This window comes from Psittacula echo (genome assembly GCF_963264785.1).
Source record: "Psittacula echo genome assembly, chromosome: 4".
Lineage (NCBI taxonomy): Eukaryota > Metazoa > Chordata > Aves > Psittaciformes > Psittacidae > Psittacula > Psittacula echo.
In genome coordinates, this window is record NC_137738.1 from 71,701,267 (window position 1) to 71,845,445 (window position 144,179).

Genomic DNA, 144,179 nt, shown 5'->3' on the forward strand with positions numbered 1-144,179 from the left:
CCTCCAGTGAGCCTAGTTCCAGACACAGCTCATGGACACAGCTGCTGCTGCAGCAAGGCTGTGGTCAGAAGAGAGCTCTGGGTGTTACAGACCCCATTTTCTTCTCCCACTAAAGGTCAACCTCCTTTAGATGTGCACATGTACCATCTTCAAGACTCAAGTTCCCTCAAGACCAGCCAGACTAGAAGTCCTATCAGTAAGCACTGAAGTTCTGAGACCTCTTCAGTCCTATAATGCTTACATCAGTGGTATACATAACTATAGTCAACACTTTCCAAAGAAAAGCTTGCCTTTCCCTCAGCTGTTTACAATGCTGACAATTCTAACCTTTCACACTACAACTTTTTAACCTTGCAATCAAATCACAGACAGAGATCCCAGGCTGTTTTGTTATAGAAAACCCTGAATTGAAAAATCTATGATATATGCACTAGTGAGGAAAGAGCAAACCATAAAGCAAGTCTGGAAATGGCCTGCCCTGTGGCACATTTTTCCTGAATTTTCCTGGCATGACAAAGAAGGTTTTAGGGGTTCTGTTTGTTTGTTTGTTTTGGGGATTTTTTTTGTTTTGTTAGGTTTTGGGGTGGGTTTTTTTTACTAATTGTCTCTTGTCTTTTGGATTCCTTGCTACCCCTGAAGTCTGTCAACCTGATGCTTTATTCTGAGTAGAGAAAGGGAGAAAGGAAAGCCCCTCAGCTTAAATACAGAGCAGCTCTGTGTGGGTTTGCACAGCCCAGAAAACAGACAATTGCATTCAGGCCTTCCTCAATAGCTCTGTTTCGGCTTTGGCTCAGTGAAAAGAACACCAAAGCGCTGAGGCAGACAAGCAGAGTACATTTCCCCTCTCCCATTACGAAATAAGACTGTAATCTTCACATAACATCAATCTGGTCTGAAGCACAGGCCACAGCACACCTCTCACAGCACCTCTTCACTTCTCAGTGGTTCTCCCCACAGAAACAGCTTTGTTCCTAATCTACACTAAAGCCAGTGGAAGATAGGCTGGTAAAGATGAAATTTACAGTAAAGGTATGACAGACCATTTGTTTAGGGCTGCTCCCATACTTGGGTATCTCACAGCCATGGCTTCACTCTGCTGTAATCACTCAGACACAAAGTAATGCTCAAGCTTTTCAATTTGAAAAGTCAGTTATGGATTACATTTCCTCAAGAACTAAGAAAATAAAATAAAAAATACAGTTTTTCTTGAAAACTTGCACACTTGAATGGCAAATGTTTCCTGAACACCTGTAGTTGGCCTACAATTCCATGCAGAAATTTTGCCTTAATCAGTTCAGTGAGAATTTCAGTCACTGAAATGGAGCTGTTTATTATAAATCAGACTGGTCTGGGATTTTTCCAAACCATAATTGTTTTCTTCCTGTCTTTGTGTCTAATTCTTCCCTCCAGTGCTGCTGAAGAAGCACACAATTTCTTGTGTGTCTCAAACACAAATTTCTTGTGTACTGCTGTCTGATTTACCTGACGACTCACAAGCACACATCTGAATTCCCCAGTTCTTAATCCCTGACATGTCTCTGCCCTACACCAGGCTGTAAACAAGTAACTAGAGACCAAGGAAACATCATTAGAACAGTACAGCCAAGACCTATTGCAGTAATAGGCCTTATGTATGCAGAACAAAGCCTTCATTTATTTGTCCTAAAATTTGTACCACAATTGTGCCAGTAATAGCTTGTATTATTGGTTCAAAGACTGGAAATTTAATTTAATCTGCTGAACAAGCTACAAGAGAATCATGTGTGCTTCACCTTAAAACATCTTCCACCACAAAGTCTACATGGGTGACCAGCAAAAAAATAGGCAGTAAATTATTTTGTACAGCTCTTAATATTTTGGCTTATTTTTCCCTTCAACAACAACAAAGTACTACCTTGCAAGAGCTTGATTTATTTTATACTTTTTTGCTTGCTACCGATACACCCAGAATGTCTCATTATTTTCGACAAGGATGGAGCCAGACTGTCCTCAGTCAATGTAGAGTTACCTGGAAAGATGCCAGGGAAATAGTATTTACTCCTGTGGTAAAAAAACTCTCCCGACTCTGATCAGGAGCCTGAATAGGAAACCACAAATAGACAAGAAAAAACAAGCAGTATTTGAAACTATTAACTGATTATCTCCAAACTGAAACCAAAACATCTACTTACTCCACAGCAGTTATAGAAATCTGCATCCCTGTACATATAGCCTCTGGGAAGCTCAAATGAGAGTAACAGGCGCAGAGGGAGCACCTCCAAAAGAGGGCAGTAGGCTGGGAAACACACCTGGAAATAGAAGTGCCTCAGTGTTCACGCAAACAAACCCCAGCCAGCCTTGCAAAAGCAATTTAAGACAGCATTGCCACTGTTGTACCATCCCTCTACCAGCTATGTCTGTTGCAGAAATGACAAACTAGTGTGCCTATGCTTCCAGTCACTGTCCAGCGTCAGGTGCTAGACAGGGCTGATAACACCAGGGTGAGCAAGGCAAATGCCAGGGAACAGAGACTTTTTGGAGGGAAGTTTTGCTGGCTTGTCATCAAGGTGATCATCTCCAACAAAAACAGAGGCAGACAGCTCAGGAGAGGGACCTGAACTGCCTTACCATACCAGTCACCACCAACAGAGCCTGCTCTCCAGAGACTGCTAAGACAACGACTGTTAAGGGAGAAGGAAGCGGGCACTGGGGGGGGGGAAGAGTATGAGAATCAGTAGAAGTCTAGGGAAGCGCATATGGGGGAAAGGAAAGAGGACAAAACTGAAAATAAGAGAAGTAATTTGAGACTGCAAGGAGGAGCCTTCATCCCTTCAGTTCCAAAGCACAAAGGGAGACATCATCTGGAAAACAAACCTCCAACAAACCAACCAAACCCCAATAAACAAACAAAAACCGTCATAACATACACACCACAAACTTAGCCTGGGTTTTGTTTCCAAACACTGTAGGTCACATTTATAAGCTCACTGAAATGCTCAGCAGTCAGAGCAGAACAAAACACAATCTGGGAGGGATGGGGAGGGCAGACGACTGAAAATAATTTCCAAGCAAGCTATGTGCTTTCCATCCCTTCTGCTTTAGAATACATACTTACATAGCGTGAGGAAATACCACTCCGTTACATATTAGAAACGTGACACAAGCAGACGGCATTTTCCACATCACCCAAACGCACAGTGCCACCACAAGCCTTTTTCTTTTTAACCATTATAAATTAAATAAAGATTAAAGGGGTACTTCAAACCTGAAGGCTTGCGAAAGTCTACAGGTGTCGGTCTCAAAGCCGCCTAGCCGCCTGTTAGCCAGGCTGAACTGTAGGCACTCGGGGCAGCGGCACCCACACCGCGCTCGGGGCTCTCCACTCCGCCCAGCTGGGACAGCACACACCCGCCCGCGGGCCCTACCTCGGGGCAGCGCGGAGCGGGAAAGGCAGCTCAGGGCAGCGCAGTTCCTCCCTCCTTCCCTCCCGCCCTCCCCTCGCTCACCCTCCCCTCCGCAGCTTACCCGCACAGGGCACGTCCAGGTGCCATCCCCCAAAGCACCGCTTCGTCCCGGGCGAAAGGCGCAGCCACCCAGGGCCGCTCTCTCCCGCCGGCACGAGTCAGCGCTGAGGGGGAGCCAGGCGGACGGAGCTGGCGGCGGTGACGCCCGCCCTCTCCCTCCTACCTGACCGGGCGGCGGCAGTGACTGAGCAGCCTACCCCGGTGTTTGATCACTCTCATTGCAAAAAGCCCCCCATTTTTCTCACAGTTAAATAGAAGCTCCTGTTACTTCAGTCTGTGTTCATTGCCTCTTGTCCTGCCACTGGACACCACATAGAAGAATCTCACTCCACTTCCTTTACTCTCACCATCAGTTAATTACACACATTGGTAAAAGCACCCTGAGTCTTCTCTAGGCTAAGCAGTCACATCTCCCTTAGGCTCTTCTCGTGCATCATGGGTTCCAGTCCCTTTGCCGTCTTCTTGGCTTTCAATCATCTTCATGGCAGTTAAGTGCTGTAATGAATTATGTTACTCAATTTTGCAACCCAGTATTAGGAAATGAGTCTCACACACCTACCCAGTGAAGTCACAGGCCTGCTGCAATACCCACCCTCAAATGTTATAGTGGATCCTTGCTGGTGCTCTGGCACTTTACTTGTTACCATCAGCCTAGAATCGTAGAATGATTTGGGTTAGAAGGAACCTTAACGATCACCTGGTTCCAACCTCCCTGCCATGCGCAGGGACACCTTCCACTAAACCAGGTTGCTCCAAGCCCCATCCGACCTGGCCTTGAACAGTGCCAGGAGTGAGGCAGCCACAGCTTCTCTGGGCAACCTGTGCCAGGGCCTCACCACCCTCACAGGGAAGAATTTCTTTCTAGTATCTAGTCTAAGTTCATATCCATTTGTCTTCTGCTGGCAAATGCATGTCATGCACAACTGAGGGAACCTCATTGTTAGTTTATGCCTATTTCTTTCCAGGTAGGACTGTGGTCTTGGACAGGGCTGTCTCTCTCCAGCAACAGTCATAAAAGCTATCAGTGCTATCATGTGCTTGTCAAAAATATACAATTTATGCTTATGCATTGTCAGGATTATGAACAGAAAAATGAATAAGCACAATAGCAAGTTGGGAACTTCCCATCTGCTGATTTCATTGCTGTCAAAAAGGCAGAATGACTCAGGCTTTTGTTCTTTTTTCTTAAACTTAAAAAAAAAAATTAAAATAGCTAATTCCCTCTAAAGGAAATAAGCCTCGTGTAGTCCATGCCCCACCTCTACCACATCTCCCATGCTTTGTCCTTTAAGGAAAGATTTTAGAGTTTTTGTATCAAACCACAACTAGATTAATGAAACAGCATTACAGCATCTTCTCATGAGTCTTAATTTTGTTTCTAACACTTACTGTTAGTGAAAATGCAGAATTAATGACTATTCAGTAATAGCAACATGGCTGAGATTGCAGCAGATAAATGTTTTCTTTCCTGATGAGATATGGAACTGCAGGCACACAAACTCCAAGTGTAGGTAAGGGTGCTGCTCAATCTTTTTTCCATTCCTCCTGTTATTTCATTTTCTGTCTCTTCATGCACATCATTAGTGTCTCTTCCTCCTAATAGAGACAGCAGTGGGAATTTTTAAAAGGCAAAAGAATTCAGCTGAGGGAAGAGGAGAGGCAGCATGGACGTTCGCATTGTGGCTGACCAGAATGAGGATGGAGCTTCATCTGAGGCAGCTGCCCCCTTACAGCTCAGCAGCTGCAGCAGGCATCAGCCCAGGGTTTAGTGGCAGGCAGCCAGAGACCATATTTACAATTAAGGCCAAAATCCTGCAGAAATTCATTCTACCAGTCCTTCTCACCTGCCAGATCTTTAGATTAATATATAGTTAGTAGCTGCCTGGGGGTTAGCATCCACCTAGAAAGCAATAGCAGAGAAAAAAACAAACATCTTCACTATAGCTTAGTTAGAATCAACAAAAAAAAAAACAACACATGCTCAAAAAGGAACATCATTTGCAGTTCTTCTTTACCTGTGGTGGTTTAAATGGAAGGCAACAGAGGGACTTTTCTGCACCACTTATGAAAAGTAGGACTATGCTATATGAGTAAAGTTGTTTGGTTGCATTTGTATGTTAATAAAAATGGTATAAAGAAACAAACTGTCACATATTTACCATTTTTCTGCACTATGCTGTTGAAAAAACCTCTCAGGGTTGCAGATCTACAAACAGGCTGCAGCCCTAGTTGTTGGCTTCCTGGTGCTGCTAATTGATAGCCAAATGTACTTACAAATTCAAGGTCTAAAGTTGACAAAATATTTATGTTGATTTTCCTATGAACTCTGTCAAGTTCCTCTGTTTGTCATGTTTTGAAAGAAATTGTGTTATAGGAAAAGCATATTTTATGTACCTTGCAACATGAAACTAAATTGAAACCTGAAACTAAAACATCCAGGAATGAAAGTTTTAACAGAAGCCACCCATGCAGGTTAAATACAAATCTACAGATAACAGAAATAAAAGGTGGGTGAGTAATGAACCAGCTACTTCATGTCTTGTAGCCATATCACTTTCACAAGCAATAATTTTTAAGATGTAATTAATACTAAGTTGAAGTTGCAGGAGAAACTCCAATGTTGTGCAAGTGGAACAGCTTCTGAGATACCCTCCTTCCTCCATTGGAGCATCTTTGAGTGCTCTTAAGCTCAACTACTGAAAATGCTGTTTCATTTTCAGTTGGAGTTTGAAGCTCTTAGTAGCATTTCTGTGTTAAAAAGCAGGTTGTTCCCTGGTATATTCTTATAGTAATTGTGTGATTACAATTAGCCATCTTTGAATAAGGTTCATAGTCTTGAACACTGCACCCCTTTTTTCCTTGTAGTAACCCATTTCAATTAATGAAGGTAGATCAGGCATTATTCCAGCATCACCTCTCTACTGATACTGAGTATTCCCCTTCTAAGTGAAGTGTAGAGCTGATACAACTCCTTAACCGCAGTTATGTCATCTACTGACAGTTTTGACCTCAAAAACTTCATCAGAATCACAAATTTCTAGCATAAGCTCCTTTTTTCTTTATGTATGACCTTTGGTCTCTGTTCCTCTCTCTACAGAGTGAATATTCTGAGGTCGCTTTTAATATTAAAAAACAAACAAACAAAAATATCCAAGTAAGCTTATGCCGATGGAGACTTGCTGCTGATAGCTGTTTAAAATATCAGCCAGCACTGATCCCATCTGATAGATGCTTATTGGCATTTTAATGTGATGGATTTTTTTATCTGAACACATGTAACTTACACAGTTATTCTTATAAGCCAACCTTATAATCTAATTTAAAAACAGATTTATAATTGTTAGATATACCATAATTCCCTCAAAAACACTAAGCGATACTTAGGCTTTGAATAAACCCATGCCTCTTTCTAGTGTCAGTGGATGAAACAAACAGCTCGCTCTGCCAGCCAGCAGATATCAGTAATTAGATTTTCGGTCGGTTGTCCCACCCCCCAGCACTTTCAGTTACCTCAGTCAATTTTAACTTCTGAAGAGAAAGAATAAATTGCTCACAATATTTGTAGACTGTGCTTTAATTTATTAGGTTAATTCCAGGCTTTATGCTCTTTTGCCCACCTGTGGCAAGGTATTGAGGGGCTATGCCTATACAGATCCTCTTATCTAGTCCTCTTGTTAATGTATTAGTATAGCATCCCTTTTGCTTGGTGTTTTGATCACGGAATAAAATCTTTTCAGCTATCTTGTTTCACCCTAATTTATGGAGTATCTTTTTTTGTTCCTGGAACAGCTCCTGTTTCCTGCGAGGAGTAGGGGTGACAAAACCCTTGAAGGTTTCCAGTTCATTCTTATATGAAAAGCAAGGAGAGAAGGACAGGCAGACTTCATTCCAATAAATTCCAGCTATTCTTTTCTAAATATTAGGTTGGATATGAGCATCTTTAGTTCAACAAAACTACTCATGAGTCACAGGCATCAAATTCTAATTTATTTTACAGACTACAATTCTATCATACATTAGCAAAATAATCTGCAGTGCCTGCCAAGCCCAGCATTAATAAGTAAAACCACAGAAATGTGCTCTGTGTCACTGAAATTAGATAAGCTACAGCATGTAGTTCAAAGCCTTATCAGAAAGCCGTATTCACCTCCTATATTTGATGAGCCATGGCAACTGGTGGAAATCACAAATATGCCTAACTGCCCTAATCAATTGCTCTTCCAGGCTATGTATACTTTATTTTACAGACTGGGAAGCAAGTAAAACCTAATTTGCTTTTACTGCATGGATTTGGCTGTGCTGCACAGAGGAGCAGTTCTGAGTGGAAGCTGAGGCAGTTGTGTGAAAGGGAAGGGGGACCCTAAGTTCAGTTCTGCCTTCAGACATGAGGCTCACAGGTGCTCATGGACCCTTGCACTGCAATTGAAGTGTCCCTGAAGTTGTCTGTAATTAACTGGCTGCTCTGAGGCTGACGGAAAGGAAACCTTTCCACTGGAAGCATCCCAGACTTCCTAGCAAGGGCACCTGTCCCTGCAGCTCTTCTGTTCTCTTTACTCTTATCCTTCCCTAGGCAGGACTGACCTGCATAACATATTAATATGCCTTGTGGGTATTGACACAGAAGTTTAGATTGCCACAGGTTTTACTTCATTCACTGCCCTGCTCAGTCCATGTTCTCTCTCTTGTAGCTCAGGTCATAGCTCAGATGGGCCTGAGATTGTCATAGCATGTCAGGTCATAGCTCAGAATGCTCCTGAAGGTGATGCATTCTCTCCTGCAGGTGATAAATGGGCATGTGCTCAGACAGGTGGACACTGCAAAGGCAGGACATGAAAATAATTCCTTATTCCCTTAGACATGAGAGAGATGACATTCAGATATTCATTCTCTGATCCTATACAAAGGCTGTCATCTTATGCTCAACCGTTAGAGAAAGTTTGTGAAGCTTCAGTTAAGCCTAGAATTTGTAGTATTTTCCCTCCTGCTGGCTCCTCCTTACTAGAGGAGAGATCACATAACCCACAAAAGGTATCATTCTCTGCCAGAAATGTGTTTGCTCTTAGAAGATTCGCAATCACTTGTTCACTGCTATAGAGAGCATCTTGATCAACCAGGGCTGCACCTCTTGAGAAATAGTGTCATTGAACCACCACGCAACTCACCATAAAACGTTACTGCAATACTTTCTGTGAGGCAAGAGGCTATTTCTTGATAAGATATTTTAGCAGGGCCCATTGTGATAGAATGAGGGGTGATGGTTTTAAACTGAAAGAGGGGAGATTCAGGCTGGATGTGAGGAAGAAATTTCTTACAATGACAGTGGTAAAATACTGGTAGAGGTTGCCCAGAGAGGTGGTGGATGTACCATCCCTGAAGACATTCAATTCCAGGTTGGATGTGGTTCCAGGCAACCTGATCTAGTGGAAGATGTCCCTGCTCATTGCAGGAGTGTTGGACCAGATGACCTTTGAATGTCCCTTCCAAACTCAATTATTATATGATTCTATGATTCTATAAAGCAGTATAATCAGACAGGCAAAATAATATGCACACTGCTCTTCTTCTATTCTGAAGGAGAAGCTGCATCCTCAAAGCTAAGCGCAATTTGAATGAAATTTTATCTTGATTCATGTTAATCTATCAAATTATTTGAAAGAAAAGGTTACTGATACCTGTAATGCAGAGATGGATACTAGAAAGACATAAGGCAGCTTCAAAGAAAAAGAGAAGCAGTTTACCTCTTGCAGAATGGATCTGAGAGGGGTAGGTGGAGGCACTATATAGCATACAAGCAGCTTAGATTTCAGTCTCTGCAGATATGAACTACACTTGGTTCTTCTGGTTAAGGTAAATACCTTGAGGGTCATGAGAGAGATGAAAGCAGCACTTTCTGAAAATGCTGACAGTGTGACAGTAAGGAGATGATTATTGCACAGTGGCAGTTTGGTTCCTTCAACATTCATAGACCAACACATCCACTCAACAAAACCAGAAATGTCCAACATAATCAGCACAGTTACTGGACAGTCACCCTAACAACAAGATTCTAGAAGGATGTTCCTCTAGGGTAACGTGTGACATTTTGAGGGAGCCCCTTAAATAGAGTGTACTATATATTATAAAAGCAAATCCTGTTTATGATACATACACAGTTGTCACATAGCACAAATACTGTGGGTGCATGGAAGAAATATGCAATCAAGAATGAATCACCATCTATATAGTAAAAGAAAAGATCCTTGGTGGGAAGGAATTACATCCTTCCCTCAAAGTGATCAATAGAGACTGCTAAAATTTTAAGTTGCCATTTCTGTGAGGCATTTAAAATTCCAAACACAACTTTAGAACTCGTCTCTCATTTAATCGCCAACAAAAATTTTGCTCTTTATTGGATTTGTTGCTTTAAAAAAATCATTCTAATCCTCAGTTGGTATAAACCCACACCTCACTGAAGTCTGCATGTAACATGCTGGCTTTTAGCCACCTTCAGCTTTGAAAAGTTTCCTTTGATAAAACTAAATATACCTCTACTATGATCACATTTTTAGTCTCTAATCTTTCTAAGCCATTTTTCTTCAAAGAAACAATCTTTCTGCTTGGACTAGGATAGCACTTAGAAAAAGTTATTAGTATTTCAGTAAGTGCTATTTGAATAGCAAAGTACTTTTCATCTGAAGGCTTCAGACTTTTAGCCAGCTTCAAATCTAACTCTTGAGTTCAACAGAGTATGTTTAGGCTGCCTACTGTGTCAGAGAAAATGCCACATGCTGTTTTATGTTCTGCATGGTGAGAACTAAAGTGCTCCAGTGGTCAAAAAATCTCAGCAGATGAAGAGCATGGAGAACAAGGATGATCGATAGAGAAATCCTGCTGGCCAGCACAAGGGCAGGAGGTCAGAACTTTCTACAAGCAACTAAGTGAGGAGTGTTAATTCCTGCTCCTTTGAGTGAGGCTGCCTCCCTCATAGAGGGCTCGCTAGCAAATTGAAAAGGCTGAATTTGCTAACCTGCAGGCCTTTCTTCACTGAGGGTCTGGCACTGGGCCATCCAACAGTTCAAAGATTGTTTCACAGTATGGAAAAGTTTTGCTCTGCAGCACTGTGCTCTGAAGCACGGCCTTGCTTCAGTGAAAGTTTCTTGCATCGGAGGCGATATAAGGAAGGAATTTGTAAGTCTTTATTCAAGAGGAGGTTTTGTATCCATCCAAGATCTTGCTTTGCTAAGGGAAAAAAACACCTCTCTTCAGCTCACTTTGATCAGAAACTCAGTCCAGTGATTCTGCCGGACCTAATGCAAGTAACACTGTTTCCCAGCCACAGGATCCTGGGATCCTCATTGGCAACTTGTTCTCAAATGGAACTTGATGGGACAGAAGAGCAGAGGACAGAGGCAGGTGCCACCAGGTCTGAGTACAATTCAGCCCTTTGTGTACTCTGGGCACATACATAACTGTTCCAAGAAAGAGTAAAACAAAAATTGCCACAAGAACACTCAAGCATATGGTTTAGAAAGCAAAGCTAAAAGTTGAATACCAGGTACATTTAAACCTTCAAATATGAAAAAGCCCTCCAGTGACAGTAGGCCTGTTATGATAGTACTTGTGTTAGGGTGGCCTTTGAGAGGGAGTGAAATTCAGACAGCTCAATAACATAAATAATAGGCAGCTTCATGGAATCATACTATGCACTTCAACAAAACTAACAGAACTTATCTGTATTCATCAAAAGAAAATGAGATTTTAGCATCTAAAAAGAACATAGCAGTCATAAATTTGCATCAGATTGACATGGATATAACTGTGAAACAATTCACAGTACTGGTTTTATGATTAGTGTGGGTGGAAGTGATATGCCTGAAGTCTCCTCATGAGAGATGTAATTAATGCTGAGGTGCTTCTCTCCAGCAAAAGCTGATTATTAACTTCTTGCCACTTTCGCATATCTTCAAGAGGAGTAGTTTTTGGATTTCATGGAAAAGAAAACAAAATAGATAATATCCTTACATCTTTCTTGTAACTCCAAGTTCCTGGTAAGCAAGTTATCACCTTTTAATAAGCCCATTATGATAATGAAAAGTGACTGATGTCCTCTTGTCACAGAAAGTCAGGAGAATAAAACTCCTATCCTGATGTAGCATTAAGAAACAGGCATCATTTATTACGGCGCCAGATGCACAGGGGATAGCTCTGCCTAAGGTGCATACTGATTCTTACAGGTTTCTTGCTTATAAGCATTCATCTCATACATATACATTGTAACTCCCAGAAACCTCACACATATTGTAATTTCTTCCCTGAACTAATTAACATGGGTTACTACTGACTAGAGCATGCACAGTTTATTTTGGGTGAGGATCCCAAGGTGGTTGTATCTTTGTTGACCTTCGGCTGAACTTCTCTCATTATCTTCCTTTTATGGTCTTAGGTTGGCTTCTCTTCTGACTTTGTGAGGAACGGTTCCCAGTTCAACGAGCTGGATAGGCAAAGAAGGTTCTTTACCCTTTGTCTTGCTCCTTCTTGACACATGTGTGGTTCTGTTTGGTTAAAGATCAACTTGGTGGTTTGCTTCAGCTGACAATCAGTAAAAGGAATCCTCTCCTATCACTCCGAGCTTGTAGACAGCAATAGCCAGGAAAAAGATCTTGACATACAAGAAAAGAGAGCTAAGGAACACCAAATGTAGTTCAAGAACTTCAGTTCTTCATTTCCTGTGGGTTTTGGGTTTGGGTTTGGGTTTTTTTTTTAACAAAGGCCTTGGCAGTAGCTCCAGATATTGAAGTTTCATTGTAGGAAGCTTAGTACAAGCCCATATAGTGGGGGAGGCCCTGTCCTGAAGCGTACAGAGGTTAAATGGGAGAGGGGGGATATTATAGCAAGATGCCCAAAGAGAGAATTGTGAAGCCCAAAGTAGAAATATATAGTTATACTTTGTGTCCAGGAAAGACACCCCAGATGTCAATCCCCAGGGGGAGGTATAAAAATGCACTAGTAAGTCTGTCCCCAAGTCTTACGTTGTGAGTATGATTAAACCTTCCATCATTTGCAGTGAGAAAGTAAACCCTGGTGAACTGCTGATGAATGTGTCTTGTCAGTGCTACATTGATTGGTTTCAGCTGATATCAAGTATTTCTGTGACTTTCCAGGAGAAAAAAATCAAGTCAAATATAGGAATACAATACATTTAAACTTCATTTTCTTCTGTCTTTACAGAAGCAACAAGGGCACAAAAGCAAGGTGTGTTGGGAGAACATAAGGCTGGAGATACCAGCACAACCCCATGGTTAAGAACGCCTCTCAGATCTTTTCTTTCACTCATCTAAATGACGACACACAAAGCTGTCTTTGCCGCAAGCCAAGCCCAATGCTTCAGGAAGGCTATGTCAAACCTGATACCGCCGACCTTTATGCTTCAAGTTTGAAGCATAGCCTCACGCTTACTTCAGAGTCTCTCTGGACCATGCAAGCTTTGTCTAGCTTCTCAAATACTCCCCCAACATTTCACTGCCAACATGTCGTGGGTTATCCCTGGTCACCCAGGCAGCGGAGTCCCACAAAGCTGGTCCCTTTCTCCCTCCCAGTGGGATAGGAGAGAATGGAAAGGGCAAACGTGAGAAAAAAACTTGGGTTGAAAGAAAGACAATTTAACAGGGAAAGCAAAAGTTGCAAACCCAAGTGAGGCAAAATAAGGAATTCATTCACTGCTTCCCATCAGTAGGTAGATGCTCAGCCATTTCCAAGGAAGCAGAGCTTTATTATGTGTAATGGTTATTTGGGAAGACAAACATAATAACTCTCAATGCTGCCCCCTTCTTTCTTCTTCCACCAGTGTTATATGCTGAGCATGACGTCATACAGTACAGAATATCCCTTGGGTCAGTTGGAGTTCGCTGTCCCATCTCTTTCCCCTCCCCTTTTCCCCTCACAACTTCTTGTGTACTCCTAGCCTACCGGCTGGCAGGGCAGCATGAGAAGCAGAAAAGGCTTTAACACTGTATGAGCACTACTAAGCAACTGCTAAAACATCCCTATGTTATCAATACTGTTTCAAGCATAAATCCAAAGTATAGAATTATATAAGCTTCTATGAAGAAAATTAACTCTATCCCAGCCAATACCAGTATGCATGGGGAGATTAGGCAAGTGAAATGCATGTTTGCATGTTTTTTGCACGCAAAAAGACCATATTCTGCCCGCTCACTAAGACAACCAGAAATTATTTGGCCATGACAGTATTATTAGTGACCATGAGCTAGTATCTCTTAGGAACTACGTAGATACAGCTTAATAGAGGAGCTCACATGCAATCTGTAGATGATGTCTCTATCCGTTAAGAAGATATAGATGAAGCTCCATGTGTTAGATTGCAAAAGCAGAGACTTTTTGCATTTTTGAAGTTGTCTCCAGGCATCATCTGTATTCGGCAAGGATTCAGCCAGTTACAGAATCCACCAAAATGCTCATGCGCTAAGACCTGATTTGAATTTATACTCCTTACTCGAGTCTTTTGACAGACATATATATGCTTGGCAACAGTCTTTTCAAACCTTGCATTTGGTATTGGAAAAGAAACAAACATGGTGGCTGAACAATCCACAACAGTACTAGATAGTACTGAAAATTACAGGAGTGGTGGCACAAAGCCTGTTTTGTGGCTAAGAAGCTGACTCAAAGATGTGCAACACTGATGGGTGACACTGGGAAGAATTTATGTCATGAAAACTATTCATAAGCAAAATACTGGACAATAGCCAAAAAGGATGGAGGATAGATTCCTAAGGAAGTACAATGTGTACTTTGTTATATGGCATGCAAAATCTGTTCGGTTAGTTCAAGTCATCTGCCTGGTTGTGTCCTTTCCCCACTCCCAATCTGTTCGCTGGTGGGGGGGATATACAGAGTGAGAAACCAAGTGATACGCAGACAGACTCCACAACTCGTTAAAGTTGTAAAGTAGGTATGCTTTATTCAGCGCTCAGGCACATGGAGGATCGCTCCTCCAAAGGCATGCGCATCTCAGTTTTGTTTCCCTCTACATTTATCCTCTAAAGTTATACAAACTCATGAGGTTACACAACATGCTTATACATATTCATGACCTATCCCCGCTTCGTGTTATAATGAGGTAAAAAATGCTTTGCGCTTGCGCAGTGCCTCCTGCTGGTCGTTGGCAAGGGTCTTAAGGTGAAGTAAACGAGTCTTCTTCAAGCCTGAACTTCTCACCTCTAGTCGTCGCGCATGCTCTCTAGGAGCCTGGTTGCTGTCCAAACCGCAAAGCTGGTTTTAACTGTTTTTAGAGTTCAGAAAGCAGAAACTAAGTCAAATATTTCTTCCTCTTATCAGTAGCTTCTGTTCTGGTACTGCATGGCAAGCATGATAGGTATTCGCTGAAGGAATATGAGCAAGCAATGCTTCTTGTTAAGCAAGCGAAATTCTTTTAACCCCCCTGTACAACCTCCCTGTACATTGGTGAACCCCCCTGTACATCGGTTAACCCCCCTGTACATTGGTTAACCCTCTGCACCTCCGCATCACAAGAAGACCCTGCTGCTGTGCGAACACTGTTCAGCAATGTCTAAAACATTAGTGTGTTATAAACACTGTTTTGGTCACAAATCCAAGCCAAAGCATTGTATGAGTTGCTATGAAGAAATTTAAGTCATTCTAGCCAGATTCAGTACACCATGCAACTTGAATGTTACTTTGAGGGGTCTGTGTTAGACACATGCATTAGTCTTAACATTAGTCTTCCAGAAGAGCTCCCATGCCAGGTCTGTTCAACTCACCACTGTCTCTCACCTCTGTTTCCCCATTGTGTTCTAACAAGAACAGAAGAAGACAACAAAATTCTAAATTAAATGTTACTGTAAAACTTATTTTTTGAAGCATAGATTTATCTAAGTTTCTGAAACATTGGTATGATCTCAGCAAGCACTAATATTTCTGTATTCTGGAAAGGGTTAATGTAAATCCTATGTTTAAGCAACTAGTTGAGCAACTGATCTAGGCTTACCTTACAGGAAAAGGTGAGGGAAAGATGGGACTCATTGCCTAGTGGAAACATGCCTGTCTGCAATTAGGTGAAACATACTCTGCGGGCATCTTTTCCCATCCTTCTCCCCTTGACTACAAGCAGCAGCGAGCCGAACACTCTAGGCTTGGCTTCTGGATAGCTAAGGAAGATAAATCACACCTCTCATCTTTGTCACCCCCAACTACATATAAAATAGAATACCTTTCCCTTCATTGATGTTTTTGTTTGAAGGCAGGTCGACAGTGGCAATTACTGGAAAAAAAGCCAGACACGTGGATGGGAGAAATTGCATTTCCTACAGCATGCTTAGTGGTGAGGATTGTCCCATTTTTGGGGCACTTGTAATCAGAAGCTGAATGAAAACCTCAGGCTCACACACTGTGTGATAGCAAGCAGATTACATTGCTATGCACCTGATGAAGTGTTTATATTCAAATCTTGCCTTTCCAGAAGGGGAGACTGATACTAAATTTAGTTTTGGAGAAGCCTTTTTGTTTTTCTTTTACCTGCTGTCATACACTTAAAAAGGAACAGGGTATGTTGTGCAGCTTACAATTTTCCCATCCCAAAGGAAGGAGAATTTTTCTTCAGTTGTAATGTAAACAATAAAAAGCTGCAGTTCTGTTAAATCATTGCTTTATTAGAGCAAAAGCATCTCTTTTTGCCTATCCATCAATGCAAAATTTAACTCACAGATATTCAAACCTTACAGTTTGGGCTTTTCAGCTAGTAGATTCATACAAAAAGATTTTCTATCCAATTTAAAATCACACAGCAACGGTCCACTCATATGCTTGCTGAATATGATCATTTATCAACCAAGCTAATGGACAGTGTCTAGGAACTACCTAATACATAGCAATGGAAGATTTGCAAGTGGTAGCTGTCAGAAATAACTACAGAATACAAATGACAGTAAATCAGTCTTGAAGATGTTAAAGCCAGCTGGTTGGGTGTGTCCTGGCACATTTTCACTACTTCAGCCTTTTCTTGCCCACATCTCATCTCTCTGTGCAGACTGGTCTGTTCTGTACTTACCTTTTCACCTGGGAGAAGATTGTTAAAAATACAACTGGGTAGGGAACACTGGAAACCAGAAACAATAGCAGTAAGCTCCAGAAAAACCCTGATGACTGAAGATGGTTTGGGATTAGAACCTTATCCGAAACTAATGTTCACCTTGTCACTAAAGGGCCACAGAACAGTTAGCTCCAGGTCAGCGAGACTCAGTAAAACCACTTTCAATAGTCCATGCTACAGGGCAATGATCACTTTGGAAAAAACATCTTGTCTGGAAAGAGAACACTAAAAAAAAGCTAAAAGGAAACTTTTTGACAACGTCACTTTTCAGCAGCAACCTACCGCACTGTGGTTTACAGGAGCACCATGCTGCATAGCAGATAAAGTAACAATTTAAATATAAATATCAAGGTGGTATTTCCTGAACAGAATTATGGCAATAGCAGCCAAGTAATTTTATTTACCGATGTTTCAGACAGTGACTTGCACAGGCGGTGAGGATACGTGCATCGTGTCAGTGATAACGCTTCAGTGGCAGGTTGTAGGAGCAAAGAGCGGCATAAACACAGTCTTGAGACATTTGTTCTGTTTGTTAAGTACCTTGCCAAGACTGTAAGAGAGACATAGAGTAACTGGAATAAAAATAAGATGGTTTTCCAGGAGCTGTAGCCACAAGGCAAAATAAAGATCTAGTGCCATGCAGAGATAGAGAGGCCAATGACCAATTGTAGGCAAGCAGGTAGGACACACAAGATGCTCACCTGAGACTTCCGGGCCATTTGAACAGATCTTGGCAGCAGCAATAAAATAAAATATCCAAGAATAGATTTGAAGGGAAGATGGAACATGTTACATGAATCTTCCATCCCTCAGCCCAAACACGCCTTTCCGGTGGCTATGGCCCTAGACTGCTTCCTGCCACTGCTCCAAAAGAACATGGTTTAATACAGTCTCAGAGACTCCGCTTTAGAAGATGATGTACACAGAGCCTGTTTTCTGCAAATAATGTACGCACATTCAGATCCCTGCACTTACGTGCAAGAAAAGCTGAAACGAAGGCCTTGCACCCACGTCTTCCCAGGGCTCATGCAAAAGGAGTATGTGCATGCTTTGCAATGCTCCTTGGGATGAAATAAATTGCTTGCTACCAAAGAGCTGAATTTGTCTTGAGAAGTTTGCGTTTCCTAAATAATGGGAGTGCTTGCAATAGTTAGTTCCTTTTCTTCCATGAGATAAAGGACTTAAATTATACAATTCTGACAGTGTCTGTGGTAATTATACCTCTGCACTGCAGAACAGATTATTTTCACAGACAAGGTAGTTCTTATTAAAAAGCAGTTTGGGGATTTGTTTTCAGCAGAGACCTAGACTTGAAAAAAAACCCACCATGATTACAAGAGAAGCAAGGGAAATCTGAAACATATCATCAATTTGATTAAATTCTGTCATGCCAAATGTATTTTTGCCCAATGTGAAAAGGGGAAGAAGAAGATATACATTTGCTGCTTATGATCATCAAGGGTCCCCTGCAGGCCCAGATGGCAGCAGGAGAACATCCACTCAGAGCCTGACTTCTGGCTCCTTGAAACCAAAGTGAAAAAGAAGGTAATGTTTTACACCTTGGCATCACCCCTGGATTTCTGCAGGAACAGTACAGAATTTCATGCTAGTTTCATTTTCTTTTTTCAAACACTTCTTACAGCATCACATTCCCGTCTCTGAACACCCTTGTGAACACAGCAAAATAACACCCACTGGTCAAAACATTTATATTTAGCTCAGCTCTTTTCTCTGTTTTTTTAGCTTAGCATTTTTTTCAAGCAATGCTCTGAGGCAGTCTGTAATAGGGGGTTGTGTCAAGTTCATGTCATCTTCATCACCTTATTTCTCTATTATGCTGCTTCTCTTCAATGAAGTTTGAGGTCAGGGAGGAAGAGAGAAGGAGCAGTGCTTGCTGCCCTTCACCTCCACCAACACATGAAATCATCCCAAGCTAGTAATAAGACAGTGGGCACTATTTTCAAGTCCACATTTTTGTGACAGATAATGAAGAGCTCAGATCAACTTCAAATGAGCTCTGTTGTTTCGTTCTAGTTTTAACTACCACCCAGGCTGGGTAGTACATTCAGTCCCAGCACAGACGTCTTTAAAGTCAACTGTGTTCCTCCAAAGAACATTCACCAAAATTAGTGTGCTTAGCAGGAAGTGAGCTAGGTGATGATCCCACGGATACACATGCCCCTCTCAAAAAGACACTAAATGAGGGAACATTGTGTCCACTAAGGAGTCACAACCATGATGCCTCACCTGAACATAGCTCTCCATGTCTAAGCCAGCACAGTTCCAGGACAGAAGCCACACTTGGTCTATTTTAAAGTCACAGGTTAGTCACTGCTGCCCAACAGCTCAGTGGTCAAGACTCCTTTGAGAAGCAAGACATTCCAATCCTGTCCCTTCCCAAGCAGAAGAGACTGGAGGTCTGCTGCATTTAAGGATGCAGGCCTGTTCACTAGTGGTTAATAGGTTTCTTACCCCAAAGAATGCGTTTTTCAAACTAAGCAGTTTCACAGGTACTAGTATAGACACTGCCAGACATCACCTAGAAGTAAGGGTTTTTTTCCAGTGCCTAGGACTTTGCATTCTAGTTGCTGCTGCCACCACTGCCAAAACTATTTTCATCATTTTGCAACACACAAACCTGAGTTGGAAAGAAAAGTTCACTCACTAAACTTTATGATCAAGAGCATCTTTTAGTTCCAAAAGGATGGATGATTGGTGGGCAAAGAAGGAGGCTAAGCTCAGTTTGCTCTTCCAAGAGCCTGAAACCAAAGCATCTGTTGAGGTACACAATGCATAGGCTGCATCCATATTTGTCAGGGCCATCCCTTTTGGAAAACAGTGCCAAAAAAGAAGTGTGGGCCAGCCTTTTATCTTCCATCATACAGAGCAGTAAGTACAACAGCTGCTCTACAAGTCTTGAGTAATGCTTGTTTCAAACAGAAACAGGACAGTTGGCTTTGCCGAGCTACAGCGGTAACTGCTCTTTGAGTTAACAGAAGTAGCTTTTAACAAGCTAGGGGAAAGGTCTTCTCTACAACAGGGCTGTCTTTGAGGACCCTCTTCCCAAGAGATTACACATCTTTTTTCGACTAAAATCTTTGCCAGGGCCATGGTACTTGAGAACACTGTAAGTTCACTGGCAGGATGCAGGTCCACCCTGCATGTCTAGTAGGTGTAGAAGCAGGTTAAGCCTGTGTAGAGCCCCAGCCTAAACAACAAGGGGACTTACTGCAGTTGCAGAATCAGCCACCTCCAATGTATAAGGGAAAAGGAGAAACCCTTGTGCCTGAGGGATGAATTTATCTTGCATGAAATACATATCGGATAAAACTAACACGAGAGGCAATATAGGCCTACTGCTGAATGAGGTGGGTGCCCTGGAGACAGAGGATATAAAGAAGGCAGAGGTGCTGAATGCCTTCTTTGCCTCTGTCTTTACTCCTGCAGACTCTCCCCAGGGCCCCAGATTCCTATAGCCCCAGAAGGAGTCAGGATAAAGGAGGAGTTTGCTTTGGTAGATGAGGATTGGGTTAGGGATCAGTTAAGCAATCTGGACATCTATAAATTGATGGGTCCGGATGGAATACACCCACGGGTGCTGAGGAAGCTGACGGAGGTCATTGCTAGGCCACTCTCCATCATCTTTGGTAAGTCGTGGGAAACAGGAGAGGTGCCTGAGGATTGGAGGATGGCAAATGTCATGCCAGTCTATAAGAAGGGCAAGAAGGAGGACCTGGGTAATTGTAGGCCGGTCAGCCTTACCTCCATCCCTGGGAAAGTGATGGAACACCTTATTCTTGACACCATCTCTAGGTATATCAAGGATGAGGGGGTCATTAAGAGTAGCCAACATGGTTTTACCAAGGGGAAGTCATGTTTGACCAACCTTATAGCCTTCTATGAGGAAGTAACTAGGTGGATGGATGATGGTAGAGCGGTAGATGTGGTTTTTCTTGATTTCAGTAAGGCATTTGATACTGTCTCCCACAGCATCCTCACAGATAAGCTAAGGAAGTGTGGGCTTGATGATCAGGTAGTGAGGTGGATCAAGAACTGGTTGAAAGGAAGAAGGCAGAGAGTTGTGGTCAATGGGGCAGAATCTAGCTGGAGGTCTGTGACTAGTGGAGTCCCTCAGGGGTCGGTGCTGGCACCAGTGCTGTTTAGTATTTTCATCAACGACCTGGATGAGGGAACTGAATGTACCCTCAGCAAGTTCGCTGATGACACTAAGCTGGGAGGAGTGGCTGACACACCAGAAGGCTGTGCTGCCATTCAGCAAGACCTGGACAGGCTGGAGAGTTGGACGGCGAGAAACTTGATGAAATTCAACAAGGGCAAGTGTAGAGTCTTGCATCTGGGGAGGAACAACCCCATGTACCAGTACAGGTTGGGGGTTGACCTGCTGGAAAGTAGTGAAGGGGAAAGGGACCTGGGGGTACTGGTGGATGGGAGGATGACCATGAGCCAGCAATGTGCCCTTGTGGCCAAGAAGGCCAATGGCATCCTAGGGTGCATTAGAAAGGGGGTGGTTAGTAGGTCGAGAAAGGTCCTCCTTCCCCTCTACTCTGCCTTGGTGAGGCCGCATCTGGAACATTGTGTCCAGTTCTGGGCCCCTCAGTTCAAGAAGGACAGGGAATTGCTTGAAAGAGTCCAGCGCAGAGCCACAAAGATGATTAGGGGAGTGGAACATCTCCCTTATGAGGAGAGGCTGAGGGAGCTGGGTCTCTTTAGCTTGGAGAAGAGGAGACTGAGGGGTGACCTCATCAATGTTTACAAATATGTAAAGGGTGAGTGTCAGGATGATGGAGCCAGGCTTTCCTCAGTGATGTCCAGTGATAGGACAAGGGGTAATGGGTGTAAACTGGAGCATAAGAGGTTCCATGTGAACATCAGGAAAACCTTCTTTACTGTGAGAGTGACAGAGCTCTGGAACAGGTTGCCCAGGGGGGTTGTGGAGTCTCCTACATTGGAGATATTCAAGGCTCGGCTGGACAAGTTCCTGTGTGATGTACTCTAGGTTACCCTGCTCTTGCAGGGGGGTTGGACTAGATGATCTTTTGAGGTCCCTTCCAACCCTTGGGATTCTGTGATTCTGTGAGGAGCATGCATGTTCATCTGTCAAGCAGGATGCATTAAGAGATATTCCCAGAAATCCCTTCTTCTCTGGGTCTTGGTCTGTCAGCTCCATTTTCAGCTCCATGTTCAAATTATGTGAGCATACTAATACATGATTCACAAGCATTGTTGCCATGCTTAGAAGTACTTAACTCTTAATAGCTTTACCTAGAGGAGATTCCACTGCATTTAAAAATGTATTTAATCGTTTTTATTGAGCAAAAAATCACTGCCTTTGAATTTCACTGTGCATAGCTTAAAAGGATCTAAATTCTGAACTTGCCTCATACTCTCTTGAGCATATAAAATTTATTTGCAAACACTACCACAATATCAATCTACTTTAAAGAGGAAATAAAAGCAAACACACTTTAACTAAGGAAGCCAGCTAGACTGCTAAACTGCTGTATGCTACTAGCAATACATCTGTGTGTGAAATACAGACAAAACTGTATTTTGTGCCTCTTTCTGTAGGATTTTGCCCACCCGAGACATACTCTGGTCTTGTCAGTGTCCTGTTTTATTAAACATGACATTCTTCTGCTGGCTTTATTCCCAGTGAGGGGAATCTGAACTAAGTGTTGTTCCAAACCACCCATGGCACGGTCCAGCTATTTTCTTTCTTATGCTGAACAGCACTTTCATTACTATGGTAACTATCCAGTTGTTACAGGATTAGGGTAGTAAACCACTTTTGGCAATTACTTCTCAATTTCCTCAAATCTAAGGGAAATCTTGCTTATACTGCTATATCCACCCGTGTTCTGGGAGCACAGATGTTCACTAGTTACTGAACTCTATACAGCCATGCCACCAAAAGGAAAAAAGAACCTTGCAACCGGAAAGAAATCTACATCCCGTGCTGTCAAGAAGATCTCTGCCACATGCAGAGGCAAGCCTATGTGTGTTTTCCAGGTTTGTGGCAAAAGCTTGGTTTCAGGAGTACAGAAACCAATGCTGAGAATCAAAGCAAAGACACCTGAACAAAACCCCTCTGGTGCATATAGCTTGCCTGTCAGATCAGGACACCTCACTGTTTTGCTCTGATACACTGTTTGGCTTTTTAATAGATTAAACTGTTCTAGTACAATCCAAGACACCCATCAGTCTCAGTTTACGGCTTCTGGTGTAACAACTACAGTTCAATGACACCATGAAACCAACCACTATGACTCAGCACAGACAAAACCAGGAGCATTAAATCTGCTGCCCAATTTTGCCGGAAGATACATTGGGATATCAAAGTAGAGTTCACTGTAAGTTCCCTCAATGGCAGCTGATGGGCTGATGAAGATGAAACAGTTGTCTTTGTAGTACTAGTAGTGACTAAAGGTTAATAATTAATGAAAATATATTTCTAGCAGTTGTTATTTTTAATCATCCTTAGCTTGCAGCATAAAAAATTCATTATTTTTCCTGCTACCTTGATAATTAGACAAAATTAGAATTTCTAATCAAAAAATAAGAAATAATGCACAGGATTCATGGGCTTTTTTCACTTCTGACAAAGGATGAAAAGGGAAAGGAGCCGTACTCAATTTTTCTTTGCAGTCACCTTGAAGTAGTCATAGTAATAATCAGGAAGACACTACACAAAAGTTGGGTCTTTACTTACAAGCTTTGTTGCCAGGTCTTTATTAGTTATGAATGTTTAAGATATTATTTCCAAAGCAATTCTTGTCTGAGCTGGGAATAGGTCTTTAGTTGTCATACGTACCCGGACACATCTTATTACAAAATTACTCTTATTTTATCAAGAAAATGCCAGGGAACAGTACACGGATTTAAGTGTTCACCAAGATTATTACATCTTCATTACAAGGCCTTACCTTGTAAGTCTCTCCCTTACATAGACAAGACACCATGTTCTTACATCCTGGACATGTGCTAAAGGGTTGTGGGTTTTATTTCTTTAATCTTAACAAGATGCTATTTGCTGGGAGATGCTATTTCTTCTCTTGGTCAAACCGAAATAGCGAAAAAATGAGGAGGGCACACCAGCTTTATATCTGAAGCAGAAAAAGGAGACTTCAAGCTGAAATTTGAGATAGTTGATCTGAGTTCAACTGATTCTGTTCAGCAGTTACTCAGCTTAAGGGGAAAGGAAATAGAGCAGTGTGGAGCAGAGGAGAGTGCTGCTGAGGGGAACAGTGAGCACAGCATTAGTCACAGGGGACAGAAACACACACAAGTCATTAGTGTCAACGGAGCACATAAGCTGTGTTCATGTATATGAGGTGGTTGGAGCCATTAAATTAGAGGGAGTGGGTGCACAGAGACATTTTGAGACAACAGAGAGGTAAGCAAAGTCAGAGTTTAGTCTCACTGGACAAAGTGATGTATAAGCAACAAGTCTGAAAAACTATTCACCAAACATCCTGTATAAGCAGAAACTGGTGTATTATCAGTACAGAATTCCCTCCCTTGCCCTTGTTCGCTGACAATTTCTGGTTCTGCAGGATGCCATTGCAGAAGCCTGATCAAAGGCCTTCTTGAATGGAGTTTTTGAGAGGCTGTATCTCAAATATAAATAAACTCTTTCCATCCAAGCTAAAGCTCAGAGAAGATCTTAGCTGCTTTCAGTGTAGTGCTACTGCCCCGCAAAAAGAGGAGAAGCAGGGTAAACTATTTCCTTCTGAAAGGGAATAGTTACAACTCCAAAATCACGGCGGACTGCCCAGCCTGTCTCTTCTCACACATGGCACATAAAGCCCTTTCAGCAACTCCTGCCTACTCAATTGGGTTTAGTGAGTTAAGGGTATTCAGTCCTGTATATGCAAGGAGACAAGAAAACCTGGTACTAAAATTCCACAGATTTTGTCACTTTATAGCAGGTAAACAGTGGAATTTGTAAAACATGTCTCAAATTGTCCTTGTGAGTGTCTAGGAGATGCATTCAAAAGGCAACCAAAACCTCATCGCTTCACATTTAAAACAACCAATTTTTCTTAACACCTAATAAGGTCTTGGAGGTTGCTTGCATCACTAACCGAGAGAGATGTGAGAACAAGCAGACTTCACTTGTCAAAGCGGAAGATCAAAGGGGAAGATCAAAGCTACGTGACTGAAAATCCAATTAGTCTGTTCTTTGGGAGGAGTAAGTGGGTTGCGTAAACCAGAGCATACAGTGGGCCAAACACCTGCTCTGCAAACAGGCTCTCTGCAGGAGCTGGCACATCCCAGTGTTCTCCAGTATGCATCAGTCCATAGGCTCCAAGGTCTGCGAGACAAGCCTTTGCACAAGGAGGTGCAAGGTTTGCAAAGCATTTTGACAGGGCTCATCTTTACTGTATTCACAAAGTCCCAAGTTAGTGAAGTACCAGCCCTACAGCACCAGTATCCCTCACATTAAGAACCTGAACAGAGTCAAAGCAGCCTCCACAGAGTTGCATGGTTTCCAATATGCAAGCTTGAGAGGGCTGGTCAAATCCCCAGCTGTTTCTCAAGAAGATGACATAGCAGTAATTCAGCACATAAACTCCGTAGCTTTGCTGGCAAGTTTTCTATGCTTTGTAAGAAAAAAAACAGCAGGGAAGATACTAACTTATTCAATCTGTTTCCAAATATGCAGAGGAATATGCAGGTCATATAAGCCCTACTACACAGGAAACCTGTTTTTCAAGATTTTAATATTCAGTATTCTTTACAGGAAAATAATCTCACAGGATCTTCTGCACCAAAGAAAAAGAACATTGCTCATTTAGCAAATGTACTGAAGTCCTGCTAATAGACTTATCTTTCCTGGGAGGAATGGTATAGAATCTTGAAGGGACAGTAGATGGATTTAAGATGGTTATTTAAATACTTTTTTTGGACTTAAACATGCTGCCATATAGAATCTTCTCCTGTTTTGTTCATTCTTCTTGTCAAATGGCTAAGGGCAGAGGATAGGTGAAGATTAAACCTCACAGTGACTGTGGCATTTAGGAGCAAATGCTGCTGCTCCAAACAGTGTGAGCTATCAGAGGTATGGGATGTGCTTTTGAACAGTGGTTCAGCCTGCTGCAGAGGTAGGAGACAGCTCTTCCTTGAGACATTCATGACGATTGCTAAAGCTGGTGGACACTTTGTGCCTCTTAGAGCTAGATTTCCTGCCCCTGCACTTAGGTACCTACCTTCAGGCTCCTAGTTTTTATAAGTCTTGCCCCCAAAATTTAGTGCAGTTACTTTTTATGTACCTTCCTGTCTCTCTCCTCCCAGTGCTCTAAGAGCATCTTTGGAGGCCTTTCATCATTTAGAGAATCAACAACTGTATGGAACAGTCAACCCAGTAAAGGCTTTCTCTCATTTTATGGTGCATAGAAGACTCTAGATTGTAATATTCCTGGCTGTAATTTCTTTCCTTTCATCTCCCAAACAGCTGACAACTGGAGCTGTCACTCATATCTCCCTTATTGCCATCTTGGAGCATGCATTGGAGCAGCACCACCCTGGCTTCTGCACAGGTTTTCTTGCAGTGGTCACCATTCGGGGTGTAGTTGCCACAAGTTTAACTGAAGTTACAACTTTAACTGAAGCAGGTGATTCCTCTCTAAAATGATTGTCTTCCCTTCACCTTCTTTGGAGCTGATGCTCAAAGTTTTGCTTTGTGTTCTGCACTGACCTGTGTTGATCAAAAGGGACAAAATTCAAAGCAGAGATCACCAAGGCCAGAAAGGGAAGCAAGACACATCCTTCGCTACATCCTGAGCTGGTCAATCAGTTTAGCATCTTTACTTGGAATGAGCCAGGCATTTATTCTGACTCACTGAGGAGAAAATTCATATCACACGGTGCTTTAATTAACATACCTGGGTTTAAACTTACATTGGCAGAAACTTCTCTTGCAAGACTAAGTCAAGTCAATTTGGGCAGCATGAAGTTATTCCTTTGCCACATAGTTTTGAGTCTTCCAACCTCTTGCCCCCATTTTCTGCCAGGTGGATATATACGTACCTGTTATCTTCTGCAAGTGATTCAAACTTCTTGTTTAACTTGCTTTTAAATTTGCAATGACTAGATCTTCCTCACTTCATCTCAGTGCATTTTAAATGGATTCTTCATTTCAAATAGAAAATACTTCTAACAGGACCTTGTTTTCTACCTACAGATACAAATACAGACAGGATTGCTAGCACATACATTTGGGTTAGAAACATTTGCGAGTTGATGACAAAACCCAGACATGCCTCTTTGATCTCTACAAGCCCAATCATCAGGAACAGAATCAATAAATCCCTTGGGAAGCTACAAAACACACCAGGTGAGTGCATTCCTCATGGGTAAATGTGGGAGGATATGCAGGCTGGGAGGAATGTACTGCTGTCTCCAGGTTTAATACCATCACCTGCACCCTAGGGAATGCTTCCCTCCTTCCTGGGGCATTCAGCACCAGCCCATGGCAGATGTCTGCACTGGGACTTAGCAGCCAGCACAGGCTGGATGCTTTTCCACACCTACTAGCATTTCTTACCTGTGTTGCCACAGCAACTCAGCATGCCCAGTCTGTGTGAAGACAGTAAGCTGTTTCCATAGGAACCAAGCATCCAGGCCTGCACTGAAACTTCAGATTGGGAAAACATGAAATTTGGCCAATAAAAGGCAAAACAAAGAATGACAGGTGGCTTAGTTAACCAAGGGGAGAATCTGCATTGCATACCCGTATGGAGAGACAGCCAGGGAATACCTACTCTGGCCCAGGGCTAAGTAAATTTAACTCACTGATCACACACACTAAGACAGCTCTATAACAACATGAATTGAGTTTTTACCCCCAGTGATTGGCAACTTTAATACTTAGAGTTTCAAGGAGTTGAAATGTGGGACTAGGGTATAGGGAGTTTGGGGTTTTTTTTCAATGCAAATTTCTCCACGTTTATGCTAAGTGTGAAAACAGGTATGTTAATAAGACCATTTAAAGAAAGATCAGGAAAACCACAACTGTTGATCTTTTAGTAGTGTATCATTAAAAAAACAAAATACAGGAAAAAAACTGCATTGAAGACTGTTACAAAAAAAGAAGAAAACCTAAACCTGATTTCACAGCACTTTGTAATATTGTCACAGGGAGACACTGAAGAATACCTACAGACTACAGCTACACTTGGAAAAATCGCGGCTTCAGTTGTAATCAGATATTATTACTTTATGTCACTAGTGATAGAAGACCTGAATAGTGCTACTGGGGATTTAGGCAGCCAGCTGGGCTTCAGACATATGGAAAACAGTCTGACAGGCATGAACTGAAGTGGGAGAAAAGACCCTGTGTGTAGATCTGGCTTGGCATTGAACATCTCAAATGGCACTGGGCACCCTGAATCCCCACCCAGCTCAGCTGAACCAATTCTCAGACCTGCGCAGCCTGTGCTGGTTTGAGCTTCAGTGATTACAAAGGGAGCTCAGAAACTTAGCTCAGCTGCAGGCACCTCATTTTAGGCATCTCAGCTTCAAGCTGAATCCTGCTCAGGGGGGGATTCCTGAAACAGACAGCCGAAGCTCTGAACTGTGAGGTGTTTAATTCTTTCTAATGACTTTTTTCTGTCATTATCTCTCCTACGAAATGTATGGACGAAAGAATGGAAAAATAACTCAACGGGACAGAAACATTCATGGTACTTTCAACATCATCCTACAAATTAAAAAAAAAATAAATTGCTACAAGTTAGTGCTTATACGAGCAGAGATAATTGTTGTGTGTGTAAAACACCTGCTGATATTCAGCTAACAGCAGACCATGTCTCACTCACACACACAGAAGGAAGTGCCATCGATCACAGCACAATTAACATGCATTGCATTTGCCCACATGCTGCTAGTTTTACTGCCTTCAGCTGTTTAGAATTAAATTCTGTTATTCTGTTCTATGATTCTAAACCCTTCCTAGGCTCGCAGTGAACCAACCAGACTTTGATTATGGATCCTAGGGCTGCGAAAGCCTCAGATGACCTTGATGATGGGACGATCTTGCCTAAAGATTGGCTGCTGCCAAAAGGACAGGTTCTGCCTGACTAGGGACTGGGAATAGCTGCAGCACATCAGTTCTGTGTTACAAGCATGAAAAATAAATTCACTTTTAATTACAGTTGTGGTGTAGCAGGGCATCAGTTCCCATATGCACACCCAGTGCACTTGAACCTCTGTATTTGAGCTGTCACGATTAAATTTACCCATTGTTACAGGAGCTCAGCAGATGGGAATTTGGGTCAGTCCTTGACATCCCCTCACTGTATTCTATCCAGTTCGTGTGCTTAAACATATTGATTAACCTCCAGGGTGGTCTCTGCTACACAACTGATCAACTTGTACATAGATGTTTGTAAATAGTTAATATGTATTACTCCCACAGAAAGAATAATGTAAGAACAAGAAGAGAGTTTTCTGTGTAGTTAAGACATTTAAGAGATGCTTTGTCTTTATGAAAGACAATCAATAGCAATGCATTGGTTCTGGAGTGTTCACACAGGACTGTGGGTTTCAAGAACTAAGCAGAACCAGTTTCAAGAGCCTCACCTGGTGCAGCTGATAATGGTGCTGCAAAGCCCATTGCAACAGAGGTTCCTGTCACTATGAAGTCAGCACCTCACTCTCCTGGTTGGGAGATCTGATTCACTAATGTGAGCCAAATTCCCACTAAATTACATTTCCTTCTTTAACAAAATCTATGAGTATCTGAGCAAACCCAGACAGGTACTTTGCTCTTCCTTTTGTGTCAGCCTTGATGTTTATCTCACTCCTCTTGGCAACATGAATCAGCTCAAGGTGGTAAAGAACTTATCCAGAAGAAGAAACAGATGAAAAAACACTGTGTAAGGAGCTCAAGGTGCATTGCTGAGCAGTTGTCCACAGCTTGCAGGGGAGGCCATGGGATACAGCGGCACCCATTTCCTCAGCACCTACCTATGGGCTCAGCTCAGCACAGACACACAGGTGAACAGAGGCAGCTACTCCCTTGCCGTAGCTAACTGCCAGGGGTTCCCACTGTCGGGCAGCTTTGCTTTCACATCATTAAAGGTGCATGATTTATCCTTCACTGTTTTATGAAGGGAAACCTGTTCAGCTGAGTCCAATCACCTCACTGATAAAGCTTCCCCCCCTTTATTTGTAATAGATACAGTTTCATATCAACTAACACATTGCTCTCCAATTATGTTATTTGATTATTACCATCTCTGCAAGTTTTCATTTGTAATCTCTAATCACCCAGTCCTGGTCTATTAGGATTTCCTTTTATAAGCCCCTGTCCACAGTAGACATAAACAATACCTACATTCTATTACTTTCAGCAAAGAGAAAATTACTTGAATTTGTACGTTTTGGGGTTTGGGTTTTTTCCTTTTTTCCATTTCCCTAAAGAATACTTCTCTACCTCCTTTTAACTACTTCTACCTCTAAAAACATAAAACATGGCATATAAATTTAATCTGATTTGCAGGTACATGAAAAAGAGTAAACAAACCAGATGCAGCACTGAGTATCTCTGCAACTTGAAATGATAAGAATTCCTCCTTTTTCATGAATATAATTTTTCCTACATAGACTAGCTACCATACCATAAGTAAAGAGATGGTATGGAAAAAACTGCTGTATAGTCAAGTATTCAAATTTACAAATTTTGTGCAGTAATCCAGTACTGTAGGCAAAGTTGCTTGTTATTTATTTACAAAAACACACATGTGGCCACAACACTCCAACGGCTCTATGCTTCAAGAGACTAATCAGCTGCTGATGCTGTCATCCTTAATGCAATATTACAGGTTGAGTGAATACACATGTGAAAAACCACGATAAACAGAGGAGGTGCGTGGTCTTGATGTGCTGGGTGGGCTACGCTCCTCAGCAACAGAATCTGCACAAAACTGAACTATGGATTAACAGGAATTGTTACCATGAAAAAGGAAGTCTGCACACACATTCATAGAACCAAAGAATATTTGGGTGTGAAGCAACCTCAAGAAGTCTCTAGTCCAGACCAGGCTGCTCACAGCTGTATCCAGTCAGGTTTGGAAAGTCCCCGAGGGCAGAGACTGAGCAACCTCTTCAGCAGGCTCTTCCAGCCTGTTTCCACAGAATCCTATTCAAGAATTGTGCTGGAAGCATTTGTCTGAACTACTTTATTTCTCTGGCATGTTTTGTAAGTCACAGAAGCTGCTCTGCAATATGCCTTTGTAAACACCAGCTCACACAGGAATGCAGAACAGTTGCAGGAATGTGCCTGTTTGATCACATCACCAGCAATAAAGGTTAATTACAAGAGAAAACCAGACTGTCAGCAGCTCAATTCAACAGCCACATAAGGCTGTGATGCTGCCTAACGCAAACAGGCAGAGCACAAACATCGCTACTTTAAAAAAGACCATTTTCACTTGCGAATAGAAATCAGCCTTGATGTCAGATATTCAGCAGGGTGTCCATCACTTCAGGGATTTAATATAAAATTTAGAATCTGCAACAAGTCTTTCAAGTATTAGAGTAAGTAAAACTTGAAGTTACACTTCAGCCACTTTTAACAAACAGTACATGTAGATTAGGAAGTTGAAGTAATGTCAAATGGCCGTTTGTTGCTAAGCTACTCATGCAAAGCTAGTTGTGAGTAGTAACAGATCTATTAAAAACTTCAAAGGAAATCAGAGGCTTTTAAAAGTATGACAATTCATCCTAAATTACATCTTTTACATCCTCAAAGTGCCTGAAGTTTTGAGAGCCTATCTTGGGGGGAACAAGCAGCTCTGCTTGTCTCACCAGAAAGTCCACTTTGGAACTTGGAAATGAGAGTTCCTCCACTTTACTGCAGATGTCAAATTATGACTGCTTTCAACTACATACTTGGGCGCGATGTGGATTTCAATTGTTGCAAAATGATGCTTAAACAGGCATTTTCCTCAATTGGAAATGTAGAATGCCATTCTTAAAGATGCCCTCCTGAAGTGGTCTAGAAAGAATCACTATAGGGATATCAGCCTTGACGAGGTCAAAGCAATGAAAACTGTACGTGGAATTAGAACATTTGGGGGCTACTCTCCTTTTTCCAAATGCCGCTCAAAGAGCCACGTTACAGACCTATCTGCAAAAGAAGAATGAGAGGGGAAATGCACCAGTCTTCTACAGCAGCATTTTACGAGACAGTGAGTTCACATGAACTGTTTGTTTCTGAAAATTCCCATCCAAATTGTGATTTAATGTGCAGATTTTGTGGGTGTCACTTCCACAGGTCTGTGTGGTGGGTTTACGCTTTAGTTTGGTTTTGGTTGGTTGGTTTTTCAAACTGCAAAATCAGGATGCAGCAGTCTGATGTAAAAGGCAAAAGGTTTATTTCCAAGACATTGATAATATACCTTCTTATGAGGGAGGAGAACAAACTGTTTATTTCATCTGCATGCAGTATGAGCCACTGATGTTGAGCAGCCACTGGCACACAGAGTTTACGACTCTTTTAAAAACAAGGTGGGTGTTGCAGTGTTTCGTAATGCAGGACTTTTTCTCGAAAAGCAGCCAAGAGTTACTATGACTAAAGATACACCCACGTGGAGGCTTCTGTGGCTTCCCTCCCAGATCAATTTTGCTCAGAAAAAAGAATGCATGGGAGGAGACATAGAGCAAATTTTTCAACCTCACTCTGCAATGAATCTCCAACAGAAGCATGGGAACGACTGATGCAGTGAAATAATAAACACTGCACAAACAAAACATTAGAATGTGGGTTTTTTTTGGTTAATGAGGACCTACTAAATGATCACATGCTTCACGTTCCTTATATTTAACTGTGTGGTTTTATTAAGGGCGCTTTTCTATGAACAGTTACCTCTTAATGGACACACAAGCATCTCCTTAAGCAGCAGCAGAGACATTATCAATTACACCACATCACATTGGCTCCTCTCACCTTGTTTGAATCAGTGTTTAAGTATGTAAGAATTCCAGAACTAAACCAAATATATTTGCAGTTGGATTTTCCTATAAACAAATGTCTTCCTCACATTTACTAAAGGCAACGAAACCCAAGCAGCCGAGTTTTTTAAAATACAGCTGGCAAGTAACTGTTACCATTTATCATCCCTTTTTACTATCAGCAGCACGCAGCAGCTAGCTATAAAGCAGTCTTACTCATGGATCACTGTGTATAATTGGGATTTCAATCTGTATGTCTTCAACAACAAAATGCAATATAAACACCGAATTAACTATTGTATTTTTGTTTCTCGTGTGGAGAAACTTAAATACTTTATGAATAGTCTCTCTGCAGACTTGTTAATATACTGTACTCAAGTATTTACTTCAAACTACCATTTTAATTACACAAAATATGTATCTACAGCTGTAAATGTAACAAATTACATGAGTTTATCCAAAATATGTTCCAAACAAAGAGCTGGGAGACTGCAGATATCCCTTTTTCCCCACGAATGATTTTCCGTGTAAGTTCTCCATTTGACCCTGACAGCACAGTAATTAAGCCAGCGCCTTTTGATAAATGTTTCCAATTTCCTTTTTGAAAACTAAAAAAAAAAAAAAAGAGTTTGCTCCTTGGTGAACTACCATGCAGAGATGCAGAGAGCATCAATTCAAGAGAGTGGTTATCTGATATTAACCAGGTAATAGGAGAATATTCTGATGTCATCACCTACTTTTAATCTTATTCCCAGGAAAGCATAGCTCTTTCCTGGTCAATCTCTGCAAAGCACATGAGAGCCTATTCTCTCTCTCCTCTTCCCATCCAATACCCCTGCATCTGTAGCTCAGCTTCAAAAGAAGCTGGGTAATGTATCATTTTGCTGAGCACAAACTTACTGTAAAAGTAATTTTAACCAACTGAAAGCTTATGGGAAGAGCCATTCAATTTCAACAAGGCAACTGAACCAATGCTAAAGAACTAAAGGTTGTACCAGTACAGGACAAAACACCCCACAATTTTCCAGGAAATTAACAGGTTGCATCGCTGGAAAATTCCTTGTGAAAAGTCTTAAAAACTTACACCATAGGCTGACAGCCTGCTAAGGAAACATCAAGTACTGGATATATGCTTTTTTAGGGTTTTTTAGTTTCCAAAAAATACTGATCTCTTGCTCTGTTACAAAAAAAACCCTCATACATTATAACCATCAGAAGTTACAAAATAACCTTAGCTACTTGTTGAGAACTAGATGCTACCACAACACAACTGTAGTGCAAATATATCAAAAAAACCAAATTAAAAACCAAGAACAAAAAAAAATTAAGTTACCCACCCTAATTGATTATAATTTGTGACAGTCAAAATACCAAAGTATGAAGCTTTCCATAAGAATATTAGTTCTAAATTACTTAACACAGACTACATCACAAGCCTATCTGACCTCATGAAATTCAACAAGGCCATGTGCAAGGTCCTGCACTTGGGTCGAGGCAACCCCAAGCACAAATACAGGCTGGGTGGAGAATGAATTGAGAGCAGCACTGAGGAGAAGAACCTGGGGTGCTGGTTGATGAGAAGCTCAACTTGAACCAGTGTGAGCTCGCAGCCCAGAAAACCAACTGTATCCTGGGCTGCATCCAAAGAAGCATGACCAGCAGGTAGATGGAAGTGACTCTCCCCACCCACTCTGCTCTCGTGAGACCCCACCTGCAGTACTGCATCCAGCTCTGGGGACCACAACACAGGACATGGACCTGCTGGAGCAAGTTCAGAGTTCAGTTCTCCTGTGAAGACAAGTTATCAACTTCTCAAAGGAAAGCAGAAACACTATTTAATGTTCAACATGTCGCACCTCAGGATCATCAACTTTTTTTTTAATCCCCCAGTGCAATGGGATCTCCACAGCACACTGCTCCAAATGATAACTTCATTATCTGATTCATGGACAATTTCATGCAAGAATCTCCAGCCTCTCCCCTTTAACTAGGCCACATTTACATACTCAATTTTTATTATGAACAGAAAGACTTCTGAATTCAGTACTTGACAGTGACCGAATGAATTAATCAGAAACTATCAAAAGCAACTCTTCAAAAGATTTCAAAGGTAAAACATTTGCATTTTGAGACCTCCAAGGATTTTTCTTTTACACATTAGTCTTTCGCTCCACATCAACATCAGCACCTCAGTATTACTCAGTTATTTATTATTAATAAAAATACTATGATTAAATTAATAAAGTGATTTTGAATTACTTTTAATTATTTTAATTATTATTTTAAACTAATAAATTAATAAAATAATATTTCCATTCAAAATACAGCTTCAACAGGCTATGGAAATGGACTCCTCTCTTCCCTGTGGACAGCAGCAGCTGAAGATCAATGAAGCTTACTCCAACTACATAAAGATCTGACCTGGAAGAACCACCACAGCAGAATACATCTGCACTCAACGTCTTGTTGGACTTGCAAGGGCAACTACCAATTTGATTGCTTTCCTTGCTTCACATTTAAGGTATTTTAAGATCCACATGCCTTCCAACACTGAACACAACTGATCATGCCAGGGTCTTCCTTGCTTCAGGATGATGGTCCTGAAGCCTCCAAGAGCACTAATTCCTTCAAGCTGCAACTGTAAACAGCAATTACCAATAGTACACCAGACTGAAAACAAACTTTAGCGGATAGATATTAACTGAAGACTTCACAAACTTTTACACCAGCTCTGAAGTAGTTCCACATTCGTTATCACCACATGGACTGCAGGAAGCCTTCAAGAAGTCATCATCTACTGACAAATACGGCCTATGTCCTAAATAAAAGGATAAAGTCATTGACACACTGTGTAACAACAGCTACTTACACAGACTATTTTGTCCTTCTGGATAAAGGCAGATAAGGACAATCAAAGCACAAGGCGCAGGATATAGGCAAAGTAACCTGTTAAAACCAAAAAAGCCTGAGAAAGAGGCAATTAATGAAATTATTTTACACAGGAGATCATCCCATCACATCCTGGGTGATGGGAACATGAGAAATTCCTCACTACCCTAAGGCAGACATAAAGTTTAGTCATCAATACCAAAATGTAATTTTCTAAGTCACCACAATAATTCTGCATTTGTGACAGAAAAAATAATAAAAATACATTGAGGGTTTTGTTGGTATTTTGGGTTTTTTTTCCAGCACAGCACTGATGTTTCTGCTCAGCAGAGAAGAAACCTGTTCAGAGCTTTGTAGTACAAATCACCTCAAGTAATCCATTGCAAAATAGTAAATGACAACATTCAGATCCTTCTAGGTGACAAAACGATGACACTACCACTATTTCTGGTGAAATAACTTGCTACTTAATGGCACAAACTGACAACCAGATCCTTTTCTAACTTCAAGTTCAATATATGAAAGAGCACTGTAGAGATGACAGCTCATTTCATCACCGCCAGTCACTGTCAGATAGCAATTTTGTCACTGAAAGTCAGGAGAATAAAACTCCTATCCTGATGTAGCATTAAGAAACAGGCATCATATATTACGGTGCCAGATGCACGGGGGATAGCTCTGCCTAACGTGCATGCCGATTCTTACAGGTTTCTTGCTTATAAGCATTCATCTCATACATATACATTGTAACTCCCAGAAACCTCACACATATTGTAATTTCTTCCCTGAACTAATTAACATGGGTTACTACTGACTAGAGCATGCACAGTTTATTTTGGGTGAGGATCCCAAGGTGGTTGTATCTTTGTTGACCTTCGGCTGAACTTCTCTCATTATCTTCCTTTTATGGTCTTAGGTTGGCTTCTCTTCTGACTTTGTGAGGAACGGTTCCCAGTTCAACGAGCTGGATAGGCAAAGAAGGTTCTTTACCCTTTGTCTTGCTCCTTCTTGACACATGTGTGGTTCTGTTTGGTTAAAGATCAACTTGGCGGTTTGCTTCAGCTAACAATCAGTAAAATAATTTTACTCCTATCATTTCCCCCCTTTTGAAACTTTTCAGTGGCCTTCGAGCCATTTGATATGTTTCAACTTTAGTTTTGTCAATAGCAATATATACTCCTGCCATATTTCGTGCGATGATTCTCTTAATACAACTTAAAGCAATCCCAATTAATATAATGATTACAATAATTACAGTTGTTGTTTGCAACAAGCTAGCAAGCCAACCAGTAAGCTAAAATCCAAGCCCATGTAGTATTTTGTTTGGACAACTGGCTTCCACTGTCCTGGTATTATTTCAAACCCCAGCTAGGTCACTTGTTGTCACAGGATTTGAGCCTTTTCTCAAGATACTTTATAACCTCCTTGGCACAAAAAAATTCAAAGGCTAATGTTAGTTCCACACATTTCTCATTAGTTTCCATCACCAATAAAATGTCATCTACATATTGCACGACCAACCCTTCTGGATTATCTTCCTTCTGCACTTCTAATTCTTTCGCCACTTGGTTTCCAAAGATTGTTGGACTGTTCTTGAACCCTTCAGTTATAACGGTCCAGGAAGTTAGGTCTTACAACCAGTTTGAGGGTTTTCCCACTCAAAAGTGAAAATGGTTTGGCTTTGCTGATTGAGAGGTATGCAAAAGAAGGCATCCTTTAGATCTATTACTATAAACAATTGATGATTTTCTGTGAGGGATGTTAATAAAGTGTAACGATTGGCAATGACAGGGTGGACAGCCTGAACTATTTGATTAATAGCTCCCGGATCTTCATTAATCTATACTTGGCTGTTCCAGGCTTTTTTAACAACCCAAATTTCTTAAAATTTTCTATCAAACCCTTTATTCCATTTCTTGCCTCTAATTTTAAAGGGTATTTTTTTCAGTCTTACCAGTCTCGATCCAGGTTTTAGGGTAATGCTTACAGGCTGAGCTTGTTGGGAACATCCTGGAGTTCCACTAGCCCAAATCAGGGGTGTTTACTGCATTTTGTACTTTCTCTGGTACTCCTTCAAGATTATTTGATTCTGTTTTTCCCTGCAACATAAAAGTCCTTGCCTCGATGGCTTTAGTCTCAGGTACCAATAACTTTACTTCTCCCCCTTTAAATATAATTTGAACATCCAATTTACTTAACAGGTCTCTACTCAGGAGGGGTATTGGGCATTCAGGCATATATAAAAATTAATGAGTTAACTACTGCTTGCCAAATTTAAAATTAATGGGGTTAAAGAAAGTCCATTTTTCCAGTTTTCCAGTCACACCCACAATGATCACAGCTTCTTTGCTTAGACTACCTTGCTTGGTATTTATAACTGAAAATGAAGCCCCTGTATCTAATAAAAAATACTTTTTGTTTCTCCAGTTCCAATGTAACAAAGGGTTCAGCTGCAGTCTGTTCCCCTGGTCCTCCTCATTGTTGACTTAAGGAAAGTTTCAATTCTCCCTCCCCCAGACAGCCTCGGAGGGCATTCTCTCTTCCAATGTATATATTGGCTCTCACTGATTGCTATATTGTACTAATTTTGCCTTGGTTAAAGGATCCTCTCCCATTTGCTTTCAGTGTTTCAATATACATTTTAAGGGAGATTTCAGGATATCCTCCCATGGTTAAGACCCACCTGTCCCCATTTCTTAGAAATCCTAGGGACACCACAAATTATTCTTGTATCAATTACACCACCAATAAATTAAATTGATTTTTACCTCAACAGTAGGACCTGGTGAATTCCTTTTTCCAACATAACAGTCTATAATACGAGCCTTCTCCTATCAATTTCACCTTTCTGAAGTGTATTATTAAAACATTTTTTCATGAATGCTGAAGTATTAATGCCACAACTGCAAGTCTGGCTACTACTTAGGAAGAAGAAATACCCATTCAACACAACAGGAGGGTGTAAACAGTGCTAGATTTCACACAAAATAATGCCTCCAGACATTACCGACAACATCTAGAAAGGGGGTAGCTGCTTTGCTGCTGTTTTCTTCAAATTATTATTAGACAGCAGATTAATGCCTCGTGATAACGTATTTTAAACAGTGGAGTAAATCAGCTCAAATTCAAATAACCTCATTTAATACTACTGCAATGTGTCAAATATTTTTAGTACTTCTGTGGTCCTTACACTGGTATTTGCAGGGCATAAACTGTCAAGTTTTTACCCTCAGAATGTCTCACGACAGCGGATGCCCAGTATCAGTGAGGCCACACAGAAAGTTTTGTGAGAGGCTACAACTCTTTGCCTCTGTTCTTAGTTCTCAGCTTGTGTTCTAAGCCACTGCAAGCCTTTCTGTATAACATTATAAAAGAAAAATAAAAATAATATACAAAAATGCATGATGTAAAATTGTATTTTTTTTTATTATTTGATGCAAATTTTATACTTTACCAAAGGTACTTCTATTCTTTGCTTACAAAGCTAAAAATGTATCTGGATCACTTGCAAGTCAAATAGAGATATCAGATGAAAAAGAACATTTTTCAATGACCGGTTACCTGAGTTACAGTGTAATATTTCATTTCAGACAGTATTGCTCTTAAGACCTTTTCCAGTAAGAAATAATAAGCTTTTTCAATTCAAAACTGGAATCAGTGCTTCTAATAAATTTAAGAATTCTCATGAACCAAAACCATGAAATATCTTACATAATGTACACTATACATTTTTGCTTGCCTCTTTAATAAATTAATACCCTGGATGACTTAAGTATTAGCAAAAATATTTACAAAACCAAGATAAAACACATTATAAATTTTTTTCAAAGATACATGACTTCTGAGAAACAGTTTGGTACCAAGAGTGAGATTTCAAGTCTTACAAAATTGCTTCTCACTTATTTAAATTCATGAAGGCAAATAAATAACACTGAATTATAGAAACAAACATTAATGTCCTCCTATGGGATTATGCAGTGAAAGGGTGCACCTCTTCTTGGGAGTAACCAAGATCCTTCAGATATCTGAAAGTCAGAAATCAAGTTTGCAATATTAATACATGGAGAACAAAATCCACCACAGATACAGTTAAACCTTAACTTCAACACCACTATCTTGTTTTCATTCAGACATGCACAATGCAGTTTACCTTTGCAATTACATTTAGAAAACAAGTCAAGCCCAGGAGCTCATATGTACTATATGATCATTTAGGATACTGAAAAGAAAAAAAATCTAAAAATAAATAGAGATATCACTTGCATTATCTCAGATTTCTGAAGAGTTAGCATAATTAGTGGCCAATTCCACCCTCCATTAGATCCATGCACCTTACTTCAGTAGGGCTGCAGAAATGCAAGTCATGTCAATATTGGTTCAATATTTTGCAGCTGGGCAAGATACAGTGAGAGGGCCTTTTATCTTCAGATATATGGCATACAAAATAAAGAAAGTATTAGGTACAGACGTAAAGAAATGAATTCATTAAAAAAAAATTGAGACGGGCTTGTGACAGAACAACTGCTTTGAATTTTACTTTTTATAGCTCCATTTGTCAAGCTAACACCAACACAGAAAGCTTATTTCCTATTAGAGCAACTTTGCTATGAACATCAAATTAAAAGCAGCATTTAAAACCTTGGGGAGAAAATGTTATTGTTAAAGAGATGCTCTTAGAAAGTTTTGGACAGCTTACTAGAGCCCATGAAATTTACATACTGCTGATATTTACTTAGCTACACACTAAATAAGCTCCTCAAGTATGATGCCAAGTGTTTTTTAATTTTAATTTTAAAACAAAAAACCACAAAAATAGCAAAAAAAAAAGAAGAAAAAAACTCCACACAAAACCGTAAAACCACCCACAAACCACCAGTTTTCTTTCAAAGCAGAAAGCATTAAGGCCATTTTTGAAAGACTACGAAGTAAGAAATGTTATAGCAGGTTAGATAATCAGATTTTTAAAACTTCCTCATTCTCCAGCTCATCATTTAAAATACTCACTGTACTCCTTGTTCTGTAAAAGGTGCTGGACCACAGATGCAGATAAGGACTTTGGAGTCTTTTCTGCTTCTTTTCACAAACTCAGAGAGAAGAGACGAAGAAATCATCCCCTGTTTACCCACCCAATCCCTTATGGGTTGTGAGAGAATGAACTGAACCTCAAACCTGGTAAGCAGAAGAATATTTCATAAATAATCACCACTGATTAGCAGAAATCCGCTACACAAAATGCTAGTTACCGAAATACTGGTGTTTCCTAAGATTACTTTCCTGTTCTGCTCAGCTCTCATTGCACAGCATCAGATCTCATAGACATTTAGTTATTGCTACTGATCAAGTTAATCAAATTGCCTCCAGTATTGTGTATTTAATTATTCAATGCAACCTTTCAATCTTAAAAATGTTAGCTGCATATTTCACTTCACACAGAAAAACAGCTGGTACCACTTGATACTAAGGCACAGATTTTACTGTTCTGTTACTCCCTTGTACAAATGTTGGTGTAGCTCAATGTACAAGTGATGAAATAAGAACACTTAGCCCAACTTTTGAAAATGCCAGTGCAATTTCATCATTCATGAGAAAATACTGTAACTGGTTTCAAAAACTCACTAACAGTAGCTACTGAGTAAAAAACAAGCATTCATGTATCTGAGGCTCCTACTGAAAGGGAGAAAGGGTTTTTACTGTAAATTTGCATAGTATCTAGACTATGAAGCTTAGAATGTGCCAGACATCAGCAGGTTATGAAATAATATTGATTCTTCGGTGTTGTGAAGGAACAAGTGAAAAGAATTTGCTCATACAATTTCAGATAACAATTAAGTAAACATAATGTACAGTAAACAGAATGTATTTCTATCATGTGAAGTCTAGGCAGTGACAATTTATCTAGGGATAAAAGCAAGAGTATTGAAATTAAAAGGCAACCTGGTATTCCTATGTCTCCTGACAAGAACTATGGCCTGGTAAACTAAGTTGACATTGCATGCGCAATAGAGCATTTTAATCTGCAATTACATTCTAATGAAGTAAAAAATGCAACAATTCAAATTTAAATGCAATAATTCAAAACCAGAAAGTATAAATGAAAGTAACTGGCCTAATTTAAACTGCGAATTTCTAGATAAATATTTTCTCAACTAAGTGACACCAAAGAGACTTTTCAAGATTTCTTGAAATCCAGAAAGTTGCTCCCAGGAGTACACTATCCTGCTCTAGCACTCCTGTACTTCTCTTTGCATATCTGTATATTTTATTGCTAAGGCTAATTTTCTTCACCTTCAAAAACCTTCTCAGACAGACCCAAAGATCATCTCATCTAACATGTAGTCTCCAACAAACATCTATTAAACGCTGTCAAATCAAATCCCTGTCTATGGGACTTACAGATCCTAATGACATGGCCTGCTGCTATGCATCTGTAACCAATGTAAGCACATCTTACACTCCCTAGGTCTGATTAAATTCTTGGCTAAAAATTTCCAGAATCAGAATCTGTCTTTGTGCCAATGCTGTAACAGTTAGTCTAAACCCCAAGACTTGCTCTCCTATTCACTGACATGGTACAAGTTGTTTTCCAGAGTACTTTTAAATACCTTTCATCTTTAAGAGCTAATTGCTGTAGTTGGTTTCTCCAAAGTATGTCATCTTCTGTTCTGTTGAAGAAGATTAGCTTCACTGTTCTTAAAAAAAAATAAAAAAATAACAAAATTAACTGCTGGATGTTTCTCTATTTTAAACACATGTTAAAGAGTCAGAACTTACTGCATTATACAGAAGCCTTTAACTTACATTTTTGTTTGTTTGCAACTCTGCAATCCTCAGATCTTTCTGCCACTAACTCAGTATAGTTTTTTTTATTGGCTGTACCTGAAAGTCTGTTGGACTTATGACCTGTCTTCTAAATATCATAACCCTATCTGTGGTTGCAAACTCTAGTTCAGGAACTGCTTCCCTAAGAAAAAATAAAGTTTCTTGAAGTTACTAAGACCTGACTGAAATGACAGTACAGCTCATCAAATTTTATCTAGTGGTTTCTCAGTATTGCTTGGGCATTGCAATTAGTCACCAGCAGATGAACTCTGACCACCTTCTTAATATTACATTCACCAGGTTCTACAGGTGAAACTGGAATTTCAAGGTTATGTCGGTATTAATTTCATAAAGATGGAATCTAAACACATAAAAGTAAGAGAAAATTAGCTGTAAGACTGAACTACGGTTCTGTATTAGGTTATCTTATTCCTACTTTGTTTGTTGATTTGTAAAATCTATTTACCTGAAAGTTCCTGCTTACAGGCATTATATTTGAGTGGAAAAAACAACAGCCACTTAAAGCCCTGTGGAATGCAGTTCAGGAACTGCTTGCATTTAACAGCACGCTGTCTGTCTCATATCAGTTGTCCCCAGAGTATTAAGTCTGTCATTAGTAATAAGTTAGGTTTGTGTGGCTTCATCAAATTGTAGATTCTGTTTTGTAAAGTCAGTCTTTTTGTGTTTTACCTCCACTGTAGCATAAAAATCTAAATGACCTTAATGACAGAGCATATATTTATGTTCACATGGGTACCTGTCAGCTAAGCCTGCTGGTCCTGCATGCCACACAGCCCTGCAGTTCCAGTTCTGTAACATGGCACTCTACTACACAGTGTTCCTTTTCCATGTAGATGACCTTGCTTATAAGAGACTAGGGCTAGACACAGTATGTTTATATAATGAAGTATGATTTATATGATGATGCTTACTACTAATTCCCATCACCTCCTCCTCCATACCTTGCAGAGAGCCACCTTTCACGCATGCACATCACAAATGCTAAGGCTTCTGCAAAGAGTTCATGATCTCCAGCTGCAATTTAAAAGCCTTTATTCTCCCAGTCAGAAGATACATTTTTCTGACTCCTAACTTCTTTCCCTTTTGCAGTTTGGTAGCACTTCAAGATACCACGAAATTTCTTACAAACTACATTAGATGGCAAAGAACAGAGATCATCTTCTACTTAGGAGAATCATGTTTTTTTTTCTGCTGCCAAAATGTAAAACTGTGACATGACTGTTGTATGTAATACACATCATCAGTAGTGTTACTGACAGAAAGACGTTCCACGTGCGTTACAACTGAAAATACGTAACAATGCACAAGCTTTAGAAAACTTGTATGGAACAACACAGCCCCAAAAGCTACGCTGCATCTTTAAATAACTAAAACCATCTTATTCAGAAGCTAGCATGTGCCAAAGGTCCAAGTTCCTCACATGTTTCCCAGGGCCCACTTTCATAAAAACATGGAAAATAAAGCTCTCTTCAAGAACGTAATGCCATCAAAGCTGGCATGGTACACTACAGCATCAAGTGTTACTCAGGTAGGGAATAAAGTCAATAAAATGTGCAAAGGAAAGGCATGCGTTTTGTTCATTGGGCACCCAAGGAGAGAAACTGGTTATTTGGAGAATAATGCTTTGAGACACCCTTATTGATACTCCACAGTGTAGAGAAATATATCTGCTGCAGTATTGCTCAGTACTCAGCCCTACGAAAAGAACAGAAAACCCCGAACTTGGAATGAACTGACAACAGTTTTGCTAGAAACGAGGGAGAAAAGAGGTAAAAGGAAGAGGTGGAGATTTAAATATGGTCCCCACCTGTACAGAAGAGCTGGTTGAGAGAATGATGACAGAAGTTAGGTAACAGATGAAAAACTTCATCGGCCCTTTGGGAAAAATAGGGAGAACCTAACATACTGGAATCTACTTCAAGGGATGTACATTTCAATAAGCTCAAAAAACTGGTGTGCAAAGTCTTGTGGGACACCATATTAAAAGCGAGTATGAGAATAGAGTGGTAATTTAAGAATGAAAAGCTGGGGACAAACAAGACACAACTGTCAAGGAGAACTGTGAATAAACTATAAGCATCCTATAGTTACTTGAGAAGAACGTTGGCCCTCTACGTAGCGTTTTAGTGCCCTTGTGCCTCAGTCTTTTTCAAGAAATGCATCCATCTGATTGCAGTTATAAACCACCAGTAAAAAGGAGCAAAAATCTGATCTTATAAAGGATAAAACAGCACTGAGGACTGATATTCTTCTAAAATGAATACTTGGGCCAAATACAATTTGGCCAGTAAGAGAAGAAAAAAGGCTGAAGGAAGAGCATTATGACTTCATGCACGAAAGGATACTGCAGACAGGAAGAGAACAAATTGCTTTCCACTTTTACCATAGGCAAGAAATAACAGAATTCAAAGACAATAGAGAGACTTTGGCCAGATAGCAAGAATAGAAATCCAATGATCCAAGCCTGTTACATGCTGCACAGCAAATGCTGCTGAGGGAAACTGCGGCTTCTGCAGCATTTGCTGTTGCAGCCCCAGGGGTTCAACAGTGCTCACCCAGTACTATAGAGGCCATGTCTGCACCCTCAGGTGACAAGTCAGTCATTATTCAAATCCTTCCTCACCTTTCTGCAATTCACATTCTAATGTATGCAACCCAAGTTTATGGCAATCGTTACTTTTCACAGTAAGACAATTTAATGCAAATTATAGTTATACTGTTTATGTATACATATAACTCATGTATATAGATAATATTTAAGAACACACACAGACATATTAAAGACAATCTTGTAATATTTTCCCAAAACAGAAAGTGAGGGTTAAGGAGCAAATATAAGGCCAAGAAACTAAGATGCCTAGAGTAGTCAGAGAAGCAAAGTTTTAAGTATCTGCATATAAACAGAACCTGTACCAGATCAAGTCATTCCAACCCCTAACAAGCCTCCAGGGCAAGAAGGAAAAATTCATTTACTTCAACTAGTAAGAAAACAGATATTGTGGCATCCCAAACTAACTGTGAGCATAAAGTTTGCATAAGAAATTGTGCTGAAGAGAGTTAAAATCAGCCACTCTGGTCACCTTTCAAGGACAGAGCAGAAACAAACACTATCTGTGCAGAAGTAGTATTTCACACACAGTATCTATTCTGTTTATTCTAGTTATTGACAAAGTGTCAAGATTTGCATCTTTTAATTTGCTCTCGTTAGCTTTGTTTTCATATTATCACAACTACTTTTAACTCCCCTCAAAAAAAAAAAAAAAAAACCATAAAATTATTCTAAATTCACTCAGTAATGCTTCCTAAGCACTTTGTCAGATGACAGATTTACTTTTGGATTCACAGAGCTGCTTTGGAAAAGCCGAACAGCACACAGTCTTGCTGCTCATGAAATAGGATTATATGTAATTGCTGAACAATAAACACTACAAGAATAATGCCTGGGTTTAGACTTTTTTCTAGAAACAGATTTTTGCAGTATATGTCATCCTTTTTAGCTTTACTACGAAGATTACTGTCCAAATAGTCTCTCAAATAATCTCTCTATGCTGCTTCAAAATGTGCTTCATAAAGGTACATAATTAACCAAAACATCCTGTGCTTATATTGAATAGAACTCAGTATCAGAAATTAATCTCCATTACAAGAGTCCAAGTTCAAAGCTACAGGAAAACAGTAGCATGTCTATTGAAATCTCCTCTGCAACAGCTTTAAAGGCTTTAAGCTTTAACAGCTTAAATCCAGTTAAGTTGTATTTTTCATTTTTATACTCTCCCAAATTACAATAGCTGACATTGACAAAAATGTAATCTGCCAAGAAATTATACAAGATATGATTCTAGAGGAATATTTTTTCTAAAAGCAATGCAAGCACACCTTACCTCTATCAAAGCAAGCCCTGCAATAATTCCTTCCACCTCCCTTTGAAATTGAGCACTTGTACACTCTCTTACAGTTGTAAATGGACAATCAGATCAAGTAGAAGTACTAGTTGTGGGATTCTGAAGGACATTAGGGGCCAAACCAACCTGTTCACTTGAATAAGAACAAGTAATGCTTCCTTCTGTAGGCTTTACAAGTAGAGTGCAGAATACATATGCAATACATACCTTTTTATCCAATTTAATATACTTAATGCTATGCTTACATAAGTTGCACTTTTGTGAAAGCTGGAACTCATCTGGTAAAAATGTATTACAGTTGCTTGTCAGGTGAAAAGAATACAAGAGTATGCTAGCTATTCTAACAGATTAAAGAGAAGCCCTAGCTAAACAGCTGCAAACCACCTCAGTCAAAAAAACCAGTACCTACACTGAAATATTTCAATACTAAAAAAAGCACTCAAATGCAAAGCTGGTTAAAAAAAGAAAAGCAAACCAAAACCCTTCAGAGCGAGCTCATTTGTATTACAACTAAAATCCAAACTATAAATCAGTCCATTTTGTTGATGGTAGCTGAGAATCAAGTAAGTGTCAGTTGACAAAGACTCTGACAGACTCTTCCCTAAAGCATGCCAGCTTTTTGCATAAATTGAAGAAAAATGTTTGCATAGCACTTCATTTTGTTAATCATATAATTAACAATGAGGCTTGCCCGCTATGTTTCATCCTTCCTTTGGATTACTCTAGCTTAGGGTTAAATCATAAAAGTGTACATACCGGAGGCAACTAACTTCAGTCAGAGCAAAATGCAGCAGTTTAACCATTGGTGTGAAGCCTGTGCCTGCTGCCAATAAAAACAGATCTTCTGAAGTTTGAACCTGTGACTTCTTGAAGCTACCTTCAGGATTGCTGACAGAAATATAGTCTCCTTTATTAAAAAAAATAAATTAATAAAAGAAGGTGAACACTAATGAGAAGAAAACAAGCTAATCAGTATTATGGGGTTTTTCAAGGCCATTTCATACTGCCTTCATTTTAGTATTAGGGTTCCTTTCAGAAAGGTACTACACATTTTACACAAGGATCAAGAATTCTTGTTAAAAGAAGAGATATTCAATTAAAACATACTGTCTTGATGCATTTTACACTATATGAGTTCATAAACATTTGGGAAATCGAGTGTTAAAAATTGACCTCGGTATCTGAAATGGAAAAGGAAGTATATCTTAAGTCACATAAAACAGACCTAGCTTTCCTTATTCAAAAGTACAAAAAGTTGTTCTATAGAGTATATACTATCAAAGTAATCAACTGTAAAGTGTGATACAGTTGACATATCTGAACAGTTAAACATGAACATATTTGGATGATCAGACAGGAGAGCTTTATGTAATGGACACCTAGTTACAGTAAGGGCATAGAAAATAGGATTTTTAAAAAGTTATAAATATGTCCTGATGTATAAGGTAAACAATAAGAACAATCCAATACCCAGGCAGCAAAACTGGAAAGATAAAGTGAAAAAACAAACACTAAAACACTTCAGCATATACTTACCAATTTGTAGATGGTCAAGGGCCTGTGTGAACAGTCCACAGGAATAAATTTTAATCATTAAATATATATGTGCACTATCATGGCAAGATGGTTCTTGGAAATCCAGTGGCAAAAAAGGCAATACAGGTGTGTATGGTTTTACTACCTCTGTCCCTAGACAAAAGACAAAAAGACAGCTGAAATAATATGAAAAGTACTCTACATCCAGCAAATTTATTCCAAGCAAATAACAAAATAACAATCAGTAAACAAATAATCTGTATATCCCATCAAAATAACACCATCACATGCTTTTATGTAAGTATATTACTTTCCACAGCACCAGTTCTTATTACAGTAGCCTTCCGCTTCTAATTAAAGTCTTCAGGCCACTGTATAAAATGTTATTTCTACACTACTTAGCAATCTGAAACACTGGAAGAAAAGATTTAGTCATCCCAAAGAACATGAAAATCTAAACATTTGCATTTAATTGCAAGTAGCACTGCTTGATTTTTTCTAAAGTGAAATAGGAAATTCTTAGCACTGCACGATTATATTTTCTTTCACTACCATTTCAAGAAGCTATTTGTATAATGATTGAAAGAAAATTTGCAAGAGTTGGACACCAGCAAAGGATCAGGTAGGGAGGAGGAGGTGCACAAAACAGTTCTCAATTAAAGAGTATTTAAAAATACTTCTGAGAAATCTCTCTACCATGTATACTGCAATGGAAGGACAGGGTGGGAAACGGGGAAATTAGAGAACACCCCACTCCCCAGGCCCCAAAATTATAACACTAAGGAAATCTTAGGGTAAAATGCAGGTGCTACTTCCAGCATGGAATTCAGTTGGCGTGCACGGAATCTCCCCTAAGATAGTTCCCCAGGCAACCCTGCAACCTTGGCATATGCTAAGAGAAACTGAATGGAGGGGGAAGCAGAGTGAAGGTCCTGCAGCCGGGCTCTGTTATACTTCCTACAGGAGTGGGAACTTGAAAGCACCGTGTACTGATAAAATGCACAGCAGCTGCCAAACAAGCAAACTACATTCGTGTTTTTAAAAGCAAAGCAAGAGGATTTTACATTCATCAGTAACAAAGCATGTGTGACTGGAGTCACTCAAGCTCCACAGGCACAAAGACAGAAAAATGGAAACTTGTGTTACTGTGAAAAGGCCTGAACCGATACAAGGGCCTCTTATAAGGTCAGGAGACCTAGGAACAACACTGATTTATGAGACTTGATAGCAGGAGAGAAGGCTCTGGCCTTGGGCAGGCGGACTAAGGAAACAGGAGTAACAAACCTCTAATCAGGAATGACTACCCTTGAAATCTGGTACATCCTGACAACACATGGATATCATCGAAATATGGCTTCACAAGTCAGCAAACATGATTAGGGTGTCCTTTAGATGAACTATCTTCATTATACTCTCATTATAATACTAAAAATCACACCCACAGGCCAAAAAGACCCCTGCCCAGGTTTGAGATCCTTCTCTCAGCATGCGCAGTAAGAAAGTCCATGATGTAACTGTATGCAAATCAGGTGGCCAATCCGTACATGGTGGGAGGGTTATGGGACCTGAACTGAATTGTATAAATATGCAAAATCAGGAAAAGAAAAGTTAGGGAAGACTCCATCATAACTACTGGGATCGGTCGACAGGCTGAATCTGTCTTCTCCCCCCCCATAGGGATACCTACTGGGTAAGAACTATATTCTATATGCTCTTACTAATTAACTAACTGGGTTTTGCATATGGTTTTGTATATGTTATTTCACACTTGTTCTTGCAGTCAGTGTACTACCAACAACAGCATTTTCAAACCTCAATCTGCCACAAACTTATATATTACAAAATTCTCAGCTGAGATATTTTGTTTGTTTCTGGAAACTTGAATAATTTACTCAATGGGTACATCTGCTACCATGAATCCCTAAAGAGGACAGCTGAATCAACCTCCAATACAGTGTGCTGCCCAGTAGAGCACCTTCAGAGGGCTCTGACGGGCTGATTGTGACAGAAAATTGGCATAGTTGGCAGGACTGCCATGGAAAAGCTAGTACAAGAACAGAAATGCACTCCCTCCCAAGCTGTGAACGAGCGGGCTCAAAATTTTTGGAACACAGTTTTAAGAGCCTGTTTATCTTGTGCACAAAAAGAAGCTAAAGATGTCCCTGCTCCCAAACGAATTGCTGATGTAGAATATTTAACTCTAAAATCAGAAAATGAGGTATTGAAGTCATCATTAAATTCTGAAAGGGAGACAGGAAAAAACCTGGGAATCCGAGTTGATGAACTTATAACTGAAAATAATCATCTTAAGACTGAGGTTGACCGCCTTAAAACTCTGCTCGCTTTAACTGAGCACAGACAGAAGCAGTTGTCAGATGATAAAACTCGCACTACTGTGCGTCCAATCCCCTGGTCACCAATGGAATTAGTGGAATTACAGGAAAAATATTCACGGCAACCAGGAGAAACTGAAGTTGAGTATGTGTGGCGAGTTTCCCTTTCGGGAGGGGACCGAATTTTGTTGAGTGAAGAGGAAGCAGAAGGCTACTGGGGACCAGGAGTGTTTCTAACTACCACGGCAGGCGATCACAATTATTCCCTGACTGCACGGGCTGCATACTGGGCAGGCAGTATAAATCCAAAAGACAGAGGAGAGCCGCTGGTGATTAATACCACCGACTTGTCTGACTTTGCCGTGTCGGTGCAGAAAGCAGCATGCATACAAGCGATTTATGAGAGAGATGTGACAAGAAAATCCCCAATGTTAGCTCCTATTGACCCAACACGATTAATTCTTCTCATTTGTGGTCTTCCAGACTGCCTTAAAATGCATGCAGCACACACCCTAGATCGCATAGAGGAAGCCCGAGCAAGTAATAAGGTCGACCGTGATAGCCAGAGTCCTGGGCAGGATCGAGTTCACATAATCACTTGGAGTGAATTTGCACAGGAGATTATATCGTACGGATGCCGAATCGGATGGGTCAGTGCAACTACAAACCCACTCCATTCTCTCAATTCTAGTCAGCGAGTCCATCAGATGGGTACTCCAAAACCAAAGTTCCAGGAGAGATCCAAATTTGAGAAGGAACGGAATCACTGGTGGAGAAAAGCCATAGAATTAGGGGTACCCCGACAGTGGTTACACGGTGTCTCCACCAGCAACATCCGCATGTTAGTTCAATCTCTACATAAAAGAGATAACTTGGGTGGAGAAAGCCAATCAGTTAAAAAACTACTGCCTCACAAAGAAAGTGCACCCTTTACACCAGAGCATGGTTTCATCGATCTGGAAGAACCCTCAACAAAGAACACCAAACCCCAGGGGGGGCAGCGAGCTACCCTGCCTGGCAGGTGTTAACAGTGCCATGTCTCTCCAGTCAACATGCTCAACCCATTACTGCAATCCCTGCTGGAGCCCACAAAATACTGGCAGAATTCTACAAATGCCAACACTAATGAAATGGCAGAAATTCCTGGTGTAAAGCTTAGCCAACGCAAAACTAAATTCAAAGGAACTGAAATAAAAGAAAGCCCACTGCAAAAATCATACTCTGGTGGCCAGGGGAACAAAAGCTAACTAAAACTGAGGCACTGACTGGCACAGTGCATGATGATATTTTAGGCTTTAATGTGCTGTATGGGCAAGCCTGGAAACTCCAAGATGGGAGTGGTGTGGAGTTTTGGCTGCAGTAATGGGGAATGTTTAAATGTTGATTCTAAGGAAACTGGTACAGCTGAACTGTACTTACTAGCCACATCTATTCCTTTACTCTCCTCAAAAATTACCAACATCCAACAATGCCTGCTGCCAGCAGCTGCTTAGGCAGAGATTGACAGGGCGGTGACAGATTTAGAACAGAGAGGTATTCTCACACATTTGCCTTACAATTCTCCTGTATGGCCAGTGAAAAAAACACAAATGGGCAGTGACAACTTACGGTGCACTACAGGCACCTAAACGCTAATTCTGCACCCTTAACTGCCACTGTACCAACTGTTGTTGAATTAATAAACACAGATTCAAGGAGCATCCCATACCTGGATGGTGACACTACATGTACAGGATACGTTTTTACAGGATCAAGACAAAACTCAATTCTTTTTCATGTGGAAAGGAGTACAATACAGCTTTAATAGATTACCTCAAGGTTACGAACAGTCACCTACTATTGCTCACAATGCATTTCCAGACATTCTGTTGGCATTCCCAGTACCACCAGGGGTCAAAACCTATTCAGTACATTGATGACATAATGATGGGGGGGAGGAAATACAGAGAATGTTAACACTGTCATGAAAGGACTTCAGGAAAAATCAACAGATTTGGGCCTGGACATTCCCGAATCAAAATGTCAAGGACTGACACAAGAAGTAAGATTCTTAGGACCATGGGGGGTCAGAGGTGCCGCTTCTGTTCTCCTGAATACTCTGAGGCAATTGAGTACCATGGAAGTGCGGCAAATTCTGGGAACTTTGACGTATTGGCAAAACCAAATTCCAGAGTTTTCTATTATCACCCGACCCCTTTATAATTTGCTCAAAAAGGGGAAAGCATGGGAATGGACTGAACAACATGCAAATACACTGGGGTTGCTGATAAATGACTTAAGGTTATTCCAACAGCTGGGACCCTTACATCCAACTGATCCTGTTCATGTGGAGTACAGCTTTAGTGAGCATGGCTCTCATTGTAACTTTGGGCAGAGGAACCAGATGGCCCAGAGATACCATGAGAGTTTTGTTCCAGATCTTTTATGTATACTGAAACAAGATATTCAGACCTTGAGAAAGGACTGTTGTCCTTGGTACAAGCAGTACAACAGGTAGAAAAGAATAAAACAAACAGTGATCATAGGAGGACCCTTCCGCCTTTTGGAGTTTGTCCATAGGGGTATGATGCCACCTGCCGGCATCGACCAGAAACCCACCATCCCTAAGCAGTATTCCTATTGGGAATCATAGAATAGAATCATAGAATCAACTAGTCTGGGAAAAACCTTTAAGATCATCAAGTCCAACCATTACCCCAGGACTGCCAAGACCACCACTAAACCAGATAACTAAGGGTCTCATCTATATGGTTACTGAACACTTCCAGGGATGGTGATTCCACCACTTCCCTGGGCAGCCTGTTCCAGTGCCTGATCATCTGATCTGTGCAGAAATTTTTCCTAATATCCAATCTAAACCTCCCCTGGCTCACCTTGAGGCCATTATCTCTTGTCCTATCACTTGTTACTTGGAAGAAGAGTCCAAACCCCACCTCATGTCATGACTTCCTGGCTGCACAATGGCTTCCAGCTGCTCCTATTTGTTGTCCATGCTGCAGGCATCGGCATAGATACATTTAAGTTGCCCTCTGAATCTAGACTCCAACGGTGGCATGCTACCCTATGGCTCATTTCTAGTGAGCCTGGTGTCACCCTCTTCCCCTTTCAAACCTATTTAAAACCCTCTCTATAAGCCCTGCTAGCTCCTGGGCTAGAATTCTTTTCCCCTTCTGGGACAGGTAAAGCAAGTGCACAGGGGGACAACAGTGGGAGAACCCACAGCAGTTCTACTAGCTGCACAATACATTGCAGATCATATTTACACTGATTTGTATGCCACTTTTAAAGGAGCCACTGACTGGATAAGCCACTGGGAAGCCAATGACTGGCAGGTGAACAGAGTTGCAGTCTGACAAGCTGATAGCTTGAAACAGTTACTAGGAATAGAAAAAAAGAATGTGTTGTACATTGGTTGGGTTAAAGGACATGATCAAATATAGTGACTGCTTAGTTTAACCAGCAGGTGGACAGCTTTACACATGTGTGGAAGATTGATGCTGTTATCCATGATCAAGATCGGGAGTGCCTGCTCAAATGGTTACATGTTGAATGTGGCCACACTGGATGGGCTGATTTATATCGAAAAGGCATTGCCTGAGGATTGCCTGTATCAGTTAAACTATGTGAGCGAATAATGACCACCTGTTCACACTGTTGTTTGTGACTTAACAGGACCATCTGAGCAAGCCACCTCCTCTGCATATTTGAGATAAGGAAACATTATGGCACATTGACTGTATCAGTCCATTGTGACTATCAGATGTGAAAAAATTTATCCTGGTAGGAGTGGAAGTTACCTCTAGTCTCACCATGGCAACAAAGTTTGCATCAGTGAGCAGGGAAATCATGGTAAGAGGCCTCAAACAGTAGTTTAGTACACTCCCTCTTCCAGAGGAAATTCAAAGTGATGATGGGACACACTTCATAGCTACTGTAGTATAAGACTGAGCCAAAGAAGAGGGAATTTGCTGGGTATTTCACACCCCCTATTACCCTCCAAGCCAATGGTATTGTTGAACATACTAATGGGTTTTTTAAGCAATTTGCTAAAACTCATGAATCTGAGTGTCACCTGTGATTGTCATATGCCTGTCTGCCAACTGTGTATCAACTAAACAACAGATGGAGGAGATAGCTGACCAAAACTAAAGCTTGTTCTGTATTCACTAACACAATTGCTCCAGAAGTCTCCACTAAATCTAGGTAATACCCTACTGGGTTTTATGTTGGACAACCTGTATCAGTGCAGACGCCTCAAACTGGGACACTGCTCACTGTACTCATCACTCCCAAGAACCTCTATGACTGGGAAGCTAAGAATTCCTCAGGAAATGTACATGGCATCAGTAACCCCATGGATTTTACTCTCCTCTTAACTAACACCTGCCGGTTCTATTTTCAACCGAGCATACGGCATCTCTTTTGTCTTGCAGGAACCCTGAATGAACTGCCTATGGATGGAAGGATTAGCCTATGCCAACCTTGAATGTATACATACAAACATGTCATCTATTTTACCTGTGGTGCTATTTCTACTGTGCGTGGTCAGCCAGAAACCCAAATTTTAAGATGACAAAGAGCAATGCTGCACCCATGCTAATATTCCAGGTTCTGGCAATGATGGTTCTCCCAACCTGTGGCCAGAAAACTCCAGAGTGGCCATGTTCCCAAGCCTACCTTTAGTACACTGGGGCTACATTCCAGTAAAACACACTTAAACTTAGCCACTGCAGTTGTGCATGGAACTGAAGTATACGCACCGCATGAGTAGAAGTGGGAGAAACTATACATAAAAGAGATTAAAATAACTCACTAAGTACCACTTCTGAAACATTAGCACTCCAAGCAATGCCAGAGGAAGAAATACAAATAGGGTGCTGGGCAATCAAGGGATCCATCCATGAAAAATCCATTGAAATATATCATACTAATTTTTCTAAACCAGGTAACAACAAGAAGTCTTGCTATGAAATACCAGAATCAGATTGCTGGTGCTATTTAACTTTTACACATACTTGCATTTTGTTCCAGGGGAAAATGTAGTGTCGAACTATTGTTTGATTTTGTCATTGTCAGATGCAAATTGTGACATTTTTGTAGCCATGGATAGAGATGTACATACTTCCAGATGTGCCTAAGCCTGGTTTAAATTTGTCTGCAGTAGTTCTACACAATAACATCACCTCTTACATGCAAGAGTGGATTATGCAAGTGGGAAAAAAAAAAAAAAAAAATCAACAAATACCATCTTTAAGGGTAATTAAAGGAGACATCATTTTGATAGGATGCTGAATTGAAAAGCACACTAAATGCATGACAACAGTCTTCCACATTATTGTAAACTATGCTGAAGGAGAAGACAATGTACATACCTATCCTTTTAAACATGAATCATACAATAGTTAGGGTTGGAAAGGACCTTAAGATCATCTAGTTCCAAGAATGCTGGTATACTTTTAAACTATCCCTTTCAGCACTCACAATGTGTCATTGGACAGATCTCAACTCTCATTTGAGCTTGTGTCTTCAATTCAAGATTAATATTGAACAATCATATTCACTAACTCAGCCCCCTATCAAACTGTCTCTCACATTTATAACACTGATAAAAGATACAAGAAGGTGAAGAAGGTACCCTTCCCACTGAAATTTGGGAAGTAATTTGGGATAATGCAATTGACTTTTTGAAAATACCTGGTGGTATTTAGTAAATTTTATTTATGATCCCATCAACAGCATGGCCACAGCTTTTGTGTTAACTATACACAATGCTTCGGTATATACTATATACCCAATCATTGTTAGGACTGAACCACAATGGAGCTATACTCTATCCCCTAGAGCATAGAGTATGGGCCCCAAAGGATGGAAATAAACGGCAAACTATTGATATCCATGCAAGCATTGTGTGCAAACAGCAAGGATTTATTTGAGAGTAATACCTTCAAAGCTCAAGACATTTGTCTTGACTCTGAACAGAACGTTTGCCATTTTGAAATATATCCTAATGAAAACTCTGAAACTGTAATTGTATGCATTGGCAAAGGATGCACAAGCATGAAAACTCTGTGCTTTTATGCACAAAGATAATATTATCTTGAATACAAATAATCACTCAAATATTTGTGTTTGTAATCTTGTTGAGATTATAGGATGTGATTTCACTTACTCAGCTCTTGTCACATTTTATTGATTGATGAGATCTAACTACATGCTAATTCAAGACCTACTGCCTACCCCTATTTGGATGAATTTCAATTTAGTAAGAAAATTTCTGCAATATGAAGACCTGAAATGGTTGCTGAAGCAAGATCAGGACAATGGGCAAAAGATTAATTGCTGTCCATCAGGATGCAAAAGAAATACATCATGTGCTGGAATGAGCAAAGAAAGATTCAGAACATCAGTGGGGAACTCTTCTTGGATGGCCACCAACTGCTACAGGAATTCTCAACAACATGCTTCACCTTGTTGTTATTCTATTGATATTAACTATTTTGCTCTTAATAACTGTATTGTGGATTAGAATCTGGATTACTGTAAAGTAAGTCATTTATCACTTTCCCCTGTAGAGTGTATATGTGTATGACAATCCATATACTATACATGCAGAAGACATCCCTAAATCAGACTAAATATTATGAAGCTTGAGTGACTATAGTCACAGTGTGGATTATGTGGGAAAATGGGGGAAATTAGAGACCAATCTTCCAAACCCCCAAAGTTATATTATAACATTAAGGAACTTTTAGGGTAAAATGCAGCTGCTACTTCCAGCATGGAATGCGGTTGGCATGCACAGAATCTCCCCTAAAAGAGTTCCCCAGGCAACCCTGCAACCTTGGCATATGCTAAGAGAAACTGAACGGAGGGTGGAGCGGAGTGAAGGCACCGCGGCCAGGCTCTGTTGCACTCCCTGCAGGAGTGGGAACTTGAAAGCACCATGCACTGATAAACCGCACACAGCTGCCAAACAAACAAACTACATTTGTGTTATAAAAAACAAAGCAAGAGGATCTTACACCCATCAGTAACAAAGACTGTGACTGAGTCACTCAAGCTCCATAGGCATAGAGGTAAAGTAATTTTAACTTGTGTTAAGTAACCTGTGAAAAGTCCTGAACAGATAATGGGCCTCCTATAAGGTCAGTAGACCTGAGAACTATATTGATTTATGAGACTTGATAGCAGGAAATGAAGCTCTAGCCTTGTGTAGGCGGATTCAGAAAACAGGACCGATGAACCTCTAATAAGAAATGACTGCCTTTGAAGTCAAGTACTTCCTGACACATGGACATCACAGAATCAACTAGATTGGGAAACACCTTTAAGATCATCAAGTCCAACCATTACCCCAAGACTGCCGTTGTCTACCATGAAACCATGTCAACTAACGGTCTCATCTACATGGTTACTGAACACTTCCAGGGACAGTGATTCCACTACTTCCATGGGCAACCTGTTCCAACACCTGATTGCCCTTTCAGTGAAGAATGTTTTCCTAATATCCAGTCTAAACCTCCCCTGGTGCAGCTTAAACCATTACCTCTTGTCCTATCACTTGTTACTTGTGAAAAGAGACCATCTGCCTCTTCTCTCTGCCTTCCCTTTCAGGTAGTTGTAGAGAGCAATAATGTCCCCCCCACCGACTCTTCTCTTCTCAAGACTAAACAACCCCAATTCCCTCAACCGTTCCTCCTAAGACTTGTGCTCCAGGCTCCTCACCAGCTTTGTTGCTCTTCTCTGGACCCGCTCTGGCACCTCATTGTAGTGAGGGACCAAGAACTGAATACAGTATTCGAGGTGTGGCCTCACCAGTGTCAACTATAGTGGGATTGTTACTTCCCTAGTCCTGCTTGCCACACTATTTTTGACATAGGCTGGGATGTTGTTGACTTTCTTGGCTGCCTGTGACTTCATGTGTAGAAAAAAATGATTAGGGTGTCCTTTAGAGGAACCATCCTCATTATACTCTCATTATAATATTAAAAATCACACCCCAGGCCAAAGACCCTTCCCTGAGGGGATAGGGATGCTTAGTGGCTAAGAGCTATACTCTAATGGGCTTAATAACTAACTTTAGCTGGCTTTTGTGAAAGTTATTTCACACTTGTTCTTGCAGTTAGTATACTGTCAACTGCAATATTTGAACCTCAATCAGTTAGAAATTTGCATAATAAAAATTCTCATCCAAGATCTATTTTGTGTGAATTTCTGGGAACTTGAGTAATTAACTTGATGGGTGAGTCCATTATTGCGAATCCCCAAGCAGGACAGTCAAATCATCCTCCAACAGAGCATGCTGTCCAGTGGAGCACCTGCAGAGGGCTCCAACAGGCTAATCAGGCTCAAGGGTCTCACCTTTCCTGGGACCTTGACAGACCCACTGAACATAAATGTTTGGGGTAAAACCCCCCTTCAATGTGACATAGAGTGACCAGCATAACCATTATTAAGCAAATGTTAAAAATTATCGTTAAGAAAATAAACCTGATATTTCTTTGACCTCCCATTTTATGTTCACCTTTTACAAACTTTGAAAGAATAACACTTAAACAATGCTTTTTCAAGATGCATTTTTCTCACAACCCTATGTCATGTCTAATATACAGCTGGAGTGTAAAGCAGTGTTACCGGGACTACTATAAATGCCCCTGAAAAAAAAAAAAAAAAAAGGGCAAAATTGCAACATTACCCTTCGCATGCCAAAAAAAGCTGTAAACTAAAAGGAACTGGATAATCGTATATAACACATATACAATGAGCTTCCCCCCCAACCACCAAAGATGAACAGCACTACTTCAATAGAGAGATTGTTTTAAAGGGAGTTGAAAGAAGAGCTGGTAAAGTCAACAGTAAGTACTATCCACTTTAACAGTTATCTTTCCAGCAGTATTAATCCAGTCTGTTCATTACTAAGCACTGACTGTGATCCTGGAAGCAGAGACTTTCTAACTACGACCAGGGCATCAGTTGCCACAGACATGGCATTCTCCCAGGATTACAAAAAGGGATTTATGTTAATATATACATTTTTACATTCTTAATTTTTCTTACCTGCAATGATTTGTTTGAGGTAAACATGTTGTCCAATGGGAACACGGAGATGTGTGCTCTCAGGCAACAGTAAGCAGAAGAGCCTGGTGTCGTGGGTAACTTCCGTCTTAGAAACCAGCTTACATTTTCTGTAGAAGAGTCCTAAAAACATGGTTTCACTTGTTACTTAAGTCTCAATCTGTCTTTCTATACTTATGCATCTTTTAGTAAGAGATGGAGAAAGGTATGTACCTATTCACTATAGAGAATTATAAAAAGACTATAAACAGATGCTTCTTGTATAATTACTTAAAATTATTTTTCTAATTTTGGACTAAGGACTCATTTATAACCTTACACTAGGTTTATAACAAACCGAACCTGTGAATTATCAGCATTGATTGGGAAGGAGCAGAAAACCACCAAATACTAGCAGAAAACAGAACCCATTTTGCTACACTTCATCGGCACTAAATTCACCATATAACTGCAGCGTGCATACACATATGCAGACAAAAACCAGGTTGGGTAATGCAAATGAAACATAAGCTAGGCACAGCACCACAGCCCTCAGTAACAGATCATCTAAACCCAGCATCTCGGAAATTTAATGACTTGACCACCCCACACTGTTGCACTTTCACTGCTGTTAGCACAATGAGAATTTCTGATACAGCTTTGCAAGTTCAGGTACACAATATCAATACTTACACATAAAATGTGCAAGTATTAAATGCTTACACACAATATAAAATGAAACTAACATCTGTGCCTACATAGGCAACACATGCTTAGCATTATCAATAAGTCTTTTAGACATGAATTGGTGCCTTTGGGCTAGCTAGAAATTATCAACTCCAGTTATATGTTCACTTAAGTTGTATGCTTACTTAAATCAACTACAAGGTCATATGCACAGCACAGATTTTTGTTGACAAAGCTGTTTTGGAGTTGGGGATGTGGATTTCAAATACAGTGACTTTCAACCTGTGCATCAACTAAATGCCAGGCAAAAGGTAACTGAAAAAAAGAAAGCAATAATAATAATGAAAAAATCATTATGAAAGGTCTGCATTTCCACGAAAAGTTTTCAAGATAATGAGAAAGAAATTAGGGAAAGAACATAGCTAAACAGAATAATTATAAAAAAACCCAAACAAAAAAACCCTTATATATACACCTGTTAGTGAGGGAGGGAAAAAAAAATACTATCAGGAAAAGGGAATATTTAGCTTTGTTCAAGGACAAAGGGGAAAAGTTGTAACAGTTTCACCAATACCTGATGGAAGCTTAATTTGTTTTCTCTATACCTGCAGTAAGCTCAGAGAAGATATGCCATTTATTCTGCTTCTGCTACTACAGGAGCAATAACCCATCACTTATACTGAAAGTTATCTCTGTGGCAAAGCACTCACTGTAAGGCTGGCCAGACCTACACCTGTTTTAACTAAGCAGCCATCCTGAGCTATGTCATCTGCATCATTACATCATTTCACAGTTTAAGACAGGATTGGAAACCACATCAAAATAGAGGGCTATGCCCTGCTGATTAGAGCCAGAGACCGCAGAAAATAAGTAGGCGTAAAGCAGCAAGGAATAAGTACTTGAAAGAGCAAAAGGGCACAGATGCAGAAACAAGCACTTGGTAGCTTTTGTTCTGGGAAGAAACACGCTTACAAATGTTAATTTAACAAATATCAAGTATAGGAAGGTATTCCTCAACTCTCAAGTGTAATATTCTGTTAATTGACACTGGCCTTTTGCCATTAGCACAGAAGGTTAGTATTTGACCACTTGGGAATAAATAGAGTTTTTTCTCTCAGTCTTCACAGGCAACCAGCCACACTGCCCAAGCTGCAGAAGGCAAAGGGATGGACTGGTTGCATGGAGAACTGCCAGCTGTAGGAGATGATCAATTTTGAGACCATCTAAGCAACCTGAAGGTGCACAAGTCCATGGAACCTGATGAGCATCTGCGGTTCTGAGGGAACTTGCAGATGAAGTTGCTAGGCCATTAGCCATCATATTTGCATGCTGTTGCAGTCTGCTGCTGCATGGACTGGAAAAGGGGAAACAACCCCCATTTTTGAAAAGTGAAAAAAAAAGTGCTAGGGAACTACAGGCCAGTCATTCCCATCACCATGCCTGGCAAGATCATGCATCGCATCCCATGAAAAACTGTGCTAAGACACATGGACAACAAGGAGGTGATCTGCAACAGCAAACACGGCTTCACTAATGGCAAATCGTGTCTGACAGATTTGATGGATAGCCTTCTACGATGGGGTTACAGCATTGGTGGATAAGGGATGAGCAAGTGACATCTATCTGAACTTGTGCAATGCATTTGACACTGTCCTGCATGACATCATTTTTTCTAAACTGAAGAGACATGGATTTTATTTTTGATGGGGCTTTGAGCAACCTGGTCTAGTGGAAGGCGTCCCTGACCAGGGCAGGGGAGTTGGAACCAGATGAGCTTTAAGGTCCCTTCCAACCATAACCATTATACGATTCTACAACTACCCCAACTTTCCTAAAAAAACAATTGCCACGTAAGGCAAGTGACAGCATGCTGCAGAAAAATAGATACAAAACTGGAAGTGTAAACTGAAGATGACTCTTCAGAAGTGATTCTTCCTGTTCTACCTTTAGAACAGCATTTTTCATCCAAGTCTTTGTATAATAATAAAGCCCTAGTATTTTAGCTCTAACCTGAAACATCACTGTGAGGACAGTATCACCCTGCCTAAACAGGTCAGGAAGTGTAACAGGCTATATAATAGTGGAAGCAGCACTATCTAAACTTTATGCTTCCAAACCAAGCAGCCTGTTCCCTACAATAATCCTACCATGTTGTGAGAGACTGATCTGAAATCAGACTCCACTATCCATTGTCTCAAAGACTGGCCTGAGAAGCTGAGATGGAAATCCACCTATCTTTTGTCTCAGAGATGGGTGGGAGGAGTTGAGATAAGACTCTTCCATCCATTGCCTGGGAGAAGGGTGTGAGGAGCTGAACTGGGACTCCATCATCGATTGGCTGAGGGATAAGCGGGAAAGAGCTAAGAGTCTTCCGTCCATTACTTTGAGGATTGGTGTGAGCTATTATCCCAAGAATTGCTACAGACACATGTGTCAAAGAGCTGGCTGCAAGACCAGGGAAACTGGTCCACCAGGAATGTGTAGTATGTGACATGAAGAGCAGAGGTACTCCCCCGCAACTCTTTACAAAAGGGGAAAAGGTAATCACCAAGAGACACGTCGCCAGGGAGCCATTGCCATGAGGAGGACTCCAGAAGGACACCTCCGTGAGGACACTCTCCACCAATGACTACTATGGACCAATGACTACTACGGAGGGTAACTCCACGAAACACACTCCATGGGGTGCCTTCAAGGGGACTCCAGAGGGATGCCTCCACGAGGACACCCACCACCAACTCTTGGGGGACACTCTGCTCTGATACTGACTACAAACCCTGAAGAACTCCCACCACCGACAACAACAGATCCTCGAACACCACTGGATTCACGGTGGTGACTATCTCTCTCTCTCTCTCCGCACCCTGAATTCTCACTTCATTTTCTCCCTTTTTTCCAATCTGTCCTATTGCTAACCCCTTTAATTACAGTAATTTCTCTTTTTTATAATAACTGTCTTTTTGCAATTTGTAATAAATTGTTTGATTATGGTACTTGACCTCATTCGTATCTTAATTTCACTCTTGGGATCATGAACTGAAACAGGGTCCAGCACTGGGGGTTTTCCTCCGATCAGACCCTGACACATGTCATTTGCCACTTTCAGTGTAAAATATAACCACTCCTAGTAAGTATTTTCACATAAAGCCTTTCAAAATTTGACAGGTTCAAATATGAGAATACTTGAGCATGACGCCCTTTTAATCACACTTTCTGCATTGAAGCAATTTCACTGAAGTAACACTTCTCCCCTCTTTTTCTCATGTTACTGAAAAACACTCAGTCACTAGCATCAATAGCTGAGCTGCTCATGAAACAGGATGAGATGCAAAGGACACAAGCTGCAACTCAGGAAATTCCAACTAGGCATCACCATGAGGGTGGTGTCGTCAAACACTGGGGCAAGCACAGGCTGCCCAGAGCCTCTGTCCTTGGAGATATTCAAACTTTGACTGGACAGCTTCAAGCAGGAGGCTAGACCAGATGACTTCCAAAGTTCACTTTCAACTATGCTTGATTCCACTATTTCCACTAGTCTATGATTCCACTATTTCTTTACATCTTAATAGTCACAAGAAGAAGTACCTTATCCTTTCGTATTTTTGTCACTGCAATAGCAGATGCTTCTTTACCTCATGACTTAAATCACATGCTGACTCTCTTTTGAATAGGAATGGAATTTATTACCGTAGTAAGCGTACATCACTTGTAGATGGCCTAAATCCTGAAGTCAGCCAAAATTCTTCCTCAACAACAACTCTTCTTGAGTCCTGCCTGACAGAGGACTTATGTAAGTTTAGAGCAAAGTCTTCCTTAAATGCAAGACAAAATGTAAATGAAACTCTAGGCATTGCTGCAGCTCAAGTGACCGCTACCATTGCTTCCTTACTCTCTCACCTCCAACAGCACCACTAAAGGGAACCCCAACTCTGTAAAGCTGGCTGAACTTCATTTTTGACTAGGACTACAGTTCAAGAACAGACACCAATTGCTGGACTTTAAAAAAAACAGAAGAAAAGCAGCTTGAGAGGGTCTCAGAAAGCTAGCCCATCCACTCCCCTTCCCCAGTGGAGAAAGGACTGCTTTGAGTATTTCAGTGGCTTCATCTAATGAATTGACATTTTCTAAGTAACTTATCTGTACTGCAGTTCCTTAATGCAGCATTATTACCATTTTGCTGTTCCCAGATATTCTGGGTTAAACACACGGCCAAAGAGTTGAAGGCAGCTGGGGATTAGTTAGAAGGCTCCACAATGGTGCAGTCAATTGCTGCCTGAAGGAATGGCCACTGCTGTTAACATTCTGTTCTTCAATAAGCACAGGATCACAGCCTCCCAATTCAACCACAACAGAAACAAAATAATTTTAAATAGAGGAAAGCTTTCAAACAAACAATATTTATTCACAAAACGCTTAAAGATTAAGAGTTTAAACAAACTGTTCCAAGTCAGCCATGCTTCTAATTGGCTTTATTTCCAGGGGTATAAATGAACTGTGCTAGAAGGTCAACTGTCTAAATACATATACTTATGCATGGAAATACACATGCAGGTTACTAAATCTTAGCTGTATATGCAAGTTGTGCATGGGTTAAATTAGTATCAAATTCATTATGTACCACTGTTGCCACAGTAGGTAGCCACAGCATTTTTCTGCATACACTTGCTTTCTTAAATTATTCAAATACCTACTAGAGAGTTATCTACTAGAAATGTGTGCAGAGACATGATGTGAAACCTCTGACATGGAATAGATCTTCACTATTTTCTCACATCTTTTACCTAACAGCCTACAAACTGCTTATTTTGAATGAGCAAACATTTCAGATATACAAAAGAATGCTTACAGTGCTGAAAAATAAAAGGCAACAAGTCCATTTCATACCAATCTTCACCTTGAACTAAAGCAAAACAGCAGCTCTCCAGATATATATAAGTATAAAAATATGCTAGAATTGCTGTCAATTCTGCAAACTTAAGACTTACTTGAAAGAATTTGTAAGGTTGGTAATATAGGTCACAATACTGAACAGCTAATACTTTTCCAGATGTTTGGAAGTAGATAGAAAAGTTAAACTGATTTATCATCCGATTCACCATTTCCCAACAAATTTCCGACCCTTCCAACCTGACAAATTCCCACATGTAAGGAATTAACCTTTACCTCCCCCTTTTTCTTTTTAATTTGCCATATAGAACTTTCATGCCAATTCAATCCATCTGATTTTTGAGAACAGACACCTTTCCAGGTCTAAGCAAACTTCTAGTTTAAGTTGTCCCCTTCGCTATATTAACTAAAATTAGTACATTATCAGTGGTCCCAATAAAATCTGGAGCTCAAAAAGCACAACTGGCAATGCAGAAAAGTCTTTCAACAAGAGAACACCAGCCTCTGGTAGCAAGCTGAAGGAGAACAGTTGCTTTCAGGAACTCATGAAGCCAAGTTAACTGTCAGATGCTAAAGACATACAAATACACAAAATACAAAGCAAAAGGCAGTGCTCCCACAGTTCCGGAGAATGATGCAAATGCCCAGCAATAAATTCTCATTCTCAAAGTATAGAAAGTAATTAGCTAGGAGGTTAGGTTTGACCAAACTTTCTGCAGACATAGAGTGTATCCCAGCTCCTGATCTCTTCTCAGAACATCCACTGCTGCTACCAAAACCTTGCTATGTAAACCCAATGCAACCACAGGCTAATCATCCTCGAAACTGAATTTCCTCCTCTGCTAGAATCAAGAGATACATCACCTTGATATACAGAATCACAGAATAGTTTGAGTTGGAAGGGACCTTCAAAGGTCATCTAGTTCAACCCCCCTGGAATGAGATACTTTCTGGAGAATATCATCCATTTGCCTATTGGGTTCTTCTTCATATACATGCAATGTTTTCTTATTCAGAGCAACAAGTCTTTTGAAGGGACATCAGGAGCAGATCTGTACTCCGCTGTGAAGTTTTATTTAAACGGTCAGTGGTGAAAGTCTTGATTATAATTTGGCAGAATTCAGTTTTCTCCACAAAAACAACTAGCACATTGATACACACACACACACAAAGTCAAAAGATCCGTTTTACCAACCAAAGGTGAACAAAGCTGAAATTCAAGTTTGGGTGGGTTTTGGTGGTTGGTTTGAGGTTTTGGGTTTTTTTTTTTTTCTTTTCCAGTTGCTGTCTTTTGAAACAATCTTTGATAAAATGCAGATCTATGTAACAGTATTAACAGTGCTTGCCTGTAACCTCCAAGACTTCGCTGCAATTCCACCTTGACACAGAAGCATGATATGCAGTGCTGAACACAACCTATCCCCTCATGAGTGAGCTTCCATACCTTATTTCCCAGAAAAGGCACCTACAAGAAAATCATGCCTTAATACCTATGAGAAAAACTACTATATCACTGCACTGTGGGTTTTGTTTGTTTGGTGTTTGTTTAAACTAGGAAGTTCTACCTTCCTTTTTTAATACCGCATTTAAATTTCACAGGATGCTGGCACTAAGACCATTAGCTTTTGTTTATGCTTTCTAATGAACAGTTTCATAATAGCTAGCTAAGAGTAATGTCACCAACTTCCCTACACTGACAATCTAATTATATTGAATTGTGCTTTCAATTCAATACTGTTGGGTATAAATAATTACTAAGCACTTAATCTAACTAAGCACTTAATCCTTCTTAAGGAGCAGAAACAGTATTGAATATTCTTCTGAATCTACTGAGAGATCCTAAGACATGATGTGGTTTCTGAAACTATATCAATATTTGTTTTAAAATTCCCGTCAACTTTGAAGAAATTCCACAATTCTGTTCTTTCCTCTCAGTTACACCCAGATACACTGGTCAAAATGTTAGTCTAAACTCAGCAGGAATTTGAGAGTCCATAGGCAATTTAAGCTGGGAAAGTGATACTCCTAGATGAGGGGGAAAAAGGGGTTATGCTAATTGATTCTTCACAGCAAGTAGTTATCACAGGCTTCCAGTATCATCCCTACATTGCACCACTGTTTCTGAAGAAGAGCTTCACCTCTTTTTTTGTAGAATCTAGAACTGGCCACTGGCAAAACAGAAGTATAGGCGCTTGGAAGGGTTGTGGTGGTCACCCCCTCACATCACAAATCACAAATTCATTCATAAATGCTGTCATGTGAACAAGTAATAACATAAAATCAAGTAAAGTTTTCAAGTGTCAATCCTGCCTGGTTTTCAGCCCTTCTGCCCGTGCTTTAAATAAAATGGAAATGTTTGAAATTATCAATAAAAAGGAAAATATTATAGAAAAACCCACGACAAGAAAAACCTAAGGAATTAAACATCAGTGCTCCCATAAGCACTCACTATTCACAGCCTCCGAATAATCCTGCCACAAAACTGGAAGTGTGGAAATATTCTGAATAAAATTATTACTTCTATTATAAAGTATCAAAGTATCAGTAACTTTCAAAAAGAACTAAAAATACACAAAACCTGAACAAAATAAATAAAATCAGACATAACAAGATAACACTACTTTCGAATCTGTTCCCAGATTTTCAGAAGTGCAAATTATTAGTTACAGTGTCTTAAAACAAGACTCTCACATTCATCAGAAAGAAAAGGCAATGCTGAGAGTAAGCAGTGGAAGATATATAAATCCAAGTGAAAAAAATAACAATATTTAACACAAGGCATCTGTGCTACCCTATATGTAGTGCTGCATAGAAATACTAGATATTAAGCTATTTTATAGCTTTAACTAGCCAGTTTACGTCTTGGAAGCAAAGCAGCTCTCACAAGGAACTACTTCAACACTGGTACTGCTTCTGCTTCCCACTCAAATCCCAACAGATCTTATGCCAGCTGCTCCACCTGCTTTTTTGAGCCATGATAAAATTACTTACCAGGCTGGAAGTCTTGATTATATTATTTCCAGCATAAAGTAATTTTGCTTCAGAAAAAGCAGTTTTGCATACAAAAATAAACGCATACCCAGTAAAGATATCCCTATTATCTAGAGTTGTTAATTGTTATTTCTGTACTCGCACTGTGCAAAGTACGAGTTTCTTCACCCATAACGTTAATTTGCACCAACAGAAGTGGAAGCAAAATTAAAAATGTTGCAATTTGGAGTAAAAGGCAGTGCAATTCTAAGCAGAAACAGAAAGTAGCTACTTTAGACTAAACTGAGTGAGAACAGAAGCTTCCAACATGTAGATTTTATGGCCAAGTTGAAAGCACAGCATTGTAATAAAGGACAGATATCTAGGCCTGAACACTCTTGCTCTATAAACCTTCTGGCATGATCCATTTTAAAACTGGAGTTTCAAAATTAAAAAACCTGCAGAATAAAAGTTTCTGGAGAAAGGATTAAAAAGCCATACATACCAATATATTTGCTAGATTCATCACCTTTGTAATCAGGGAACTGAAGAAACCTATGCTCAGCAAGCCCTTTAACTTCAATTTTCTGGAGGTTCAATTTAAACCGATCTGAACTCATCATAATAATGGTATATAATAATGGTATATAATAATGGTATATAATAATGGTATATAATAATGGTATATAATAATGGTATATAATAATGGTATATAATAATGGTATATAATAATGGTATATAATAATGGTATATAATAATGATATATAATAATGGTATATAATAATGGTATATAATAAAGGTATATAATAAAGTTATCCAACACCTATAATAGTTCTCTGAATAACAGGACAAATGCTATTTTGGAAACTGACTTCTTAGGGAAAAAAAAAAAAAGTAGAACAATCATCTAGGAAGCACTGGTTACTAATGCTCAATTTGGATTTCTGATAACTGCATCAAATCATCCTTGCCGTCTTAATATCCAAAGGATCTATAAAGCTGCTATATTCTACAGCTCTTGTTTTTTCTTATTTTCTCATTTTGTTTTTCTTAATCATAAAAAGTGGCAAGGAGGGAGAAAATGAGCAATGGACAGTGGACAACGTATTATTCCAGGCTATATCCCCTTAAATACAGAGGATTATATTGAAAAATCTGATATTACAGTGTATGACTCAACAGTTTCTAAAACTGTCATAAGGAAAATTACATTCTACATAAGCTAAAGAGAGATGCTTTTATGCAGTTGGTCTTCCTTTTAGTACCACAGTAACATCTCAACTTTAAAGGCTTAAGTAGCACAACTGAGAGCCAGTAAGAGGTGTACAACATGGTGATCAACATTTAATTAGCTCTTAAAAGTGTACAGCCTTGCTTTCACACATAAGGCAGACTAACATCAGTCAATTTTTGAGCATTGTCAGACAGAAGGTCAAGGAGGCTTCTGAGAAACTGGACAGCTGCAGTAATATAAGCATGCTCCCGATGTTACGTAATGTAATCGTGCAGAAATTTCAAATACAGCTATAAAAAAGCAGCACACTGATCAGGGTAATACATTTTGGTGCTGCAACAAGTTCATACTATTCTGTTACCACAACTAAACTCATACAACGACTACTGCTTCTTGCAGACACATCAGCTTATTCAGGGCTGGCTTTGCTACCTACACATGGCTTGAAGTCCTTAAATAATCACATCTCAAGTTACAAAGATGCAGTGCGCGGAACAACATTACTATAGATGCAGTAAAGCTGGAAGTGGAGTTTTTTATTCCTTCACTACAGTTACTCCTATAATGACTGACACAAGTCCATGCACTATCTCCTCAAGGTCTACTGAAGTTTTCATATGGACAGAAAGGATATTAAGCACACAGGTAGCCACAAGACAGAACAATGCTCAAGCAGTCTTCACCTTCCTCTATTAGGTTCTTCCAGTCTTTCTGCAAGCCTGGAAGACCTCCAATTCCATTGTGGGACAAAACAAGCCAGCAAAGCAAAGACAAAAAAACACCTCTAAGCTGAACCCTTTCAGAGAGGCTTCCTGAGCAGCTTTCAACGAGACCAGACAACAATTCTGAAAGAAATGAAGGCATGACTACAGAAAAAGAAAATCCTGGGAGAGACAAAACTCGACTAACAAGCTCAAAAAAGACTTACAACAGCTGGTAACATGGACATGAAACTGCTTACCTCTGTCCGTACGTTTCATAAATGTATTATGATTCTCCAAGGGCTGTCCCAGAATTTTCCAATGAACGTTATCCTTTTTCTTTAAGATAATCTCTACTTTCCCAACTTTTTCAGCAATATTTACTAAAAATTAAAAGGTTTCACATTGTTACTTTTAATTACACTTTGTACAAAAAAAAAATTTTACTCCTCCATTATAATCACATTTTAGAAGAATTAGTCATTTCTCAAGACACGCAGAATTAACCTGCTACATTAAGACATCAAAATAAATATACTTCCAGCTATCTCTCTATAATGCTTTATAGTGCATTTAAAACAACAAGCACTAACTTATTATGCACAATTAATGTATCTTATTTACGAAATATATTGTGAAAAGCTTCACAGCCCATGAGGTCAAAAAGAAGGCTCATGAATTCAGAGTCCTCATTTACTTAAACTTGGTAAATACCACTATTTACTAGTACCTTTCTTCTCAAGGCCCTTTGAGTAATTAAATGCTAAAAAATCCCAGTCTAAGCAAAGAAAAGTTTAAAAATACACAACAGAACCAACTTTAATTATTTTAACATTTAGTCATACTCAGAGGGATCAAAGCACCATCAATGTATTACTTTCACAGGTCCAAATGCCACAATTAAAATAAATAAATAAATAAATAAATATTTTGGTTTGATCTGATTGTGTCAGAATCTGGTGGTAAGCAAAACTGTAAAGTGCCTGGCAAGTCAGAAAAATAAATTGAAGTTCCACATTCTGATATCAGAACTGATACACAAGGGCTGGAAGAGATGGCACTTACCAGCCACGTATTCTTGAACGGCACGATCCAAATCTGAAATTAAGAGAAACGAATTCTATGTTAAGCAAAACCAAAATTACATTCTAGTTGTCAAATATGCACACAGTTTAAGGCTAGGAGTACTGAATGAACTAATCACCTAGAACTCTACGCATCTTTATCTGGCCTTGAAATTTCACTTGTTACTTCTGCAGGCCTAATACATAACATTAACAAAGGCATTTTTTTTCCCCCCATACTTTTAACACTGACTCATGTAAATCTACCAATCTGCATTTATCTACATCATTCTACTTGCCCTTTCAAATAAGGGCATTTTAATAACTATCAAAAACACACTTGAAGAAAAAGTCTATACAACTTAAACATTAATTTCTTATTACACTTTGTTCCACATGTAAAAATTCAGTAGATACTGAACAAATGAAGATGTGAGTTGATAAACAATGTAATTCATTTACATCAAGGTACTTTAAATTAATTATATCTAATGAAAGAGAAGGAAAATATTAAATGGTATCTGTAAAAAGCGTATGGTCTAATGAGAGTTTAATAAAGCAGAATAAAAATGTAGTACTTTCAAATTGCAAAATTACTGTACCTACCAACTTCTAAAAGATATGAGTAGTCATCCACGATTATCTCTCCCCTTAATAGTTTGTCTTCACAGTCAAGTATCACCAACTCGGCATTCATATCCTTTCATAGACAAGGAAAAAAACATTTTAATAAAGTTCTGTCAGAATTCAAGCTGGATCACAAATGGAACTTGTAATTCTCCCTTTCATAAAATACACTTACCTTCTGCTTAGTATATATGACAATGGTGATCAAACTATCCGTTTGGAACCAGTCATAACTGTAAAACAAGAAATACAGTAAAGAGAAGAATATGTACTTTCTTTGGGTATACCAAAATATATCTAACTAATTTTCAAGTAGAGCTTTCATGAATTTACAAGCCAAATACATTACTTACTATTTTTTTAATAGATAAGTCCAGAGCTAATGATTTTGAAAATACTGTTAAAATAACAAGACTATAATTATGCATCTTTATCGTTAGCACATTGTAGCTAAAATGATATGGTGTTAGTTTTACATAAAAAGCACCTGCATCCTCTTTGCAGTACAGGAACCTTAATAACATGATGATGATAATCTTGACTGCAGACAGAATTATTATACAGCCAGGGTGGCTTCCAAGAATTATAGATTGCATGCACATACCACAAAACTACAGTTCCTTTCATCTCTGCAAATCAAGATTTTGCATTCCTACGTTCCCAAGCTGCCCAAACCTTGCAATAAATCCAGGGAAAGGTATGAAACTGAAAGCCTCCAAATGATAAGTGGAGGAGTTCGTATGGACTTATACTTGCCAAGAAGTAACTTATCCACCTAACCCAGAAAAGCTATTCCTTTCTCTACCCATTTTCATGGGGACCATATATCTGACAATCTCATGCTTTGCTCTCCACCACAGACACCTATAGCTCTCACTTAACTTCTATATGGGTTGCAGGCCAAGCCAGTGAAAATCAATTCTATCCCCACAACAACGTTAACCCCTCACACCTACATTGCTAACGCCTTCTCTTCTCCCCAGTGTCCTAGCCACTTCCATCTACTGTTTGCACTGCTGGATCAGAAACAAAACAAAAAAAAAAAAAAAAAGAAAAAAGGCAAAATTGGAGAATGCCCCTCCCAGTATACACTCCTGACAGCCAACACATTCTAGGCTGCACACATCACACACCAGAAAATGCTAGACACACAGGAAGAACGGCAGCAAGGTCTGGGGATCACTTCAGAAGGTAAGCCACATTTCCAGTTGTTCACAAGCCACAATATTTTGGATGACTGCATGTAGCTAGCCCAGAAATTACACATTCACAGGACATTTTTATGCAAAGTGAGAAAATAAACCCTGGTGACTCAAGGTCTCATGGAGCAAAACAATATCTCAGTGACAACAGCAGGGATACCACAGTGGGGTTTTAGTGCCTGCTTCACTTTGCACACTGTAGAAACCTGAATACAGCTATCATATCTTAATATACTTCAGCTTGAAACTGAGTACTTTTCCAAGGCATACCAACTCATACATTAATGGACAGCTCAACTAAAGTCAAAGAAGTAAGCAGGCCAGTTGGAATAATTTTCTAGGAGCTTTCTCAAGAAGCAAGGCTGAAAAGTCTGCAAATATAGACCATACATTTGTTTACGATGGGAGGCACTGCAAGCATTAGAAACCAAGAGAGCAAGCAAAGAACCTTGCATCATCATCTGCTTATACAGTCAACACGACCTTGGCAAGTTGTTTAAGCCTGAACCTCAGCTTTCCTACTTGTAATAGGCTACTAATGATATACACTCATTTAGCTGAAACATCAAGAGCTAACCATGGAAGAAGCTGCCTGCATTTTCTAAGAACTGCACAGAACTATTAAATGGAATGTTTGACAGAAAACAAAAGAAAAAAGTTTACCTTGGAGTTAAATCTTTAGAAGAAGCACCCAGAATTTTCTTCTCAGGAAGCATACCTAGGGTGAGCAGAGAGTCATTAAGATATTTACTGTGATGCTCACTTAATAGAAATCAGAGATATTTTGGGGTCTAGAAACTGAATGTTTTAAATACCCCTCCACAATATTTAGTGGCTTCATTTCCTCAGGCAGCCAGATGCATCCATGTACTTTTTAAATTTTATTTTTATTCAGCACTATCTCTTGGAGAGTAAGCTCCTAGAACATGAAGTTCTACTTCAGAAAATATATTCCATATATGGCAGAACCTGTGCATGCAACCCTTCCAGTACCTGTAGCTTGGTCCCAGTTTCATCTGTTACCAGCCTGTGCTTTCACACTTTGTGAAAATGAAGCATGGAAGAAGGGTTATTGGAATGAATCTCCTTTAACAGAAGTATTTGTTTATACAATTCAGATGAACAAATTCAACTTGGGACATCTGGTCTAACTTAATTCACAAGGTCAATTTCACATCAGCCAGTTAAGCAAAGCTATTAGCCTTAATCTACTTTGCACTTCTCTAGGAATTTTCACAGAATTCAGTCACTCACTTTAATAACTAAACAACATGAAACAGTCTGAAAAAGCTTTTGTGGGAGGCAACACTTGGTCAGTCTTTGAAAATATCAGCTATACTAATCTCTGGCCTAACAGAAATTTAACGTATTTGGCAAAAACTTGAGCAGAGATGACAGATAAAACTGATGAAGAATTGCAGTTGCTTTTAAAACCAAATACTTATATAGGATCATGATGGAGAAAGCTGCACAGACAGAAATATAGTATGATTTGTAACACCACATGAACAGCAGGAGTTTTCCTGGACAACGGTTCAGTAGAGGTCTCAGATAACAGTTGGTAAATTCTAGATTCAAGGCCATTCAAATTAAACCTTGCAAACCTGGAATGGCTATGTGTCAAATAATTAATGTATGAATTCTCAGTTACCCAGATTATCTTCTTCTAAACGCCAGTAATTTTTGTAGTTTGACTACAAGCTTAAACACAGTAATTGAGTGGCTCCACCATGTGGAAAGTAGATAAACAGAAAGCCACTCAGGTCTAATCCAATCTGTCAAAACTATTTGATCATCCAGATGGGGGAATTAACCCAAAGCAGTTAACACTTGCTGGAATTACTTCTTCTTTGATCCTTAATTACCTCTAAAGTATACACCATCTGCAGCTTCCAAGGAAGCTAAATGGCACAGCAGTCAGATTATTGCAAAAGAAACTCAATTACCTAATGAAAAAGCCTTCTCAAAGGCTAAGCCCTCCTTGAGGACAGCTGGAGAGAGACTTTTTACAAGGGCCTGTACAGGCAGGACAAAGGAAAATGGCCTTAAAATGAAAGAGGGTAGATTTAGATCAGATATTGGAAAAAAAAAAAATCTTCACTATGAGGGTGGTCAGGTGCTGGCACAGGTTGCCCAGAAAACCTAGGGCTGTCCCATCCCTGGCAGAGTTCAACGCCAGGCTGGATGGGGATTTGAGCAACCTGATCTAGTGGAAGATGTCCCTGCCCACGGCAGGGGGGTGGAATTAGGTGATCATTAAGGTCCCTTCCAACCCAAACAATTCTGATTCTATGGCATATATCATATGCTTAGGTTGGCCTCCATGGTAAGAGGAATTCATGGTCATACATGCTCCTTTTTGACTTTGCAGGTCAACAGAAATATGTGAAAAGCCACAGTAAAACAGAGCTTTCTGGCAAACCAAGTTATTTATGAATTATTCTACAATGCTGTATGATGCTATGTGAAAACAAGAAGTCACATTGCAATAAAAAGACAGTATTTCTATGATTCAGATGATCAATAAAGCAATTAAGTAAAGTGCTCTACTCTCATAAGTAAAGAAAAGCTGGTGGTGAAGCCAAAGGCTAACAGCAGACATGAAATGAAGGAGTTTAAGGTGACCAGGATGAACAGCAGAATTACAGCTCTGCATCTCATGAGAGCAAACTTCACCTAATTCTGGGAACTGCTTCACAGAATCCCATGGGAGAGCAAGGCTAGTGATGAGTTTCTCATATTATCTTCATAGCCACATTGGAGAGAGCTGGGCTTGATATGTGGATTAAAATCTGGATAGAAACTTAGTAGGACTGTCAGTCACAAAAGGTTTGATTAGCAGTCCAAAGTCTAACACATGGTATTCCCTAAGAACAGGGAACGCCGATAGTGTTTGATAGTGTCATTACGAACCTGAAGGGCACACACCATGTCCCACTATCAGGAAGGAAGTGAGCAATAACAAATCATAAGAAGCAGTCAAAACACAAATGGTTATGGCTGCCATTCAAAGGGATGCAGACCAACCGAAGAAACAGGCTGACAAAAGTTCCATGAAACTCAGAAGCAACACAAAATTTTGCACCAGGAGAAGATAAATAAAGCTGATGCAACAAAACAAGCAGAAGGCCTGGCTAGACAGAAAGCAGCTTCACAGAAAATCTTCCAGTAACTTGGCAGACAAGCCAAACTTGGGCAGATAACTGCATTTTTGTTGTGATGAAGGCCAACTTTATCCCAGACAAAAGTACAGCCATCAGTTAAAGGGAAGCAATTCTTCCTCTCTGTTCAGCATTTGTGAGGCCAATCTGGAGTGCTGTGTCCAATTTTGGCTCTCAGTGCAGGACAGACATTGATATACCAGATCAAGTGCAGAGAAAGGCCACCAAAATGGTCAGCAGCTGAAGCAGCATAGCATATATGAAAGGACAGTGAGGGAACTGTGGGTGTTCAGCCCGCAGAAGAAAAGGCTAAGGAGGAAATACAAATACAGTCATCAACTAGCTAAAGAGAAGGAGGTGGGAGAGAAGGAATTATAGAGGAGACAGCCAGATGCTTCTTAAGAGAGGGACAAGAGGCAATAGACGAGATGCAGTGAAAAACTGGTGGAAGGGAGAAAAACCAAAATACCATACCTTGTCTCCTCGCCTCTTCCCATGAGGGTGAGACTGGTCATGAGCAGTATCATATACCATTTAGCTTTGAGCAGGAGACCAGACAGAACAAGCTACAGATGTTCCTTCCAACCTTGTCTTGACCCTGCTACTCCAACCCTATGGCCATCTATCTTTTCCGATACAGAGAAGGATTTCTACAGCACACAGTAATTTGTGACCTATCTTGTCTCACTCAAGCAGAAAGCTTATCCATCTCATACCTCCCTTATCTATACTACTCTAGAGCAGCCTTTTAAATACTTTTAAACACTGAATTCACAATACCTGATCAGGATTCTGCTCTCTGTAATTTTCACAGATCACTAAAGCCACAACATCAAATATAATGACAGAGAGAAGCCTGAACAAACATTGCTCATTCACTAATATTTAACTAAGTTTCAGACTCACTCCTTGCCTCACTCCAGGTGAATACTTACCATTAAGCTGTTTCTTCTCTTCAGACACAGAAGTAATCTCTACAAACATTAAGAAAAAAGGAGCACTACAGTAAGAAGTTGCACCACACTACTTGCACACATCATGCTAGAGAAATAAGCCAAGTAAGAATCCCCAACTAAACCTTCCGAAACATTAATAGATTGACCAGGATGCTTCATATGTCAAGAAGTTTCAAATAAATGCAGCATTGGTTGCCATTGCAAGATTATATATAATTAAACAAATAGCACATTAAACATGCCAGAAGTTGCACAGTACTGAAAGGGAGGAAAAGCAAGAACTCCAGCACTTCAAAACAAACACCACAGATTACCTTTTGCAATTATAAACTTCACAGCTAAGAAACTCACTAGATCTGTCAGACCTTCAATGACACTTGCATTGTGACAACACTTCGTTGAAACTGAATCTGACCAACCCAGTGTTTGGAAACTGAAACCAAATCCTTGGCAGAAACCCAAGGGGAAAAAAAATAATGTTTCTATAAGCTCCTTCTGTCAAATTAGTTTATTTGACAAGTTACTGTCTGAATTTTTCATTAAATCCACAGTATGCAACTACTCCAAACACACAACAACTAGCCAGAAAAAAACCCTAAAAACCAACCAAACAAAAAAACCCCAAACATCAAAACAACAAACAAACAAACCAACCAAGCAGGTGAATAAAACATTGTATCATGTCATAGATAAGGTGCCCAACTCGAGTAGAAAGGCACTGCACCTCCCAGCCACATATCCTTCTGCTCACAGCAAATCAGTGGGGAAACTAAGTTCTCTGGATGTACCCAGGCCCCTTTCTGCCTTTTCTACACTGCACATCTCAATGTCCCAATATAAAGGTGAATCTTATATTCTCTTTTATGGGAGCCAGGTTTGGGGAAGTGGGAGAACCAGCAGTGTGTTATTCCTGCTCCCCTTTATGAAAAACAAAATGTGAACTTTTCTCCCCCGCTCTTCTGAATCCCTTTCAGTACTCTGCATCACAGCAGCCAGTGTCAGAGGAAAAATGCCACTGCAAGAGAAGTGAAGGAATGGCTCCTGGAACAAAACACCAAGCATACAATACTGCAAAATTACTTCAGAGCTGCCCAAGAATTGTGTTCAACAAAGGCTTTCATGTTGTGCCACAACAAAAAACACTCAAGATAAATGGGATAGTTCACCCAAATGCCTGCGTATTCTTATTCTAGAGTACATCACTTCGAGCTTTCTGCCAGGATAGGCAAGTCATTTACAAAATCTCATTTCTGATGAAAGGTAATTTTTTGTGTTCAGAAGTCTGCTCTCACATCACTACATTTTAACACACTGCACCAAAATTGGCATTGCAATTTTAAGGACAGTTTGAGGCATTTCCAAGACACAGCCCTACCTCTCTTCCTTGGATGACACCATAGCTCTCAGTCTAACCTCACTGAATTAAGAACATTACAACATGCATTCCGACTCCCAAGTTACGTTACCATTGAAGTAACACAGGGACACATACTAATGTGTCTGATAAACATTAGCAGGATTAAAAGATACCAGACAACAAACTAATGTCCTTACTAGTGTTTAGAGCTGAGCACCCTGAAGGGAAAGCAAGCAGTTTAATGCTGTACAGGTTTGTTGAGGGAGACACTGAAAACACATCTTACATGCCTGAGGACTGCTCTAATTACTGCACTGGTCTTCTCAGGAAGTATAAACACTACATGTTTCAGTGCACAGATCCATCGTAACACTTCAGAGAAGTGAAGGGACACTTCAGAATTTCCTATCAGCCACTACCATATCATTAAGCAGCATTCCCAATAGACAAGTTGACAAAACATCACTTATAACCAGCATTTTCAAAAGACTCTTCTTTCCTAAAGAAGTAACAAACTAGAGCATGCAAGGACAATACCTTCCTTATACAGTTTGATGAGCAAATAATTGTGCCATCTTTAAAAAATACACCAGAACACAGGAAAGAAAAACTAAATTAAACCACGAATCTTCCAGTAATGCCCCAACAAACCTATATATGCCCTACCTGCACTGTACTGAGTCTGTACCAAACAGCAAGTATCAATGCTTGCCTAATGCCACTCAGCTTTTGCCACAAAAAAATAAAACCTATGTATTCCATAATATGAAGTCCTGTCTTTCCTTGATTATTTATGAGTCCACTTAATACTACATTCAAAAACATGCACCTTACTTCGTATTATTCTATTTTCAAATGCAAACTTTGCTGAATATGGTCCTTCTGGAAGGATGCAAGACCACAACTATTGCTGGCTGATAGTGAAGTTAGTTAATCACACTTTTGACCTCAAAGTCAACTTTGAGAATTTTACAGTGAAGAAGTTTAGCAAATCCAGTCTAATCAGGTTGATTCTTACTGAAATTACTTTTTTTTCAAGCCTGAAATGGCTAAGAGACACAAGCAACAGAACTGGTTTTATGGAGTTGGCAACTTTTACCCTGCAAACTTTACTCTAGCAAAATAGAAGAGTTCTACTATGGAGAAAAGCTGAAAAAGTATGCAGCAGAAAACAGACTGTCACAGCTCGCAGGAGCACAGACATGTCTCAAGAATACCTTCTAGTTGCAAAAGTCAGGTTTGCTTTTAAATTTCTAACTGAGCTGGCAAAGTAGCAGTAATTTATCTGTAACACCTCGACTCCATTAAGCAGTTACATTTTTGAGCTTTCTTCATACTTTGGTGCATTCACCCCAAAAGCTCCACACCGGAACTAGCTACCCAGCAACATGGAGATGTAAAATGTTATTCACCTTCATGTACAGACCAAACTCAACCTAACTGTTAGGCGATATGATACAAGAGCTAAGCAAGTATGTGGTGCACCTTGCCAGAAGCTTAAGAGCTACAAGAGATGCTGAATTTGTGAACCAAAAGATGCCACTGAATTTGAGAAGAAGAGCTGCAACCATTAATTTCTTCATGTTTTCCCTGCAGTTGTGCTAAGGGTCAATACTCCGTAACAGCATCTGCTTCCTACCTATAAGAAATTTTTGCTGTGGCCTACAAACCAAAACAAATAGTGAAGATTAAACTCTCTGGAAACCATCATAGGCATTTTAGACAATATACTAAACCTCTTGCTGTCCTGGCTCAGAGGAGTCTGTTGCATCAGCAAAATCTTCTCCAACTGAATTCAAACTAAAGAATCAAATAAAATATTCTGGAAAGGATAACTGTTCATAAAGTGTATTAAAATATCTCAATATAGATGCAACTTCCCAGACAGGTTTGCTGCTGAAATAATCAGACTGAAAATACTAACTTTATTTCAAGCTAAGAGAGGTATGACAGTTTGCCTCCAGGGATCATAACGAGAAATAGGGATGTGGGAGAAAAAAACCCAACAAATTATTTATATATATATATATGCACACAACACACACACGTCTGTTTTCTGATGACTAAAAACAAAACAAAAAATACAGCAGTCCATTACTTAAAGTCTTCATGCATAAACCAGATTCATCTTCAGGTTATCTGCAGTAAAAAGACTGAATATTTGCAACAGCCGTCATCTCTATGTCAGAATAGACTCTCCTTGTAAATATGATGATTTAGGATTCCTTGCAATTTCCAGATAATTTTTGAATACAACATTCTTAAAAACCTCACCTTTTGGGGCAGCAATAGGTTTGACAGCCATTCTCCCAACAAGACATTCCTTCAGCATCGATTCATAATTGACCCAGCGATGAACCTATAGTAACAAAATATGTTTTCATAAAATTTGTAATTCTTACTATGTTGCTCTAAGCACTGAAATAGAAAAACAGAAAGATTAATTTTTGCGTAGTGGCTGATGTAATTCATTTAGCAGTGGTTTTGTGGTGGGTTTTTTTTAAAGACTCATTACTACGTTGCTTAGTACTTATTTTTAATTCTATTACAGATAACGTAACTAAGTGAAAAAAGTAGATAGTTTAATTTATTCATTTTATGCTTTGCAGTATCTGAATATCATAACCTTGAACTACAGAAAATATTTCAGAAAAGCACTTTTAAGATGTGTGCTATGCAATTAACAGAATAAAGACATTGTCTTTACCACAAAGGCAATTAGTTTTGTTTAGATACACAGGAAGAGGTAAGGGAAAAGGGATGACGGTAACAAACATGATGAACAGTAGTTTAGGCACACAAACATCTCCTACCAAGTTGGTGTACTTCTGTTTGTTTCTGTCTTACTATCATTGCATTATTTGGAAATTACCTATTTCAGAAAGTCAAGTATAGTGAAGAAAAAGCAGTAGCTTTACAGACCAGAACTGAAGAACTTGCAGAGGAAATGGATGGCAGAAAAGACAATTCTGATAACGCATCCAGGACAACATCACAAGAAGAGAAAAGGAAACAAAGTGCTGCATGAAAAAATTGAATTGATCTAGAGATTTGATAAATAAAAACTTTAAACTGGACAAGCTAAGGAGATGAAATAAAAAAACCCCACAAGCTATAGTTTCCTTACATAGAGATAACAGAAAGAAATGAAGGACTTTGAATTACACTTAATTTTTCCAGAAATTTGAGAAACACTAGCAACCTACCAAACCCTTAAAAGCATCAGTATCCAACAGACACAGAAAAATGTGAACAAAAAATGTGCACAAAAAATGTGCACAGCATATTTTAAGGATCTGGAAAATGCTTTCCACTCCCATGACAAAAGGGGGGTGGGGGTGGGAGGGGAAGGGATAAAAAAAAAAAAAAAGTATCAAGTATGTATCTGAACTTAGTAACAACTTGATGGGCTTCCCCAAATGTACCTGACGCCAAGCATCCTGTTTGGGTGTACATCATCCAATGTCCCAGCTACAGAATTCCAGGCCACAACCTGATTCTAGATGAACTTTAAGGACAGAAACTCCAAATTTCTGGAAACCATAGAATTATGCCCAAATCCAACACTGCATTTGCGAAAGGATTAACCAAAGATAAACTTGAAGCTAAAACATCATCACACCTTTATTTACATTCATTGTTAAAAACATTTTGCAAATAAGGGCATAACATACTGTAATAAACCAATTGTAAAGAGCTAACAGATTTCCTGTTCAGAAACAGAAGAGGTTTATTTTCTGCTCTTTCCCAGTTTCTCAGACAAACCCTGTGAACCAAGGAGACTCAAAGAATCTGTTTCTAAAAAATACCAACTCAGTGAATCATCTTTTACAGCACTAAGTTTGCAAGCTATTTCTTACAGAAAACACACCCATTCTGCAGACCCTTTATTTTCCAAGTCTTTAAAAAATATTTAAAGAAATGAAGGAGCCCAACTGATACCTTATTATTTCTTCACTGTCAGCTAATAGCAGCCCCAGCATTTTTATTTAGTACTTCACTCCCTGATAATGCAGGGGGGAAATTAATGGGTAAAAGAATACTACAAGCATTTTTCAAAAAATTAAATTTCTGAGAAGAGAATGCCTCTCAAACAACAGCAATCAGTTGTTGTACTGACTTATTAAGAAAGTGGTATCTCAGTTTGTTGCTACTTCATTGTTATTTCTCCTAAAAAAATAATAAAATGGTCAAATTGAAGCAGCATTTCTACAACAAAGTGACATCTTGATTACTGTCTCCTGGTATGCTTCTTTCAGTACACAAGTGTCATTCTGAGCAATAACTCACTGCCTTTTCTTAGACCTGGAAAAGTACAAATCATCATTTCCACTGGAATGTCCTAAAAAATAATCAGAAAGCATGCATTTTCCTTTTCAAAATACCTTTCAATGAGCAAGTGTCATTCGCTGCCAGTTCTCACCTGGTCAAAGAGATCTGTACCATCAGTTCCTGCAGCTTTCATTAGTTCATCCTCACCACCGGGATGATATTCCATATATGGTGTGACATTATATACAAATCCTGAAGAAAATGAAATATAAAAACACGTAAGCAGCATTTCCACAAGCTCTATAACCACTCCTATCTCCAAAACCAATGAAAATTTAATGCATATTAAACAGTGTAATGGCAAATAGTAAACATAGCTGCAACAAATAGTACGACTTCATAAAACACAATGGTATAGAGAACAAGACAGATGTTCCTACGTGGAGATGTCAATCCTACAATGCCATGCCACTTTGTCCCAGTGAACATATGAAGAAACCTGCAGGGTTAAGGCTTCAACCTTGAAAGTGAACAAGGTATATGCTAGCTAGGGGGTAGCTAGGACCAGAGACTGATTTAAACAAAGACATAAAATTGAGCCTGTTAGTGCACAGAACTGTTTTCACTCTCCCTTCCAATTAAGTTACCCCTAAAGTGCTGTCATAGTTGTTTCTGTATACTCCACCATCTATGGAATAAAATTTCTACAGGAATGAACTGTCCCCCATAGGGCCAAACTGCTACCATCAGCAACAAAACTTCAATTCTTCAGATTCAGCAACATAAAAGAACTTAAGATAGTCTATGCATATTAAAGGCTTATAAGTCTGCTACCAAATTTGTCCCAGTAAAAGGGCTCAGCATTCTTTCTGCATGAGTACTAGTCTTAGGATAGCCAGGAAGACAAAACAATGCCTCTTCACAGGTCTGAAATCATGAAATCTAATTATTGTTGCTATGCAACCAGAGTAATTAGAGCCTAGAGAATGAAGCTATAACCAGATTTAACTGCAGACATGTTGGTGTTAACAGGACTATTGCAGGCCTACCTAGCAGAATATTTAAAGACATACACATTATCAAAACAGGAAGCTACCAGAAGTGGGACTGCGCCAGTGCTTTTGCAAGAAGCATTTAACACATTAAGAAGTGTACATTAATTACTTCGGAAGGAGAGGTAAGCATTCAGCACTGGGCCTGGGGAAGACATACTTGGGAGAATGCTAGTAGGTAAGAACAGCCATCCCAGACAACAAAGGAAAGATCTCTGCATGTTTTACTGAGCCGAATTTCTGATGGATGTGTTCACTACGCCATCTTGCGTGCAGCACTGATTACTGCACACACTAAAAAGTAACATTCTTTCGACATCCTGAATATTAGTCAGTTAATCAATTTACCATCAAGCTTGTACGTGCAAAAGAAATCTGGTTTATATATCCTTCACACTTTAACTGCCCTGACATCCCACTTACATATATAAATCTGTGTCCTATATGACAGCATTATTTGATGATCATCATACCCGGGTTCTGAGCAAAGTTAGCTCTTCTTTTACTTCACTCTCCTTTCATCAATTTCCATCCTAATAGATACACAGTCTAACTACCAATGCAATGACTTCATTTAGCTTTTCCACAATGGTGTTATATTGCTACCTGCCCATACATAGGGTCTACAGATAATCTACCAGGATTCTCAGTTATGCCGTTTTTTTTCATTAGTCTGTCAACAAACAAAAAGCAGAGATGGAAAAATTTAAAGACAGATACAAAAGCAGCCTGATGGAGTTCTTGTAAAACCAACCTCAGAGATGCAGTCAAGGGGAAATAAGAGATTAAAACCAAAGCAGAAAAGTTTTTAAGCAATGATTTCGTATTCAGTAGCAGATGTCCCTTTTTGCGTGAGAAAAATGAACAGACCTCCACAGTAAATACGCTCTCCTCTTTAACTATAGTTTTGCTAGCATGTGCAAGAGCACACAGAGCATTAACAATCCTATTATTTTGTTCAAAAGCCAGTACTGAGCGACATTTTACCCTTGCTCTCTTATACCTTTTAATGTCAAAAAAACCCCACTGTCACCCTCATAGAGATACTAAACTTCCCTTCGCTGGAGTTCAGAGATGACGTTACGACACATACCAACGCTGTTCCTTACCAGAGCAAAGTTACAATTAAATGAACCACTCCTCCTAGAGAAACGTCACATTAGCTACTCAAATGTTATTAATCTACCTTTGCTGAAGTGTCGTTATAACATATATAAGGTGATATTGATGTATTTTAGCCTCTAAACAAATTAACTGGAGAGGAAATATCTCATTCCTTTCTGTAAGACAGCTAGGAACTTCATTTTCAGAGCTGAAAATACTTACCTAGCTATAGCTATTGCTCCAAAGTTTTGAGCTGAAATTTCATAAAAATAGCAGCATAAATGGCTTATTTGCCACAGATGTTTGATTGCTAGATAGAGATTACGATTGTTCCATGTGACAACTGTCATTTGCCCAACTCAGTTTTATGGAGGTTTATACAGGCTTGCACACTTGTTTCCCAAAGACCATTCCACAGGTCTAAGTAATATTTTTGGTATTTTTATGTGTCTAGATGCTTTCAAGCAATCACTAAACCCAGTAAACTGTTAAGGATCATAAACTGATGAGTGTCAGCATTTTCAATGCCTTATTTTTGCTAAGCCCTTGTTATTTGAGGCATTACCTTATATCTTGCGTTTTATTATTTTCATATGCATATTTGGGGCCTATAAGGATGCTGGGGAGGGACTCTTCACTAGGGTCTGTAGTGACAGGACAAGGGGCAATGAGTTAAAACTTGAAACAGGGGAAGTTCAGGTTATATACAGGGAAGAAGTTCTTTACTGTAAGGGTGGGGAGGCACTGGAATGGGTTGCCCAAGGAAGCTGTGAATGCTCCATCCCTGGTGGCGTTCAAGGCCAGGTTGGACAGAGCCTTGGGTGACATGGTTTAGTGTGAGGTATCCCTGCCCATGGCAGGGGGGTTGGAACTTGATGATCTTAAGGTCCCTTCCAATCCTAACTATTCTGTGATTCTATGATTCTATATAAAAAACAAGTACAAAATATGCTCATTTGGAAGACTTCTTAAGAAAGGCTTGAAAGCAAGAAAATTTTTGGGACACAAAATCTCTAACTTGATTGAAGTTCTGTCCAATTATGCCAAGATTACACCCTGTCCAGACACAAAAGGTGCATAGTTTATTTTGAGGTGTGGCTTTTATTGTTTTTTGTTGCTCCTTCTTTTTTACGTACAGAAGAGAAAACATAGGCAAAAAACACAGAAGGAACAACACAGCAACAAACCTCTTATACATATCCAGCAGTCCTCTTTTTTGTTGTGCTTAGCAAGCTCATCTTCAGTCACTTCAATTAGTCTCCCTTTTAAACCAGTCATGTCTTTCCCACTTTTAGTTAGACGAATCCAATCCATAAGACTCCTTCCTGGCTTTAAAGGTACCTGAAAAATAACAAACATACAAACATTGTTAAACTCTAAAGGAAAAAAGAGCCATTCAAAACACTTTTCTAAACTCCCTAGGAGGACTCAAACAAAACAAGAAATAACACAACCTGTATTCTTCACTGATATTTGGGAGCCCTACTCAGCAGTAAGGGTGCTTAAGGAAGCATCCTATCTGGTAACCCAGGCAAGGGAACTATTGAACATGAACATTTAGAAGATTCTCCACAAAGCAAACTGCAGATATCAAGTCCTCCTGTGGTGGTAAAAAGCTTTTACCAGCATCATTTGAGATACAGCCTGGAAACCTATGAGCAACAAGGAAGAGAGATTTGAAAATATGGCCAAGTAGGACAAGGTAGGAAAGTTCACCTTCACAGCATTCATAAAGACTTTCTGCAAGCCCTATAGCAACTGGAAATCTCACCCAGAGAAAGGTGGGACCAAACTCTTCCAGCTTATCAGGGATGTAATAGCCATGGTGTGCCCTGAAAGACAGAGCAAGATCTTCAGTGTCTAGCACTTTCCTTTTCAATACCACCACAGACTGGGAACCCCTTTGATTCGAAATCTTAACAGCACAGAACAGGGTTAGAGAATCGTGGTCCCACGAAACTGCAGCAAAACCAGAACCAAGAAAACTAAAGAGCACATAGGCCCACATCACTTGATGGTACTTTAGTCTAAGTACGAGTTTGCTTTCCAAACCTCACATCTGCAGACACCAAGTGCCCCCAAAACCACCCCAACACGTCTTCAGAGTAAGCTGACAGTCTTCATCTCCGCACAGAAAGACCTGCAGACAGGCTGAGAAAGCAGAGCAGGAAGCGTTATCACCACCGCCCTCGAAAACGAGAAGTACGAAGCATTCTTCGGCGAAGCAGTCAAGCCCGGGGGCTCTGCCACAGCCGCTGTGTCCCCTCAGCAGCTGCTGTAAAATGAGACCTCTAGAGGGACGCGGCAGGCAGCCACCCCGCCCCAGCCGGAACCGGGAGCCGACCGGCAAACCCCAGCAGCTCCGCCGAGAGGGAAGCTCAGCCGAAGCAGCCGACAGAAACGCAGCGGGCAAAACAACTGGCCTCACCGGGCCCTCCATCCCCCACCACAAGCGGCGGTCACCGGCAGCCCCGCGGCCGGGGCATAAGCAGCGCCACAGGGCTCTGCGCCGCAGTGCCGAGGAAGGCCCCAGCACCGGCTGCGATTGACTCCTAGCCCCGCGACGGCGGCCGAACTGCACCTACCTTACCACGGCCTCCTGCTGCCGCCCGCTGCTGGGAGCCGGGCGCAGGGAAACCCTGCGGCGGCACATTCAACATACTGCCTGCCGAGCCGCGGCCTGCGCCCCAGAGGGCAGGGGGCCGGGCGGAGCGCTCCAGCGCAGGGCGCAGGCGCGGGGCGGGCGGAGCCCGGGCCTGGGCGGGGTTGAGGCGCGGTAGCGGCCTTGGGAGGGAAAGCGTCTGGCGCCGCCCGGTCTCTGAGCTGCTCGGACGAAGCCTGGGATTGAGCATTTCCCGGTGCCATGGCGGGGCCTGGGGGATACCACCGCAGGACGGGGCGGTGGCGGGTTCCGTCAGGACAGCGCGGGCGGGTGTGAGGAGAGAGAGTCTGCGTACCGCGAGTGCCTCCTTGTCTGCCCTGGGGAGTTAGTCGTGCGTCGCACTCAAGTCAGTTTAATGTTCAGGTCCCCTAGATATGACGGGGCAAGCTTTGCAGGGATGCTGCTGGCACGCCGAGCCAGCCCTGCCTGCAGCAACACGCACACGAGCAGCTTCAAATACATGCACTGGAGCAGAAGTTTTGGCTTTTTTGTTCCATTAGGGGCTTTGCGTCAGTTATCAAAGCCAAACTCAATCAAAACAACTCATACTAGACGTTCTCATTTCTTGGTGTCTGCTTTACAGACTAAAGTGGAGATCAATACAGTTTCATACTGTATTTCCATATAACAATACAGCTCATGTACATGAGAGCTCTATTGTTATTAAAGAAGGGGATTGCCTTAAAAGCAAAAAGCTAGAGTAGCAGTTGCACCCTTCTCTCCAACTGGGAGATAATTCTCTTTTCCATGTTTGAAACTCCATTGTTACAGCATGATTAAGAACACTTAACCCAATGATTCCTTGACATGCTTCCACATGGAGCCTACTAAATCACAATGAAAATGCCTTCATTGTGTCCTCAAACTTCGAGGAAGTCACATAACCTTTGAGCCCTTTAAAGCACAGCTTCCATTCTTTGCTTCTAAAATTGATGTCTACAAAATATAGGACCTCAGATAAAAATACTAATCAATACCTTCCCTGCCTAAAACACAACAGGAACAGAAAAAAAGAAAAAGGCTCAGATAAAATTGCAAGACATTTCCGTTTTATTAAGAATAACTTACATACAAATAAATTATCTTTAAAAATACTATAATACATTTTTATATTAGGTTTAAATTAAGTCTTAGAAGTTGTGTTGGCCTTTCCTGCAGTCAGCAATCTGATGCTGTTCTTGAATCTTGCTCCAGTTCGTCATCCTCGCTATCCGAGTCTTCATAAAATGAAATTGTAGCTTGAACTGGAAAGTTTTTCAGAAGTGCTTCAGCTTCCTGATATAAGTAATCATAGCACCTTGATTTGGGCCAAAATAGTCTGAAACAAGTATACAGTACATTTGCTTATTGTTATTTCATATTCTGCTTGGAGGCTGACAGACAACAAAGTGTTAAGCATCCTACAGAGTTTTTCCTTCACATGCTAAACTGCTTTCTACATTTAAATGGAAAAGAAATTCCCCAGATTCTGTATTTTTGTCTGAAGAGATAAAGATGCACTTAAAGTGCTGTTTCCACAGCAAAACTGCTGTAAACCCCAAGATCCACTGCATCTGAAACTTCCCACTCCAGTGCCTCATTAACAGTACCTACCTGGGGATCTGATCCAAGCAGTACTGCCCTCACTGGAACTATTCCTAGGGAATATAACAGGTGTCAAATGAGACCCCCAATATATTTGGATTAAATTAGGAGCTTTGTTACTGAAGGTCCCCAACCCAGGTGTTTACAATGGTGTGAGACAAATCTCAAAGTGAAAGGAATGATAAAGGTATACGGGGATCAGACCTTGGCATTTCACCCCTGTCTTTCCAGGAAGAGTCATTCTGTGATCTAACAAATTCCTCATGGAAGATGTCCTCTGGGTGTAGATTTTTTTAATACAGTCTGTGTTGTATCCAGAAATTAACATAAAATTTGCTGATAATACCATGATTAGCAAGGGCTATCAGCTAGTGTTCTAATATATTGCAATTAATATAATCCACAGTTCCATTTTCTTTTCAACTAGCATTGCTAATTTGATGCTCTTTTGCTTACATTTTGGAAATAGCTGGAAGAAACAGACAAGTCCCAAGATTTAAGAGACCCGCACATGGCTACATAATAAAATGCTGACTACAGATTGTTTATAATACAATGTTTACATTAAGAAACAGAACTAGATAGTTTTCTAGCAATTACAAAAAGTGCTGTCTAGGCTACTGTTTAACAGAACGCTGTTTCCTTTGAGGCACAAAGTAACCGACACTCGTTTTATATAGCATGTCTCCACTCCCTGTGTTCCCTTCAGCATTCGCTCATTCCCAAGCCCCAGAGCAGTCACAGTGAAGTCAAGGTCTGTGCATCAGTATTTTAAGGATCAGAGCCTGTATTTGGGAGAAAGTTGCATCTTGTCTGGAATAAATATTTGTGCAATTACTTTCAGCACCTTGCAACACCTACTGGTGCTTCTGAATACAGGCTCTCCTGCAGATTCAACTGTAGCTTTATTTCCTTTTCAGAACTGACAGCTCAGATATTACCATTACCTTCCTCATTAAAGCAGTAATTACATGAATACCTTGTCAGTGCTGGTTTAGTCAGTCCATATCCTATCAGCCTGCCACTCTTTCCCATACCTGCACCTGCTTCCTTGCACCGGGAGGTTTGCACAGCAAACTACCCCCCCTCGGTTTTTCAGCTCTGAGCACAGGAATGAGTAGCAAGGTGCTTCAGCCAAGTCTGCCATCACACATTAAAACAAATCCTAAAACCAACCACATAACTGTGCAACATGTCTAAGTCATGCCACAGCAGGATGCCGACATCTTATCTTAAATTGCTAGTAAACCCACAAGCGCTGACAGTGATTCACCCAAAGGCCTGTCAGTTCATAAGCACTTGTATGGCTAAATCACTCCGAATCTCTACATAAATGCATGAGTGGGAACAAAAGGGGCGGGGGAGCTGGTCGGTCAGCCCAGTACCACACTCCCGATTAAGGGACTCTTCCCTTCTTCCCTGCCGCTCCGTACCGCGAAGCCCCGGTGCTGCTTCCCAGAAACCCGCGGCAGGCCAGGACAGCCACTTACCTGACGGGGTGCGTGTATTGCGCCAGCTTTCGGGAGGCTTCCGCCAGCCCGCAGGGGCGGTGTGGCTGCGGGGGAGAGAACAGTAATCACAACCGGCACATCACGGTACCAGCCCTCGGGGAGGTGCTGCCAGAACTCCGTAAATGCTTCTACCGGACCCACCCTGCGTTCCCCACTCACGACGACGGAACCAATGTCGGTACCGCTCCGCTTTACCGCCTCGCCCGGCGCAGCCACCCATGGCCTCCAGAAAGGCGCAGAGCTACGGGACAAGGGTAGGACCGTTAGGGCTGATCTAGTCCGCACCCCGCACCGGGCCGAGGCTGCAAGAGGCGAGCATCCGTGCGGGGACAGCGCCGCTGGGGATGAGCAGACACAGGCGCACCCCATCCTGCCGGTAGCGTCCATCCTCTGCTCACGCACGACTGCTCGCCTGGCCCTGTTCAGTCCGGGCCTGGAGGGTTTTATAGCCGGCGGCGGAGCCCACCTCCCCCAGCTCATTTGCCAGCGCCATCCATAAAAAGGCTCTGCGCGAAGGCGCCGCTGTGTAAACACGGGGCGCAGGCACGTGCACGCTCCAAATGGCCCTGGGGGGAGCGTAGGGAGGGGGGTTTCGCAAGTCGGTGTTAATCGCACTTGAGCAGACACATGGCTGATGCTCGCGGGAGTGGCGAGCCCCTGTGGGAACGGAGCGGGAGGTGAGCAGCACCGGCGACGGGCCCAGGCCGCTCTCCCGCCCCGTTGTCGGGTGTCAAGCAGCCGCTAGCACTGCCTTTTGTCGTTAAAACCGTGTTTATTTACCTCCCCGAGCGGCGAAGCAAGGCTTGTGGGGAGGAAGAGAGGGAGTGAGGGAGCAATGGAGAACCAGCGGCTCCACGCCTCCGAGCACCGCGGCCCGCGCGAGTAGCACCGGTACCGCCGCTGCTCCTCGCGTCCGAGCAGGCAGGAGCCGTGGGAACGGGAGCGGTTCCCGAGGCGCCCAAGCGGGGTCCGCGGGCACGGGCAGAAGAGTCTCACCCTGGAGGATGGAGGAAATGATGCTTAACACCGCGTCACCCCCCAGTGATAACATTGCTTTCTTAGTGTGCGCCCACGTACACTGGGTTGGGTTTGGTGTTTGGTTTTTGTGTTTTGTATGTTGTATTTTGACCAAGGAAACCTGCTGTTTATTATTCTTCTTCATGTAGTCCCGCTCTTTCATTCGCTGCCAGCATGAGATGCTGCTGCTACATGCACGAGATTTCAAGCCAAACTTGTACCGTTTCCATGTTACCTGGTGCCAACAGAGTTTCTTCTTATGTCTGCTTTCATTTTTCTTATCCTCCCTCCCTCCCCTTTTCTTTCCGAAGTTGCAATCACTGATGCATGGGAGGAGGATGGAAACAACAGAGTGATCGTATATAAGAGCTAGAGTACCAGTAGTAATACCAGCCCTGGGGAAGCTATAGAGGGCCTCTGGGCTGGAGGTGCCCTAGATGCTGGAGGAGGGCTTCAAACCCAGGTAATTTACTAGTATTTCTTAGGTATCACAATGACTGAGGCACTCTGGTCTCTGCAATAATATTTTGCTTTTATGAGTGTGGCCATAAGGAGTGTGCCTACCTTAGCACTGCCCAAAAATAGCTGCAAAGAGGAAATTACTTGTACCTTCTCCACAATATCTTTAGCACATTTCACTGAATGGTATCATACATACTAGAAGCTGGGTAGAAAATTTAATCAGATGAATATTTTCAGATCTTTAAGTCAAACCCAGGTGTAGACTGCATCACCTCTCTGAAGAAAAGCAACCTCTTCCTTTGAAAGAGAAATAGATGGAAGAACGCATGCATTTAAGCTTGCACATGCTGTGATACATTCCAACTTCAGCAGTGGATGTATTCTGTTATTGCAGAGATTTTGCCATTTGACCAATTGGAAAAATTGATAATTATGACTTCACAAGTTAGTAAAGGGAAAAGTATTACACTGTGAAAAACCTGGTTTAGTAGGACATTAGGGTTGAGCCAAATGTTCGTAAGAATAAGATTTCCAGAGTACTTTTGCTGCACTGTGGTGTTTGTAGTTGTTTGCATTTTTCCCCCGCCTCTTTTTCACTGTGGTCTTGAGTCAGATTAATTAAAATCTGAGTGAACAAAAGGCCAAAACTCCCAGTAAATACTCATCTTACAGTCGGAAAATAGACAAAAGGGCAAAGTAATTTGTACAATAAGCTGAGTTTGATCATAAGCAAAATTGTATCTATTTTTCCTCTGTTTCCAAATGACTACTTGTGAAACCTTGTCCGATGAGGTAAAGTGCAAAACAGATGTTTAAAAGCTGTCTGATGGTAGATTCTTCTTTTGCCTAAATGAAGTGAGAGCAATAATTTTTGTAGTTGGTATTTCTGTTTTGAGAAATATAACACAGGCTGTGTAAGACAAAAAAAAAAAAAAAATAGAGGCCAGGGTGATTTTCTAAAGAAGAAAAGCAGAAACAGCATTCATCACGAAGGACTAAGAGAACACAACATCAGCTTTATCTGTCTGAAAAGTAAAAAATTTAGTGTCAGCATCTACAGTAAAAGCAAAAAACCCAGGGGTGATTTTGGCCAATTATCTTAATTATCTCAAGATTCTTTTTAATACCTGCCTGAATGAGAAAATGTCCTAGCGAGAAAGTGTGATTTGCCCATTAGAGAGCAAACTGAAACAGAAGTGTTGAAAGGATAAGGAGAAAATAATGACTAACAGCTGTTGTTCCGCTGCATATTTTCACACTATATGACTCTTCTTGGCTTTATAGTTTAGTAATTCAGTCTTATTTACTGAGAAAAATACAATGTCTGTCTTTGCATAATAATTTCTTATTACTGACATCACTAAAAAAAAACAACCAAACAAAAAAAAATGCACCAAAAAATCCCCACCCAAACAAAAAGCCTCTAACATTTTGTTCTCTTCCCATTGACCTTGAAATATAGGCTAGAAATTGTTAAACCAAGGCTAGAAAATTCTTTGCAATAGTTGTCTTTTCTTTTTTGGTTTGCACACAGAGCAAAACTAACAGTACATTGGTAAGTTACTAACCCAGCCATGCTAAAACGTCTGTGTGCAGGAGATGTATACAGCCACTGAGCAAGTAGTTGGTCAAGTGGGAGGGATGGAACACACTTAAAATGGGTTTTTTGCATATAGTAGTGGAAGTCATCGTTCTGAATTCAACATGAAGTCTGGTAGAGGCAGTCCCCTCATACATTCTTGAATCATCTAATTAAAATTGTATTCTCCTTTCTGTACCTTTTGTTTTCTCAGAATGTGTACAATGCAGTATTTATTCAGAATGAAAGTAATTCACTTGGTTTGGTTTAAATTGGTTAAAAGTGCTTTTGTGGCTTTCTGCAGTATGACATCTTGAAATGTAATGCACTGTTAATAGGATATACAGAAGAGAAAACACAGGTCTGTGCAGATTTGAGCGTGCTACTATAAACAAAGAAGGTGTTCACAAATGGCTTAGAGCTAAATTTGACAAGACAGTGCTAATTACACTTGGACATGGGAATATCTGGACAGAGGATGCTCAGCTGGCTTCATATTATCCTCTACAGAGTCAGTGATGGCTTTCACTTATTAGTAAAACAGGGACATTGCATGAAAAGTATTGCATGAGTATATGTAGTATGTACGGAGAGAATTGGCTAGATCTTGCTAAGCCTTTGTTCTAGTGAGAAAGGTGAGGTCAAACATGGAACTGCTCCTCTACTTACTGAGACTGGGTTCAGTTTCTTCACTCATTAACAGTCAAAATTTGATCTTGAGGATTTTATAGCCTAACTTCATCTTGATGCTTCCAATTCTAACAACACTTTAGGACTGGGTTTTGGAAATTGTGTGCCTGATATTTGCATACAGATACTGACTGTACACACATAATTTATTTACATTTTTGGTCTATTATCTCATAAGTGGTTTCTTTTCCATTAAATGCAAATTTTCATAAGAAATAAATATGCACAACTTTACAGCTTTGGGAGATGTTAATCTGTGCGTAATTGTTATTACTGGAAATTTTGCAGTAGTGTCTTATGAGATATCAAGCATTTTTTAGTTGTGATATGATATATGGGACATTTTCTGCTATAATTTGCAGGTGAAGCATCAGTTTTTAGAGAACAAAGAACAGCACAGATGTTTTTACCAGCCTCTGTCCTCACCATTATTTGGTTTTGATACAGTATTTCCTATATCACTAATATACCTGAAAGCGGGCTTGGTTCAACACTTCTACAAAATGATTTTTTTTATCAGTAAATGAGATCCAAACTAGGTCCTGAGAAATAAAATAAATACAATGAAGTTTTCTTAGGGGAAAAAATAAATGGAACAGTACTTAATCAGCAGATCAGTCTGTTCACATTACCAATGGCTGTAGAACTATTCCTTGGCTAATAAAGACCCTGTTTGTCCTATTGATGTTGTGTATTTTTTATTTTTATTTTTTTTGCATCCTACTTACATACAAAAATGCAGCATATACCCAAACAGTGTAGTTACACTGAAGCCCAAGTGCCTGGTGATTGCTATGGAGAGTTATGTTTGGAGGCCTGAAGATGGAATGCTCTTTTGTCAAGACATCCATCCTACTTCTCTCCATCTCTCTGGATTTTGACTAGGCTGTAGCAGTATTAAAAACCATAATTCTTTCATTTTATGGAGGAAATTATTCTTCCCCTTCCACTGTTCAATTGGGTTGCAGGAACTCTGGAATTAAAATTTTTTTCTAAGGAGGGATGCATTTCGAGGAAAGAACCCTTTTTGTGCTATTTGGAACCTAGTTCCTGGTGACTTAGGGTTAGAGCATTTAACAGCATCTAGCCTCACTTGAAGGGGCACAGCTCTACAGTTCATTCTGTCAACGAGACTGAAAACCTTCAGCTTTCCCAGACTTATCCCAGCCCTGATGCTGTTATGAACTTTGTGGTCACATGCATGTTCGGGTGATCACTGGTATCTGCTGGGAATAAGCAATCCATGTGTGTTTGTGTGTGTGGCACACGCACACCTACTTGAGGCCCCTGCATGTACATGTGGCAAGGTGTGACTCCACACAGCAGGTTGGGCTTCCTCATTTCCCTCCCCCATTGCACTCCGCTCCCAGGCCCAGGCTGGCAAATGGTGACAGATAGCGTATCCACATGGGAAAGTGACACATTAAGGGACTGAGAATGTGTAATCGGATCAGCCGCCAGTTACAGGGATCTTTTAAAAAAATAGGAATCTCACTTGCTGTTATGAGCACTTTAAATTCCATACATATAAGAAACAGAGACATTGGTGCTGAACACCAATCTTGTAACTTCTTTTAATAGAATGGGAGTCAGTGAAACACTGATACACCATTAATGCTGGGGCTCAGCAAAAGTGTCTGGCTGGCTCAGTATAATGCAGCATAATGTCACAGTGCTTGCTGCCATTGGAGAGCAAGGTGCTGCACTGGCAGCAGATGGCACTGGCAGGATTTGCCCTCTCAACCTCCAAAAATAAGCCAAATGAGGCAAACTCACTCTAGTCCAACAGCTATTGACAGAAGAGATAAAGAAAATAGATAATCATTGGAATGTCCTGATCTGACTCCTCTGGTAATACGGTCCCTCGCAGTGTCATCTCTCCTCTCACAATGTTCCATTCAATTAAGTGTTTCTTCAGATTTATTCCTTTCCTGGCTAAAAGAATAGCCATGGAAGCAAAATGGTTGTTTTTCAGTTTCCCTTGTATCTCCAAGACATCAGCACAGCATCAACTCTCAAAAAGGATACATGCCAGTAACTGGTGATGGAGAGCATTTAACCTCTGGCAGGAGAGGATGAATTGCTAGGCACAGTGATGTGTGAGCCCTACCTCTGACAAATAAGCACCTGAGAAAGGCAGCGTGAGTCCTAAATATAGCAGTGCCAGCCTGAGGAGTACACACAGTGTCTTGTACCGCACTGCAGGGATGTCAGAGCTCTTACATAGGCACCCAGAGATAAGCGCTGACAGAGACCCCCAAGCCCTGCAGTTCCTCCCTGGCTTCTGGTGACTGATGTTATGAGGCTGTAAATTCCATCATGGCCCAATTTCAGTAATTCTCCATTGCATGCTCATATTCCAATGATCCTTAATAATAGCATTGAACACAAGGAATAGGGATCTGTTTGTAGTCTGACTGTCTTAATGAAGATGCAGATAAATAGCAGAGATACCAAAGGTAAATATTGGTGTCATTTATTTTTAAAGCCGCCTGTCAGTACCCTTAAAAATTATAACTTCTGTTGCTTACAACTTTCCAAATTTTATTTAGGCTGTATTTTCCCATGGGAGGTTTATTCAGGCTTAGTTTGAGGGTAAACTGTAGTCAAAATAAGACAGCTCAAATCACTGAGCTTTTTCCAAGAATGACTGAGAAATGATAGAAACATCATCTTTCAATATAAAAAACTTCTAGTGCCTTTTGCAGGGGGAGGAGTTTAAGAAGTACAGGACCAGTACCTGGTTTTGGACTTTGAAGTTTGCCATAACACCAGGTATTTACCTCATGGTTGGTTGGTTGGTTGTTTTGTTGTCTTTTTTTTTTTTCTCTGAAAACCTAGTCAAATTCATCCAATTTCCAGGTATACAAAAGTGACAGTTTGAGTCACTTCCTAAAACAACTCTGAAGAATTTACTTACTAAATCCTTTGAAGAATTAAATCTACCTAGGGCTCATTTCATCCAGAACGGAACAGACCTCTCCCTAAGCTTTGTGTTGCTGGAGGTTGGAGCAGATCTTGAAGCGAATTATCCAGAATGGGAGACCCATGTGTGCTGAGACCAGGGCGTAACTGGACGACGGCTTGGGCCCATGAGGGACATCACATCTGGCTGACCAAAGAGGTTGGGGTGAGATCCTGGGGGAGCTGGCTCCAGGACATGTGGGAAAGGGTAGCTTGAAGAGGTGGGAAAAACTATATTTGAGCAAGGAGACTGGATCCACGTCCCCAGTGAGCAGTGGATGTCAGGAGAAGGGAAAGGATAGGGCAAGTCATTGAAGAGCAAGGCTGTAGAAGGAAAGCAACAATGGCTGGAACAGGAGCTGGCAAAAGAAAGCATTGAGCATGGGAAGAAAAATTTGGACTGGAAAAGAGTAACATGGTAATGTTGGACAGGAATAGATTGTGTATGAAGGGTGAGGGAAGGGAGGAGAAACTGGGAGAGAGAAATTGCACTAATAAGGTAAGAAGACCCAAGAAGGTTTTAATAGGGTAAATAGGTGTGAATGACTGAGCACAGGAAGAGCTCTAAGTGCCTACAAATGGGGAAAAGGCTGAGAAAACAGTCAAAAGGCATGGAACAAGGTTTTCCTGGTAAAGGACATTGGAATTGGATGTCTTGGGCCCAGAGGTAGTCTGGAGAGAGGTCTGGAGCATAGAATCTGGGATTGGTTAAGAAGTGAGATGAAGAGCCAAAATTGGGAAGAGACGTGACTAAAATACTAATACATTTGAGGGGAAGGGAGAGAGGAATCAAGTTTATGAAAAGAACTATCAGAGTGTTCAGGCTCTACAGAGAACAAATGATACATTGAATAGCAATTCAGTACATTGTGATCACCTTTTCTGAGTACTGAGAGAAGGAAGGGACTTGAGAAAAACAGAGCATGCAGATGCCTTTGACTGCCATAATACGTATGTGCACCCAAACTGAATTTAAATTGTATAGACAACTATTATTCTGGCATTTTTCTAACTTTCTGGTGCTTGCTATAGCAGTCTCAGTAATGTTGTTTTCACACACGATTCTCTGGGAGTGTGAGACAGATGTGTCTCTCATTTATTCCATCTGGAGATTTTGCCCAGGATCCTCCCCTTTTGATTCCCCTCAAAAGCTTATGTGCATGTCTTTATATGCCCCAATTTAATATTCAAGATATAAGGGTATTAACTATAAAACATATCTGAATATTCGGTATATTTTATATCAGGTGATAAATTATGAGGTACAATGTTTGGTTTTGATATGAGTATATATACTCAGATTACTACAGGGAAAATTTTCAAAGTAGACGGTAACAAATTTTTCTATAATAGGCATAAATATGTCACTTTTAAAGAATCTTTTAAAGCTGCACCCTAATATTTTTAGCAGCTTCCTCTGCTCAACATCTTATTGATTTCTTTCCTCTTTGACCTGCAGCCAGTCTCATTATCACACATTGCATTCTTGTACACCCTGGCATTCACAATATGAAATACAGAATAGCAAATCAGTGAGATATCACATTATTGAAAATTTTCTTCTCTCATCTTTTAAATTTAGTCCTGACAGATTTTTTTCATTAGTACGCTTTCGGAGTCCCACAGATCCCACTTTCCAAGTTACTGATGTGGCTTTACTATGTGGAACAGAAGTCTCTGAATAATTAGCATTTTGTTAGTCAGCCAAGTATCTCTCTGGCCTCCAGGCATTACTGCAGCATAAATATAAAAAGTCTGGGTTGTTTTTTTTTTTCCAATACATTTACCTCCTGTCTTCTTAAACTGGTTATTTCTCCAAAACAGCAGTTCATATCGTATCTTTTTTTGTTGCTGTTATTGAAGAACTTTATGGCTATTCTAGACATTATAAATTCTTGCTATTTGGTTTTTCTTATGTTCACAGAACATATATCTAGATCATCTACATCTATATCTGTGCTGTGAAACTATATTATATATAAAATGTATAGAAGAATATATATATTCTTACAATCCAAGAATATAAATATGTTACATATATATAGATGCCATGGATATATATGTTATGTTTATATATATATGGAATACATATTAAATTAACTTTTACCTGAATATATATGACCTAGTTGGAAACTGACACATAAAAAATCTAAACCTTGTCAGATATCTTTTCCTAAGTACATAAGCTTTGACAAATATATGTATTCTAAAATGGTGCTGCTATTAAAAAGAAATAATTTAAAATGCAAAGAATGTGTGGAGTGTTTTTGAACTGAAATGCAGAACTCATCGTTGAAATTATTATCCTGAGTATTCATTATCTCAGCACTGCAAGAGATCACTCGTATTGTTTGTGACATTAGCATTTGGCAAGTATTTCAAAATAAAATATTGTTGGACATGTGCACGAAGTAGCTTTTTGTCTGAAATAAATATTTAAATACATTGAAAGACATATATTTGATGTTGGTTTTATTTATTTACTGACATACTTAAAGAGGATTCAGAAGACATGAATAGGGAGTTCTGGGCGTAATTTGTACAAACGTTAAGTGAACGCTCTGTTAAAGCAACATACATATTCCTAAGCATCTTGTTGAAACAAAGACTTTTTCTTTGAATTTGGACCTATATTAGTAATGGATGAAAACCAGGTCTATGTGGAAACTGCAGAACAAGTAAGGGCTTCATTTCCTTGTGCATTTTTTGCTTTTATCAGAAAAACCCTCTCATATTGACTGGTAGCACACTGGCAATCCAGTAGGGATTCAATGACCTCAAAAGGAAATGCAGTGGGAGTCCTGGCTACCACTAAAACCTGCAGCAGCTTTACTTTGAAATGCAAAGGAGTCATTCAGTTCCCAGCTGATGCCACCATGTCAATGAACATGTTCCCATTGGAGAGAGGGAAAGAAAGTATGTCTTGACACTACCTGTGCCTGCTCAACCAAAGAGAAAAGAGTAGCTTCTTAGAATTCATCCTTTCTTTTCAGTTCTTCAAAGAACTGTAGAGCTGAGATGCCCTTCAAAAGATTGCTTACGTCCATGCACAAGGAAACAGTGGAAGAGCTGTACTTGTTTTTCTCCACACTGAGAACAAGGAAAAAATGGTTTGAAGAAAAACTGATGGAGCTTTTGTAAAAAGATTACTATTTTTTTTCCCTTTCCTGCTGCAGCCTCTGTTCTCTCTCATCGCTCTCTTTCCATGGCAGGAGAGCAGGTGCAAGGCAGACGCTTTGGCAGATAAAGATGTTCTAGTACTATAATTATAATCAACATTTCTGTGTAAAATACCCAAGGGTTTTTGCATGCACAACACATACGAGAAGTTCCACATGGAGTTTTCAGTTCCTTGCTCTCACTCATCATACCATAAATGCTAGTAGCTTTAATCTTCTGGAAAATTCCAGACTATTTTTTGAGGGGTGGGAGGTAATATCCCTGGGAGGTTCTGGCTTGACAAGGCTTAATCATTGCTTGTATCCAAAATGCCTCTGGAGTAGTGGAGTGAGAGAGGAAGCATTGGGAATACTCTGCAAAGGCTTAGATTTATGAATGGCCTCTGTCTCCCCAGAACACTCTTTAGGTTTCTATGTAACGCTGATGGTGGCAGAAAGAGCAGAGGCATACATGGTACAAGGTTTTGTTATGTTCGTAGGCTTTACATGGACATGGGATTCCTTATCACAGGCTAAGCAGCAGGACATCTGGATGGATCTCAAGGACAGAAAGCAGTGGCAGCATAAGCTTTCTGGCAGCACTTGGGGAGCTGTCCTCTTCTGTGCTGTGTGTGCAAACCACAGTGACAGTTGGGGTAATGGCTTCCTGAGGCAGACACAAGAAATTAGCTCAGCTTAATAGCACACCTCGGTGAGCACTGGAATTGAGGAGATAATTTTCAACAAATCATTTACTTCAAAACGTTCATCTTTGTGTGTGTGTATGTTTGTGTTTTTTTCTATTCTTTTATAACTGTGAACAGGCTGAGAAATGCTTGTATTTTGTTTGTTTATTTAAAACCATGCATCTCTATTTTTAATAAATTATGCACAAACTGCTTTTGCAGCTCCCCCTAACCAAACTGAGCTGTGTCGTGGCAGTCTGTCAGCAAGATAGACAAACTCACCACATGTCTCTGCTCTCCTGTTGATTTGAACTGCGATGATTAAGTTTCCCCTGGCATTACATACATTCGTATTTTTCAGTTAAGATTTCTCTTCCCTGAGCATCTCTAGTATTATCTTTAAGAGTGTTTGTTTCCATAAACCAGCACTCCAGTAAACAGAATAAAGGCAAACAAAAAATGTTTGAAACCCCCAGCTTTCAATGTGCAGTGGAAGGAATCTGCTAGTGCTCAGGATTCAAAAAGCCCATAGAAGCATTTCTAAGTGGAGGATTGAGGACAAGATGACAGGTGCAGGAGAAGGAACAGTAATAAAACCCCAGGTGTCTTGTACTCAGGGGTCAGACTGGCCTATCCAGAGGACAGCCCAATGCATCCCAAGGTAGGGTGCCAAAGAGGTGGAACCAGCCCCACTCTGCAAGTCCCCATCCCTCTCTGCTGATGTCAAGCTCCAACAAAAGGGAAGTTAAGCACGATAAATCCACCTGATAATCAAGGTTGTGCTGCTAGTGACTTGACTGGTTGGTGACAACAGCTGCAAAACACCCTCAGATTAAAGGCTGCAAAAGGTCAGGTAGGTGCAGTGGGAGACTTCAGATGCCTGAAGGGGGATTAGGAAAAGTTCAGAGCATGGCATTATTCAGAGATGGGAGTTTTAGACAATTTTACTTCTTGTCCCAGCCAGTCAGATGATCCACAAGAGGAGAAGCCACTCTAGATTTAATTCTGAGCAGTCTGCAGCAGCTATTTCTACATACTGCTGTGGAGCAATAACTGTAGCAGTGAGTCCGAGGTATTCAAATCCAGTATACCTGCAAAAATGGAAAAGGCATCAACATCCCAAGTTCAAAGAAGGGAGTTACTTATGAATGATGCAGCTAATCAAAAGTACATTACATGAATGAAATAAAGGCAAATGTTTTCTATGTGAGGGAGTAAGCAATGCTTGTAAAGGCTGTCACACCTCACCAATGTACTCGTCATTATTTAAGGTATCAACAACTTATTAAGTGCAGATACCAAAATGACACAAAACCCATGATTATACCACCTTGTGAGCCATTCGTGAAACCGTATCTTGCATATTGTGTGGACTTTTGCTCCATTGATACAGTATAACTAGAAAAAGTAGAGAAAGGCAGCAACTAGGAACAGAGTTTGGAAACAGCATCTAGGCAGGGGGAGGAAAAATTATAGGATTCTTCATCTTAGAAAAAAGCTGACAAAGAATTTAATTGAATATCTATAAATCATTAACAATATAGAGAAACAGCTACTTCTCACGACATAAGCGCTAGAAGCATCGTATAAAATTGCCATGCAGCAGGCTTAAAATTAACAGAAGATGCTTTTTCATACAATGTGTTATTAAATTGAGAAACTCAGTGCCACAGAGTGCCATAGAGACAAAAACATAGAGAAGTTTTATAAAGTATCAGACATAGATAAGGCAGGTACATCCTAGCCATCTTGGCATCCAGTGTTAGAGACGTAACTGGACAGGTGCCTTGCCTAGCCGGAGGTGGCTGTTCTTACATTCTAACTGAAGTAATTTAAAAGTTGGAGGGAAAAAATAATTATTATTTTCTTCACTCTTACTCATCAGAACATTACCATTGATTATTGAAAACTGAGCTGGATTCTAAGTGATAATTTTAAGACGAACAGCTACAGCTAAGTTATTGTATCTCAGGGGCTCTCATTTGTAAATGGAAAATAAACAAGAATACCAAGTCTTTCTTAACAGAATGAAGCACAGCAGCCCCCTGTCTGGTTATTCCAATGAAGATAAACATCTTTAATTCATTTGAAATATATCTCTTTCAATGCGCAATTCAATTATTTCCACTTTTGCATTCTTCTGTTATAGTAAGAATTTGGTAAGAAAAAATGTAACAGTAATAGGGTTCTTTTCAGACCAATGCTTCCTCTTGTTCTAGTTGGTTACTCAGAAAACAACAAAAATGGGGTTGTGCTTATCTGCCTTTTTCTGGTGGCTCAGTGCATTCTGTGACTTGTCTTGAGACACCATGTACAGGGAGTGATAAATTTAATGAGGCTCCTTAAGCAACAGTGTTCTAACTCGGTCAACATTAACACTTCCCCTTATGCCTGAGCAAATGCAAAGGTCTGGTCTCAGCCTGGGAACAGTTCAGAGTGCTAATACAAACAACACAACTTCAGCTATTTTTACAAATGGTCCTGAAAGGTTTTCTAGCAAGCGTTGATCACACTTTTCACACGGAAGGGTAATTTTACTCAGCTATTCTATATCTTATGAGTGGAATCTCTTGTGTAAATACATGAAACGATTTCTTTGGGATAAAGAGAGGGGTATCTGTGCTGAGAAGCCTCTAAAAAATACCCCAACAAGACCCAATGCCCTATGTAACTAGAACTCAAATCTGCAGATATTCCCCAGTGACATGGAGTAGATTGAATTTTTCACAGCTTCCCCTTGCCGTGGTCTGGAGGGGCTAGACTTACTTTTGTTCAAGTTTGTATCCAGATAATCTACATTTTGCATAAATATACGAAAGGCACCTGTGCACTCAGCAGTGAAAACACGGTAAAAGAGGATTTTTGTTGTTGTTTCTTATGCCTTTGATTACAATGTAAAAAGAGAAAGCTGAAGGGGTTTCTAAATTGTCAGTATTTCTCTAAAAAGGAAATCAAAGTACCTGCATCCATTTGCACTGGATGACATCATGCCTTAGCCTTGTTACTTGTCTTGAAACTCTTTATTATTCCTATTTCATCCAAACTGGATGCAAAACCAAACCAAACCAAAAAACTAACCAAAAACACCCAACCCAGCCAGATTAACTTGTTGAGGTTTTGTGCTTGTTATTTTGTGTTCTGCAGCTAAGTGGCAAATTTTGTGTTGGAGTCTAAAACCAGGGAAATGCTTGCATCCAAGATTATTTTTCGTTTGAAACACAGGATAAGAATGTTATTTAAATAAGTCTTTGAAGTTTTATGAGCACTGAAGGCCTGATTGACCAAATTAATGTTCCATTCAGTCAACACATCATCTAGTCCTTACCCTTTTCCTGATTCCAAATGACATCTTTTTTGCAAGTGCATACATGTTTAGCTATCAGCTTTTTTGGCCTATGTGAATTTCGTGTCTTGTAGGTTCTGCGGGAAAGCAGTGACTGGTTTAAAGGATGCCTTTTATTTCACTATCTTTGTTTGCAACTGTGTTTTGTTTCCTCTTAGGAGTCCCACTCTCATTTATCATGTTTCTTTTGTTCCCTTTTATTATCAGGCCATGGTCTCAGAAAGCATGAGCTAAACATGAAACGCCCCTTCGTTAGTTGTCCTTATCGTTATCTTCAGAATCAGTTCCCTTTACATTTTCGTATCTGATGAGCCTTCCTGAAAGTCAAAGTTGTATTACAATAAGAAATGTGGTAGACATAATGTGCACAGAAACTTCCTATTTGTATCCACAGAGTTGTGTATCTTGAACTGAGCAGAAAAGCTAATGCTGCAGCTGTAGGGCTAAATTCAGGAATAAGGCAGGGTGGACCATGGACTGCTCTGTCCATGTCCATTTTATCTGCCTTGTTTATCAGCTGAAGAGCAGGTAGAGATTCTTTTAAACCAGCTGGGATATCTCAGCTGAGTGCTGCCCCAGGATATATCTGTTTAACTGTTGTCTCAGGCTGAAAGAACTGAAACTTAGGTCTTCAAATTCCTTAGAAAATGGCCTAATCAGGACTTAACAGGCCATCCTGATGGGGAAGGAGCAAGGTTTCTAACACTCCTGAGGACACTGTTGTCCAGAAGAGTATTCCAGGCTTCACTGGCTTTAAGACAGAGGAAAGCATCTTCTGAATCTGCAGAGGTGAACAGGTCACTAGAGGACAGTAGAAGTCCAAGCCCACTCAGCACACCAGCTGTATCAGCTGGGGAAATGGGTGTAAGCGGAGGGGTTGCATGGAAAGAAACCTAGGGGAGTCAGGGGAAAGGGTGATCAGACAGGGAGCAGAGGCACTGGGCAGGCAGGAGGAGAGCACAGCCACTAGTGTGACTGTCTAACTACTGAAACCTCTGCACACAAGGAGGTTGCTGTCAGATGTGTAAACATAATTTACATCTATTGGCATGATTAGCCTGGGAGTAGGAAAGTTGCATTATTCTCAAGATTCTCATTCACAGGTTAGGTAGCTAAAATGTACTTTGTAGCTCAAATATATGTGTCTATTTTCCTTTTGTTTTCTTTCTTGTGCAAAAACATTTCTGATGTTGTCTTTTTTCCTTCCTGAGAACCTCCCTTGCCAGCCATGTCACTGATACGGTAGCTCTCAGAGCTGATTTTACCTTATTCTCCTGCTCATTCTCTACATTCAGTGCGGGGTTTCTGAGTTCCCATTTTAAATCCACCTGTTGGCATTTTTTCAATATGAGAATGACCTGCTTTTTCTCCAGAGATCAATGGAGAAAAGAAGCTGAGTGTGTATCATCTGAATCGCTTTCTTTATCTCTGCTGTTGGTATAAAACCTTTACCTTTTTTTTTCTTACTCTTTATAAACCTTTAGAGTGTATTTTTATAACCTCAGCAATTCTCTGAGCAGATCTGGCTGTACTTTCAATCAAAGCAATGCACAAAATGAGGCGAGGAAAGTATAGAGTTTGCAGGTACGACTACTTTTAAATATAGAGCCTGCTTGTCTTTTGTTGGGCAGCACCTATAGAGAGACTCAAGGTGAGCAGTCTTTTAGAAGATGATCATCTTTATGTCCTCTCCTAACCCGTGGAGATTTTTAGGCTGCATATTTCCATGAAGTAAAATAAAAATAGATTGAAAGTACATCCATTGATCCAGATGTGCAAAAAGTGTAGTGGGAAATCTGCAGTTAATTGTGTTGCTCCTGATAGCCTGTATGTTTTTCTGATATGACCTTTCATTTTTGATAAAAATCTATAAGAATTATGTACAGTTATTTATGTTTTGATCTCTTTCCAATCTTTTAATAGATCAAGATTACATGCTAATATTCATAAGCCAAATCACAGTCTGTGCTAATATTGATTTAACAGGAGGGCAGTGGAGGAAAACAGCAATTGAGTTGAATAAGGTCAAGACTTCTTCATTATGACATGATATCAAAACTGGAGTCACACCCTGACAAGAAAACAAATGACATAAGTCTGATACTGAGGATCGATTCAGCTTCCAGAGCATCCCTTTGCATTGCCATGCTAAGCTGAGCAGTGCTGGTGCCTCTCTGACTGGGGGATGCTGCTCTACTGCAGATCACGTACTTCTGTATGGCAGTTTGCACAATCTCTTGCAAAAAGTATAGAGCCCAGGATGAAATTTTTGTTCATAATATCTGATTTTGTGTGTTTCAAGCTTGAAGATCCTGACATAAGATACTCAAACCCCTGGAGCATGGTGAATGAATTAGCTTTAAGTAAGGGATGCTGACAGTTCTTAAAAATGCCTGACACAGAAAAAGACAAATTTGAGATTATTTTTCTTATACCTAGAACATGCTGCTTTCTAATTCTTTTCCCTGCTTGAGAACTGAATGTTTTAGTCTTTATCCAATTTGATACCTTAGGGCTGACTTTATATCATATAAACTGATGAAAGAGATTATACAATGTGGTTGCCTGTGTTCCTAAACCAAGACGAGTTTTGTCGTCAGTGAGAACAGCATCATATCATAATTCCCACGACAGATAGTGACGACAAACAGGATTACAATCTGCAGCTTAGTATAGGAAAGAAAAAGTGGAAGGAAACAAAGTCTTAAGAAACAAAGATCCTGTCTTCTTTCAGCTAGATTTAACAGGACAGAATAAAGCAATGTGCTGAGAATTTCAATTTGGAGGTCCCTGACAGGCATTTTATCCTGAAGTTTTTCATTATCTCATACTTGTCACAATCGCTACATCATCAGAGTTGGGGTTTGCTGGCTGTTCGAGTAGAACTATGTGTGCTACATTTTACGATACAAAGGAGGAGAAATAAGAAAGCTGAAAAATCGGAACCTAATAATAGCTGAATCTAAGGTAGAAGAATAGGCCTTAGGCCTGTGATAAAATGTCTCCTAGTTAATTTTATTTGAGACCAGGATTCACAAGGGTGTTGGAGCATCTGGGTAAAAAAAGCTGAACCTCTGTAATGTCACAAATCAGGAGCCATCTTTTTAACTTCTCAGCCATGCAGAAAGCCTCACAAATGCCCACTCAGCCTGTTCTAGTGCAGACTTATTTACACTGGACACTTTATTAAAAAAAGCTTTTTAATTATAATGTTTCATCTGCCCATGTTCTGTACTTTGATGTTTATTCTCTTCTCCTGCTCTACAAGCTTATATGTATTAGAAATGAACACCTGGTTTTCAAACTTAATACTGCAAATCATTAGTTCAGAACCAGCTGCCAGTGAGGAGTAACTCCTGAGTTATAGTCTCAAATCTTTTAAATAAAGCACTGCCCTTTAAATAAACTGTATCACGTTATAGCTATAATTCCCATATGGATATCTCCTGAAGAAGCATCATTAAAAAGATATTATCCTTCCCATGTTCAGATCAGCTCATGGAAAGCAACTGCCTTTGATCTCAGACTTCGCAGACCTGTCACTCAAAGCATTCTTGCGGTGTTGAGTGTTGTTTCAGGCTGAGGTGCTGTGCTGACTGCAAGTCTCATGTCTTATTAAAAAGATCTGGGGTAAAACCTCCCTATCATTTGCCATCTTTCGTGGCTCTACTTAAGCACTGTAAGTTTCTGCATCCTCCATGCTAGGAGGGAGGAAGTAAGTAAGTGACAATTTGGATAGCTAATTACATTTCTAACAAGAAGCCAGGGAAATACATCTTTTCAAACTGCGAGGTGTTTTATCTGATAATTTCATTGTCCCCTCTGCATCTCATGGGAAAAGGAACAAAGGAGCTCCCACACAATACAAATGCATTTACAGATTTGCTTTATAATAAAAACAATGCCTTTCCAGATGTACCCTAAAAGTTTTATTTCACTATGAGTGCATGGGTGACTTGTGTTAAGGTATCTATTGGATCACTGCTTGTCTAGGAAAACTGTAATTGTCATGTATAAAAAGAGTGATCTAAAAAGGCTCAGCTGCGATCCTTACTTGTTTTGAAGCTATGCAACTTTGATACTTTAACAAAACCACAGCTCAGCTGAAAAAAGCATCAGGCATGGAGGACCAGTAACTGCTCTCAGCCTGTGCACATATCCAGTGTTGGTGGACTTCCCAGGTTTTGCAGTTCCTTGAAGGGCTGGCTTGGTTCCTTGAGGATGAAAAATCCACCTTTAGTTATATGTGTATGACTATGTTGGTCTTCAGCTGCTTCACATGCCTGGCTTATGACCCAACATAGGCCAGCATTTAATCAACATATTTTAGCATTTCTCATCTGTACTGGGGACACAGCTAAAAATTATAAAAAATAGGGGTTTATGTTTAGTATTTCCTCTTAGTATTGTACAGGTTCCTTGGGAATGTGTCTCACTTCACAGGACTGAGAGATTATATATGAATGCTCTAACATAGTAAGAATGAATTAAGCTCACACATGTATGCCTTCAAAGGTATGTTAACTTAGAAAGATGCTGTCAGGTAATTTAAATCCCAAATAGTATAATGCAGTATTTATGCATATTTGAGCATATGCCTTTTTCTTAGCTGGACATGATTTTGTTTACCTGCTTCACTCTCGTGCACAATTTGGTTAAAGCATCGGAAATCTTTTACAAAACCAGCTGATAGCAGAAAGCCTTTAGGATTTATTTTAATATTTCAGTTAAAGCCGCTGGCGATGAAGTTCTCATCCATAGTACACGAGAACCCAACCAATTCCTGACACTTTCACGTCATGCATGAAATTTGTTCTTCAGGTTAAGTGAAGGTTTCTGAAGCTTCTGGAACTGGTTGCCTAGAGAGGTGGTAGATGCTCCATCCCTGGAAACATTCAAGGTCAGTTTGGATGGGGATCTGAATAACCTGATGTAACTGAAGCTGTCTCTGCTCATGGCTGGGGAGGTTGGCCTAAATGACCTTTAAAGGTCCCTTCCAACCCAGACTGTTCCATGATTCTACGAAGCAGCAAACTTTTTGTTGTGATTTCTCATTAACAACAATAGTCCTGAGAAAAAAACTCTCTTGGCTGTTATTGTGCAATGTGACAAGAGAGAAACAACTTAAGGTGGTTGTAACTCATGTGGAAACTGCTGGGGTGCACTGAGTGATCCTAAACCACCCCATCAGTCACCTGCCCAGGGTTACTGTGGCAACACTGTGATGTCTCCCCAAAATCCACTCCAGTAATGGGTATAAGCTAGCTGCCTATTTCCACCCTGAAGGCAAAGTGATTTAAGTAATCCACTTCCATTTAAAATTCAGTACACTAAAAATTATAATTAATATTTGGTGCAATCTGATAGCAAAATGCCCTAATGCAACAGTGATGCAGGACTCCCAAATCACAGTCATCAATGACATCAATAACAATTAGGCTTTCTAGGGGAAGGCCTGATATAGGTATGATAAGTAATAACTGACGCGAGCAGCTGACTCACAGGGGGCGGAGCCACGAAGAGCGGCACCAGCTCTGACTGGTTAAAAACCTGCCCCTGGGAGCGCGGTGAACAGGGTAGGTTGAAGCGGTTTGCGCGGGCAGGCGAGCGGGGTGGTGAGTACTCGCCGTATGACCAGGGCCTGGTCTGGGTGCTCTGCTCTGGCTGCCCCGGCGGTGGCCAGCGTAGGCACCCGGACAGAGCCGATGAGAGGGGAGGCTGCAGTGCAGGGCTCGGAGTGTAGAGAGTGCCTGCACTGGTCTCCTGAGGGAACGGTGCCCAATGGGCAAGGCTGCACTCGGTGCTCCCTGGTGGAGGTCCTCCTGCAGCAGGTGGCTGAGCTGCGGGACGCTGTCAATAGGCTGCAAGATGTCAGGGAAGCTGAGAGGAAGCAGGACTGCCTCCTCCAGGCCCAAACTGTGCAGGGGCCTCAGGCATCCCCTGAAGCTCATGGAGGAGTGGAGGAGGCTGTCAACCCAGGAAGCTGGGAAATAGTAACAACAAAAATAACAAAAAAAAGAGGAAGAGGACAATTAAAAACAAGGGGCTTCCTCCTAAAGCTGTTGTCTCCACCCAGAACCGCTTTGCTGTTCTGCAGGGGGCTAAGAAGGAAGGGCACTTGCACCAGAAACAACCAGCTGCTGTGCCGGTAAAGAAGATCACTACTGGTGCTGCCAGGAAAAAGAGACTTGTCATAGTGGTAGGGGACTCTACTTGGAAAGGGACAGAGGCACTCATCTGTCGGCCTGACCCGGTCTTGAAGGAGGTGTGTTGCCTACCTGGGGCACGGATCAGGGATGTTGCAGAGAGGCTGCCTGCTCTAGTGAGACCCACGGACTATTACCCACTTCTGGTGATCCATGTGGGTGCTAGCAATGTTGATAGCAGTAGGCTGGAGAACATACAGAGGGACTACAGAGCCCTGGGAGAGGTGGTTAGGGGCTCTGGAGCTCAGATTATCTTTTTGTCAATTCTCCAGGATACAGGGGGAGACCTTCAAAAAGCTAGGAGGATTGGCCAGGTTAATAAATGGTTAAAAGGGTGGTGCCATAGTCAGGGGTTTGGGTGTTTTGAATACGGGACCCAAGTTAGTAGGCCAGGTCTACTGGGGGCTGGTGGAGCTGATCTGACAACAAAGAGGAAGAGAGGTTTTGGTAGGAGGCTTGCCAGGCTGGTCAAGGTTGCTTTAAACTAGATGTGTTGGGGGAGGGGGGCATTGTTTCATCCCAACACACCCAGTCAGCTGCCAGCACCTATAATAAATGCTTGGAGCGATGCAGAGATATTCCAGCCACTCCAGCCAATGAGCCGGCTTCATTTGGAGCTCGGCTCAGATGCCTCTATACAAACGCCCGTAGCATGGGGAACAAACAAGAGGAATTAGAGATGTGTGCACGACTATGGGAGTATGATATAATAGGCATCACAGAAACATGGTGGGATGGCTCCTACGACTGGAGTGTTGGAATGGAAGGTTACAGGCTCTTTAGAAAAGACAGGCCTGGCAGGCGGGGAGGGGGACTTGCTATTTATGTTAGGGATAGGCTGGAGAGCATGGAACTCTGTCTGGGGATGGGTGAGCAGTCGACAGAGAGTTTGTGGGTCAAGGTTAAAGGGAGAGCAGCGATGGGGGACATTACTGTGGGGATCTGTTACAGACTGCCTGATCAAGAGGAATCTGTGGATGAAGTGCTCTATAGGCTCCTGGGCAAGTCCTGCCGAGGACCTGAGGCTCCCTCGGTGGCTCTGGCCGCTCTGAGTTGAGGCTCCTGGATGCTGATCTCCTCCCTGCTCCGGTGTTGAAGGCGTCCTCTCTCGAGCTACTCACCTCAGCAATTGACCGACCCTGACATCTGTTGGAGTGAAGGTACGGCCCGGCACAAGTAATCCAGGAGGTTCCTCAATTGTGTGGAAGACAACTTCTTTCTGCAAGTAATAGAGGAGCCGACAAGGAGAGGTGCCATGCTTGACCTCGTGCTCACCAACAGGGAAGGGCTGGTTGGAAATGCGACGCTCCAGGGCAGCCTTGGTTGCAGTGACCACGAGATGGTCGAATTTGAGATCCTCGGGACAGTGAGAAGAGTGTGCAGCAAGCTCACTGCCCTGGACTTTAAGAGAGCAGACTTTGGCCTCTTCAGGAACCTGCTTAGTAAGGTTCCATGGGATATAGCCCTAGAGGGCAGGGGGGCCCAAGACTCTTGGTTGTTATTCAAGGATCACCTGCTCCAAGCTCAGGAGTGTTGCATCCCAACTAGAAGGAAGTGCAGCAGGAGGACCGGGAGACCTCCTTGGATGGATAAGGACCTGCTCAGGAAAATTCAAAGGAAAAAAGAGGCTTATAGAAGGTGGAAGTGGGGACAGGCGGCCTGGGAAGAATACAGGGCTGCTGTCCGGGAAGCTAGGGACCAGGTGAGGAAAGCTAAGGCCCAGTTAGAATTGAACTTGGCTAGGGATGTTAAGGATAATAGGAAGGGATTCTATAGGTACGCAGCAAATAAAAGACAGACTAGGGACAACGTAGGCCCCCTTCGGAAGATATCGGGAGAACTGGCTAACCTGGATTTGGAGAAGGCTGAGGTTCTCAATGACTTCTTTGCCTCAGCCTTCACTGGCAAAGTCTCTGACCACACCACCCAAGTCTTGGAATGCAAATGCAGGGACTGTGAGAATGAAGACCCTAGGCCCACTGTAGGAGAGGATCTGGTTCGAGACCATCTTAAAAACCTAAATGTGCACAAGTCCATGGGACCTGATGAAATCCATCTGCGGGTCCTGAAGGAGCTGGCGAATGAAGTTGCTAAGCCACTGGCCATCATATTTGAAAAATCATGGCCGGAGGGAAGGGATGCCATCCAGAGGGACCTCGACACGCTTGTGAGGTGGGCTGATGCCAACCTTATGAAGTTTAACCATGCCAAGTGCAAGGTCCTACACCTGGGTCGGAGCAATCCCAGGCACAGCTACAGGTTGGGCAGAGAAGAGATTCAGAGCAGCCCTGCAGAGAAGGACTTGGGGGTGTTGGTCGATGAGAAAATGAGCATGAGCAGGCTTCAGTGTGCGCTCGCAGCCCAGAAAGCCAACCGTATCCTGGGCTGCATCAAAAGGAGCGTGACCAGCAGGTCGAAGGAGGTGATCCTGCCCCTCTACTCTGCTCTCGTGAGACCTCACTTGAAGTATTGTGTGCAGTTCTGGTGTCCTCAACATAAAAAGGTCGTGGAACTGTTGGAACAAGTCCAGAGGAGGGCCACGAGGGTGATCAGGGGACTGGAGCACCTCCCGTATGGAGACAGGCTGAGAAAGTTGGGTCTGTTCAGCCTGGAGAAGAGAAGGCTGCGTGGAGACCTCATAGCAGCCTTCCAGTATCTGAAGGGGGCCTATAAGGATGCTTCGGAGGGACTCTTCATCAGGGACTGCAGTGACAGGACAAGGGGTAACAGGTTCAAACTTAAACAGGGGAAGTTTAGATTGGATATGAGGAAGAAATTCTTTACTGAGAGGGTGGTGAGGCACTGGAATGGGTTGCCCAGGGAGGCTGTGAATGTTCCATCCTTGGCGGTGTTCAAGGCCAGGTTGGATGAGGCCTTGAGTGGCATGGTTTAGTGTGGGGTATCCCTGCCCATAGCAGGGGGGTTGGAACTAGATGATCTTAACTTCCTTTCCAACCCTAACTATTCTATGATTCTATGATTCTATGAAAAGAAGACTGGTAATGCAATTACTGCCAAGATACACAGTAACTGCTTTGCAATCTGCTAAATTTTCTGCGTCTTAAGTACACCCTGAAGATCATAATTAAATGTTGGGGAGAGAAATGCTGTACAGCAGGGAGGGGAGTAAATACGCAGTGTTTCATTAAACAGTGGCTAGAGTACTAAAATGCTGCTTTCTTTGCAGCTCTCTGAATGCTTAGAAAAATCATCTGGTGAATCACATGGTATCTGATCAGGCTGCAAATCCAAAACCTGCAAATCACATAGCTGAAAGGAAGCTTAGTTTACAGCTGCTTCTCAAGAGGAAGAGGAAGATGAAATAGCCATGAGTGTGCTGTGGGTGTTGGTGAATGTGGCAGGCATCAAGGGAAGTGCAGTACACTGGGTACCCCCAAACACTCACTGCCATAACGGCTGGGAGGGCTCCCTGAAGCAACTGCTTAAAAGCCTTTGGGTGAAGTTCTCACATGAGGCTCAGATTTTCTCTGTAGACTGCAGGGGTATGAAAGAACCATATCTCTGCTCAGCCTACGTAGGGATAAAGAAAAATATAAACCACAGAAACAATTTTTCAGACGCGAAGAAGTTTTCTTTTTCATTTTTATGAAATTAACACAGGAGAATGCAAAGCAGTGCCTACCAGATTTTAACAGTTCGAATGTACAGGTCTAGAGTTTTCACACCCAAGACTTCAAAGGAAATATATGAAGAAATCTTGTAACTAACCAATATTTCAAGTTATTTCAATATTTCAAATATTCATTTACAATATTAAAAAGAGGGGGAAACATACAGAAGATAACCTAATAGGCAAAACATTGGAATGATCTCTATAAGACTGTGGCAGCAAAGAAGTTAAAAATTACAAGTAATCAATATCATGGTTTCATGGAAGGTGGGTTTCCTCAAAGGGGGTTTCACTGTCTGACTCAGCTACTTTGAACAATAGTGACAGTGTGTCAATACAATATATCTGGATTTCTGCAGATCATTTCTATATATTTATATATACGTAAAATATATTTATATATATATTTAGATCTAAAAGCTTTTATCTGGTGAAATCAAGAAGGCAAGTGATAAATCTAGATGTTCACAGACAGGTCTCATGCTAGATGAGAATGTACACCTCCAGTGAATTGGGCTGGTTTTGCTGGGTCTCCCATCATTCAGTTTCTAGTTCAAGGGTATTCATCATTTGTGTTGATGACTCATAGGGTGAGTCACAAAGTCTTTGCTGGCAAGATTCTGGATCTCAGAAGACTGCATCTGTAACATATACCAAGAATCAGCTACTTAGTGCTCTGTATCTGCTGTGTACATGATCCTGATTCAGTAGGTTTTCTAACATCTACAAAAGAAAGATCCAGTTACTGAGGGGAGGGGAAGCATGTATCTACTCATTTTCAGTGTGAGAGAATATGCTGGAAATGAGCAACTTTGAAGAGAACAAAACGGGAAAGGGAAACACAGGGAAGAAGACAAATCCTGGTGCACAGCTGCTTCTGCAGCCATAAGGAAGGAGAGGTCACCTTGGGAGAGAGGTGGCCTGTGAGTGAGGAGGCAAACATGCACTGTGCAGCCCAGCTGGGAGAGTGCCCTCATTACACCCTTGAGAAGAAACCCAGAAATCATTCAGAGATTGGGAAAAGCCTTTTACAAAAAAGGACTCTGGGAGGTGACTCTATAACCATGTCCCATATGAAGAAGCTGGGGTGGTTTCATCCTTGGAAATAAGAGCAAAATGTGGTCCAGGAATTATCAGCTGAGTCTAGATGAAATGAAGCTTCCTTTGAACAGAAAGAGGAGTGAATGACTGAACACTTTACCCAGGAAAGCAATAGATGGTGCTCACCTTTCAGGTGAATTAGCTGTCTCCCTTAGCATGGGAGAGAAAGCTGTATGTGTGTCTGCATCTGTGAAATCTGGGGTTCACCCACTAGTAGTCTTCCATAGAGAGAAGGAAACACTGCTGTGCTTTTAATGCTCATAAAATTTGCAGCTCTGCAATGGGACAATGATTATAATCAAATCTCATGCTTCAAGGCTTCAGGGTCAGGAAAAAAATAACACCCTCCATGCCACCACCAGTACGTGCTCCAAATCCCTCTGGGACCTGGCAGGAGGGTCTTTTCATTTTCCATGAGTTCAGGCATGCTGAGCACTTTTTACCTGCATGTACATGTGGAGATGGTTTTACTGCCTGAGATCATACAAACCCACCCTCAGTGCTGCTAGGTTTTGGAAAATGGGTAACACTCAGCCACTGAGCGTTTGTCTACAAAACATCAGGTTTGCCTAAAAAGCATCAGTTTGATATTAGGTGTCAGGGGATGTGCAGAAAGGCAGATGAATTTATCTGGTACTGTGCTTTGAACTTAATTTGTGCGAGGTACACGATAGAAAATAAATTCCAAACTGAAGCTGAAAATAATCTCCTTTTTTATATGAATATCAATTCAGAGGTGGGCATTGGTAATACAGAAAAAAATCAGAAGTCAAAAAAAAAGTCTGAATGGCTAAAAGGAATGGAAAGGCAGATGAATAGTTTGGGGAAAGCTAAAACATAAAATCGCTATTACATTATTAAACAAACAGAAAGAAGGACAGAAAATGGTTGTTTAATTCCAGCGGGCTCAGATAAGGGTAGTGGCCACTCCAGTCATCCTCCCTCTCCTTTCTGTTTTCCTGTAGTGAGCTGACATGAATCAGCGTTTCATTCTGATGGACAGCAATGGAGAAATGTACTTTAAAGAAGAAAATATACTAATACAAATTACAGAATACTACTGAACATGGAATACAGCTGTTATTTAGATGTATCACAGTAAATCATGTATGACCACTGGCAAATACATTAGAAGAGAGATGCTAAGAATAATTTACTTTGTGGTAAGCAATATGTGGGCTTGGATATCAGTTTATATAGTTGACATATAATTTATGCATCTGATCAAATAAATGTTGGTTAGTCACAAGCCATGGGACTACAATAGCTTTGCCACCACAACATGGTCAAAGAAAAGAAACAAGGACATGAAAGGTCTAAGCAACAAATGTTACTAACACTCACTTATTTAACAAGATGCAACTTCTCAAAGTGCATTTTACTACAAGGTTGAGATGAGTTGAGCATAAGCAGAACATGAACCAGAACAAGCGCCAGACTCCTGAAAGCTGCCGATGTAAAACAGCATCCCTTTATGTTTCCTCTGCCCTTTTGCCTCCTAGGATGAAGACCCTATGTTAACTTTTGGGCTGAGCCAATTGAGCCTTCTTTATATTCTAGTTCTGCATTTTGTGTTCAATCTTTACTAAGGAAAAACTCACAATAGAATTATTATTGATTTCATAGCTAAAGTGTGCTACAGAATACACAAGGGAATCTTTGATTTCTGGAGCTTATAACATAGTTAATAAGAAACCTGTGCTGAACAAAGTCTTGAAAATCCAAATTTGTGTTTGCAAAATAAATTTGTCCATCCTGTTTTCATATCCATGTCATACTTTCCCCTTATTAGTCCCAGAAGCAACCACTCAGTATCAGTCAATATTCATTGACTAAAAGGAAATGGGAATGTAACGAAAGGAGTCCTCTCAGGTGTAATATTGCACATCCAAATTGATGATTATGAAAGCAGACATTCAGACCCAGCAACATGTAAACTTTCTAGCCCCTATTCTTAAGTGGGGATACACAAACCTTCAATGTGTGCATTTAAGTTTGCATAAAGAGTAGTAGAGCTGGACCAAAGTACAGTAGCTATGGTTGGGGACAAATTGTCCACCTCCAGGTAAGTACTGCACATGAACCTCCAGTGCAGTCAGTACACCAGGTTGCTGTTTAATCTTACTCAGTCTCAGTTTCCCTTTTCAAAATAAATGACCTGTTTCAGAGAGAAGCCTGAGAAGACCTCTGCAACGCATTTAATAAGCTCTCTAAAGTGTAAAAATATTAGCTCTACCACAAAGGGAAGGCACAGCAGGGGGAATTTCAAGGTGGTCATAACAGAGGAGGAGGGAAGGAGACGAAGGTATGGAGAGTAACAGCACATTGTGCTTGAAGGCAAGCAAATTATATGAAGGAGGGTACTCTGAGAAAAGTTGGAGGATTATCACTGGATTCAGTTCAATGGCTAAGTGTGGGGAATGGGTGTGCACTCATGTGCAGGCAGCTGTGGGACACCAGCAGGTCAGGGGTGCATGTGGCAAAGAAGCTGGAGGAGACTGATGACTCTAATGGCAAGACTCCAGGACAAGAGGTAATAGTGTGAAGTGAAGTGAGAGGGACCTTGACCTCACATGTGGTCTGCAATGCCTGTTTTCTAGCCTCCCTGGTATGCTCGTAACAGGCAATGACAGAAGCCTCCAAAGCTAGTCAAGAGACACAGTCAGCCCCCAATCATCACTACTCAACCGTATCCACCTTCTCCAGAGATCCCATCCATTCACTTCAGTCATAGAATTCCAGGTTGGAAGGAACCTCAAGGATCATCTAGACCAACCTTTCCTGGCAAGCATGACCTACGCTAAGTGTTCCAGCACCCTGTCCAGCTGAATCTTCCCAACACAGTACCCAACACTGGGGAATCCACCACTTCCTTGAGGACGTTATTCCAGTAGCTAACTCTTCTCATTATGAAAAATTTTCCTCTTGTGTCCAGCCAGAATCTTCCCAGGGGTAGCTTGTGCCCATTACCCCTTATTTTTAACATGTGACTTCTTCCTTTGCCTGTTTATTCCTTACTCATCTTTCCCCTAATTTTACCTGACTCATCCCCTCCAGATGGCCCAAGGCAAGCGGATGTCTTTATAGGCCCTTTACCTGGTCTGAGAAGCTCTAGCCTCAATGGCAGCTGGGCATTTTTTTGGGAGCCGAGGAGGAAAAAACTCTGGGCGTATCCTCAGGGTAGGGAGGTGCAGGCTAAAAAGAATTTGTCTTCCTCCAAGCCTGTGATCGTGTGGCTGGGAGTCACACAGTCTAATGGGCTTGATGGGAAGCTCTGTTGAGCAGGAAGTACCAGCTAGGGAGAAGAGCTATTTAAGCTAATATACAGTGTCGGTGCAGTAATGAAAAAGGATAATATGTCCACAAATTAATCTAGTTTGGAAATTAAAACCTTCCTAAGCTTCAGAGAGACACAGGAGGAAAACACTATCCTGATAACTGTTGTGGGAATAAAACCCAATAATCAGATTTTAAAGAGCACTTCAGCAGTTTACGAATAGGATCACTTTACCTAATTTCCTGAAAAAGCAAAAGTTAGGCTTCATGACAGACAATCTAAGCAACAGCCTATCCAGACTGCTAGGTCTTCAAAGCAGCGATTTTCCCTTCCCATGCTCTTTCTAACACCAACAAATTACATGTATGACTATGGTAGGGCTTTTTTTTGGTGCTGCTATATTAAAAAAGAAAGAAATAAAAAATCACCAGGGAAGAATTAAACAGGACAAAATAGCTGTGAAGGTCAGAAAGGCTGTTTGGTTTTTCGGAGATATACAGAATTGTGTCTTGGAAGAAGAAGTTGTGACATTACTAGCATCTCATGGCAGAGAGTCTGTTTGCTGGAGCTTCCTCAGAGTGCACCCACAAGCCAGAAGCCTCAGCTGGGCTGCTTCAGCAGCAAGAAGGGATTGCTCTGCTTGTGGTTGTTTGGTGCCATCTATGGCCAGATACTCGTTCACACATCCCAGAATCATTTTAGGAAGGCAGGCATGCAGATGTGTTTTAATGAGATCAGCAACTACACTCATACACAATGCTTCTCTAAATATACACCTACAGATATTCATGTTCCACTTCTCTGTCAGCTGTTGGACACTACCAGTGAGCTCCTAAGTGCTGTTAGTAGCTTCTGGCATTTCTAAACACCTTTCAGATTAGCCTTTGTAGCCAAAGCATAATATATTAATTTAGGGTGTAGAGTCAGGAAGCCTTTCTGGAGAAAAGAAAACAGTGTCAGAGAAGATACAGCATCTGTTATTCTACAAGAATGATGTATTCATTACAGATGTCAGTTACTGTGTCATCCCCTTCTTCCTCCCGTGCATCCTCAAGGACAGGCAGCAGTCTGTGCCATGGCCAAGGTCATTGTATTGTTTTAGGTGATGCTGTCTGGCCATGCCCATGGCTTTGCAAAGACAGCTGTCATACAAAAACTGCTGAGTGGGTAAGCAGAGGCCTTGGAAGCACTGTGCATTCCTGTCTGTGCTGCAGCTTGTCTGTGTGCCCACCTCTTGGCAAGCAGTGTTGGCAGCACTGCCCATCAACTCCATTCCCAGCAGTAGCTCCTCTGTGGGGAGCAGCCAGCGTCACCAGCAAGGGCATGTGCACAAACCCAGCACTGCCCAAAGAGCTCCCCTGTCCTGAGGCAGAGGGCTGTGTCTCCTTTCTCTTCCCTCTTGGTTCAGTCCCACTGTCTGACTCTTCATATGTTAGGCCTCCTAACATATCACTGGAGAAATGTAGGGAATGCCAAGGCTAGGATGAACCCTAAAGAGTTTCTTGAAATTAGTCTCTCTCCTATACAGGGAAGGATGAAAACACCTGCATGTAGATGTCTGCATATCTAGGTCTACATGTGGGCCAAATGTCCAAATTCCTGCCATCACTGAGAGAGAGCATGAGTGGGACGCAGAGCCCATGCACAGGCATGTTGTACCATTCGAGATGTCCTTGTCTATCTCACTCATCCACGCAGAGCTGCCACATGTGACAGTGGGACCTCAAGAAGACTCAAACCCTTCTGCAGCAGGAGCTGGTGGCCGAGCAGAACACCCAAGGGATGTTCAAAAGTCTCTGGACTTTGGTTTCTTGGGTGACACAGTTGAATGCGAGGTGTCCCTGCCCATGGCAGGGGGTTTGGAACTTGATGATCTTAACGTCCTTTCCAACCCTAACTATTCTATGATTCTTGGGTGGTGTGTGGGCAATGGCAGGCACTTAAATTCATGTGTGTTGATTTGGAGCTGAATCTCACCAACTGTACTGCTGTTTTTTCAGAGCTACTTGACAACACGCAACCAGCTGGTGCAGTCTGTGTATAAGACAGACCTCAGAATTTCCTCCAGTTACTCATATTATTGCACCAATAATTCTGTTGACATAATTAACAGCTGCAATGCCAGTTAGTCAGGTTTAGGTTATGGGAATTTCCACTGAATTTAAAAGAAGGATATTTTAACTGATTATCTAAATGGCCAAATGACTAAAACATTGTCTACAGATCCATATTATAGTCTCAATCATCCTATGTTTACTTATGCAGCACATCTGACAACATCAGTGAGGTTTCTGATGTAACACCTGAGTGAAGAAGGTGTTGCATACCCTCAAGTTGCCTGTGCGAGCCAGAGAAAGAGGGTGGAAAATGCATTCCCATATTTGACTAAGATCAGCTGTTTCACATTGATAATAAAATTGCTGTAGACTACAAATGAGCCAGAATTTTATTCAGGTGTTTGAAGGCTGAGAATTTGAAAGCCCCTCACTTATTGCACACTTACTTTTCTAATAGGCTGTAAATTACCATGTTGGATTTTAGAAAATGACAATACCTAGAAAGAAGTATTACTTCAAAATATTCCAACACCTGTAGGAACCACAGGAACTAATGCTAGTTATCTAAACTGTTTAGGAGATATATATAATGGAAAGCAGTAAATGTAGCTGAGGAGTATGTGGGAAAAAAAAGGACAAACAAATGTGTGTCCCTGAGATACAATATATACAAGGATATTAAAGAGGAAAAAAAGCTATCTGTGAATATACCAATAATGGGTGCAGGATCACTGAAAGAGAGAGTTTAACATGATGAAGCTGTGAAATGACAAAAATGTAGTATCAGGACTTTTTCTTCTCAAGGTGAGTAGGTGTAACATTGCAGCAGCACTAATAAAGAATTTTGGTGGCTTTTGCAATATCAGAAGTACAGGAAATAGAGTTGGATATGGCACTGTTGAAAATGTCTGAATTTGGTCAGTGACAGTAAAACTATCACCTAATAGTCTAGTGATCATAGCAATTTCCTAAGAGAACTTTTACTCAATTATCCTCTTATTTTCCAATTTAGGCTGGAAGCAGAAGTAAGGCTGGATGTGGCAGACTTCTGTGACATGCTGTCATTCTCTTCCCTCCTGACAGAAAAGTTAAAAACAAGAGGGGAAAACAAGGTACAGTTTAGAAATACAGATATTTCCTGATTTCAGTCACTGAAGTGACTGTGTTGGTATGGTGGACCTGGCATTGTTCATGCTTTGAATATGGTGTATAGAAGCCTTGTAGAGGCATCTGGCTTTGGAAAATCAAACTGATCAATATAGTTAGAGAAATGATGTTTTAAGCTTTACAAGTGCAATTACTTTAAAGGTAGTAAACATCGTGGCCAGCCTCAGCAAACTACACCTGAGATAATGGATAAGATCTTCAGACAATAGGATTGTAATACCTGTCCCTTACAAATGCATTTATTTCAGTAGGAAGAAAAGCCTTCTTTGGTTTGGATAAAGTGTTGAAGAAGCACTGAGATTAACTGAATCCTTTAGATCACAGGTCATGTCAGAAAAAGCAATGCAGAATTCATACATCGTGAGTCTAATCATCATTTGCAATTTTATGCAAATGAAATGTGAAAGTGAATGCAATTATATGAATGCTGTGTTGTCTTCCTTGCCGTTTGGATCTCAGCGTATTCATACCATTTTGTTTTAGACCAGTCACTATATTATAAACAGGTCCAAAATCTTTGCAGTGTATGTCTTAAAATTTATTTTCTGAATTTATGGCCTGACATCTACATTCCTGCGATTAGATGATGAACATTTTAGCCTAGCCATTTATAAGGAGTTTAGAATTTGTCTCTTTTACATGAGAGTGTTCCAATCTGGGATCGGTAGCCCCAGCAGAGACTCACAGTAGATCATACAATGGCATAACATCCATCAGCTCTTTCACAATATTGCTTTTAATGCAATCTGCCTTTCTTTTGACCTTTTTCACACAATAGGCCCACACAAGGATGGAGGAGGATTTTTCACATTGCCATAGTGCAGAGATTTAAGTTGGATGTCTTGTCTTCTCAAGCTTTGTCTCTGCTCAGCTGCACCAGACAGGCCCCAGCATCCATCACCTCCAAGCAGAAGCCAAACAGTGGACCAGATCCTAAAGACTTCTGTCTCCCAAGAGGGAGCAAGAGGACCAAGCTCTGTACTTGGATGGCTGGGGCAGAGGGGTATTTGTTTAATCTTTGTTCCATGATGAGGTTATTGCAAACACAGTTTGTAATTTAAGGGTTGTCTGAATGAAAAAGGCGTATAACAGGGAGGGCTGATAACCTAGAACCCACTCATTTAAGCATTTTCTTTTCTTTCCATGCTCACAGGAGGAACTGGCTAAAGCATAAAATTAATCATTATTGTTTGACTATTCTGATGGCTTCACTGTGCCATAAAAAAAAAATACAATAATAATAATAGAATAGTATAGAATAGAATAGAAATATTTTATGTCTAAATCTTTTTAGAGGATACTTCGTGGACTTTCTGATCAATTGTATGTTTGTAGTTTTGCCTGTAGGTTTGCATTCAGCTTAGATATACGTCCATAGTTTCCTGGATCATGCTCATACCTTAGAGGAACCTCTTGCATTTCATGATCCAGTGACCCAAAGTGCAAATCTAAATGAAAACAGGAAAATCTAAAACACGCTTTCAGTATCTGCAGTGTTATCGGAGTGTTTGGTGTACTTGACCTTTAAACCCAAAATATTTTTTAGTATGGAAAATGTTCTAGGTTTTTTAACATGGAAGGGATTAAATAACTGATCAGCCCTTCATGTGCGGGGTATGCTGCAGACAGAGAAAGGAAAGAAACATTTGTAGATTTGTAACATTCGAACATGCCTTTATTAAAATAAACTAGTACGTAGCCAGCAGCCTTACTTCTGGCAAGACATCTAAATGCAGCTATACAAATAAGCCAGGCTCTGAAGTCGAAGTGATAGTCAACCCTGCTGAAGCAGAAGAATCTATCTTTTCTCTTGGCTCATTGACAGAGATGCAGTCATCTCCAAAGCCCAGAATTATCCGCTGCTGTTACTCCTGCTTCCCTTCACTGAGAATGCAGATGACCTTCAATTTGCCTCATCTTTGACAGCTTTGCTTGCCTTCAATTACCAAAATTGCATCCATTCTTCCAGCAAAATCTGGATCACTAGGATCTCCCCTCTCATCTGCTGCTTTCCAAAGCCTGTGATGCAGCCCTAGTTCCCGCTGTACACAGGGTTACGTCCCAGAAGTGTTCTATAATTAGAACTGACCACACAGATGTGCTTCAAGAGACTATGCAGCTGAAATAGAGAAAATACTCATTAAAAAAAAAGGAAGTTGGTTTCAACTTGCATCATTGCTGCTTTCTGTTGGCAGCTTTCCTCCACAGTATTGCACATCACTCTGTCTCCATTCATTTGAGCAGAAGTAATTAATACCTTTTCCATTATTAAAGCCTTGGGAACAGAAGATGAAACCCTGCCTTCATCAAAGTCAATGGCAGAAGTCCCGTGAACTTCAGTTCCTTGAGTATCAGGCCAAAAGGGATCATTAAGTCGTCCTGTATGTCATTGATATTGATATTGTGTTGGACTACTGCCTATCCTCCAGATGGCGTCCAAGCTGTGAATCCAGAAGGACAGAAAAACCACCTATTCTTGATGATGACACGATCCCATGTTTAGTTACCACCCCACTAAAAAAAAAATCTGATTTTTATTCTATTAAACCTGCCCAGTTTAACATTCCAGGCACTGATTTTTTTATAATGTTCCTTCTCAATTTGAAGAGACTTATCCTACCTAACGTATTTTCTCCAGAAGGGTGCTGATAGACGGCAATTTCATTATTTATTATTTTTAAAATTCTAACGTCTTTAACTACCCCAAGTAACAACTGCAATTTCTGGCACTTTGTCAAACAAGAAACAAGAAATTATCTTGTTTCTGTGCCTTTTGCCTGCACTGCATCTTTTGCCTGCACTGCCCTATTTGCTAAAGATGTGTACAAAGGACTTTGTGTGATGAGGCGTTTCAATATCCACCTCATCGGCTCCACCTACAGCATTATCTTCCTACACTCATGCTGTTGCAAACCCACCCATGCATATTGTGTGTGGTGCTGGGTTCTCACTGTGAGCTGCTTGTCTGAGGCCTTAAATCCTCTTCTGAACATACTTCCCTTAATACAGACACAGTTTCAGTACATCGTTCCCAGATGTGTAAGACTACTTTGGGCTACATTAAAATAAGTTTTGGTGTGGTTAATAAAATAGTTCATTCAGATCAGTGTGTACGATAGCCCAGTCCTCATCATTGCTCATTCTTGTCCTCTGCAGATCAGGAGTGTTACAGATCTCTTACAGATCACAGAAAGCATTCCATGGAGAGCCTCATTAGAAATATTCACATTTGTTAGTAATCCCCAAGGATAATTCTGAAATGCTTCATTTAGCTTGATCTCAATGCTGTTTAAATATTCTTTATTGGTATTTTCTGCTGCTTAACCATATTCAGAAAGCCAGGTGAGTGTCCTTACAAAAGTGTCTCAGGTGGCAATCACATAACTACATTTGTTGTTATTCAAGGATCACCTGCTACAAGCTCAGGAGTGTTGCATCCCAACTAGAAGGAAGTGCAGCAGGAGGGCCAGGAGACCTCCTTGGATGGATAAGAAGCTGCTCAGGAAAATTCAAAGTCAAAAAGAGGCTTATAGAAGGTGGAAGCAGGGACAGGCGGCCTGGGAAGAATACAGGGATGTTGTCTGGGAAGCTAGGGACCAGGTGAGGAAAGCTAAGGCCCAGTTAGAATTGAACTTGGCTAGGGATGTTAAGGATAACAGGAAGGGATTCTATAGGTACGCAGCAAATAAAAGACAGACTAGGGACAACGTAGGCCCCCTTCGGAAGATATCGGGAGAACTGGCTAACCTGGATTTGGAGAAGGCTGAGGTTCTTAATGACTTCTTTGCCTTGGTCTTCACTGGCAAAGTCTCTGACTGCACCACCCAAGACTTGGAATGTGGATGCAGGGACTGTAAGAATGAAGACCCTAAGGCCAATGTAGGAGAGGATCTGGTTAGAGACCATCTTAAAAACCTGAACATGCACAAGTCCATGGGAACTGATGAAATCCATCCGCGGGTCCTGAAGGAGCTGGCGAATGAAGTTGCTAAGCCACTGGCCATCATATTTGAAAAATCATGGCAGTCAGGTGAAGTTCCCGACGACTGGAAAAAGGGAAATATAACCCCCAATTCAAGAAGGGGAAAATGGATGACCTGGGGAATTACAGACCAGTCAGTCTCACCTCTGTGCCTGGCAAAATCTTGGAGCAGATTCTCCTGGAAGGCATGCTAAGTCACATGAAAAACAAGGAGGTGATTGGTGACAGCCAGCATGGCTTCACTAAGGGGAAATCCTGCCTGACCAATTTGGTGGCCTTCTATGATGGGGCTACGGAACTGATGGACAGGGGCAGAGCAGTTGACGTCATCTACCTGGACTTGTGCAAAGCCTTTGACACTGTCCCACACGACATCGTTGTCTCTAAATTGGAGAGACATCAATTTGATGGGTGGACCACTCGGTGGATAAAGAACTGGCTGGCTGGCTGCACACAAAGAGTTGTGGTCAATGGCTCGATGTCCGGCTGGAGACCAGAAACGAGTGGTGTCCCTCAGGGATCGGTGTTGGGACCGGTCTTGTTCAACATCTTTGTCGGTGACATGGACAGTGGGATTGAGTGCGCCCTCAGCAAGTTTGCCGATGACACCAAGCTATGTGGTTCAGTTGATACGCCGGAGGGAAGGGATGCCATCCAGAGGGACCTCGACACGCTTGTGAGGTGGGCTGATGCCAACCTTATGAAGTTTAACCATGCCAAGTGCAAGGTCCTACACCTGGGTCGGAGCAATCCCAGGCACAGCTACAGGTTGGGCAGAGAAGAGATTCAGAGCAGCCCTGCAGAGAAGGACTTGGGGGTGTTGGTCGATGAGAAAATGAACATGAGCCAGCTTCAGTGTGCGCTCGCAGCCCAGAAAGCCAACTATATCCTGGGCTGCATCCAAAGGAGAGTGACCAGCAGGTCAAAGGAGGTGATCCTGCCCCTCTACTCTGCTCTTGTGAGACCTCACAAGAGTATTGTGTGCAGTTCTGGTGTCCTCAACATAAAAAGGACATGGAACTGTTGGAACAAGTCCAGAGGAGGGCCACGAGGATGATCAGGGGACTGGAGCACCTCCCGTATGGAGACAGGCTGAGAAAGTTGGGTCTGTTCAGCCTGGAGAAGAGAAGGCTGTGTGGAGACCTCATAGCAACCTTCCAGTATCTGAAGGGGGCCTATAAGGATGCTTCGGAGGGACTCTTCATCAGGGACTGCAGTGACAGGACAAGGGGTAACGAGTTCAAACTTAAACAGGGGAAGTTTAGATTGGATATAAGGAAGAAATTCTTTACTGTGAGGGTGGTGAGGCACTGGAATGGGTTGCCCAGAGAGGTTGTGAATGCTCCATCCTTGGCGGTGCTCAAGGCCAGGTTGGATGAGGCCTTGGGTGGCATGGTTTAGTGTGGGGTGTCCCTGCCCATGGGAGGGGGGTTGGAACTAGATGATCTTAAGGTCCTTTCCAACCCTAACTATTCTATGATTCTATGATTAATTTAGAGTCTCATGGAAAAATGGAGAATGTGGGGCCAGGCTCCTTGTAGCCAAGACTCCTATGAAGCTGAGAAAGCTAAGGCTGTAGCAGTAAATGGAAAAGACAAAGAATTTGCCAGAAGCAGGATATTAAATACATAAAAACTGCAGTGAAATTCTGTTTGGAGTCCGAGTCATCAGAGTTAAGGGCAAGCTCTGTATATTTACTTGGTGGCCTGGGTAAATACAGCTCCGAAGCCAGGCAGTGATTTCAGACATTTTATACTAACCATCAGAGCCTTGGTACCTAATCATCATGGCCAGGGTAAGCAGAAATAGTGATATTAATAAAGATATCTTGTACAGCAAGTTAACAATTTATAAAGGCTTATCTCCTGATACAATTTTGCCATTATTATTAGTAGTACTATTTCATAACACCACTTTGTGTTTGACAGTTCTACAGCAGCATGCTATTGCACAATGCTTCACACTTCCATAGCACATTCCACCTGAGAATCTGACCCTTTTCCAAGTATAATGTGTTGAGCTCCATGAAACTGTGCTGAAGCAGACCTTGTGTTAGTCCCAACCTCAAGATGATGAAAGGGAATGACAGCAAGGATGAGGAATGCCCAAGGTCACTAAGAAAGTCTATGGCAGAACCAATTTTGCAACTAAATTTCCTATTTCCTTGCCTTAGGCTTTCACTACAAGACCATTCCTGTCCAGAGGATAACACTGAAAAGAAAAGAAAAATAAAAAGGCCTTTTCTTAAGAAATAATTTCAATAATTTGCATTGAGATGCCCCTAGGATTCTAGCACGTTGATGTACTAGAGAATGCGTAGGTAGCATGCAGCAAAAGAAAGTAGAGTTTGCAAAGTCAGGCTCTCAATAGTTGGGAAGTGCTAGAATGGAAGTTGATGATGCAACTCGGTCTATTTGCATTATGGTATTTTTCTGAAGATCATTCTCTCTCTGCACCAAATAAGCGGAAATAACTGCAGAAAAATTATATGCAATCATATCATTAAAGAGAGTTTCAGGGTCATGTAGCTGGTACAGCTGTTGTCAGTGAGACTGCTGCTTCGCTAGCTCCGGAAGTTATAAAATGTGCAGCAAATGAGACAGGGGACTGAAGGCAATTGAATGCTGCCCTGGAGAAACTGATGCTATCCCTGCCTCTGTCATTTTTAATTTTCTTGTGGCCCAACGGGAGACATCTGGGTCTAAATTAGAAAAGGGCTGAACATTCACAGCTGCACATAAAATTGCTAGCTATGATTTGAACACATGGAAAAAATCAGGCTCTGAGCTTCTAAAATTGGGCACCCAAATTTAGACAGTACTTGGTAAGTCTGGGTTTAACATCCGTTCTTGAGGTCTCTCTGTCTCAGGACCCTAGCCATAAAATTGAGGGAAGAGTAACCTCAAAGCAGAGCTGTAGGGATACATTAATTAATGTTGGTAAACAGTGATAATATTGCAAATAGATCATCATAGTAAATCTCATGAGGAGATTAATAATTCAATAGAACAGTGAATAATTGTGTTAATAATGTGTAAGTAAGGCTTGAGCTTACAGAAAGTAGAATATTTGATTAGTTTGCCCCTCAGCGAGGTCTGTCCATCCTACAGACAAAATGAGGCAGGAGTGGTGTGGGAAACGGATGTGACTGTGCCATTAGGTATGGTGTTATTAACTGTAGTCACAAGTGAGCTAAATTCAAGTTACTCTCCTAATTTTGGCACTCGCTAACTTTTGGGAGTTAGGGAGTTTAAAGGCTGAATAGCTCTTTAAAAACATTAATGTTCTTTTATTACATGACTCTGCATACTAAATTCTATGTATATGAATCTTTTAGTATAATTTAGCTGTAATTGCTATACACCCAATGGCAAATAGCAGCTCCCATTAACTTGCAATTTATGTGATGAGTACAGGGAATTATGCATACAGAAGGTAAGCCAGATTGCTCTTGCGAGCAGACTGTAATATCATGCACAGATAATAATCAATAGCTCCCCTTTGTTTTAAGTATGTACTTTTTGTGCTGCCTGCCTTTGCTTAGGCTTATTTGCTATGAAAATCACATGTTTCTGGGGTTCCTGAGAAACTGGTATACTTTCCATACGGAAAAATCTTTGGTCTCATGGTGGGAGCACAGGCTGTTATACATGACGTACAGACTGACTGCTGCCTTCAATTACATATGCGCTATCTTAACAATGTTATAGAGCAAATTCCATGAGGTCCTTGACATCCCACCAGTGGGATTTGGAAGGCCGCACCCCAGAAGTGCCATACCAGGCAAAACCAGGACGTGCTGATTTTTGCTAACCGATGCATACATAGTGTGTTTCAAAATACACATCGGAGGGATGCTAGCAATGCTAACCACCACCCTGCTGCTGTTCCTCCAGCCCAGGAAAAATCCTTGTAAGGCTTTGCCACCACAAGCTTCATTTTGCCTTTCCCAAGGGCCCTGCCCATCACAAGATGGGGTACTCTGTCAGTTTAGGGATGCAGAAACCCTATCCCACTGTCAGAAAGCAGCTCTATCATAAGGCTGGATTTTTTTTCACTGATAGCTGTCAACCTACCTCCCTACTGCATCACCCTTCAGCTGCCGCTGGAAAACCAGGCTATGCAGACCTGTAGCCAGGACAGACTGGCCGGGTAATATATCAGTGGAATGATGTTGCTCGATGAAACACTGCATTTTGGGTTTATCTTCTCTCTAGATGGTAAAGTAATCCAAGCACCAGTCGATTCTTTTGACGCCACCAGTCTGCTCTCTTCAATGGCTTCCGGGTATCAGCAGCCACTACTTCAGTCTGAGGACAGACCTGGCAGACTGACTTCCACATCACTAAGAAATTATGCCGGTATTTTTACTGATGTATCTCTACCCAAATGAGAACAGGAGTTTTTGCTTTAAAAAATCAGCTTTTTATCCATATGCAAAATCACACAATGACAAAATCTAGAGCCCTGTTATCTATTCCAACACCAAAACAGATACATAATATAGCTTACTTCTGACATTAACTTGCAATGAAATAATCTGGTTTATATTATTTTTGGTCTAACTTCATACGGCAGATTTTAATAGTTTGGGTTGGTTCTTTTTTTTTTTTTTTACAGTATGAGTTTTAATTTTGGGAGGAAGGACTTCTAGCTTTAGAGAACTTTTAAGGCAGTCAGCCAGTGTAGAAGGTGTATTTGGAAGCTTTCCCTTTGTTCAATTAAGACAGCTGGGAGCAATCCAGATTCAATGTCATACTTTCTTCAACCAGCTCTCATCAAATCTATTATTCATTTTTTTTTAGCCTAGCTAAAACTGATGAGGATATTAAACTATGAAAAAAACATTCAGATGAAGGACTGACTTAATCTCTGAAAAAGCAAGAGAACCTAGGTTAAAACTGTCACTACTAGGAGACCTCTATAATATTAAAGAGACACAATGAGAGCAAGCTAAAAATGGTATTTCAGGATTAACTCTACTTTTCTGTGTGTTTGTAGATTTGTTACAGAAGCAACTCCTACTTATGTTAGGTGACTAATCTCGTTGCAATGTAGTAACTTGCATAAGTAAGGCTTTAACTTAGCCTTTACTAACTGTTAGCCCTCTGAATTAAATTACAGTTTATTTTAATAACTCTTTAAATATATGTTGTTGTTTAACCCCAGCCAGCAACTAAGCACCACGCAGCTGCTTACTCACTTCCCCCTTCCCCCAGGAGATTCAGAAAAAGGTAAAACCCGTGGGTTGAGGTAAGAATAATTTAATAATTTAAATAAAGTAAAAGATAATAATAACAACAATAATAAACGGGAAAAAAGAGAGAGGAATAAAACCCTAGAAGGACAAGCAGTGCACTGTACAATTGCTCACCATCAGCTGACTGATGCCCAGCCCGTCCCTAAGCAGCAATCAGTCCCTCCCAGCCAGCTCCCCCCAGTTGATATCCCTTTGGCTATCCAGGTCAGCTGTACTCCCTCGTGGCTTCTTGTGCCCATCCTCACTGGCATGGGACACTATGACTTAAGGTAAGCTCTACTTAGCAGCAACTAAAACATGGGTGTGTTATCAGCATTGTTCTCAGACTAAAGCCAAGTCACAACACTGTACCAGCTGATAGGAAGAAAATTAACTCTATCCCAGTGACAACCAGAACTATATGTATATACTTATCTTAACAAGTGCACCAATTTATATTTTTGATATTTGGTCATACCAATGACAGAATGACTTGGATTTTAGAGACAGAATTCAGGAAGTACAACTATGTAAATCATGCCAAACAAACATTGCTTTGCATGCTCTGAGCACTACCATCACAAGTGAGCCAGAAAGCAAGCATATAAAATCAATGTAATATTTAACTCTGTTGCTTGGCCTTATAGATTTTTAATTTTAAAAAAAAAAAAAAGAAAAAAGCTCCAATAAAAACATTAGCATCTCCCATGTGTACACAGATTGGGCTGCATTAAAGGTTTCTAGTGCTGAACTGTTTCATAGTTGTTTTTTGATAGAAGAATTAGTATTATGTCTAGCTGTGACTTCAAAACCTGTAGCAAGAATGCTGGCTAGCTGGTGATCAAATACCGTTTTGTTTTATTATGGAAACATGATAGGGTAATCTGGAATGAAATATGTACCTTATTTGTCATCTGTTAGTATTCAAAATAAATAACTTGTCAGAAGGTAGAATAATATTTATTAAAGTTCACCTGCTCACAGTAAAAGCATTGCTTTTTTAAAACTGAAGAACTAAATACAAGTATACTTGGCAGCAATCAAATGCTTCTCGAAGTCACAGAACGTACTGAGTTGTAGAGAGAAATATTAAATTAAATTAAGGCTATTTTCAGTTCTGAAAGATTCTGCATTAGCTATTTGCAAGAGGGTTGAAGCAGTGTATGTTATGAGGACCTATGTTTGCCACTTCAATGCAAGTTCTTAAGTAGAGGGAGGGAAATCTAAACATATTCAGGATGCTCTCTGAGATTCAAATTCTAAAACTTTTATTCACATCAAAGAATAGCTTAGCTCCTTTTACAGTCCTATAGTCAATGATCACCTTCCATAATGAGGGACTTTTCAGTAGATATACACAGTCACCTGCATCTTTCCTGCCCATTGCTTCCCTGGTGCTTACATATATAGATAAGCAAACCAAATTCTATTCTTCTTCAAGGAAATATTTTTCCCATGTTTATAAAAGCTTAGAAAAGGCACCAAGGCCTACTGTGTGGGTACATCTTAATATATTTCCTATGTGTTATGCCTTCCTGTTTTGTGTAACTGTGATTTCTAAAATCTCCACCATATTACGTGTGCTTGTGTGCACATGCGCACACACACAGAGTCTCTCATTGAATTTTCTTCTGACAACCTCACCAGCTGAAAGGCACTAGAGTTGCAACTGGGTCGAAATGTTGTTGAACTGGGTACAACAGTGTCTTTTCTAAATGTTGCAGTTTCTTTTCCTAAGATAAAATAACTCTAATTTACACTGGATGAAGATATTAGTATTGTATTTCTAGTAAAATCTGACATATTGAAGTCAATTTGCGTAGGCAATGGAATGGCAATATTAAGATAAAACCCTTTTACCTGTGCTATACAGGTGCGTGAACAGGGTTAGGATTAACCTGTGAGGTGCTCAAACGCAAGAGGGAAGTTCCTGAAACCAATATGGAGATGGCTGAATAAACCATGGTAACTTTCTCTGCTCTAGTATTACTGGGTCATGCAAGTAACAGGAGATAAAAGGACATGGCACAAATAGGTCAGAAACCCTCCTGATAGTCTCTTCCAGGGAAGCAGCCACTACTGAAAGGAGCAGATGTCCAGTTCCTCCTCCATCTGCGTCTGCAAAACAGAGGGAATTTCCTTTCCCTTCTCTTTCCCCATCTCTCCCACTCAGTTTCAAGGAAGAATATTAAAGCCCATTTACTCAGGATTTGTGGAGAGCTCTAATTTTGCCCTCTCTAAAATCTCTTTTCATTTTAAAAGGATGATCTGACATATTTCCTGCAGCTCAGCAGGTCTCAGGTTTTATAACCTTTGATACAGCCCCTGGAGCCTATATTACTGCTGAAGACCAGGTGCTCATCCTGCACTTCAGCAGCCTCTGAATTTGCCTAAAAGCTGTAAGGAATTGTTGACACTCTGGAAATCCCTGGCACAAACATATGAAGACACTGGAGAGGTTCCATGATGTTATGTGCATTCCCAAGGTAATACTTATCCAGTGTCCTTTCCCATCATCAGGGATAACAACAGTGTTAACAGGGAAGCAAAGGCCACAGTGTTTAAATTAATTTGGTGAAGCTGGGACTAAGATTCATCTTGTTACTTTAGATGCCTACACCATGGATAGTTGTGTGTGACTTCATTATCTGGCTTTCCTTTATTGTCAAGGAACAGAAATATGCAGGATTCATTTGATCTTTATGAAGACATCTATCTTATCATAAGGAAGATTGTACCTCAGAATCACTATTTTTTGGCTAGAAAGCAGATAAATAGCTCAGATAGATGTTCACATTTCAACAAATGAATCACATTCCTAGAGCTAGATCTCTATCTCTTTAAAACTGTGGCATTGCCAGGGCAATGCCATAGTTTTAATGATGCTGGGAGTGCAAATGAGGAGTAAAACTGCATGTAACTTTGTAGAAGGTCATGGAATATAGAAGCAGCCAAAGACAAAGATATCACCCTTCTGAGCGAGAACTAGAGAGCCCTGTTTCTGCAATGATCTCATGTTGCCCAGTTACAGGTGTCTAGATTCTTTTCATTTTTACCCATGTTCTATTTTGATTTGTTTTCCCCAGCGATTATTTTTCTAAGAAAATTTCACACTGTTTACTCTTTTCAAGACAATACTTAGGTAGAGCAAAAAGCAGCAGGAAATTACTCCTTGTTTAGGCAACCTCCTCTCAAGGAAATATCCCCAAAGTATCCTCAACTGATTTCAAGCTGAGTATGACACAACTCATCATTTTTTCATAATTAAATGATAAGTAGCTGTTTTTTCACGTGTCCCTCAAGTGGGCGCTTGAAGCAGGTTCACTGCAGGTTTTATTACTGTTTCAGGAACATCCAAAGCCACTCTGAAAGATTACATAATTCTTTATTTGCTATATATGTTACATGGAGAAGAAATGCTTAGTTATACTGGCTTAAAAAAAAAACCCCCAAACCAGAAGCTTCTTGTTGATTGAACATGAGCTAGAACTAAGTTTATGGACTCCCTGCTTAGCAATCATGAAGAATACATCTCATCCAATTGTTCAAAATCAGCAAACTTCAGTGCAAAACTTAAAGAAGGCTCAGTGAATTTTAGAAAGAATTTTTGCTTGTTTATAACTTTGTGTGTCAGGGTTGACAGTAAATGTTATAATTAAACCTGGCTTCCAGATCTGTGAACAGAGAAATTTATGGAAGTTTCAATACACCTTTACAGCAATGTGAATGACAAAATTGCAATAGAGAAAACTATTGCATCTGGGTTCTTCAGATTCCTGCATTTGTGTGGGATTTTACATCGTAGAGAGAATGTGCTTGATTTTCATGAATACTCCCATCTTCCTTAACCCCACTCTGTCCCAGAAGAATCATATGATTCTTACAAAGCCTTTGTACAAGGTCTCAACATTTGTTGTAATTCAGACCACTGCTTGTAAATGAAGCCTGTAAGATCCAGGTTCTTTTACATCTGCATAAAACACATACAGAAAATTAGTCAAATTTTAACATTTTATATCCTGTACTTTTATATACCATCTTCTTCAATTTCGTGCTTTTGTAAAGAACCTATATGAAAACTTTCTACAGGAATACTGGGCCACAGGATGGCTGAAATATAAATCAAGGCAACCAGACATTAACACTCCAAGATAACTAGTGCAGAGAATTGTAAGTGTGCAAGGGATGCATGGACAAAGCTTCCTGCATCTGATTGATTTGGGTAAAGAGGTATTTTCTTCCTTCAGGTTTTTTTAAGGCAGTTCAATAACATTCCAAGGATGTCTAAGTGCAGTGAAGAACAAACACACTAAAAATCAGAGCATGCAGGGGCATTCCTGCACTGTCTTGTATCATCCAGTCTAAGTGCTATGGTAATCTCTACCAGTTTGAATTAACTCTACAAACTACTTTGGCATTTTACATAAAGGCTTATCACACAATTTAGGCCTACCTTCATCAATACAGCTGAGCTATGGTCTACTTGATGCATTGCAGTGACCACTAAAACTCTCTTTGTGCCTGACATAGGCTTGAAAAACCATGATAAAAGGCTGCAGTGTCCCCGTTACTGTCATTCATGGTTGACATCAGCCATCTTTCGTACTGAAGGACTGGAAAGGAACAGCATGACATCCATATATTGTTTTTATGCTACTAGAAATAGTTGTGGGGTGATTCAAATAGGTTTCCAGATCCTTTATGGGGCAAGAAAAGCATGAAAGTGCAGCAGCAGACTGGAAATCCAGCCCTACTATTCCACTCAGTTCTTTGTTTGCCAGTGCAGATTGTCGACAGCTACTTTTCATCTTCAAAAATGGGTGGTTTAAATTAATAATGATGTTGACAAGATCCAATCTAAATGAGTTATTCCACTTCATTACATCTATTCTGAAGTCATTATTGGAGATGAGAATGAGTATCAAGCATTCTGGATACCAAAACTTCATAATGGATTCAATGAACTCTTCAGTGTCAGTCTTGAGAGAGAAAGAGCAGTTCATCCCTATGGAAAAATTAATTTATTTAATGATGATACTACTATTAATATACATAAAATACACATATTCCGAGTTTAAAGTATTGGCATACACATTCTGTCTTTTTCATGAGTAGTTGACAGATAGCTTTATAATTCCAGGGAAATTCAGTGTAAGAAACAGCAATGTCTAATCCTGCACGTTGTACAGAAAAGGCTGTTTATTCCTATGAATACTGACTAAAGAGACATAAATGCATTTCATTAATTATTGAAAAGAGATATAAACATGTTAGCATTATGTAATGGGCTAGCCTCCCTTTACAGTAGTCCCACTCAAACTCATCAAGATGAAACACCCACAAATACTGAGTGTTCTGCCGTGATCTGCTAAGTCTGACACTGTAAATGCAAAAAAGATCCAAAAGTATAAACTTACATATTCTCCACTGCTAAGTACAGCAGTAAGTCTTACTAACTGTAATTTACACAGATGAAAGCCACATACATGTGTCCATGTGCTTATTAATACTATTTGTACACCAAAATATAAATGGAGTATAATTTTTATATATATATAAATATATATGTATAAAATACATGTGTGCATATATATATTTATTTTTTTACTCAGCTACATTTTCCTGCCATTTTTAAACATACTGCCTAGATATTTACTAGCAGGATTGTTTCACACTGAACAAAGATAGCCCTTTATTGGTTTTGCTCCTTAGGTCTCTAGCACTGCAAACAGCTTATTAGAGAAGGTGTCTCGCAGTGCCAGCAATGTAGTAAGTGCTTCCTCAACATAAACAGAAGGCAGTCCCTGAGTGTAATACACAGTGAAGCTGAGAGGTTAAATTGACGTTTCTGAAAAACCTGGAGTTCTTTGAATGGAAGATGGAGTAGAAATGAAGGCTAAGGCAAAGTACATTGTGAAGCAAAAATGTCAACAATCAATGCTAGTCAATCATGGCCATAATTTTTCTATTAGCAACACATAGAAATTAAATTCATGCTAGATCTGGATCAGTTATTGTTTTAGCCTGAAGTCTTCCATCTAAGCACTTCATATATATACACCCTCAGATATAAACAAGTCGCCCAGTAGACATGGTCAGATAGTCAGTCACCGTCTGTATCTTGGTCTTGATCCACGCTTGCTTCTAGAGGTTGTTCCTCTCTTTCGAGCAAAAGAATGTGCAACTATCTTTAGCCCTCTCCTCTTACTACACTTCATTTTAGACAGCCTCACTCTGGGAGTACCTGATTATCAAGCCTCTTCCCTTACCACAGTTCCTCCTAGAGATCATTTTTGCCAATCTATCTACAGCATTTCTTGATGAAACCATGCATGCTACATATGCAAGTGTGCATGCTTGAAAACATCACATTTTCTAGTTTTAGCCTCGAATTTCCCACTTTACTCCAAATACAGCACAATATTAGCTCCCACATATATAATTTCTAACTGAGGCAGGGTCAGTAACTTGCTCCTGTCAATCTTTTGATCTTAAAAAAACACTTCCCAGATCTGCAAGAAACGGATAGTACCATCACTTTCAAAGAGAGGGCTGGCACTCAGCACTTCTAGAAAACAGGCTGTCTCATCAGATAGCTAAACAAAGACTAAAAAATCTCAATAATGTTGGGTTTGTTCTTCTCATAGGCTGAATTCAACATGGCATCAGGAAATGTTTTGCTCTTTTTCTGAACACAAAATAATTAACCAGTAATTGTTTTCCCCTTAGACCGAGTATTCTACAGCAGCAGGATAAACACAGTTTGGCTTAGTTAAGGATGATGCTTAAACACCCCTTATCATATTTTTTATATGTCTGTATATTTTGAGCAGTCAGCATTGTGCTTACCCTAACTAAACTCATAGAATCATAAAATGGTTTGGGTTGGAAAGGACCTCAAGAACATCTAATTCCAACCCCACTGCCATGGACAAGGACACCTCACATTAAACCATGTCACCCAAGACTTTGTCCAACCTGGCCTTAAACACTGCCAGGGGTGGAGTATTCACAGCTTCTTTGGGCAACCTGTTCCAGTGCCCCACCACCATCACAGTAAAGAACTTCTTCCTTATATCCAATCTAAACTTCCCCTGTTTAAGTTTTAACCCATTATCCCTTTTCATAGAATCATAGAAGAGTTAGGGTTGGAAAGGACCTTAAGATCATCTAGTTCCAACCCCCCTGCCATGGGCAGGGATACCCCACACTAAACCATGCCACCCAAGGCCTCATCCAACCTGGCCTTGAACACCGCCAAGGATGGAGCATTCATAGCCTCCCTGGGCAACCCATTCCAGTGCCTCACCACCCTCTCAGTAAAGAATTTCTTCCTTATATCCAATCTAAACTTCCCCTGTTTAAGTTTGACCCATTACCCCCTTGTCCTGTCACTGCAGTCCCTGATGAATAGTCCCTCCCCAGCATCCTTGTAGGCCCCCTTCAGATACTGGAAGGCTGCTATGAGGTCTCCACGCAGCCTTCTCTTCTCCAGGCTGAACAGCCCCAACTTTCTCAGCCTGTCTCCATACGGGAGGTGCTCCAGTCCCCTGATCATCCTCGTGGCCCTCCTCTGGACTTGTTCCAACAGTTCCATGTCCTTTTTATGTTGACGACACCAGAACTGCACACAATACTCCAAGTGAGGTCTCACGAGAGCAGAGTAGAGGGGCAGGATCACCTCCTTCGACCTGCTGGTCACGCTTCTTTTGATGTGTCCTCTCTGGAGCTACTTACCTTGGCAAATACTCAAGGAGAAATTAACTTTGATGTATATTCTTTAAGCAATAGTTTACTAAGGTCAGGTCCTGCACCTCCTGTGGAAATTATATTTTCTTGTGATAATGTAACAGTGTAGCCTATGAAGAAACATTACTACCATGGTTTTAAGAATAAAATAAACTCATCTGTCTACCCAGCGCCAAATCCATAGCTCTCTTTTTTGTACTACTGATTTTCAAGAACTTGAGGACTGCTTTTATGGATTTGTTTTCAAGTATAAGCAGCTTTGATGAAAAGAGAAAATCACCCCACAGCCAAAGACACAAGAAAATAAATGGGTAATGCCTCATAGGCAAGCAAACACGTCCCTGTTATGTGCACTGGATAGAACTGCTAAAGGAAGAGCTGCAGCGAGCATCAGGGTTGCACTGGGCAATGCTTATATACCAAATACTTTCCTGCATGATACGTGCACAAACATAGGAGTGGCCCGTTTTCCTCCTTTCCTGGAATATATGTTTTTTATAAGTAATTGGTCATTATCAGACTGCAGAGTGAGCTTACGAATAGGCAGGGGAACTTACTTACATTTGTCCCTGTTAATTACAGTTCCATGTCAGGACTGGAGATTGTGAACAGCCCAAGTACAGACCTTGACTCTGTGAGAGCCAGTGGAAAATCTCTCTTTTGGCTTGAAGGCAGCTTGAACTAAACATCCTGTGCAAAAGGATGCATCTTTCGCTACAGAAACAGTAGCAATATCTACAGCTGGGCAGAAAAAAAAAATGCTAGAAATAAAATCCTACCTCTGACAGATGCTCCTGACAAAGAAAAATATTTGTCCTTTTCTGCTTCCTCTTTGATCATATGATTTAGCTAATTTGGAGAAGTAGAAAAATTATTCCCTTTTATGGAAAGAAATCTACAGCTGTGGTTCATGTCTATCATGAGGGGATACATGGACCTCTCCATCAAGAAGACAGAAAGAGCCTCTTTACACTTTAGGCCATTTTCTCAAAATTCTTTAAAGAGGACATAAAAATCAGAATTTAAGCAGCCTTGTATGGTCAGTGTCCATCTACAACATATATAGAAATGAAAATCACACCCCAGTCCTGTTGGTGATATCCAATTTAAAGTTGTGGGTCTGATCAGGTCTTTCCACATAGCCTTACACTGGAAGTTCAAATACGTTTGCCTGCTACGACCCCTAATCCTTTTTCAGAGTAAAAGCTTTCCAACAAGTAATCCTATAGGATTTGCTTCTAGATATATGCTCTTGACTGTATTAACGTGTTGGTAGTGATCCCAGTTTACCAACCAATCCAAAATCAGAAGGCCTTAGTCCTTTACATGGTTGTGACACAGCCAACATTATGCAAGACCGATTAAATGTATAAAGCATGAAGTCAAGAAGGAGTTGATCGACTACGTCCCACCACTGAAATGGCCCTTAGGTTGCTATTGGAGGCCAGTACAATCAAACATATCCTCCTGTGAGTTGACAAACTCAGTTAAAGAGCAAGCTTCAAGCCTGGAAGAGTATGAAGTGTGAACACACCAAGACATACCAGTCATGCTACCTCTTCAAAAGCATAGCCAAAGAATTTGGTTTTACATTACCAGACTGAGCTTTATGCTCAGAGGCCTTACCAAAATTATAATGTGCACTGAAAATGCCAGAAATATTGAAAGAGTAGGGATTGAGTATTGCTAATACCAGAAAAAAAAAAAAAATCACTGTGACATACATATCTGCATATATAGGTTTTAGCATGCCTTCATGCATCTAATTGCCTAATCCTGCTTCTTCTCAAGTGAGCAGAGGTCATACTTGGCCATAAGCTATTATAATTCATAATCTCTCTCCTACTAAATACATATCTCTTTTTTTGCTTAAAACCTATTCTACTCTCTGGGTTGAAAATTCTACTTTTATTTGACACTTATCTGACATCTACTGAATCTCTGCTGAACAAACCTGTCACTGAAATTATAACTTCAGGAATTTCTTATCAGACTTTGACAATACTTCACTGTCACTTTACTGTGCAGCTGTGCATTTCTGAGCCTGGAGCAGCAGCAGACGTGGCACACAGTATGTGGTTGGAAGATCAGTTCTGAAGTTTGGATGGTACCACACCTGAACTGACCGTGGGGAAAATGCATTACGCTGAAGCCCAGCAACATCTTCCTTATAATTCAAGTTCTTTCTACAATACACCAAGTTCTTACTTGGTTAAAACCTGCTTAAAGTATGCTGAAAAGCTCAAACAAACTGTTCACATCACCTGGCAGAGATCTTGAACAGCAGGAGGTGAGTTCCTGGCCTTGACTGGAGGCCTTAATAGCTTTTGCCTAACACCTAACACTCTCTGAACATCAGCTCCTGCAGATACTGGACAACATGTAAAGTAAAAACATGCTGCAAAAGCACATAATTTACTGAAAAGTATTCAGCATGTTAAAGTTACTAACAGCAGCCCCCCTTTTGCAGAAATGGACAATTTGACACCTAGATTTGCTGCTGAGAGCCAGACAAGTAGATGAGAGACCAGGCTTGGACTTCAGAATGGTAGCTATGCTTTACTGATTTAGCACAGCACAGGAATGAAAATGCCTTCTCTTGACAGCCGTTTCTTTCTGGAAAAGAGAAAGAAAAAAGGAAGGAGAAGCTTTCTCCTTTGCAAATCATTGCTAACTGCTTCTCAGCCATACTTTGTACCATTTATGCTGCTTCTCCACAGTGTAAGATGCAGCAGCATAATGCTTGCACTGGCAAAGCAGACAGAAGCTAGACAAGTGACAGACAATGAAGCATCCCTGGTTCTGTACATGATGGCTATAGCCAGGACACAACCACTATTGTATTAAAATACAATTATTACAATTGTACACTTATTGCAATTATTAATACAACAGCAATTCACCATTGACAGCAAAATGCTTTGTCAGTACAAACAACAAAATAATGCACCTTAACAGAAAAAAAGTTGGTTTTGTTTGAACAGAAAGATTTAATGACCACAAAAGCCAAGGTAGGCTACTCTGTTGTCTGTTCCATGGACCAGTTTTCTATTGCACAAGTAAAAGTTAAATTTGGACTTTATTTCAGGCAGCACCCTTCCCTCTGATGAAATGATGCAGCTGTGATCAATGCCTTGGGAATTACCCTGTGTTCAAAGACAGGACCATCAATTAGTCGACGAGTAATAAATTTTAAAAGTCAGTCAGTAGTAAATTATCTGTTTCTGTGTACTCCAGCAAAGCTGTTTCATGGCAATCTCTGTGAAGCCTATCATGACTTCACCTAAGTTGTCTGACAGATATTCCCCTTCCTGCTATCAGCAGCTTCAATGGAATATTAAATATTTGTATTAAAGCTGACCTGCAGACTTTCTTAAATTAACTCTTACATCTGTCTAATATCAACATAAACCTGCTATTTCTACATGTGATATATTAGAATACCCATTTCCTATAGAAGCAGCAAGTTAGGTAGCTTTTGGTACACAGACATGTTTAAATAAATCTGTAGAAAAAAATTAGTGTTCAGTAGAAAAGAAAAGGTTAAAAACAAGGGACAAGTTTAAGTCTAGCCTAGTGGAAGTGCGATATACTTCGTAACTCCAGACTCTGGCATTGGAGGCTCTACCAAGATTATAAAATTAATGACCAAACCCAACATGAAATAGTGAGGAGTTTCACAGGTACTGGCTTTCATAATTACACGACTTTTGCCCCATTCCTGACGCATGTGATCATCTCTCCCATTTCTCATCTTACTAACTTTGGTGTTATTGCCAGACCCAGGGCAAGAGCTACTCCAGCAGCAAAAGTTACCCTCGTGATGTGGATGACTGTGTCCACTAAGTCATCAGAGATCCCTAAGATTATACAGGTTTTAAGGCTGTCCTTGGAAGAACCACCATGCTGGATAAGGGGAAGGAACATGGGTGGTTGCTCTGTAGAGAACGGCACAACGTGTGCCAATTATCACCTTTCTGCTATCATCAACTGCATTATGTCGATTGCCCCATATTCTGCAGAACATTACCTCAGTCTGACATGGCTTAGCTATCAGTAAAAAAGCCTGTTAGCTGTTCTTCCTGTCATATTATTTTTCTCCCTTAACTAAATTATCTTTTTATTTTTGAAGTTCTTCAGACACACAAAAAAGACATTTCCTATGGGATGTAGAGTATGTACTCACACCTTCTAGCCTGTCCCCTTACCACTGCGTATTGCTATTCTCTTAGATTTAGTAATTAAAGCAGTTTCCCCATATGCAATGAATTCTCTGCCTGGGATGTTTGAGCACATTCAGGCTACATCCTCCTTGGGCCATAATTCTGACTGGAAAATTGACAACTTTCTTTAACTTCTCATTCGCGCTTTTTATCTCAGTAACCAAAGGGACTACTAGAATAGCTGCCACTAAGAAGGGTGAGTACAGAGGCTGAATGAATTGCTGCTGGCAGACGCTGCAGAAGACCAAGTGATGAAGTTATGTTTAGCAGCAGAATAGAAACTCCTGGGTATTGCATGATTTGGGTATCTACTAATGTTTTACAACTTCTGCTGCAGGTGAGGTAGAGGCGGAATACACCCACCTGGCTCCATCAACCTGATACAAAGTCAGGAGGATGCTCCTCCTTTGAAAAGTCCTTTTCTCCCCCTTCCCAGAGATAAACAGATCTATGCAGGACTGCTGCTATCACTATGGTTACAGCCAGCCTCTCCAGGAGCTCTGTTTGTACCACTGGTCCTGAGAGCAAGAGGGAGAAGCAAATCAACATTGCTGGGCCTGATGCTGGCTTGGTCTTGAAAACGATGAGGTCTGAACCTCTGCCTGGGCAGTGAAGGCAGGAGGAAAGGACATTGAAACTAGCTCTGGCTGAAGAACTGGAAGACCTGAGAATTAAAACTGAGAAGCAACAAAAAAAGTGCATAAATATGGTGAGAAAACCATAACTTGGAGTCCTACGTGCTTTACATCAGCCAAGACACAAACATTTCTAGTGCAGAATCCAGGTGTGGGGTGAAGAACCAGCCTTTAGATATGCTTCCTTCCCTCCGTGTAAGTGCCTGAACGTGAGGTTAAAACAGACTGACTCTTTTTTTCTCATTTTAAGTTCAGTTAAGAATTATCTTTGACAATTTGTCTCAAGATGGCTTTCAGCTTGTCATTAATGTAACTTCCCTCTTAAAGGGCCTTCATTATGAATTGAAAGCACAAACACTCAAGAAAACCTCACAATTCCAGGTTATTCTTAACAGCAAGAATCCTTTTCAGCTGCTTATACAGCCCTCATCTAGACCTCCTGGTGCATTTCACCAACCAAGCTGTGAACCTGGGTTTCACACAGCCAGCACACCACACGAACTTGCCAAATGGAAACCCAAAGCCCTTACCTATTTAGGCCTGGGCAGCTCCCTCCCCGGACTCTACTTATTCAAGACAGTTCCTATTTCTCGTGTGGCTTTAATTGCAAACCTGAATTCCTATTTTGTGGGGTCGGCTTATTTTTTTGGGTGGTGGTGGTTGTTTTTAAACCCCAAAGCAATACAGCTTTTGTATATAGCATCCTTTGACTTTTAAGAGTACTGATGTCTTCTTATCTCAGCCTCTTAAAGCATCTTGAAGCTGAAAGATCATCATGCACCAGAAATTGAGACGACATGTTTGTTGAGAATGAGATTTGCTTGAAATACCTCTTGAAC

At 40.7% G+C, this 144,179-nt stretch overlaps 2 protein-coding genes across 8 annotated transcripts; both read right to left on the reverse strand.

Moving 5' to 3' along the window:
• Positions 1–38,885: 38,885 nt before the first annotated feature.
• LOC308219736 (cytochrome b5 reductase 4-like) lies at positions 38,886–87,127 on the reverse strand. Of its 7 annotated transcripts, XM_080615118.1 has the most exons (18): positions 87,003–87,102; positions 86,189–86,249; positions 85,605–85,758; positions 82,413–82,513; positions 80,264–80,348; positions 76,612–76,650; positions 75,429–75,452; positions 73,179–73,233; positions 71,489–71,546; positions 71,293–71,386; positions 70,688–70,720; positions 69,883–70,005; positions 59,147–59,287; positions 47,757–47,909; positions 46,977–47,127; positions 42,081–42,167; positions 40,483–40,647; positions 38,886–39,503 (listed from the first exon to the last, which is right to left on the reverse strand). In XM_080615118.1, the coding sequence occupies exons 1-18, from the start codon at positions 87,068–87,070 to the stop codon at positions 39,449–39,451; spliced, it is 1,647 nt and encodes a 548-aa protein (XP_080471244.1). In that variant the 5' UTR covers positions 87,071–87,102; the 3' UTR covers positions 38,886–39,448. The 7 variants fall into 7 exon arrangements, with proteins under 7 accessions (XP_080471244.1, XP_080471246.1, XP_080471245.1 ...); XM_080615120.1 differs by lacking the exon at positions 86,189–86,249 and having other exon boundaries at positions 87,003–87,127; XM_080615119.1 differs by lacking the exon at positions 75,429–75,452.
• Positions 87,128–88,237: 1,110 nt separating this feature from the next.
• RIPPLY2 (ripply transcriptional repressor 2) lies at positions 88,238–90,543 on the reverse strand (the record flags this gene model as incomplete). Its single annotated transcript, XM_080615912.1, has 3 exons — positions 88,238–88,397; positions 90,154–90,218; positions 90,334–90,543. 3 exons carry the CDS (start codon positions 90,541–90,543, stop codon positions 88,238–88,240), a joined length of 435 nt encoding a protein of 144 aa, XP_080472038.1.
• Between the last annotated feature and the right edge of the window lie 53,636 nt (positions 90,544–144,179).

What these genes read in the sequence shown, in the direction of transcription:
- LOC308219736 (XM_080615118.1), bottom strand. Translation starts at nt 87,070, where the DNA reads ATGTGCCGCCGCAGGGTTTCCCTGCGCCCGGCTCCCAGCAGCGGGCGG. An exon ending in CCTCAAACAAATCATTGCAG is followed by an intron (nt 47,910 to 59,146) that starts GTAAGAAAAATT and finishes TCTTTTGTCTAG; the next exon opens with GGACAGAGGTAGTAAAACCA. An exon ending in TTTACAGAACAAGGAGTACA is followed by an intron (nt 39,504 to 40,482) that starts GTGAGTATTTTA and finishes TCTGACTTTCAG; the next exon opens with ATATCTGAAGGATCTTGGTT.